The 142,161-nt window shown below is 54.2% G+C and overlaps 1 protein-coding gene across 2 annotated transcripts; it reads right to left on the bottom strand.

The window, feature by feature from the left end:
- Nucleotides 1-33,146: 33,146 nt before the first annotated feature.
- SLC38A3 (solute carrier family 38 member 3) lies at nucleotides 33,147-101,982 on the bottom strand. 2 transcript variants are annotated; one of them, XM_084634278.1, is made up of 16 exons: nucleotides 101,846-101,982; nucleotides 63,371-63,513; nucleotides 62,139-62,223; nucleotides 59,438-59,553; nucleotides 51,001-51,074; nucleotides 50,086-50,178; nucleotides 49,721-49,802; nucleotides 46,119-46,201; nucleotides 45,265-45,323; nucleotides 43,415-43,591; nucleotides 42,730-42,809; nucleotides 41,693-41,793; nucleotides 41,025-41,149; nucleotides 40,289-40,433; nucleotides 38,986-39,089; nucleotides 33,147-36,514 (listed from the first exon to the last, which is right to left on the bottom strand). In XM_084634278.1, the coding sequence occupies exons 2-16, from the start codon at nucleotides 63,463-63,465 to the stop codon at nucleotides 36,410-36,412; spliced, it is 1,524 nt and encodes a 507-aa protein (XP_084490404.1). In that variant the 5' UTR covers nucleotides 63,466-63,513; nucleotides 101,846-101,982; the 3' UTR covers nucleotides 33,147-36,409. The 2 variants fall into 2 exon arrangements, with proteins under 2 accessions (XP_084490404.1, XP_084490405.1); XM_084634279.1 differs by lacking the exons at nucleotides 59,438-59,553; nucleotides 101,846-101,982 and having other exon boundaries at nucleotides 63,371-63,502.
- Between the last annotated feature and the right edge of the window lie 40,179 nt (nucleotides 101,983-142,161).

Raw genomic sequence — 142,161 nt, 5'->3', positions numbered from 1 at the left:
AGCAGAAGAGGGTAAAGACCTGGGAGTGAGGCTCTGTAAAGAGAAACATGCACACAGTGCTCATACAAAGCGCCCACTAAAAAAGAGGCAGATTGGCCCAGTGGTTAGGGCACTAACGTGAGCATTGGAAGACCTGGGCTCAGTTCCCTACTCTACCACAGACTTCTTGGGTGACCTCAGGCAAGTCACTTAGGTGTGTCTACACTTCAATTAAAGACCCCTGGCTAGCACATGCCAACTGACTCACATGGCTCACTGTTTAATTGCAGTGAAGAGGCTTGGGCTTCAGCCTAAGCTCTAGGACCCTGCATGATGGGAGAGACCCAGCAATTAAACAGACCCTCTTAACCCAAGGCAGCTGGCACGGGACCAGTAGCAGATGTTTAACTGCGATATAGACACACTTTCAGGGTATGCGTCTAGTGCAATCCTGGGATGTGACTGTAGCTCCTGTAGATACATCCAAACAAGCTTTAATCTAGCTCGCTCGGGTACCGGAGCAGGCAGGGCAGCATGGGTTAGCCACCTCGGTAATTCCCCAGGGTTCTGGGCCTGACAGCAGTGCTGCCAGACCTTCCCTGCTTCAGGATCTGAGCACGCTAGATTAAAGCCAACTTGGGTATGTCTCCATGAGCTTCAGTCACACATTGAGTTTACAGTGGAGACACCACCTTAGTCTCTCCGTGCCTCAGTTTCCCCATCTGTAAACTGGTAATAATGAACTTGACTTCCTTTTACAGCAACTGAGAGATCTACTGACAAAGAGCGCAATGTAAGAGCTGGGTGTTAGCTATTGTTATCTGTCCAATAGGGCTAACGGCACAGCCCTACATCATGGCTGGCATGAGGGGAAATATTTTAAAGATGGAGAGGCGCTGAGATGCTACAGTAGTTGGATCAGAACACAGAAAACAATGGCTCAGGGCGCGTTGCACCTCTCAGGTTTTGGCTGAGCGTATTTACAGCAATTAAAAATAGCTAGGGTTGGTTCAGGATGGCAATGCACCAAGTCTGATTCCTCACCCCAGAATAAGGGGTTTCTCTCAATAGTTCCAACTATTTTTGCCTTCAGGCAAAGCTGGTTTTGTTCCCTGACTGGACGTTCAACACCAGAGGACCGACAAGTCCACTAGAACCAAGCGGGGTTCTGAATGTTGAATGCTCCCAGCGAAGGCGCTCCAGATGAAGTGCTAGCCACAGAGGACTCCACTCCCCATGGTGCTTGAGTTCCGCCAGGGTGCAGTGGTACGGGGTGTTGACAAGCACTGGTTGCAGCTCCCTGGTTCGCAGCTGGGCACCCCCAGGACCTCGTGCCAGTAGACGTCTGGTGTGATGGAGCCTGTGACAGGGTGCTAAGCAGGAAACTGCTCAGCCAACCCTCTGTCACTCCAGCTCCAATTAAGGGAGGTGAATTGGAGCTGGGTAGATCACTTGGCCCTGATTGGGAAAGCTGGAACAGCTGCTGCCTCATCAGGCTGGGGCTGGATAAAAGTCCCAGGGGAAGGAAGCCAGGGGAGGAGCTGGACAGGCTGTAAGCTGCACTAGGGGGAAGGCAGTGAGAGATACCTTGTCCCCTCTCTCCTGCTGGTGGACTGTAAGAAGGGGACTATGTGTATGGTGTAGAGGTGGTGGGAACACAACCTGTAAATAAAAGCACCAGGTGAGCATTGCACCAAGGTCTCTGTGTGACTTTCTCAGCCCAGTAGGAGCTAGGAGGGCCCTACAGAGGCCCTGTTACAAGCTGTTTTGCCACACACACCCCCCCTCTCTCTCTGCCCCACAGATAAACTGTCTCCCTCAGGTGGGGGTTCTGGCACACAACCTGCCTCAGCCAATGCCCATTCCCCCTCCATAGTGGGAAATTGCCACTGTGTGCCACGTAACTTGGTGGACTAGAGACGTTCAGTGAAGAACAACGAATAGGTCCAAGGGAAGCAAGATCCAATTGTGGACAAGCTGCAAACCCAAAGAGAAGCAAACGTGCCAGTTAATTCAATCCTTATGAATTATTCCCTCTGCTCTAATTTGAAGCCACCGTGCCCTGCCCCTGGCTCTCAGCCAGTGCCTTTGGCTACTAGGTTCCAGTGCTCCAGCTCCTCCTGGCTCATTCCTGGACCTAAAGGCCATTTCTTAGGAGCCGAGTCCTGTTCAGAAATGCTGCCTTCTGAAAGGCCTTGGAGCAATTGCTCCACCGTGCCAGTGAGTAAAACTCCTCTCCCTGAGCACGTACCAAGAGATAACCCATAAATCAGATTGGGACAGGCTAGCTGTGGAGGTATGCACAGTCCATTTGTTATCTGTATGCAGCCCAGCCTTCCTGGCAGCCTTAGCCCTTCTCCTTCCCCCATAGCATCCACTTCCTCTCTCCCCCTCTCCTTTCCCTTTTACACACCAGCTGCATTCAGCTTACTGGGCCTTGAGGCAACTGCAAGGCAGTGGAAACTGCACCCTCCTGCACACTCAGCAGAGCCTGGGGTGACCAGATGTCCTAATATTATCGGGACCATCCCAATATTAGGGGCTTTGTCTTATATATGCAACTATTCCTCCCTCTTCCCCCCCACCCCACAAAAAAAAAGGATCCCTATTTTACACAGTTGCTATCTGGTCACCCTAGCAGAGGAATTCTTTCCCCCACCCTGCAAGAGAGAAGACAGTTGTTAGCTTTCCACCAGCAGGAGCATTATGGGTCAGAATCAGGGAATTCTCTAGCCTCACAAGCAAACTGGCCAGTAGGTGTTGTAATACCTGGCACCTGACTTTCCCCAATCAATCTTTCTCCGGCTAGAGGCCTTAGACTTGTACTCCAGCAGAAACCAACAAATCCGAGGGCCGAATCAAACCCATCTCATAACAGGGGCTTCTCGTAGCAGGAGCTCTTAAATAAGTGTACATTTACGTGCTTTGCTGAATGTGGGGTCTTATTTATCGGTGTGGATTTTCTTTTTAAAAAACTAGGAAATTCACCCACAAAAACTTAGTTAAACAGCAGTTTCGGTTGCCCCTCAATGCGAGCTCTCAAAAAATATATAAAAACCAACAATTCCCAAGGGCCTGCCAGTCTTTCCCCACTTATGCTCACCCCCCACACACTCACAGCACCTTCACTTTCCCCTAACATTTGCCATAATATGTGCAAGTGTAAAAAAATAAAGTCTAATACCCTGTGTGCTATTCGTAGGAGAGGCTAGAACACTGACACGCATGGCCTGAGATCCTGTGTTGTGCCAGGTGCAGCACAGAACTTGCAGCCCCTGTGGAAGGGGACTAAGGGTTTGCTCTCTTGTGCTCCTGGGCTGCTCCAGCATAACCTGGCGGCCTGTCGAAGTTACAACAACCTGGCCCGAGCTGCCTCTAGGTCACAGCGCTGACAGGAATCTCTGCATCCCTGCTCCCAAAATGGCCCTCCTGCCCCCAGCATGGCCCCCTACTCCAGCGCATGCGAGGAGGTCCTCTGAAAGCAACCCAACTTTCTCAATAACTGCCCCAGAGTCGTCCTCCCATAGCTGGAGCCAGGACTTTCAGAGTGCCTTGACACTGCTCCAGTCCTTTCACTGGCATAAAGGGGCCAGAGAAGGGACAAGGATCTTGCTCACTCTGTTAGTCATTTAAAAGAAAAGAAAAAGAAAGTTACTTGCTACAGCACTGAGATTCTATATTTAAAAATACAAGATGTGTGGACTGAATAAACTTCAAAAACCACTGGAGGATCAATGCATTTCAGCACAGAGAGATGGCGTAGACTGTAAGGCGTCTTTTTGGGCTGTGTTTGTGCACCACCTAACACAATGGGCTCCTGGACTGTGACCGGGGCTCGTAGGTACTACTGCGATGCAAATAAAGCAGTCACTAGTTCCAGTCCTCTGTGTGAAATAGTCTCCTCCTGTGCTGATAAATCATACTAGGAAAACTTGCAGAAATCTGACGTATCTTCTAGTATGCTTGGGTCTATGGGGTTTTGTTTTTCAAAAAATCTTCACTACACATGTACTAAACCCCCTCCAGCCCTTCCTCTGGCCTTTGTCTCTTTCCCCGGCCAGGAGGCCACCTGATCTCTTTGTTCTCCAACACCTTCAGCTCACACCCTGCAGGGGAGGGGCCCAGGCCATCAGTTGCCAAGAGACAGGGTGTCTCTGTGCAGACAGATCACACTGGCCCTCTGCTCTGCAACAATCACACACCCTTATCCCAGCCCCTAGATACTTAAGAAAGGCATAGGGGAAACAGAGACACCCACACAGTATTCAGAGAAAACGTTAAGAACATTCCCACTTCGTCACCAGAAGCACCTGGTAGGGCTCAGGGCTTAAGCAGGAGTGGGGCTCAAGCCCCGGGCCCTGGCAGGCACATCCTGGCTCTTGCACTTCTGAAGATTGTCGTATGCAGCTCGGGGTGCTAGAGCAGGGGTGGGCAAACTTTTTGGCCCTAGAGCCACATCGGGTACAGAAATTGTATGGAGGGCCAGGTAGGGAAGGCTAGGGGAGGCTATGTCTCCCAAAACAGCGAGGCATGGCCTGGCCCCCACCTCCATTCCAGCCCGCCGGAACTCCCACCTCCATCCAACCCCCCCTGCTCCCCACCCCAACTGCCCCCTGGGACTCCTGCATCCTATCCAAATACCCCTGCTCTCTGCCCCCTGACCATCCCCCGGGGATGCCCATCCCCTATCCAATCTTCCCTACTCCCCACCCCCTGACCACCCCCCTGGGCACCCCCCACCCCCATCCAACCCTCCCTGCTCTCCCCACCCCATGTTTCTTGTGGGGTGGGGGAAAGAGGGGCTCAGTCCTTTCCCTGTGCATTTCCCCTGCTCATTTGGCTGCTCTCCCTGGCAGTTGAACAGGGCTCGCTCCCTCTCTGGGGTTGGCTGCTGGGGATAGAGGCCAGGCATGCTGGGGGTGGAGGGAAGCCTTGGCTTGCTCTGCCCCTGTCCCGGGCAGCAGGACCCAGGCCCCTTGACCACCCCCCCGCAGCCGCCCCAGCTCCTCGCCTTCCCCCCACCCTGATCTCCCCCTGACCAAGGTGCCCTGGAGCTGAGCCATGCTGCCCAGGTGCTGGGGGAACTGTGACTGCAAGGGAGGGAGGGGAGTAGAAGGTGAGGGGCCAGGGTCTAGCCTCCGCCCCGCTTACCGCACTGCTGGGGAGTTGGGCTGGCTCCTCTTCAAGCCTGTCCTGACCCCACTCCTTGGCAGGAGCTCGGGGGCCAGAGGGAAGGGTCCTGTGGGCCAGATGTGGCCTGCGGGCCGTAGTTTGCCCCCCTAGACTGTGCTAGAGCATCAGAGAGAAGTTCCCTAAAGGCTCTCTCCCCCTGAGTACGCTTGGGAGCTGAGCAGGACGGTCCCTGAGATTGCAGCTCTGGGCCCCCGTGGGGCGAGGCAGCAGAGCAGAGCATCCCTCTTTCCTGTGCTCCCAATGTCCCCCAGCTGTACAGCATGGAGGAGGAATCCTCCTGAGTCCTAACCTGAATGCAGAGGGGACCAAGAGCCAGAGCCAGACCCAGTGGGAGAAGACTAATACAAAGCAACAGGGTGGAGTGGGAGACTGGAGAGGGAGGAAACGGGGGCTGGGAGTTGGGGGAAGCTATAACCCTAACTGCTGTTGGATCAGACACGAGAGCCAGACACATTGACATGACTGAAAGAAGACTGTGGGAGTTCCTGGCTATGACGCTGGCAGTCCAGTGCCAGCTCAGACAATGTGCCCCTTTTTCTCCCTTGACCTCTGTTAAACAGAGAGCCTGGCCTGGCTCACCTGTGTGCTGGCACCGTTAACATAGGCAGTAGGTTTATAAGAACATGTTTAGACTCTATGAAAGGCTTGTAAATTGCTGAGTGCATTAATCTTGCCTATGACATCTGCACCCATGTTATAAAGGTTATACTAAGGCCATGTCTACACTGCCACTCATGTCAGCAAAACTTCTGTCACTCAGGAGTGTGAAAAAAACCACCCCTCTGAGCAACATAGTGGCAGTGTGCACAGCACTATGTTGGCGGAAGAGCTTCTCCCACTATCAGAGCTACGGCCGCTCATTGAGCTGGTTTTATTATGTAGACTGGAGAGCTCTCTCCCAATCAGCATAGGGCGGCTACGAGTGCTCTTAGAGCGGTGTGGCTGCATCAGGACAGCTGTGCTCCTGTAAGCTCACCATTGTAGACACAGCCTAAGTGTTGGCATGGTCCGTGTCTTTCGTTGTGCAGGCCAGCAAGCAGGAAAGAAACACTGGCTCGTGTAAATAGTGGCTTCCAGCAGAAGGTGTCAAGTACAGCCTGTAATGATACTGCCTTTGGCGGGACACAACTGAGAGTACCAATTCAGGACAAATTGCTTAGAGCAAGGCAGTTACAGCCCATGGCTGGGTTTCCTTTACTATTAAGGCACATCAAACCAGCCAAACAGAGAGGACTTTGGTCTCACCCCACTGGCTAACCATAAGTCATACAAGCAATTCCCTCAGACACTCCAGTTTCCCTGATTCACCACCAGTGCCACTCGTTATGGGGACGAATGGTGATGAAAACCAATCCCCAGTAAAAGAAAAAAAGTTCTCCCAATCCCAAAGGACCAAGCCCCAGATCCAGGTCAATATACCAGTCAGATCTTACCCACAAATCACGCTGTTGCCAGTCCTTTAGAATCTAAAATCTAAAGGTTTATTCATAAAACAAAGAAATATAGATGAGAGCTAGAACTGGTTAAATGGAATCAATTACATTCAGTAATGGCAAAGTTCTTGGTTCAGGCTTGTAGCAGTGATGGAATAAACTGCAGGTTCAAACCAAGTCTCTGGAGCACATCCACAGCTTGGATGGGTCATTCAGTCCTTTGTTCAGAGCTTCAGTTTGTAGCAAAGTTCCTCCAGAGGTAAGAAGCAGGGCTGAAGACAAAATGGAGGGTTTCCAGGGCCTTTTATATCCTCTGCCATGTGGAAGGACATCCCTTTGTTCTTACTGTGGAAAATCACAGCAGCAAGATGGCGTTTGGAGTCACATGGGCAAATCACATGTCCATGCATAACTCCGTTCTTTACAAGGAGAACAGCCATTGCTCACATGCTACCTTGAACATTCCCAGGAAGACTTCTCATGTGGATTGGAGTCTCCCAAGGTCCATTGTCAATTAAGTGTTTCTTGATTGGGCACTTGATCTGAAGAGTCTCTTCACAATAAACTGGCCAAATGCTTCTCTTGTGCTACTTAGAATCAAACACATTGAGATACAAGTACATAGTCAATATTCATAACTTCAAATACAAAAATGATACACACATACAGACAACATAATTATAATCAGCAAACTACAACGTTTTCATAGATACCTTATTGGACCTCCTTTGTACAACATTTGGTGCAACTACAGGACCTTGGTTGCAAAAATGATCTATAGGGTCACAGTTCATGTTAATAATGTCACACTGCCCATCAGGGAGAGCTATTGAAACCAAATGAGCCATTGTTCCCTGCCACCATGCCTCCATGGGTCACAGCTGAGAATACCAAATTCAGGATAAACTGCTGAGAAATAGGCCAGACACACCCCAAAACTGGTGGTTATTCTCCCATAGGATATATCAAACTAGCAACAAAAGTAAACTTCTGTTTACCACACTGGCTAACAAGAATTCAGAAAAGCAGCCTCCTTAGGTATTCCAGTCCTGGATTCAAAACCCAGACACTAGACTTAAAGATGAGTGGTTCTTTAAAACCAATTTCATCAAACAAAAGGGTTCTTCTGATGCCAAAGGACCAGCCGCATACCTAGGTCAATATATAACTCAGATCTTACCCAGTAATCAGGCTGTTGCCAATCCTTTAGTATCTAAAATCTAAAGGTTTATTTATAAAAAGAAAGGTGAGAGTTAAAGTTGGTTAAATGAATCAAATACATACAACAATTGTGAAGTTCTTGTATCAGGCTTGTAGCAGTGACAGAATAAACTCCTGGCTTAAGTCTCTGGTTGTTTCCAAATCATTAGAAGGTCCTCAGTCCTTTGGTTAGAATGCTCTCATTAGTATAAATTAGTATAAATTCACAGTCCAGAGGTCTGAGCAGGAAAGAGGCCAAATGGAGGGGTTTCCAAGGCCTTTTATAGCTTCTGCCATTGTTCTCACAGTGGAAAATTACAGGTGACAAGATGGTGTTTGGGGTCACATGGGCAAGTCACATGTCCATGCATAATTTCACTTAGGCATAGCAGAAGCCATTACCCATACTCCAGTAAGAATGTTCACAGGAAAGTCCATTAAGTGTGGATAGGCATCTTCCATGGTCCATTATGAGTTAAGTGTTCTTTGATGGGCCAGTCAACTTGAATTGTCCCTTCAAGGTGTGGGCTAAATACCTTGTTGGTGTTTCACAGGAGCAAACATTTGAAGCACAGGTACATAGTTCATATTCATAATTTCAGATACAAAAATGATTCATGCACACAAATAGCCTAATCATATTCAGCAAATCATAATCTTTCCATAGACACCTTACTTGACATACTTTATACAAGATTTGTTGCTATTATATAATAGTGGTAGCAACACTAATCTACACGGTCTTATTTTAATCAGATAACGTCACATTCCATCAAAGGATAAAGATGGCCATTGGTTTCTTACCCATCCCCAGCAAGAGATATGTGGCATAACTCATGGCTCAACGGTTGGGAACTCTGTGAAGATGATAAAATCACTCAATAAAAGACTAATTTATCTCTATGTTGTTTGAACTCGGAAGAGCAAAGATTTCGAAGCCTAAAGAAGAGATCCCCAAGCCATGAGACTTGGGTTAGCCCTAAAGGACAGATACAGCTTCCTTAGTATATAAGCTTCTATTACCTTTCAGAACCTAAGGCTGTAACTCATGTGTGTGTGCGCTTACCTGCTTTAGCCTTGTGAATAACTCCTTTCTTAGCCAATAAATTATTAGTCAATGTATTATAGGATTGGCTACAGGCGTGGTCTTTGGTGTAGGGTCTAAAATGCAACTGACCTGCTGTAAGTGAGTGGGAGTGACCTGAATATTGCTGTGATTTTTGGTGTAAGAGACTATCTGTCATAAAGGCAGGATCACCCGGGTGGCAGGATAGACCGGAGTGCCCAAGGGGACTGGCTGTGACTCCAGGGGAAACCTGTTGTAGTGCCTGAGGAGTTTACACTGGTTATTTGGTTGGTGAAATCTAAGGTCTGGTCTATACTACAAGGTTAGGTCGAATTTAGTCGTTACGTCGATTTTATAGCAACGCGACTACGCAACCAACCCTGCTCTGCTGACCTAAAGGGTTCTGTAAATCCACTGCTGTAATCCTCCCCGATGAGGGGAGTAGTGCTAGAATCACCCTTCCTGGATCGAATTTGGGGTAAGTGAGACAAAGCGCTGTCCAATTCGATGGTTTTGGCCGCCAGGAGCTACCCCAGAGTACCCCAATGTGACAGCTCTGGACAGCACTTTCAACTCCGATGCACTAGCCAGGTACACAGGAAAAGCCCTGGGAACTTTTGAGTTTCATTTCCTGTTTGTTCAGTGTGGTGAGCTCAGCAGCACAGTCCCAGAATTTGGGGGGGAGGGATAGCTCAGTGGTTTGTTTGAGCATTGGCCTGCTAAGGCCTGCTAAAACCCAGGGTTGTGAGTTCAATCCTTGAGGGGGCCATTTTGGGATCTGGGGCAAAAATTGGGGATTGGTCCTGCTTTGAGCAGGGGGTCGGACTAGATGACCTCCTGAGGTCCCTTCCAACCCTAATAGTCTATGATTCTATGAAAGAAGCTCCAGCATGGAGTGAACGGGAGACACTGTATCTGAATGCTGTATGGGGAGAAGAATCTGTGCAGGCAGAACTCCAAACCAGCAGAAGAAATGCTAATATATATGCCAAAATCGCACAGGGCATGGTGGAGAGAGGCTACACCAGGGACACACAGCAATGCCGCGTGAAAGTCAAGGAGCTCAGGCAAGCCTACCAAAAGACAAAGGAGGAAAACAGTTGTTCCGGGTAAGAGCCCCATACATGCCACTTCTATGATCAGCTGCATGGCATTCTAGTGGGGGACCCTACCAGTACCACACCACTGTCCGTGGACACCTGCAAGGGGGGAGTCTCATGCAACACGGAGGAGGATTTTGTGGATGAGGAAGAGGAGGAAGAGGAGAATGCAAAGCAGGCAAGCGGAGAATCCATTCTCCCCAGTAGCCAGGACCTTTTCATCACCCTGGAGCCAATACCCTCCCAAGGCAGGTTCCCGGACCCTGAAGGCAGAGAAGGCACCTCTGGTGAGTACACATTTGTAACTACTCTACAGGGGTTAAAAGCAATTGTGTTGAATGTTTGATTTGCCGTGAAGAATTGGGATGCATTCGCGGCCAGTACAGCTACTGGAAAAATCTGTTTACGTGTTTGGGGATGGAGCGGGAATCCTCCAGGGACATCTCCATGAAGCTCTCCTGGAGGTACGCTGAAAGCCTTTGCAGAAGGTTTCTGGGGAGGGCTGCCTTATTTCGTCCTCCACGGTAGGACACTTTACCACTCCAAGCCAGTAGCAAGTAGTCTGGAATCGTTGCACCACAAAGCATGGCAGCGAATGGTCCTGGGTTTTGGTCACATTCATGCAACATTTGGTCTCTATCTTTCTGTGTCAGCCTCAGGAGAATGATATCTTTCATGGTCACCTGGTTGAAACAGGGGAATTTTTGTAAGGGAACAGTAAAGGACCCCCTTCATGCTGGGCTGTTTGCGCTTGGCTAAGAGGAATCATCCCAGAAAATAGCCACACGGTGTGGGGAGGGGTGTGCTGTACATCTACCCCAAAACCACAGCACCTCCTTTTAAATGGCAAACCCAACCAGCATTGCTTGCTATGGGAAAGGAGGGCGCTGCAGTTTGAAAGCATTCCCACATGTTATGAAGGCGGAAGAAGCCAACCTTGCATACCCTTTGGCTTACCATGGCTGCCTGAAAACTGAATTCTGTTGCCCAGCCATGTGTGATGTGTCACCATACTGGCAGGCGCTCAATATAAAAGGCAAAATGTGATCTTGTACCTAAACCACATGTGCTGTCTGCTATGAATTGCTTGGTTCACTGTGAAAGAATCTCCCTTTTGGTTTCAGAAACGTATCTTCTTAAATTGTACTCTCCCTTTTTAGCTCCCCTGCAGGTGCAAATGTTTCCATGCTCCCTGTATCAATTCCATCCTTGAGGTTATCGCAGATTAGAAGGCGAAAAAAAAATGCACTCACGATGACATGTTTTCCGAGCTCATGCAGTCCTCCCGCACTGATAGAGCACAGCTGAATGTATGGCGGTATTCGGTGGCAGAGGCCAGGAAAGCATACAGTGAGCATGATCAAAACACGCAGGAGGAGATGCTGAGGCTAATGGGGGAGCAAACGGACATGATCAGGCCTCTGGTGGAGCTGCAGGAAAGACAACTAGAGCACAGACCCCCGCTGCATCCATTGTATAACCGCCTGCCCTCCTTGCCAAGTTCCATATCCTCCTCACCCAGATGCCCAAGAACGCAGCGGGGAGGCTCCGGGCATCCAGCCACTCAACTCCAGAGGATGACCCAAGCAACAGAAGGCTGTCATTCAAACAGCTTTGATTTGTAGTGTGGCTACAATAAGCAATGTGGCCTTGTCCTTTCCTCCTACCCCACCCGGGCTACCTTGTTAGTGACCTCACTTTTTTTTCTTCTTTTTTTTAATAAAGAATGAATGAATGGATTCAAAACAATAGGGATTTTATTTCTTTTGCCAGCTGTGGTCGAAGAGGGGAGGGGGACTGGGTTACAGGGAAGTACATTCAACAAAGGGGGAGGTTTTGCATCAAGAACAAACACACAACTGTCACACCGTAGCCTGGTCAGTCATGAAACTGTTTTTCAAAGCCTCTCTGATGTGCAGCGCACCTAGCTGTGCTCTTCTAATCGCCCTGGTATCTGGCTGTTCAAAACTGGCTGCCAGGCGATTTGCTTCCACCTCCCACCCCGCCATAAACGTCTCCCCCTTACTCTCACAGATATTATGGAGCACACAATAACAATGGAAATATTGGTTGCACTGAGGTCTAACCTACTCAGCAAACAGCGCCAACGCCTTTTTAAACGTCCAAAGGCACATTCTACCACCATTCTGCACTTGCTCAGCCTATAGTTGAACTGCTCCTTACTACTGTCCAGGCTTCCTGTGTACGGCTTCATGATCCATGGGAGCAAGACTAGGTCCCCCAGGATAACTATTGGCATTTCAACATCCCCAATGGTAATTTTCTGGTCTGGGAAGAAAGTCCCTTCTTTCGGAATTCTGAAAGATGTGAGCGTCATGCACCTTTCCTGATCATCCCACGCTGATGTCGGTGAAATGTGCCTTGTGATCCACCAGTGCTTGCAGCACCATTGAGAAGTACCCATTGTGGTTTATGTACTGTTTGGTAAAGTGGTCTGGTGCCAAGATAGGGATATGCGTTCAATCTATTGCCCCACCACAGTCAGAGAACCCCATTGCAGCAAAGCCATCTACTATGACCTGCACATTTCCCAGACTCACTACCCTTGTTAGCAGAAGATTATTGATTGCCTTGGCTACTTGGATCACAGCAGCCCATACTGTAGATTTGCCCTCCGAATTGACTCCCGACTGACAGGTAGCTGTCAGGTATTGCAAGCTTCCACAGGGCTATTGCCACTCACTTCTCAGCTGTCAGGGCAGGTCTCATCTTGGTATTCCTGCGCTTCAGGGAGGGGGAAAGCAACTCACAAAGTTCCATGAAAGTGGCCTTATGCATGCAAAAGTTTCACAGCCACTGGGAATCATCCCATACCTGCAACACTATGTGGTCCCACGAGTCTGTGCTTGTTTCCCAGGCCCAGAATCGGTGTTCCACTGTATCAACCTGCCTCACTGCCGCCATGATGTCCCAATTGCCATATCCCGTGCTTTCAGGAATGTCTGTGTCAATGTCCTTCTCACAATCATCTTCGTGCTGGCGGCTCCTAGCCAGGCTCTGCACATACTGCAGGATAATGCGCGAGGTGTTTACAATGCTCGCAACATCAGTGTGCAGCAGAGTGGGCTCCATGCTTGTCATGCTATGGAGTCTGCATGGATAACCCAGGAAAAAAGGTGTGAAATGATTGTTTGCCATTGCTTTCAAGGAGGGAGGGAGGGGAGACTAACGACATGTACCCAAAACCACCCGCAACAATGTTTTTTCCCCATCAGGCATTGGGAGCTTAACCCAGAACTCCAATGGGCAGCAGAGACTGTGGGATAGCTACCCACAGTGCACCACTCCATAAGTCGATGCTAGCCACGGTATTGAGGATGCACTCCGCTGACCTACTGCACTTAGTGGGGGGACACACAATTGACTGTATAAAATCTCTTTCTAAAGATCGACTTCCATAAAATTGTAGTGTAGACATGCCCTAAGTGTAGAACACACAACCAGTTTGGTGTTTGTGCCCTGGTTCCTAACAGCTTGCCCTGAGGCTGGCATCCACGGTCGGGGTGTCCAGACAGCCTGACACTGGTCTGTAACCAACGCTTTTCTCTTGGGAGAGAGAAGAATGCTCTGCTATGATCATGTGGGTCCATTCCCCCTTGCCCAGCCCTGGTGGGCGGGATCTGTGGGGAATCCCCTTCCCCCAGCAGGGCCTGTTCTTGGCCTCATGGAGAGCTGAAGGAAGCCAGGCTCTCCTTATCCTTGGGTCTCTTTCCCCTGTGGAGCCAGCCCTCGGGGCGGGGACAGCGTGCAGAGCCTCCCTTGCTGCCCATGCATCTAGGGGCCTCAGGGACCTGGAGATTGCTTCCAGGAGCCACGCGGAGCCAGTGCAGGCAGGGAGGTCTGCTTTAGCCCTGGGCCCCCGCTGCGTTGCCAACTGGACTTTGAATGGGCCGACTGGAGCCACCAGGGTCCCTTTTCGACCAGACATTCCAGTCGAAAACTGGACACCTGGCAACCCTAGATCTGAGAGGTCAGGCCTCAGGACTGCTAGTTGCTATAGGCCACCTCTGCATTTTAATAAGAGCTCTTCTCTAGTGCTTTTTCATCCATAGCTCTCAAAGCACTTCACAAGGAGGTCATTCTCATTACCCCCATTTTACAGATGGGGGAACTGTGGCAGGGGCAGTGACTTGGCCAAGATCACCCCGCGGGCCAGAGCCGTGACTATAACGCAGGTCTCCTGAATCCCAGCCCGGTGCTCTATCTGCCACACCACTAATCATTAGCGCAACCCCGGGTCCTTGTCTGCTCAGGTTATTCCAGTTGAGGGACAGTCCTACAGCCTCGGTTCCAATAAAAACCCTGTGATGCCAGGGGCGTTGGAACAATTTGTGTAGTGGTGGGGCTGGGAGCCATAGAACCAAATTGGAAACCCTGTGTCGGATGGAAACCAATTCAAGCCAGCAGGTGCTGCCACATCCCCAGCACCCCTAGTTCCAGCCCCCCTGTGTGATGTCTGCCCACTCAGGCTACTTCCCCCCCTGCTTCCTCTGTTCCCAAGGTGCCGCCGCTTCCCTGCTCCTTCTGCATCAGCTGCCTCCTTGCTGATCATCAGGGCAGTGCAGTGCCATGCCTGGCCGTGGAGTGCCGCAGCAGCAGACGTTCCCTGCCCATGGATCAGCAGGACACAGATTCTCAACCCGGCAGCCAAGTCACTGTGGGAGGGGAGTAAATGGGACCGGGATGGGGCGAAGATAAAGGGGGACAAAAACATTTCAGGCCACGAGACCCAGTTCAGCAGAGTTCTGAAGCACGTGCTTAACTTTAAGCTTGGATTTCATTGGAACTTGCTTAATTTGAAGCATGTGCTTAAGAGCTCAAAGGAATCAGGGCCTGAAGGAAAGGTGTCCTGTGCCTGCTGTTGCATTCAGGATACTACACATCTGTTACTCCCTCACTTTCACCAGCCGGAGGCGCTGCCCCCAATGCTCACTAGTCATTGGCCAGGGGTTAATGACTGATACAGTGTCCTGGGGCAGCATCCAAATGGCTCAATACATCGGACCCAGACTTTCTAACTCCTTGGGATATTGTTCTGCTCAGAGCCTTGTCCGCTCTTGCCTAAGGTCCGGATGTGGATGGAGAATACCTGGAGGAATCATTTTGAAATCACTTGTGCATTTCTCTCCCAGGGGATAGGGAATTACATAGCAGTGACCTGTGACCTCGTCCCTCAGCCACCTAGGCTGTCCGCTAAAGACACTGGGCCTCACCCTGTTCAGGGGGAGCTTGATTGTAGTTTTCCGTGGAAGCAGGGTCAAGCTGACCTGGGTTCCAAGGCAAGGGAAATTTCAGCCCTGGCCCCTAAAGAAAGACACAGCAAGGAGTTCTATGCATTGCTGTCCTCCAGAGAGCTCCATCTTGGCCTGGCTGAAGTCAGTGGCAAAACTCCCACTGAGGTAGATCACACACACCCACTTTCTGAACCCAGATCAGGACATTGCCTGCCAATCGCATCAGGAGATTGATAAAAGGCCCCTCCTTCCCAAGTGTGGAGCAACCCTGCCAGTTTGCACTGTCTGTATGCCAGTTTCACTTGCCTTTGCTGTATAGATCCAGAACCACATTCCAGCCTGTCCTCATCGCACCATCATCCCTGCAACATCGGAGCGTCTTCCAGACATGCCCGGAGCCACGGATACTCACATCTGTCACCTGTCTTTGAGCTGCATGAAGAGCAGCTCCCTGCCCTGGGCAGGGCACAATCCCGGTTTGTGGCACCGCCCCGTTGGAGTAAACTAAAAGCAGTTGAATCCAGTCAGTATCAATAGGGCTGAAAGGGCTGGCAGGGTCCCAGCAGAAGAAATAAGTGACACATTAAAACCAATATCATAAATCTGAGGTCATTGATCATGCTGGAGGACAGGTTCCCACAGGGGAGAGGAGAAGTGATCCAACTCCCAGCCCCTGACATCCAAGGGAAAAAGGGAAAGGGGGTAGGGTGGGAATGCCATTCCTGCACCCAAGGGCCCCCTCCCCTCAGCTACCTGTGGCTGGGCTCCAGCTCCCACTGCCATACCCAGGTGCAGAGCCTCAGACAAGGCATCCCTGAGTGGGATAGCTATGCTACAGCTTGCAGGGACTGTCTGTCCCTTCTGGATCTCCCTGTGCCCCAGCCTGGAGTCAGCAGATACCTAGGGATTGTCTACATAGGCACAGCCAGGAAAATTAACCTGAGGCCTGGTCTACACTAAAAAGTTAGCTCAACCCAGCTACATTGCTCATGGATGCGAAAAATCCACATCCTTAAGAGGCGTAGGTAAGCCAACCTAACCCCTGGTGTAGACAGCGGTAGGTCAACAGAAGAATTCTTCCACCAACCTAGCTACTGCCCCTTGAGGAAGTGGATTAACACCACCAACAGGAGCAGTCCTCCTGTTGGCATAGCTGCGCTGCTTTTGCGTTTTAATGTAGACAAGCCTTGAACTAACTAAATAGGTGAATTTGAAGCAGATTAGTCAAACTGCATTAAACCCTTGTGTGAACACCTTCATTTATTAGAATTAAAGTGGCCTTAATTCGGTTTAGTTTAATTCACTTTGAAAGTGAATTGAAATAAACTGAATTAAGGCTATTATAATTCTGAATTACAGCAGCCACACAGGAATTTAATGCAGTTTAACAAATCTACTTCAAATTCACCCATTTAGCCCTGGTCTACACTAGGAGTTGAGGTCGAATTTAGCAGCATTAAATCGATTTAACCCTGCACCCATCCACACAACGAAGCTCTTTTTTTCCGACTTAAAAGGCTCTTAAAATTGATTTCTTTACTCCACCCCCGACAAGGGGATTAGCACTGAAATCGGCCTTGCCGGGTCGAATTTGGGGTAGTGTGGACACAATTGACTGTATTGGCCTCCGGGAACTATCCCAGAATGCTCCATTGTGACCACTCTGGACAGCACTCTCAACTCAGATGCACTGGCCAGGTAGACAGGAAAAGGTCCACGAACTTTTGAATTTCAATTTTCTGTTTGGCCAGCGTGGCAAGCTGCAGGTGAGTGCAGAGCCCATCAGCAGAGGTGACCATGCAGAGCTCATCAGCAGAGGTGACCATGATGTAGTCCCAGAATCGCAAAAGAGCTCCAGCATGGACCGAACAGGAGGTACGGGATCTGATCGCTGTATGGGGAGAGGAATCTGTGCTAACAGAACTCCGTTCCAGTTTTCGAAATGCCAAAACATTTGTCAAAATCTCCCAGGGCATGAAGGACAGAGCCATAACAGTGACCCAAAGCAGTGCCGCATGAAACTTAAGGAGCTGAGGCAAGCCTACCAGAAAACCAGAGATGCAAACGGCCACTCCGGGTCAGAGCCCCAAACATGCCGCTTCTATGATGAGCTGTATGCCATTTTAGGGGGTTCAGCCACCACTACCCCAACCGTGTGCTTTGACTCCGTCAGTGGAGAGGGAGGCAACACGGAAGCAGGTTTTGGGGACGAGGAAGATGAAGAGGAGGAGGTTGTAGGTAGCTCATAGCAAGCAAGCAGAGAAACCGGTTTTCCCAACAGCCAGGAACTGTTTCTCACTCTGGACCTGGAGCCAGTACCTCCCGAACCCACCCAAGGCTGCCTCCCAGACCCGCCAGGCAGAGAAGGGACCTCTGGTGAGTGTACCTTTTAAAATACTATACATGGTTTAAAAGCAAGCGTGTTTAATGATTAATTTGCCCTGGCATTTGCAGCCAGTACAGCTACTGGAAAAGTCTGTTAACGTGTCTGGGGCTGGAGCGGAAGTCCTCCAGGGACATCTCCATAAAGCTCTCCTGGATGTACTCCCAAAGGCTTTGCAAAAGGTTTCTGGGGAGGGCAGCCTTATTCCGTCCACCATGGTAGGACACTTTACCATGCCAGGCCAGTAGCATGTAGTCAGGAATCATTGCAGAACAAAGCATTGCAGTGTATGTTTGCTAGCGTTCAAACAACATCCATTCTTTATCTCTCTGTGTTATCCTCAGGAGAGTGATATCATTCATAGTCACCTAGTTGAAATAGGGTGCTTTTCTTAAGCGGACGTTCAGAGGTGGCCGTTCCTGCTGGGTTGTTTGCCTGTCGCTGAACAGAAATGTTCCCTGCTGTTAGCCATGGAGAGGGGGGAGGGGTTAGCCACATGGTGGCGGGAGGCAAAATGCGACCTTGTAATGAAAGCACATGTGCTATGTATGTAATGTTAACAGCAAGGTTTACCATGAAAGAGAGTGTACCCATTGTTCTATAAAATGTGTCTTTTTAAATACCACTGTCCCTTTTTTTCCTCCACCAGCTGCATGTGTTTCAAGGATCACAGGATCTTCTCCTTCCCAGAGGCTAGTGAAGATTAGAAGGCGAAAAAAACCACACTCGCGATGAAATGTTCTCTGAGCTTATGCTGTCCTCCCACACTGACAGAGCACAGACGAATGCATGGAGGCAGACAATGTCAGACTGCAGGAAAGCACAAAATGACCGGGAGGAGAGGTGGCGGGCTGAAGAGAGTAAGTGGTGGGCTGAAGAGAGGGCTGAAGCTGAAAGGTGGTGGCAGCGTGATGAGAGGAGGCAGGATTCAATGTTGAGGCTGCTGGAGGATCAAACTAATATGCTCCAGTGTATGGTTGAGCTGCAGGAAAAGCAGCTGGAGCACAGACCGCCACTACAGCCCCTGTGTAACCAACTGCCCTCCTCCCCAAGTTCCATAGCCTCCTCACCCAGATGCCCAAGAACGCGGTGGGCGGGCCTCTGGCCACCCAGCCACTCCACCCCAGAGGATTGCCCAAGCAACAGAAGGCTGGCATTCAATAAGTTTTAAAGTTTTAAAGTGCTGTGTGGCCTTGTCCTTCCCTCCTCCACCACCCCACCAGGTGCTTCCCTCCTCCACCAACCTTCCCAGGTTACCTTGGCAGTTATCCCCCTATTTGTGTGATGAATTAATAAAGAATGCAGGAATGTGAAACAACAATGACTTTATTGCCTCTGCAAGCGGTGACCGAAGGGGAGAGGGGAGGGTGGTTAGCTTACAGGGAAGTAGAGTGAACCAAGCCGGGGGTTGGGGTTTCATCAAGGAGAAACAAACAGAACTTTCACACCATAGCCTGGCCAGTCATGAAACTGGTTTTTAAAGCTTCTCTGATGCACACTGCACCCTCCTGTGCTCTTCTAACTGCCCTGGTGTCTGGCTGTGTGTAACCAGCGGCCAGGCGATTTGCCTCAACCTCCCACTCTGCCATAAACATCTCCCCCTTTCTCTCACAGATATTGTGGAAGCACACAGCAAGCATACTGAATATTGGTTTCGCTGAGGTCTAAGCGAGACAGTAAACTGCGCCAGCGCACTTTTAAACATCAAAATGCACATTCTACCACCATTCTGCACTTGTTCAGCCCGTAGTTGAACAGCTCCTGACTACTGTCCAGGCTGCCTGTGTATGGCTTCATGAGCCATGGCATTAAGGGGTAGGCTGGATCCCCAAGGATAACTATAGGCATTTCAACATCGCCAACAGTTATTTTCTGGTCTGGGAAGAAAGTCCCTTCCTGCAGCTTTTGAAACAGACCAGAGTTCCTGAAGATGCGAGCGTCATGTACCTTTCCCGGCCATCCTACGTTGATGTTGGTGAAACGTCCCTTGTGATCCACCTGTGCTTGCAGCACTATCGAAAAGTACCGCTTGCGGTTTATGTACTCGCCAGCTTGGTGCTCCGGTGCCAAGATAGGGATATGGGTTCCGTCTATGGCCCCACCACAGTTAGGGAATCCCATTGCAGCAAAGCCATCCACTATGACCTGCACATTTCCCAGACTCACTACCCTTGATATCAGCAGATCTTTGATTGAGTTGGCTACTTGCATCACAGCAGCCTCCACAGTAGATTTGCCCACTCCAAATTGATTCCCGACTGACCAGTAGCTGTCTGGCGTTGCAAGCTTCCACAGGGCTATTGCCATTCGCTTCTCAACTGTGAGGGCTGCTTTCATCTTAGTATTCTGGTGCTTCAGGGCAGGGGAAAGCAACTCACAAAGTTCCGTGAAAGTGCCCTTATGCATGCAAAAGTTTCGCAGCCACTGGGAATTGTCCCAGACCTGCAACACTATATGGTCCCACCAGTCTGTGCTTGTTTCCCGGGCCCAGAATCGGCATTCCACCGCATGAATCTGCCCCATTAGCACCACGATGCCCACAATGCCAGGACCCGTGCTTTGAGAGAAGTTTGTGTCCATGTCCTCATCACTCTCATCACCACGCTGACATCGCTTACTCGCCCGGTTTCGCTTTGGCAGGTTCTGGTGCTGCATATACTGCTGGATAATGCGTGTCGTGTTTAATGTGCTCCTAATTGCCAAAGTGATCTGAGCGGGCTCCATGCTTGCTGTGGTATGGCGTCTGCACAGAAAAAAGGCACGGAACGATTGTCTGCCATTGCTCTGATGGAGGGAGGGGCAACTGACGACATGGCTTACAGGGTTGGCTTACACGGAATTAAAATCAACAAAGGGGGTGGCTTTACCTCAAGGAGAAACAAAAACAACTGTCACACAGAATGGCCCCCTCAAGGATTGAACTCAAAACCCTAGGTTTAGCAGGCCAGTGCTCAACCCACTGAGCTATCCCTCCCCCCACTATTCCAGGCAGGACTGAATCTCCATTAAACTTTTCAAGGTGCCCCGGACAGACCTCACCAAAACAATTGTCGGCTGTTGATTTCACAGAGGGAGGGAGGGGGAGCAAATGAATACAAAACAAATCTGGTCTATTTCTTGTTTTGATCCACTCCAGCTATCTTTTACATCTTTGGCTGGCAGCAGACGGTGCAGTAGGACTGCTAGCCATCCTCATCTCCTGCCTGCTTGGCAGAAGACGGTGCAATACGACTGCCGGCAGGACTAAAGAGAATGGCCTGGTCGAGTCACTCCTATTTTAGTCCCTGCGCCCATGTCTGCCCAAGCGCTCCTGACTGACCTTACCGAGGCAGCCAGGAGCACCTCAGACATGATGATGATGGTTATCAGGCCTATTGCACTGACTGCTGCCACAAGGCAATGAGCTACTGTTGTGTAGCAATGCAGTACCGCGTCTGCCAGCACCCAGAAGACGTACGGTGACAGTGAGCTGAGCGGGTTCCATGCTTGCTGTGGTATGGTGTCTGCACAGGTAACTCAGGAAAAAAGGCACGAAATGATTGTCTGCTATTGCTTTCATGGAGAAAGGGAGGGAGGGAGGGCCTGACTACATGTCAGAACTCTCGACAATGTTTTTGCCCCATCAGGCATTGGGATCTCAACCCAGAATTCCAATGGGCAGCGGAGACTGCGGGAACTGTGGGATAGCTACCCACAGTGCAACGCTCCAGAAGTCGACACTAGCCTCGGTACTGTGGAAGCACTCCACCGAGTTAATGCACTTAATGCACTTAGAGAATTTTGTGTGGGACACACACAATCGACTATATAAAAAAGATTTGTAAAAAAACGACTTCTATAAATTCGACCTAATTTCATAGTGTAGACATACCTTTAGTTAATTCGGATTAATTTTCCTGGATGTCCCCGATTAGGGTGACCAGACAGCAAGTGTGAAAAATTGGGACGGGAGGTGGGGGGTAATTGGAGCCTATATAAGAAAACCCCCAAATATCGGGACTGTCCCTATAAAATCGGGACATCTGGTCACCCTAGTCCCCGTGAGACATGCTGCTAGTGGTGACAACAGGCTGAACAAGCTGGGGACAGGAGCGTGGCAGAGAAGCACAGGCGTCCAGCAGGCCCCATAAAGAATCCCCCAAGATCTGTCTTCCCAGCCGCCCATTCCCGTACAGATCCACCTCTCAGTCCAGCCAGCCCCTCACACTCCCCTCAATCCATCCCTACAGCTAACAAAGTGGAAAGCAGCAGCACAGCTGATACAGAATACACACAGAGGCAAACGCTTCCTGAATAAAGAGCCACATCAGGGCTGGTTTAGGGTTACCTGGCCCTGCCTCAGAGCAGGGGGATGGACTTGACAGCCACTCGAGGTCCCTTCCAGTCCAACATTGCTAGGAGTCTATGCCCTTAACCTCGGCCCCTGAGGCAATGAAAGAGCTGCCCACTGGGCCATACTGATGTTTGTCACGATGCAACTCCACTGATTTCATTACACTGGATCTGGCTTCTTGTGAGTGATGGAGAATCAAGGCTTTGGAGGGCATGTGGTACCTCCAGGCTGGGGAGGAAGCAGACGGAGAGCTCCTTCTCTGGGTGCCCAGTCCCTATCACATTCCCTGAGAAGTTATCACTTTATGAGACCATCGGCATCTCCATCAGAGCAGCGGGTGGGGCTGCTCACTCAGGGTCTGATCCACAGGCCACTGCACTCAACGGAAAGTTTCCCAGAGCTAGAGCCACACAGGGACCTAGGCCCGGCCACGCGTAGCGCTGCAATGCTCAACTGCTGCCCAGAGCACTCCTCCATCCCATGCTGGGTGCCAGGGTCACCAGATGTTGTACAAAGAGGTGCCGAAGGAAGGGCTTCCCAGAAGCCAGCTAGGAATGAAGTGCCAAGGTGAGACTCGAAGGGAACGCCCAGCTCATGACTCCACCGGGAGGATAGAAGGAGGATCCTTTTCCTTCTGGTCCATCCCCAAGGCACAGGTAGGACTAGTTAGCAAACCCTCTAGCTGGGCATCAGCTACCCTAATGGGTCTCTTCACTGAGATCTCAGCAGCCCAAGGCTCTCTTCCCATATGGCTAGTTCTGATGGTGGCCCAGGGGAGTCAAGAGTCGTGGGGGTTGGGGTATTGAAGGAAGCTCCCCCATCTCTGATCCCTCTGGCTCCTGCATGTCCCCTCTTCCTCATGGCCAGTCTGAATGTTGGCCCAGCCCCGGTCAGGGGCTCCAGATCCGTAATGGGGTCTGGAGCTGTGTGCAGCTCAAACTAGGACTAAGGGCTTCCTCCTTATTGGTGAGTTCAGGCTCTCTGCTGCCACCCTAACGAGGCAGAGAGACTTGTCCCCACGCCCCGGTGCCAGGGATTTATTGAGGACAGAGAGCAGTGGCGCTGATGCTGATGGACTGCGTGTGCCAGGCTAGGAGGGGGCAGCAGAAGGGAAGTCTCCAGGGAAGCACACACAGTAGGAAGCATGTGGGGGAGGGGTGCAGTGCCTTGGGGTATGTGTCTGGAAGGTGGGTTTAGTCCAGGGGTGGGGTACAGCACTGGGGGTGCTCCAGAATGGCACACAGGGTAGGGCGTGCCCTGGCACAGCCCTCAGGCCATGGAGGTGCTCTGAAGCAATGCCCAGGGTATGGGATGCCCCCAGTCACTCCTAGGGCAGGGCTGCAGGCGGTAGGTAACCCTGGTTCATCTCCCTGCTGGCATCATTCCCCGGGGATCACTCCCTCTTTTCCTGGAATTGCTCCTTCTGCAGCTTGTTCGCTGCTGTCCTTGCAGCAGGCTCAGCCTGGCCGCTCAGTGATGGTTACACAGCCCCCAGTCCCCACCCCTGCGGCACTGGTGAGGAGACAGACAGGAAGGCCCCAGTGCACCGGGCCTTACACCCTGAGCATCCTCACTTCACATGTGGCCCGGAGACACTGCCTGGAGACCTGCCGAATCCCTGCGCCCCATCTCTTCAGGGCCATGGCGGTGCCGCAGAATTGTGGGGACACGGGATCACCACAGCCACTGCGCCTCCTGCTCTGAAACCTCCCCCGACCCCCAAGCTGGCCCAGAGTCAGTGGGAAGTTATTAGTGCAGACACCAGAACAGGCAGAGAAGAGCCACCCCAGGAGGCAGCAGGGTGGGGGAGGGAAGGGGCAAGACAAAAAAATCACAGCCTGAGTCAGCCCAGGTTCAAGGGGCCAGGAGACAAAGAAAGAGCGTGTGGTACAAACAGCCAGCCTGAGCAGAGTCGTGCCCCCATGTGAGCCAAAACCTCACACCAGCTTGTAACCGGGGGAAACCCTGCTGGGAGGACTGGAACGCAGGGAAAGATGGAGACACCTGGTAAGTTTAGCAAGCATGGAGACCAGTTGATTGTTCGCTGTTTGATTATATGTTTTCTCTGTGATGCCTGTATCCTAAATAAACTATCCTGTGCGCAGGGAAAGCTGCGGAGTCACTAGTCAACCCAGTGCTTAATTTGTGCAAAGGTTGAGCCAGCACCTCCGGGCCCGGCAGTTCAGAGCCCTGGCGCCCTTGGGCCAGGCAGTTCAGAGCCCCGGCATCTCCAGGCCTGGCGGTTAGGAACCCCGGCATCCCCGGGCCCGGCGCGTCTGTTATGAAAGGAAAAAAAAAACAGCTTGAGCCCTGGCCCTCTCTCGTTACAAATCAAGCACAGATAAACTCTTCATAACTGCAGGTATGGACTCATGTCAAGAACCCAGGGACTTAATGATTTTTTTTTTTTGGCTCGGGGTCAAACTGAACACTGTGATTCATTTGAAATAAACATTTTTCCCCCCGGGCATTTTTTCCCCCCTCAGCGAAAAATGAAAAAATAAAAAGCCATTTGGGTCAAATCTACACAGCATTTCCACTTGTGGGGCTGGTTCTGAAACAAAGCATAGAGACTTTTTTTTTCTTTTTTTGGACACTTGAATGAAGTTTTGACATTTTTGGAGAAAAAAAATAGTTTCCTGTTTTTTTTATTTGGCCAAAAGGATTAGCTGAATTCGACCTGAATTCACACATAGTTTGTATCACGGACTCACAGGTCTTGCCCACACTTGGCCCTGTATGGTCCCTGGTGGGAACCCCCTTCAGTGTGACAGCCCTTCTCGGGGGTCCACTCTCTCTCAGGGGTTAAGTCCCGCTGCCTCCTGGAACTGCACCTCTCTGAGCCTTAGCATGCCTGTCTCTAGCTGTTCACCCCCCTCAGGGAGTCCACTCCCTCTGGACCCCCAGAGCCTCCACTCCCAGAGGGAATAATGCAACCCTGATCTCTAGACCAGAGCAACTCTCAGTCAGCGTAAAACAGGAGGGTTTATTGAGCGTCTGAACACTGCATAGAAAACTCTCTGGGTCCTCAGGCCTGGCTGCCCTCAGCACAGCACATCTCAGTCTCCCCTGCATCCAGGTGGGCTCTGCCTGCTCTCTCTCTCTCCAGTCCCAAGACCCTGCGCTTTCCAGCTGGGCATCTGAGAGCAAGGGCTCCATCAGCTCCTCCCCTGTCCTTTGCCTTCCGTTCCAGGTAAACAGGTTGCTGGGGCCCTCTCTCTTCTGTCCTTTGTTCCCCTCTGGCTGGAAGTGGTTGGTCAGGTCACCAGGGTCCTCTCTCCTCAGTCGTTTATCCTCCCCCTGGCCAGACTGCCAAGCTGGGGTGAGCCTCTTAGTCACTAGGTCACCAGTTGTTAGGGTTCCCCATCTCCAGGCCGTTGTCCGTCCAGGGGTCCCGGCCACTAGGCGAGGTCACACCTGGGCCTTTGCAACAACAAACCCTCTCCCACCACCTTGTTAAACATGCAGCACACAGGGAAACTGAGGCACACACACAAGCTATTCATATAAAACACTACAAAAATCCCAACTTCGTCACAGTTTGTTCTCTGAAGAGCTGCATTTTGTAGGGAATTGAGTAATAGACTGAAAATGGCTGGCCAGCTCTTCTATGGTCCGACCTGCTGGAATAGTCGGCGAGTCTCAGGGTGACTGCAATCCAGACAGGTGATGGCTGGGGGTCTGCGACCTAAAGCAGCCTTGAGCTCTGACTCTGCTCAACGGGCTCACCAGCTCACTCAGTCTGATCTCTCACAGGCCAGCACCCCACCCAGCACCCACATGTTAAACCAAGCAACCAGAACAAGCCCAAACTCTAGACGATTCTGTGCTACAGGCAGGGAACAGGAGGAATGCCCCACTGCTCACCCCCAATATCCCCAGGGGATTGCCTGGGGGGCTGGGATGACCTGGCCACCCCAGAAAGGGGGGGGCGGTAGGAAGCCAGAGAAAAAGGCAGTTCTTATCAATCAGTATTTCAAGTCCCCCCCCACGTACCCCCTTTTAGTCTCTTTCCCCTTAAGCTCTCCATACTGCACATGCAGTCTTTACGCAGAGGCCCTGGTCTATGTCCAACCCCCTCTACGTTCAGTACCTTCTTCTCCGGCACGGCACGGCACTGCTCCCCCTGCCCTGATCTGGGGCTGTTTCCTGCAGCACCCCATAACACCTCTCCGCCTGGGTCTAGGACTGACTTATATAGATCCCAGGCTCCTCCCACTCACAGCAACCTCTGCAGGGCCTGGGCGTGAAAACGTCAGAGCCCAGTGTCCTCGGGGAGCACATACTGCCCTGCTGCTCCAGCCCAAGGGAGGGCAGGGGCTTTGGAGCTTGGGGTGCTACCTGTAGCCCCCATGTGCTTTGCACCCCAGTGCCCACTAGATCCGAGCTGCAGGGGTTGCCCTTTTCTGGGGCGTCCTAAGCGGAGGGCACGAGAGGCTCAGGAGCACTGAGTGGTGGACCCTGGCACAGTTCCAGTCCTGCTAGGGAAATTAAATGGCATCTAGTGAAACATTTCAGACAGGGAGTCACAGCGGGCCCGATCCTGCCTACCTGCCCCCTCCCCACCCAGCCACCTTCCCCCAAGGCACTGCCTGGCCCTGCACGGCATCTCTGGGCAATAACCCCTGGGCGCAGTCCTCTGGGCGGGCAGGGCGATGGGGCCACCCAGTGGCCAGCTGGGGGAATCCCAAAACCTGTTACAGCACAGTGACTGCTGGGCAGCCCACACAGCCTGGGGACCCGCAGCCATCAGCCCTGCCCAGGGCTCCTCGGGCCGTCCCCCTCCCCACACAGACCAGCCACTGCTACGTGCTGCTTGGGGGCTGCTGGGCCTGCTGGGCCCCCTCCCGCACCTTGGGGGGGCTATGTGGGACCCGAGCTGGTCGCTGTGGCAGTGGACCAATGCCCAGGCAGGCTGCATGCCAGGGAGGTGCAGGCCATGCTGACCTCTCGGCGCCACGAAGGAGTTGCTGATAGACACCGTAGGAATGCCCTCACTCCTCTGCATGCCATGGAAGTCCAATCCCTTGGTAGAGGGGGCAGGAGCCTTGCTCCTGGCCCTGGGGGGGTCGAATCCAGAGTGGGCGCTGAATTCTGCTGCATGCTCCCAGCTCTGCTCAGAATCAGCAAAGAGGGTGGGAAGGGGGGTTCACTTCAAGCCAGTGCATGTTTGGAGGTGCTTTGCTGCAGAGACTGGTGGGGAGGATGTCCCCCCCCCGCCACACTGCGGTACTAGGGGGCACTGTGCTGCAGGGAGTGCTATGATTGACTCAGTGGGGGGTGCTCTCCCCTCTGAGTTGCTACTGATCCCAGTGCAGTACTATGGGGTGCTGCAGGGAATGGGGGGGTGACTCAGCAGAGGGCTTGCACCCCCACAGGGTGTGTGTGTGTGTGTAGACAGCCCAGCCCCTGCAGCAGTCCTCCACCCCTCAAAGACTGCAGCATAGGGACCCACCTGCACCTGGCCAGACTGGCTAACCTGGGGCCATGGCTCCTTTCCCTCTTCTAGAGGGGCACAAGAAGAGGCAGAGGGGGCACTGACATGCTCTCCCACCCCCGGGCCCACCCGGGCAGTCTCAGCCGTGGTGTTGTGCGTTGCCCAGCCCCAGCTGCCCACGTTGCCTGGTTGTGCTGGGATTCTGCAGTGGGGGTGGGGTGTGGTGGGGGGACGGAGGAGGGCATGGCCCCCAGACGGAAGGCAGTCCCCCTCCGCAGCGTCTACCTCTCTCTCTCTGCTGGCAGCCGGGCGTTTGGCTGTGAGGGAGGGAGCTGGGCCCTGGCTGAGGCCAGGTGGTGACCCAGGCCCCGAGCTCAGCAGCAGTGTACTGTGGCTTCCAGCAGTGAGCTGCATGCAGTACAGTCCTGGCCACAAGGTGGCGCCAAACACCCGCTAGACGAGGGGTGGGCAAACTTTTTGGCCTGAGGGCCACATCGGAGTTTGGAAACAGTATGGAGGGCTTCCCCAAACAGCCTGGCTCCTGCCCCCTATATGCCCCCTTCCACTTCCCGCCCCCTGACTACCCCCCTCAGAACCCTCCACCCATCCAACCCCCCCTGCTCCTTGTCCCCTGACTGCCCCCTCCCAGGACCCCCACCCCTAACTGCCACCCGGGACCCCACCCCCTATCTAACCGCCCCTGCTCCCTGTCCCCTGACTGCCCCCCCTGGGACCTCCTGCCCCTTATCCAACCTACCCGCTCCCCGCTCCCTTACCATGCCGCTCAGAGCGCTGGTGGCACAGCAAGCAGAGGCTGCAGTGGAGTGGGGACAGCAGGGAAGGGGCCAGGGACTAGTCTCCCTGGCCGGAAGCTCAAGAGCTGGGCAGGATGGTCCCATGGACTGAATGTGGCCCGCGGGCCGTAGTTTGCCCACCTCTGCCCTAGACCTGAACTTCTTCTGGCTGGGTAACAGACGGGAACCCCCCCGGCTGGCATCTTAGGTGTTTTTTCCTTCCTCTGCAGCATGGGACATGGATACCTGCTGGGGTTCACCTGGGCAAGGCTCACCTAAGCCATTCCCTCAGGCACTGAAGGCCTCTCGGTCCCGCCTGGTCCCAGAGGGCTCCCGAGGCCTGGCATGCTTTGAGCTGGCTAGAGTCACTGGGCTCAGGACGGGGTAGCGGGGTGGAAGCCAATGGCTGGCAGCAGATGGATGCTCAGGCTGGAGGAGGGAATGGTCCCTTAGGCTCTCTGAGCCCTCTGCACTAGCCGGCCCTTTCAGCTGCCTGGCAAGCCCCTGCCCCAGGTCTTGCCCAGCCAGGCCTTTCCATCCCGCCCATGGGGAGACCGGCTCGGCTCTGGGGCTCCTGCCCCTGCCTGTCTCTGCCTCTCGGGGCATTGCTTGGTCTCTAAATCAGCTTATCTGCAGGGCGAGCCCCAGCCTCACATCCATCACCTGCCAGCCTGGTAATGGGCAGGGGTTGAGTCCAGCGCCCTTAAAGGGCCAGTTACCCTGTGACAGGCCCTGGTGTGAGGGGACAATTGATATGGCAGCAGGATCAGGCCCCCATCCAGCCACTGGTTTCACCCTCTTCGCCAGCCCCCATGTCCCCTGCTTCGCTGCCCTCACAACCCACAGCAGTGCCACCCAGCCACCTGCCTGTGAGCAAAGCACCAGACGAAGGCCAGGGGATGACTTGCCATGCAGCTAACCTCATGGCACACCGTGCAGGCCTAGGAGCTGCCCTCTACCTGGGACTCCCTGTTCCCATCCTGCCATTGCCAGGCTGTTGGCGTGCTGCCAGGGGTCGGGGGGGGGCACTTCCCCTCAACCCTGCAGCCCCATATCTCCTGCATGGTCAGAGCCTGGCCCAAGAAATAGCTGGTTGCTGCGACACAGTCCTGACTGCTCTCTGTGCTGCTGGGCTTGCCCAGAGCCCCCTCGGCCAGCGGGGAGATGAGCACGCCATCTGCCAAACTGTCCAGCTGGGGCAGCATGGACCAGTGGGCAAAGTAGAGCATCGGGGCTTGGGAGACCTGGCTTCTACGCCTGCTTCTGCCACTGGGCTGCTGGGTGCGTCTCCCCCACAACATGTCTAGTTAAGTTCTGCAGGGCCAGGGCTGGCTCTTACCTGCTGCCCAACACCCCTAGCATGGGCCCGGGGCAGTGACCCTGAGCAAAGAGGTGACAGCCCCCCCCCCAATTCCCTGCTGCCCAGCGCCCCTAGCACAGGCCTGGGGCAGTGACCCTGAGCAAAGAGGTGACAGCCCCCCCCCCCCCAATTCCCTGCTGCCCAGAGGCCCTAGCATGTGGCTGGGGCAGTGACCCTGACTGCAGAGGTGATCCTCCCCCGTTCCCTGCTGCGCAGTTGCCCCTAGCACTATGCAAGAGCCCCAACTCATCCGCACACTGGCTCCTGGAACGCTGTGGGGTGGTCTCCGATCCGAAGCCTGGCCTAACCCTGGCGTGTTTCATTCATGATGCTGGACAAAACAGCAGCCCCACGTTTTTTTGCCTGGAGCAGAGTTACCTCAAATCGGGGCTGTGTGTGAAGCTCACTGAACGGCAGCATCGCTGGAGCTTGCCTGACTGTGCTCTCCATTGCCTCGGGTCCACCCACACGGTGACAGCAAATGAGCGCTGATGGGGCCGGGCCCAGGCAGCAATTGCCCTGGGCTCCCCAAGCAGAGGAGGCCTGACCCACCTCCCTGTGCATCAGGGACCTTAGAACAGACACTTGCAGGCTGGGCTGACACCGATGTGTCTCCCCTGTGACCTGGGGACCAACGTCTTCATTGCACTTACTGCACTGTGCACAGTCGCTCTGCAGCGATCGCGGACAGGGCTTCTGCTGCTGTGTGCCCGCTGTGCCACAGAGAGCTGTGCCTGCTGCACTGCCAACCCGCTCACGTACCTGCATGGGACACAGGCACTGGCGGAGCATGGCAACCCAGCAGCAGCTGGTTCAGAGGAAAGTGAAAGAAAGCCCCTAGTGGGCAATGACCAAACAACCTGTCCATAGGGGCAGTTCCTTCCTGACCTGCATTAAGTCCGAGTTGGTTTATGCCCTGAAGCATGTGGCTTTAAAACCTTTCCAGATGTTTGAGTCTCTCCATGATAACACTGGGTGTTTTCATTCTCTATATAAATGCCTCATCCTTAAAAAACAACAAGAACGAACAACAGAAAGCTACTTTGCTGGTGGCCAAAGTGATACATTGTAGCAGTGAGTTCCACGTGTTAATTTTGCATGCTGCACCAGTAATGATTTCCTTGTGTCCATTTTCAGTCTGCCCAGATGAAAGGCCTACCTTACGCTCATCTCAACCCCAGAAGGGGATAAACATCTGCTTTTGGCCGCATGGGAAGAGGCTGAGCTCATTGGTTTGTATAGAGGCAGTCACCATGCCATGCAGTAATTCACAAGCGAGTGACTTACAGTGGGGGCGGCTCCCCACTGATCCGTGTGTGCTGTACGTCCCGTTCTGTGCCTGAGCCACGGGTCTTTAGTATGGGTCTGGCATGTGCACTGCAGTCAGCACGCATGTAGTTCTGCAGGACCTCAGCTCTCTGCACGCTGGGTCCGTCTCATTGGCTCCCAGCGTCAAGAACACACGGATCCAAGGAGGTTTTGCTTTCCCTTTATTGTTATTTAAAAAGGGGGGGTTGTTTCCTTTTCAAATAAAAATCTAATTTAACCATATAATTTAAAACCGACCGCTAGCCCTGTCACACACTACAGCTACGCGGCTCCTTGGCCAGCGCCTCGTGCCCCCTTCACAGGCTGGGAATGCGCTAGGGAAGAAACAGGACATCGGAGGCCAGGGCTGGCACTGGAGGCTCAGCCCGACCCCTGCAGGAGGGTCCCGAATGCAGAGTGAGACTGAAATCCCCTTTACCCCTTACACTGGAGCCTGCTGAGCTGCCTCATGGACAGAGCGATGGAGCGGGATGGCCGGACCAACCTGCCACTACCTGGCTAACCTGACCCGGGCCCCGCCACCTCTTAATGGGCAGGCAGGGGCACACGCGCCCTAGCGCAACGACCCACTGAGCACGGCCAAGATGGGAGAAGCAGAGAGCCCTGGTTGTGGTTACAAGCCACCCCGCACCTCCCTTGCCACGCCAGCAGGGCACAGCAACTTGAGCTCTCCAATACCACAGAGCCCCCAGGTAACCAAGACTGTGGCTCAATCGTGGGAGTGGTGCTGGTGCTGAGCCCTTCCTGGGAGGCAAGTAGCACCCACTGATTGCAACGCCTGCCCCTGCCGGGCTGGCGCTCAGCACCTCGCAGGATCGGGCCCTTATAAAGCTGACTTAAAACACCCTTTAGCTTTGCAACTGCCTAGCCCTCCCCACTCTTCACTAGGGCCCTGATCTGATGGAGAGCCTCTACGGGCTACTGGGAGACAGTTTAACACCGGCACAGCGACATCTGGAGACGTCCCCCTAGCCAATGTCGCAGTGGCCACCGGCCTGTGGAATGGCCCAATCTCGTGGTCAGTTCTCTGCAGCGTAGGCAGGTCATCTGGTAGAGTGGTCCCTCTCCACTGACTACGTATATAATCCACTATACAGAGCTACTGAGAGCCACACAGCGCGCCTTAGAAACCCCAACTTTTATATACAGTATTGACACAAAGCTGTCCAGCTTCCTGCACCCCGATACAAAAATACATCTCTGAGTTACTTCATTTGCACTTAGTCAACCCCAAGAAATGGTGCGTTGCTTAATTTCGCTTGCAATCAGAGGGTTGTCAAAAATACCCCTCGCCGTGTGTGTCCCAGCACATCCCCTACCCCCAGCCCACCGAATTCATAGGGTGCCTGTCACGCAGCAGATGGAGCCTGGGAGGCGACCGCTCGTTTTTTGGCGTGCCCTAGAGGTTCCTGGGCATGTGGCGCCCAGAGGAATGATGGGGGCAGGCGGGCGGCTGGGGGGTGCTGCGGGCTGGAGCAGCGGGCTGGCAGGTAGTCAGACAGTGTTAGCACAAGGCTGCAGGGAGGGTTTAGCACAGGGTGGGAATCTGCACCCTGGCCCACTTCCCCAGCGGTGGATGGCAGGGGCAGGGGTGGGGGGAGGGTGGGGAGATGCTCTGCTCACCCCTTGTGGAGGGGACGTGATGGCGCATAATGCACCGGCTTCGGGCCCGATCCTGCGTCCCTGACGTCTGTGGGCATCTTTCCATTGTGCCGGGTGGGTGCTGGGTAGAGGCTGCAGTGCACGGGCAGAGCGCCCTCTACAGGCCTGCCATTGGCCCTGCATTAGTGGGAGAGCAGGGGTTGCACTCGTGGGGTAGAAGGGCCATCCTGCTGGCAGCTGTGGGCCGGGTACCCTACACGTGCCCACCCACCCCCCGATAACTGGGGCATGAGGGGGAGGGCACAGAGGGAGGGGCGCTGTTCCTTCCCCAGCCCTCAACCCCCATGTCCAACCCCCATGTCCTCTGCCATCCGAATACATTAGTGCACCCCCAGCATCGCCTTTTTGCACATCAACATAGGCCTGTTCTCCCCATGTCCCCCAGCTCGTGTGGGGCACTCCCGACCTGCTCTCCAATTGCTCTTTGGCTTACAGGGCAGGTATCTCCCAGGGCACAGGTGCGGGAGGTCGCCCCCAGGACCTCCCTCGGCTCACCGAGGGGCAATTGACACACCCAAACCACCCAGTCATGCTGGGAGCTAGAGCCTGCCTGAAGGCAAGTTTCAGAGTAGCAGCCGTGTTAGTCTGTATTCGCAAAAAGAAAAGGAGTACTTGTGGCACCTTAGAGACTAACCAATTTATTTGAGCATAAGCTTTCGTGAGCTACAGGTCACTTCATCGGATGCATTGAAGGCAATGACGACCCTGGGCTGCAGGGGGCAGCATCATCCCGTAGACCATGACTCATTACACTGCATAGGTATTTGGTGCCCGTCACCTTGGTGTCTGGGCCCTACGTTGCCGTGGGCTGAGCCACCGGTGTTCTCTGTTCGGGAGATCAAGCCCCACGTTCCTCTGCTGCCCAGGGTGTTCCCTGTCCTTCAGAATGGAACCTGCCAGCACATCACCAGCTCCCCCCATGGGCCCTGCCCCCCCTCGTGTACATGTACAAGACCCCAGTCATTGGCAGGCGGGATGGAACCTGGGACCTCTGGAGCTTAGTGTATGAGCCTCTACTGTGTCAGCTAAAAGCCACGTGCCTCTGAGCTACAGCTGTAGCAGACTCACTAATCTCTAAGTGGTCTCTGTACCACGAGAGGGGACAGAGCACAACACCCAGGAGGCATATGGGTTACATACACACCCACCCTGACCCTTCCTCCTCACTGATCACCCTCGTCTGCCCCCAGCCATTAGGGCTGCCCCCCCACAGGACATGAATGGGTCTCGCTCCAGCCCAGGGACCCTCCTCTGCCTGGCCAAACGCGGGAGAGAGCCCTGGCCGGGCCCTGGGGGAGCGGCTGTGCCTTGGTTTGGGACGTCCCTGAGTCACAGCGGCCACAAACAGCCCCCTGTGTCCATGGGTGCCCTGACCACTGAGGGTGTGACACTGCAGCCGGGCCTGGGGAGGCCTCAGGCAGGAACCCCATACGCCCCACGGCATCAGCACCGCAGGCCTGCACATGGCTGTATACCCAAGAAGGCAGCTGGTTCACCCTGCTGGACCCCCAGCTCTGGCTTCAGGGCTGGGGGAGCCAACTGGGCGGGCAGGACAGCAGGAGAGGCCCTTGGGGAAGCACCCCACCCCTGGGGAGGTCTGAAGAGCATTGTCAAAGAAGCCCAGGCACCTGGGGGAGTCCAGAAAAACCTGCCTCAGTTCTCCTAGCTGAACCCCAGCCTCCAGAAACTCCTCTCAGAGGGGTGCCCATTCTGGAGCCCCACCTGGGTTCCCTGCCAGCCAACACAGACACAACGCTGCTGCCTTCACCCCTCCATGAGTGACCCTCACATACCCAGGCAGCCTGCCCCCTTAGGCCAGGATCGAGGGCGAACACAGGCCAGCCCCTCAGTAGCTGGGTGGTGAGCTGTGACTCTGCATGGGTTTTTCCTCTAACTACAATCTAGGCACCTCTACCAGCTCACTTTCCAGTCCAGCCCAGCAACAGCCAGTATAACCAGGACCCTGCTGCCGGGACTACTCAGGTTCACACAGGAAAAGTTCAGAGTGACGCGGCCTCTCCCTTTGGGGAAATCAAAGCCATCACGTGGTTCCCACGGCGTTAGGGCTAGCGCGGTCAAACTCTCACTAGCAGCTAGGCCAGGAGGCCCCCTCACTGCCTGGGGACCCCCACCCACAGCTAGCTAGGGAGCTCTGCAGGTCTCCCCACTCCAAGGCACCAAGAACAGCCCCTGCTGTGGGTCTGGGAGGAGGCCACATCCAGGGTGGCTTCTTCTGCCCATGTCCTGCCCCTCAGCCAGCCAGACCCTGAGGAAGAGGGACCCATGACCATAGCATGTGGAGAGGGCTGGGAGCCATCTTTGGTTTGGGCTGAAGTCTGATGGGACCACAGGTCAGAGAGGTGGAGAAGACCTGTCCAAAGGGGGGGCAGAAGATATTAAACAGGTGCACGCTGCCGGCGCCCCCAGGTTTGGCTTCACCCCAGCGAACTGGCCGGGTGGGAAGACAAAACGAGAGGCCCATGGTGAACTGATTCTCCTCATGCCCACCACAAGCAGTAACGAGGGGGCATCCCAAATTGAAGACAGCAGCCAACCAAACACAATTTCACTGGACCCTCCCAGCACTGACACGGTCTGCATGGGATGGGCACCCTATGGAAATCACTAACCGCAAGGTCAGTAACACAATAACAACAGTATGTGTGTACGCGCGCGTGTGTGTGTATGTGTGTGTGTACACATATACAATATAAATTAATGTAGGTTCTCCTAAACTATTTCCATTAGCAGCAAATCAATTTTTAGGGATTGTTTAGTTTCTATACAGGCTCAATGGCAGGGCCACAATTCCCAGCACACACTGCCAACTCTCAGTGGGGCACCCTCTGCCAGCCAGTGGGGAAGGCCCTCCTGAGAAGGGGGCACGGTTGGGCCATGTCTCTCAATGCTGTGGGGCAGGGAGCTGATCCAGGCAGCGGGCAAGGCCCCCTTTGTGATAGCAGATGGGGGGGGCATACCAGGGCTGGCATTGGACCCTCCACCCACACGGGCCAAGGTTAGATATGCCAAGGCCCTGCTCCCTCCAGTGCAGGGTGTCCCTGCCCCTCAGTTCACCCCAAATGCCACCCTCCTTGGCAGGTGTGAGATCATGGCTGCGGGCTTAGCACAACTCTGCCGCTGCCTCACAGAGCGTGGGACCCCCCCCCACACTCAACAGGAAAAGGGGCTTCGGAAGGGCGTGTTTGGCCCTGTGTCCCGGCAGGGAAAAAGAAACTGAGGCACAGGACGGGACAGCACTACACCCTGCCCCATTTCGTTTCTTTTTCGCTGCCAAGCTGCTCCCTGACAGGACGTGCCCTCTGTCTGCGTCACTTCCCACTTGGCAGCACTCGCTTCCTGTTTCCTGCCCCCCTGGAACAATCCTCTGACTGCCTCGCTGCCACCGCCATCGGGGGGCTTCTGGCTGCTCCACATGTGCATGGAGCGGCTCCGTCTCGCAGCCAGCCCCCAGTGAGGTAGGGAAGTAGCAGCCCCATTTTACAGATGGGAAAACTGAGGCAAGCTCACCTAGCCGGACAAGGGCAGAGCTGGGAATAGAGCCCACTCCCATGCTACAACCATTAGACCTGCTTCTCCTCCTTCTGGCACTTGAAGCTCCCCGGCCGGACTGGCCCAGCCCAGCCAGGCCCACGGATTGCTCGCCCCCCCCCATGCTACATTCATTGGCTGCGAAGGGCTGGCTCGCCTGCGCTGGGAAAATCCCAGTAGTGCCACAGGGCTGCGGGTGCATCCCTGGTTCGGCAGTGGTGAGGTCCGGGTCGCTGGACAGTACTAGCAGCAGGACAGGGGCAGGGGAGCATGGCTCAGTCAGCCCCATCTCCCAGGGTGTGGGGCGGGGGCAGGAGGGTGCCTCCTGTTGCCCTCTTAGTGGCTGCCCCCGCTCTTGCCGCCACCCATCGCCCAGTCGCTGATGATGAAGCTGAGACTCATGACCATGAAGAGCACGCCAAGGCCCGCGAAGCCGGCAGCCTGCAAGGGAGGAGACAGGGGGCAGGAGACATCAGCCCCAGGGCGGGCTCGGCCCACCGGGCACAGGTCCAGACATCTGACCCCGCCCACTCCACCCCTCAGACACAGAACTCCACCCCCAACCTCACCTACCCAGAGCCCCTCAGACACAGCTCAACCCTCAACCTTGCCCACCTCTGCCCCTCAGACACAGAGCTCTGACCTCAACCCAGCCCACCTCTGCCCCTCTGACACACAGCTCCACCCCCAACCTCACCCACCCGCTCTCCCCAGACACACAGCTCCGCCCCAATGTCACCCACCCGCGCTCCCCAGACACACAGCTCTGCCCCTAAACTCACCCACCCGCTCTCCCCAGACACACAGCTCCGCCCCAACCTCACCCACCCGCTCTCCCCAGACACACAGCTCCACCCCCAAGCACACCCACCCGCTCTCCCCAGACCCACAGCTCCGCCCCCAACCTCACCCACCCGCTCTCCCCAGACCCACAGCTCCGCCCCCAAGCTCACCCACCCACTCTTCCCAGACACACAGCTCCGCCCCAACATCACCCACCCGCGCTCCCCAGACACACAGCTCCGCCCCCAACCTCACCCACCCGCGCTCCCCAGACACACAGCTCCGCCCCAACCTCACCCACCCGCTCTCACCAGACACACAGCTCCGCCCCCAAGCTCACCCACCTGTGCTTCCCAGACACACAGCTCCACCCCCAAGCACACCCACCCGCTCTCCCCAGACACACAGCTCCCCCCCAACCTCACCCACCCGCTCTCCCCAGACACACAGCTCCGCCCCCAAGCTCACCCACCCGCTCTCCCCAGACACACAGCTCCACCCCCAAGCACACCCACCCGCTCTCCCCAGACACACAGCTCCGCCCCCAAGCTCACCCACCCGCTCTCCCCAGACACACAGCTCTGCCCCTAAACTCACCCACCCGCTCTCCCCAGACACACAGCTCCGCCCCCAACCTCACCCACCCGCTCTCCCCAGACACACAGCTCTGACCTCAACCCCACCCGACTGTGCCCCTCAGAAACACAACTCCGCCCCAACCATGCCCCTCAGATGCACAGCTCCACCCTCGACACCACCCACCTGCATCCCCAAACACACAGCTCCACCCCTGACATCGCCCCCTGTAACCTTCAGACACACAGCTCTGCACCTGACCACACCCACCCATGCCCCTCAGACACACAGCTCATCCCCTCCCCCCCGGCCCAAACTTAATTGTTATAACTATCTCCCTTTCTTCTGCAGGCCCTTTCCTCCCGAGGTCCAGTGGTTAGAGCCGGGGTTAGGCGCCAGGATTCCTAGGTTCTATCCCCAGCTCTGGGAGGGAGTGTGGCTTAGTGGTGGTGGTGTGGCTGAGATTCAGGACTCCTGTGTTCTATCCAATGGTCCCTCTATGTTTTTTACGTCCATGTGTGGAATGAATGTTGTTATGTGCATATTTGGAGGTGATGTGTGGCGGGTTGGGGCAGAGGGGTTCAGAGTGTGGGAGGGGGCTCAGCGCTGGGGCAGGGGGTTGGATTGCAGGGGGTGAGGGCTCTGGCTGGGGATGCAGGCTCTGGGGTGGGGCTGGGCATGAGGGGTTTGGGATGGGGCTCAGAGTTGGGGCAGAGGGTTGGTATGTGTGGGGGCGTGAGGGCTCCGGCTGGGGATGCGGGCTCTGGGATGGGGCTGGGGATGAGGAGGTTGGGGTGCAGGCTGCCCTGGGGAGAGAGGACTCGACTCCCCCCAGCCCTCTCTTGCCACAGCAGTCCGGGGCCAGATGAGAGGTGCCTCTCCCCGCTGCGTGCCTGCGTGGCCCTTAATAGCCTGATGCACAGCTGTGCAGCTTAGAGGGAACTTAGGTTCTGTCCCTGGCTGTGGGAGGGGAGTGGGATCTAGTGGTTAGTGGTGATGGTCTCAGATTCAGGACTCGTGGGTTGTATCCTCGTGACATCTGAGGAGCCTCCCATGCTATAAATGCGCCTCCTTGCTTCTAAAGTGAGAGCCAACCCTCTGCAAAGTGCAAGGGATTTGTGGTTCCCCCTAAAATTGTGCCCCCCCATACACACAGAGGGGAGGACTCTGGAAATTAAGGCCATTGTTTTCAGAATATTGATAGCTATTAATGTTAGGTGACTGATTTGAAACACACTGGCAGGGAGGCATGACCTCAGCTGTGCCGATTGCCCTGCTGGTCCTATGGCCTCTCAGTGTGGGGGTCAGCACCAAGCACCCCTGAGAGTTGGGCGGGAGACCTCTGGAGGGGGCCCCAAAAGCAGAGTCAATGCTGGCCCAGGGCCACCCTCTGCATAGAATCCTAGAATATCAGGGCTGGAAGGGACCTCAGGAGGTCATCTAGTCCAACCCCCTGCTCAAAGCAGGACCAATCCCCAACTAAATCATCCCCATGCAGTGCCCATTAGCGGCACGATTCCCCCCAACAGTCAGCTTGGCTGAAGAGGATGTACCAGGATCTTGGGGGTGGACTTCGGGGGCTCCTTGTCCTTGGGTACGATGCGAATGTAGAAGATGGCCGGGAAGATGAAGATGAGGCAGGGGGCTGACGTGGCACCTGGAGAACATCAGGAGAGAATGGGTACTGAGGCGCGGGGGAGCAGCCAGCAGCTCCCAGCCCCCCACAACCACCTGACCCCAAGCCAAGCCCCACACCTGGCTAGATCCAAACCTCCCCCCTCTATTGGCATCCTTGGAAACAGTGGGACTAGCCACCCTGGCACAATCCCCAGGTGCCAGCCTTGCCCTGTGGCCAGCCAGGGATCCCAGGAACAGATCTAATGAGGAGTCCAAAGAAGTGGGTTTTTTACCCATGAAAGCTTATGCCCAAATGAATCTGTTAGTTTTTAAGGTGCCACCGGACTCCTCATCGGTTTTGTGGATACAGACTAACACGGCTACCCCCGATACTAGGAACAGATCTGGCATGATGAGTGCAGAGGCAGAACAGGAATTAAAAAAACACCCAAACTGCAAACAAAGAGAAGCCCCCAGGCTTCAGCCTTGAGCCCTGGGCTTTGAGCTAACACAGTGGACAAGCCGGGACTCCAGAGTCCAGGGACAAGAGAGAGCAGCTGGTGCCGCATTTAAATCCTGTGGTTACAATGATCAGAGGGGAGTAGCAAAGGGAGGGGGGCCTTTTGTCTGTCTGGGCCACTCCTGAGAGGAGTTGGGGGAGCTCAGTTGAAGCAGGGACCAATGCTGTACTGATAGTACTGTGGGGCAGAGATCGTGGGCTGAGCAGGGAATGGAGCAGACAGCCCCAGGCTGGGAGGGGACACTGAAGCACAGAGAGGGGATATGACCTAGCTGAGGTTGCCCAGATTGCTAGGCCAGCCCTAACCAGTAGGCAATGCTGCCTCCCCTGTAGCAGGCTGTGGAGACTGAACTCCCTCACCACTGGGGTCCGATCCCAGAACTGCTACTGACTCACTCTGTGGCCTTAGGCAAAGGACGCTCAGTGCCTCAGTTTCCCCACCGGCACTCCTTCCCTTGTGTGGCCGAGCCGTGTTTGTACAGGTCCCTGCAGCCCAGGGCTGAGGCAGGCCAGCAGGGGGCAGTGTGCATGGGAGACTACCCTTCTGCTGGGGAGGAGCAGTGGATTTCACGGGCCGGGGGGCTGGGAATCTGGTACGACAGACCAGACACTATTTCCCAGCCTACAGGGTGCCAGTGTGGGGAGTGCTGGGCTCCCTGCAGTGCCGGGCTCCCTGCAGCGCCGTGGGGGTGGCTCAGGCAGTACGCGCCAGGACTCACCAATCAGGCCGAAGATGCCGAGGATGGAGGGGGCAAAGATGACCAGCAGGTTGATGGTGCTCAGCAGGACCACAGCGATCGCCGTGTGACGGACCCAACTGAAGTCCTTGCCTTGGAAGAGCATCTGCTGGATGGCGCGGCGCACCTAGTGGGGAGAGGGTCAGATTGCATTCCCAGCGTTGGGCCCACAGCCAGTTCCCTTTCCAGAGCCCAGTCTGCTCTGGGCCCACCACACCCGCCATGGACTCCCTGTAGTATGGTGCCCATCACCATGGCCTCTGGGCCCCACTTGCCCCACACCCGCGAGGGCCAACCTGTGGTATGGTGCCCATCACTGTGGTCCCTGGGCCCCTCTCGCCCCAGTCCCTGGCTGGCCCCCATAACTCCCTTCCTGCAGTTTGTATAAACATCCATTTCCTGCTGCTGTCGTGTCCCTCCCGTGCTCACCACGGCCCATGCAGGGCCAGGCCCAGCCAGAGAAACCCCAGGCCCGACAAGGACCACGCGGTGCCAGGGCTCCACACTGGGCTGCCCTCAGTTGCCAAGGCCCATCCAGCCTCTGCTGGCACTACCCACAAGCGGCCAGCCTGTGCCAACTGAAGCCGTGAGGGGCCTGAGACCATGGCGCCAGTGTTCCCCAGTGTGGGGCACTGCACAGGGAGCCAGAACCTCTGATGGTGGGGGAAAGGCCCTGTCCCCTCACCCACCCCTGCGGCTGGCGGGTGGCATCACCTACCGGGAATAGGACGATGGGCACGGTCAGCGTCACGGCGGTCAGCACTGCCACACGCACGCACAGAATCAGCACGTCGAAGGGGTCCACGTAGCTGTAGGTGTGCAGCAGCTCCGACTCCACCCGGCCTGCAGGACACAACCTGTTTCAGTCTCACCCAGGGCGAGCCCCGCTCATCCCGCTGGCCCACGGGGAGACTTGTCCCATGGGGAAACCAGCCAACATGGCTCTGCAATGGCCTGGAGAGGCATTGGGTTGGTGCGTGACAGCGGCACCGGTCAGCCCTAGAGACTTGGAGCCCAGCAACATGACTTCGCTGGGTGGATTGCACTGGAGGGGCCCCGCCACAGCTGGGTCTGGAGGTACCTGGGCAGGAGACGGCTGCCCCATACCATGAGCCCCATGGCTCCTGCCATGGCTGGGTCTGGTGGTACCTGGGTGGGAGAGGGCAGCCCCATAGCCATGAGTCCCATGGCTCCTGCCATGGCTGGGTCTGGGAGAACCTTGGCAGGAGAGGGCTTCCCCATTGCATGAGCCACATGGCTCCCAGGCAGCCAATGGAGCCAGTAACCCAGTTCTGGCAGGTGCCGGCTGGGTCCCTCTGGGGCTAGTGATGGGGGGGGGAGCGGGGATCGTCTTGCCGTGGGGGTGGGGTGGTGGTGGGCACTCACCGTAGAATGTGAGGTAGCCAAAGAGGGCAGCCAGGAAGTACATGACATACATGACGGCGATGGAGATGTTCGAGATGCCCTGCATCTTCTTCTTGGAGGGGCTGCGGGATGCCCACAGCAGGCAGGGTTAGACTCGCCGGCTGCCAGCAGCCGCCACCCGCGTGGGCTGGGCTCACCCTGCTCCGGCCGCGGAGCCAAGCTCTCAGTCCTGAGGCCTTTCCAGGCTGCTAAGCTGGGTCCCTCTTGCTTGGCACTGGCGAGGGAGAGGCACGTTTCTGGGGCAAACCCCGTGGCGCCAGCTGGTGCCTGGCAGCCCAGAACGGATGGGCCCCAGCAGGCTTGGCTGGGGAGCAGCACCCCATCGCCCTCCCTACCCCTGGAGTACCAAGCGTCAGAGGGCTCCTTGCAGGCTGTGTCCTGCGGGCATCTCAGCTGTCCGAGTAGCCACCCTCATTGAAAGCAGGGCTCTCCGGTGCCAGGAGAGGGTGCCGGCCTGACACAGAGACAGGACGGGAGGCAGGAGCTACTCCCACTACTGGCCCTGCTGTAGAAAGGGGCAGGCGAATGGTGGGTGGTCCCTGCCCCACGTGGGCCTGTCAGCCATGAGGCCGGCAAGGTGAGGGCGTGAGCTGCAGAGCTGGCATGGATCAAGGGTCCCCAGAACGTCTGGGAGTGCCCCACGTGGCCCCGTGCCTGGGCTCCAGGTGCCACAAGTCAGAGGGCAAGTCGCTCTGGGCAATGAGGCAGGGGTGGCACCAGAACCCGCTGGAGCAGAACCCAGATCTGGGAGTCCCAGGGCAGCAATGGGGCCCCTGGCTGGGGTAAATGGTCCAGCCATAAGGGGTGGGGGCCCATCTGGGCATGGATCCTTGCCACGTTGACATATACCTGGAGTCGCCCCTGTGCTTACCACGGAGCTACCCCCCCAGGGCTGAGCGACACTAGCTCAGGCTCCTCTAGGGAGCAATGGGGCAGGGTCCCGGGGCCGCCTCCTTCTCCGCCTTTGCCCCACCACATCCCGGCCCCCCAGGACTCACTCCTTCAGCTCCGTGTAGATGGGCAGCACCTCGGGGTGGCACACGAAGGCAAACGCCATGATGGGGATGGTGTAGGCTGTCTGCAGGACACACCAAGGGTCAGCGGGGCAGGGCTGATGGATAACGGTGCAGGGCACCGGCTACAAAGAGCTACCCAGAGCACCCCAGATGCCCAGCGCCCCTGGCCTGGGTCCCTGCAGCTGGGCATGACCCAGTGGTGGGATGAATGGGGAGGATGGGAGTGGAGTGGCCAAGAGGGCCCAGGGGAGGGTGCCGGGCTCACAACCTCCAGTGCAGAACTGCCGGCTCCCACCAGTTGAGTTTGGGTCCCACCAAGCCCCAGCTCCTGGAGGAACATGAGCCGGGGAGAAGCTCGGTGCGCATTTTAAATAAAGAGCATCTCTGGGTCCAGAGGAAAAGTGGCCCAAGCACAACCTGATGGCACAGATGCCCCGAGGCGAAGGGAAAAGCCAGGGGATTTTGTGAAGTCTCACGGCTTGGGAGCCAGTCCTGCCATTTTGGGGGCTTGAGGCATGGTTAGTGGTCCTTGGGCTTGGCCAGATGGCAGCAGGGTCAGTGGCAGGGCTGGGGCATGGCCATAGCATTCCCGGGACACACCCGCACCCAGAGCAGGGCTCCAATGGGATCCTGGCTGGCCTGCAGTGTGACCTGGCGCGGGTGGTACCTGGGAGTTGAGTGTGAAGAGGCTGGCAGAGCAGGCGGCCCCGGCAGCAGCTGGCTGGAGGACCGGGTAGCCATTCTGATAGTCGCTGGTGCTGCCCTGGGCGTTGCTGAGGTTGCGTGTGCCATTGCCATCCTGCTCAGGGAGGGGGCAGGGGATCTGGAACTTCTTGTAGATGACCTGGGCAGGGATGGGGCGGAAAACCTGGTCAGGGCCCGGCCCTGCCAGTGTCGCCCACGGCCCCACAGTGGCTCAGCCCCAACTCTGAACCTGGGAGGAAAGGCTGCGAAGGAGACGGGTGCTGCCCAAGCATGAGGGGGAAATAAAGGGGCAGGGGAGAGCGGCCCATCCCCCTGCATCACTGACTGACCCAGCCAGGCCTTCCTGGCCCAACCCTCAGGGTCCTTCTCTGCCCTGCCGGAAACCCCTGCTCCCGCCTTGAACTGGGGGCACCGGTCTCAGATTGTGGGCACTGGAGCCAAACCCACCTGCCTGCGAGACGAGCAACGGAAACCCCACAAAGTCTTTGTAACCGCTTGGCCCTTCCAGGGCCTGACGTCACAGCAGGGTTTGGTGATGGGCAGAGAATTCTCATATCTGGCGCGTTGTGTGTGCCTCTCCGTGTGCCTTTGTGCGCGGGCATGGGTGTGTGGGCCTTTGTGCGCGGGCATGAACCTCTCCGTGTGTTCTGCTGTCCCTGAAAGCTCAGCGCTCTCCGGCAGCCGCTCGCCCACCCCTCCACCCGGGCCTAGGCTTCTTCAACCAGAAATAAACCAGTCCCTTGCCAGGCCAGGGTCCCTGTCTGGGGCCACGAGCAGCCATGACAAGCCCAGCAGGTTCCATCCCTTCTCCGCAGCCCAGAGCAGAGACCTAGAGTCCCCAGCTGGTGTCTGGAGCCCTGGGCAGCCGCGGGAGCGAGCGCTGAGCCACCAGGCCCTGTCCTACCTCTGCTGGAGTCACTAGCAACCCCCAGCACAGGGCCAACGGGAACAGAGGGTTCTGGGCTCCCAGCCCTGGGCTCCTCCAAGCTCTGCTTGTCCTCCTCACTCCTGACCCGCAGCCCCCTCCTACGCCAGGCCAGGGCCCCTCCAAAGTGGAGTTTGCAGTGTTTCAGCTATTGCAGAATGGAGCCATTTGGCCGCTAGAAAAGGCACATTTCACCAGGGAGCTACGCCAGCTTTAAACCCAGCTCCCCAGAGCTGGCAGGCCGTGCAGCTGCCCCAGGGACCCTGGTGAGGGGAGAGCGGCTGCTCTCTGTCCACGTGTAGCCGCAGCCGGCCCCCCCCCACCAGACAGAGGCGTGGCACTCAGCGCCCGCATGACAGGTGTGCAGCTCCTCATGCCAGGGCTGAGATCACACCAGGCTCCTCATGCACTGAGCCCCCTATCTCCCACCTCAGCCTGCAGAGCCCATCACTCAGAGTCAGGCCCTTCGTGTGGCCCCTGTGCTCCCGATCCCTCCCCAGCAGTAGCAGCATCCCGAGCTCCGGCCAGGCCACCCAGGATGAGGAGCAAGGTGTGAGCCAGCCCGAATGGCTCAGGAAACGGTGCCCCCCCGTCAGTCAGGGCCAGTCCCCACATCCCAGGTCCTTGTACAGAGGGATAACCCCGTGGGGGGGGCAATCGTGGGGCTTCCCCCCGAACCTCCAGGGAGTCCCAGGGAGCTGGAATCCGGAGCAGCTCAGTGGCCGCATGAGACACGCAGGGGAAGCTCCAGCCATGCCCAGGTCAGGGCGTGTGCCCCTCGAGAGAGCAGGCGCCACTGTTCCTGCAGCACGGCAGGGGCTAGGCATGTCCGGCCTGCTGGCCCTTCTCGGGGGAACTGGTGCTCCCCAGGGCCCTGGCAGACTCACCGAGATGAGGAAGAAGACCATGCAGCTGAGGGAGAACCCGCTGGCGTAGCCCAGGTAGCCTGGGGAGAGAGGAGAGCAGGGGGTGGGCGCGAGCAGAGCTGGGTGTGTCCCAGCTCATCATCTTTGGCCCTCATGGGGTTGGCACCAAGAGGTCTGGGGCGCGGAGCCTCAGGGCTCAGTCTGCTTTGGGAGCGATGGGCAGAGATCCAGCTATGGGCACCAGCTACCCCACTTACCAGCCATGGGCATCAGACTCTTCCCGGGCTGCTGCCTCCAGTCCCCTAGCTGGACTCTGCCCTTGGCCCAGACGCATATGGGGATGGGGCTCCAAGGGGTGAGGTGCATGGTGTATGTGTGGGGTGGGGGCATGAGCCCTGGTGGGGCAAGGGGCGGCATGGAGGGCGGTGGCACAGATACCTGGCGCCCACCCAACCCCAGCGAGAGACAGACCCCACTGGCCCCTTGTCGCTTCCCTCCTCCAGTCACAGGCTGGTCCTGCCCTCCAAACACTTCCCCTCCCTGCTATCTCCCTTCCTTCCCCCCTAAGATTCGCTTCCCCGCTTCCTGCCCCGCCCTCAGCCCGAAGCAGCCTGGCTCCCAGCCCTCGCTGCATCCCAGCTCTGATCCCAGCTCCCCTCAACTCCCCACCCGCTCGCCCCACATGGCATTTGCCTGTCCCGCTGTGCCGGGGTGGGTGGGGATGTGCTGCCCATCCGTCCATGCAGCAGAGCTGGGGGTGGGGCGGGCACCTACAATGCACGACGGGCCCCTCTCTCGGGTACCCCGCACCCCACCCCCCCCACGCTTTTCCCCACAGCTGCCAGCCCCGACCTGGCCCTGAGCAGGTGACTCACCGAGCTGCTTCATCAGGGCCAGGGGCAGGATGATGGTGATGGAGATGAGGATCACCAGGTAGTTCCCGTTCAGGTACCAGTCCCTGCGAGACAAGAGGCCGGGTCAGGCCCTGCAGCGCCGGGGGCCCTGGGGCTGACACCGGCGCCTCGGTCAATACCCACCCCCAGCCTGGGCTAGCAACCCCTCTGCCTCAGTGGGAAGGACCAGCCGGGACTGATTCTGGATGCCTGACCCCGCCGTGCTGTGCCAACCCCCACCCCAGCTGGCTCCTTCTCTGTGCCCATCAGCTGCCCCCTCCCCTGCACCAGCTGGGGGGCCTGCTGCAGCCCTGCTGCCTGGAGAGTCTCCCTCTGCCCCTCTCCTCCCACCCACTCACTCTAAGAGTGCAACTCATGGGTCCCAAGTCTCCCCAAGAGGCCCTGGCATCAGCAGAGCCCATGTGGGGGGCAGTTATGGGTTAACCCTGCCTGCTCCTGAGCATCCCCCACAATGGGCACATGGGGTGGGCAGCTAACGCATGTGTTAAGCAATTTAATATCCAGGAACGGGAAAACTGAGCAAGTCAATGTGGTGTAAGGTCCCCCCAGCTCTGCCAGTGCCACTCAATCCCAACCCGCAGCCCCCTGCTATCCCATCTCCCTGCCCTCTGGAAGGAGTGCTGGGCTGCCCGCCGGAACTGCAATGCCCCTGGCTGCCTGCCCCTGCCCAGACACATGGCCAAACCCTGCGTGGCCACATGGGAGTACTCTGCCTCAAGCCACATCTGCCTCCCCCACCCCGCTCGGATGTGGCCAGAGCCCGGCTGGGCCAGAGACAGAGCTCATTCTGTGCAGGGAACATTGGGACCTTTAACGTGCCCTGGCGCTCAGCCTGGCCGCACTGAGCCAGCTCTGCGGAGACTGTGCCAGTGACCACTGTGGCTCCGGGCATCCACCTGGCCTGGACTAGATGACCTGTCCTGCGGCTCCCCCTTGCTCACCCCCATGGGCAGCTAATCCCCACCCCGATGGGGCTCCAGGCTCCTCCATGGGACCTGACTGTCTCTGGCTCGGGGTCCTCCAGCTCAGGACGGTCCCTGGGAATTGGGTCAGGGCCCCACTGGGGAAACCAGAAGAAGATCCCTAGGAATGTGTGGGGAACGAGCAACCTCCTGTTGTCCTCGCCCATGGCTTCTCCCACGGGCTGAAAACTAGGCCTGAGGCCTGTGGTGATGGGCACCCATGCTGGGGGGACTGTTGTGCAGTGCTGGGTCCACTTGCAGGGCTAGCGATGGTTGTGGGGACAGCGTTGCCATGGGAACGGTTTGCAGCGCCAACCGTGGGTAGTTTGACTCATGGGCCTGGATCTCATCTCTCCTCTCCCTTGGTGCACCAGGAGACGTGCCACTCATGCCCCACCCCAGGCTCAGAGCAGAATCCAGCATTTCGTCACTGCAGTGAGCCGAGCTCACAGTGCCAGGCTCTGATACCATTCACATCAAATAGTGGGGAGTTCCCCAGCCAGTGATCCCTGGCTAGAACCCCCAGGTCCATTCCTTCCCTGAGCAAGCAGCACTGTGATGCTGGGATTTGTGCTAATGCGGGACGGTGGGGCATGGTCCTTGGGCGCACGTGGAGCTGTTTGGAACGGAGTCTGAGCATTGACTAGTGCCAGGATCGGGCCTGCAAGTGGCTGCCAGGCCCAACAGTGCGCTCGCTATGCTGTGCCTGTGCAAGAATCTAGATCCAAACACCCAGAGTTCAGGGCCTGGGCGGCTCCGGTTCGGCCGGTCTCCACTTAACTTCCAGGGGAGAGATGGGCTCAGGGTGCCAGGAGTGACCCATCCTTTGGCCTCGTGGGTGCCGGGCATGGAGTGCCTCTGCCGGCCTGTGGGAAGCCGGATGAACCGATAGAGGCACTGGGAGACAGGCTCTGGCACCCGACATGGATGTTGGAGTGGTAGTGACACGCGCAACGACCTCGCCAGCTGCCACGTTAACCCCTTGGTGCCCGGAAGTGCCAGCTGCCCCGGCCCGGTGCCACATGGAGAGTCACACCCCGGGGAAGGCGTGTGCCCAGCAGGGGGCTGGCTCTGCCCACAGGAAGAGGAAGCAGGGATTGGACATTCCCACTGGTTTAATCCGACACCAAAGGCTTATTCAGCTCTGGCATCAAGCTAAAATAGAAGTTACTAAATACGGCTAAATCCCTGTGACAGGCTGGAGGCCAGATCTGCCCGGCCGCCACAGGACGTGAGGCACAGCTGAGCCTGGGGGAAGCCGGAGATCAGACAGGGGGCAGAGGCCTAGAGGAGAGAGGTACAGGCAGGAAGTAGGGAGAGAGGAAATGCACCGAAGAAGGAGTGTGAGAGACAGAGCCAGGCTAGCAGGGCAGAGAGAAGGGAGCTGCGAGCGTGACAGGAGGGCGCAGACACAGCCTGGTACAAACCAATCACCAGGAGGCTCAGGTGTCCTCTGGGTGAAAGTCCCAAGCTGGGATCCCCTGGGCAAGCTGGTTTTGCAGAGGGGTGTCATGCCGTGCCTCAGTTTCTCCAACCGGGAAAGGGGGCTAATAGCGCTGGCCTGCCTCACGGTGGGGAGGAGATCAGCCCGGGGAGGCAGAAGGGCAGGGCCGGGGGCAGGAGACAGACCAACGGATAAGAGGAGGCGGCTGGAGTCACATGGAACATTCTCCCTCAGAGGTCGTGTGTCAGATTTAGCGCAGATCACGGGGCAGATCAGCTTTCGCTCCATCTGACCCCTAAAGTGCACCAGTCCCCAGACAAGCACCACCCGGGAGCAGGGCTAGCAGGGGCTGCGGGTCGGGAGTGAGGGGCACCCAGAGCTGTGGGGAGAGCCCAGGACTGGGATAGCAGGAGTCATGCTGTGTCCTGGGCTGGCTGTTTCCCCATGCAAAAGCCCCTCTCTGGCTCCCGTGAAGTGGGGCTGGGTCCAGCCCAGCTGGGGTTGGCTGCAAGTGGTGACTAGCATCTGCAACTCAACCCCCCCACACTGCGGTCTTCCCCTAAGCAGTGTCCCTTCCCTGCACCCCCAGCTGGCTCAAGCCGCTGGCCTCGGGTCACTCCTGCCCCTGCTGGGCCCCTTCTTACCACCTGAGCTCTCCGAGGGGCCCTCAGGACGTCCCTTCTACCGCTGGCTGGGGCACTGAACCTGGCCCTGGGAACGAGGGGTGGGTACTGGGCCCAGCCCTGCTAGGGATCCCCTTCTATTTGGAGCCAGGGAGCAGGGGCTGGCAGAGGCACTTGATGCCCCCCCGGGCCATGTGGTGCCTGGGCTCTCTGCACTGGGGAGACGCCCTGGTTGGGGATCCCTGGCTGGGGGGCTTGGATGCTGCGGATTTGGCTGCCCCTTCCCCCTCCTCCCACTGGGCCCATCCCCCTTCCACCCACTGGAGCTGGGGGGCTTATGGTCACCCACACTGGGCCCCTGCTCCCCTCTCGAGCTCTCCGAGGGGCCTCTGGACATGACATTGACCCCCAGTGCTGGCTGGAGCATGGCCAACGTGTGGCCACACACAGGGCCCAGCTGTTTTGGGCACCAGCATGGGGCCAGGGGTCTGTGGCCGGCTGGGGGAGAGGGGAGACAGGCACACAGGGACTCACGTGCTCTTCTCCTCCAGGTTGAGGAAGGTCTGGATCACCAGCGGCACCTCGGACTTCACAATGTACAGGTAGCTGGACATGGCTGTAGAGAGCAGAGGGGCCGCAGGGCAGCCCCAGCATGGCCACATTACTGGTGCCCAGCAGACGTCGCCCTCCCAGCTGCAACCCTGCCAGGCACTCCCCACAGCTACCCCAGTGGGGAAGCCTAGGCGACCCCCTAGCTGGGCCTGGGGGTGCCAGATGGTGCCCTGGCTGGGTGAGCACCTGTGGGTGCCCCAGCTAGGTGAGCCCACTGTGGGTGCCCCAGGGTGCCAGCTGTGGCTCCAAGCTGTATGGGACAGGGAATCTGCCCATTTCCCTCCTACCTCCGATGTTCTGCAGCGTGATAGCGGTGGCCGCGGCCAGCTTCCCTGGCGTGCCGAAGGCCCTGTAGCCCAGCTGCTCATACGCACGTATCCCTGCAGGGGGGATGATCAGAGGGTGAGAGCAGCCACAGGGGCCACGCACCAGGGCAACACCAGCAGGGAGCAGCACCCAGGAATGCCAGCCCCAGCATGGTGCCCTCAGCCCTGGGCTAGCAGTGGGGTGGGGGCAGGGAGCTCTGCCAGCCCCGAGACACAACCCCTCCCCCCCAGAGCACCCCAGGTTTCCCGGCCCTGACACATGACCCCTCCCCCAGCTTCACTACACGACCTCTCCCCCCTCGGCATCCAGGTACACTCAGCCTCAAGATATGAACCGCCCCCCTCATAGTACCCCAGGCCACCCAGTCCTGCGACACGACCCCTCCCCTGAATGGAGCCCCCATAGCTGCTGCACTAGGGGACTGGGAGACGACTGCATCCCCCGCACGATGCTCTAGCCCCTTGGCCCCCTAGGCTGAGAGCTTAGCACCCCCATCTGGTGTATTGGCCCCTGGCCCCCAGGGCGTAATCTCGCCCGACGCACAGCCCCATTGACGTGGGCTGCAGTGACAGGGTGCTGGGACTTGCTGCGGGGACAATCCGTCTGCAACCTCCAGGCTTAAAGCAAAACCCCACAAGTGGGGCAAACACCTGCCCGCACTGCCCCCGCCTGGCACCTAGCACACAGGGAGCATACGGCAGTGTGGTTACCTGGCCATGCAAAGGCCATTCCCCTCCGGCTGCAGGCGGTCAGTCAGCCTCAGTCCACCCTGAGCTGGGGGTGCAAAGTGACAAGTGTGGGGATTGGGAACCTGGCACAAATGGGAAAGCTGGGCCTGGAGATGACCCCCCCATCCTCCCTGGCTGGGGTCTTACCCACAATCCCAGAGGACTTCAGCAGCAGGTGGATGGAGTAGCTGGACAGCAAGGCCACTGTGGTCAGGAGGAAGCTGGAATGAGACGGGAGATGAGTGAGTCGAGAGCAGAGCCCTAGGAGGTTGCATCGGGCTGGGAGCTACTGGGACGGAAAGCTCAGGGCTGGCAGGCCAGAGCCCCAGGGGTCACAGGCGCTGACGTACCGCGTGGCCCGGGAGTGTCTCTGAGGGCCAGATTCTCCAAGGAGTGGAGTCCTGGCACTCCCATTACCTTTGGATCCCAAGCCCCTCTGTGCCCCTGTTTACCCTTCTGCAGCAGAGATTGTGAGCGTGTTACTGATACAGGGGAACTGGGAGGATTCACCAGCCAAAGGGCCCTGCTGGCCCCCGGGGAAAACCCACTGGGTTCAGTGCAGGCTCCACCTGGCCCCTCTCTCCGCCCCACGGCAGGGCTCCAGCTGCACCGCAACCTGTGCGATCCGCGTCTCGGGGTCCCCCCTGCTTGTGGTGCTGGGCGGAGAGCGGTGGAGCTGCTGCCTGTCAGCTGCCGTGGCATAATGGGGGGTGGGGGCTTAGAAAACCCATTAACCTTGTGGAACCCAGCCAAGAGTTAAGGGCTGGGTGTTTGTTAGGAGCGGTCTCTCCCCAGTCAATGAAACACACCTCTAGCTCATCCCACGGGCCCCCGCTCCCCGCTCTCCTGATGCCCGTCCTGGGGTGTATCTGGAGGCCAGAGGGCAGTGGGTGCTGTTGCACCCCCGCCTGCCACTGGCTGCCAGTCACTTCTGATGCCAGTCTGTGGCCTTGGGCCACACCTTCCCAGCAAGGAGCAGAGTGAGCCCCAGCCAACCCAAAGGCCAAATCTCCATCTGTGAGCCCTGGGGTCAGCTGGGCTCCTCGAGGCGACAGAGCCCAGGGGAGGGGAGGAGGGTGAAGCGTGGAGAGGATAGGCAAAGTGTCCTGGATCATAGAATCATAGAATATCAGGGTTGGAAGGGACCTCAGGAGGTCATCTAGTCCAATCCCCTGCTCAAAGCAGGACCAATCCCCAATTTTTGCCCCAGATCCCAAATGGCCCCCTCAAGGATTGAACTCACAACCCTGGGTTTAGCAGGCCAATGCTCAAACCACTGAGCTATCCCTCCCCTCCCCTCGCATCCCTATCCCTCCCCCCGGATCGTGGCGGAGGGGGAGTGTCCAGCTGCTGGGCAAACTTCCAGAGCGAGCCCAGAGCCGAACTGGCTTTAGGAAACATCTCCAACCTCTTTGAAAAGGCCCTTCCACCATAGGAGCTACACTCACAACTTTGCTCCACAACAAACCCCAGCCAGCCACCTAGCCAAACACTCACCCAGCCAAACAACCAACTGACTACCCATCCAGCCAACCAATCAATCATTCACCCACTCAAAGAAACAGCCACCCAACCAAACAACCACCCAGCCGCTCACTCACCCAGCCAATCAACCACCCACCTACCCAAACAAACACCCACCCACCTACTCAACCAACAGCTCACCCACTCACACAGTTCCTCAAACAACCAATCAGCCACCCACCTAGGAAAACAACAATTAAAATCAGCCTGAAACAAATCAACTAAGACAACCCCATTGCAGTGAATTCATAACAATCTAACCTCCCCCAATCAAGCCTACAGCCCACCCACGAGCAGAGCTCTGACCCCGTCAGGGGTACAGGGAAGGCACCCAGGCACTCTGATGCTTGGCGGCAGAAGATAAACATGACTGTCTGGGGGCGCTCCGGGGTTTGGGACGGCCTGGGGGCCCTGTTCCTCGGCACTGTTCTTGGAGATGTCATTACCCCCAGAGCTATTTACATGTTCCCAGGCATGTGGCCTGCCCAGCCCCTCTCCTCCTGTTTATGGTCATTTCAAATCGCAGCCTGCCGTGTTTGCTTTGGAAGGGCCTTTGGTTCCCTCTGGCCAGCCAGGGACCTGGAGCTTTTCCAGAGGAGCCGGAGGGGGCCATGGATCCCCCACTGCCACAGAGCCATTGCTGGACACAGCTGTTCTGGAATGAGATTGGAGCCACGGGGAGGTTAGGACACCCCGAGCTGGATGGATCCACGCCCAAAGAATCCTGCTGTCCTATCCACACGAGGACTTGCCCAGCTCTCGGTACAGCTGTGTCACCTGGGTGCACTGGACAAAAGGGACCCAAACCATCCACACCTGCGCCAGGACGAGGGCATCGTGATGCCCAGGAACCCCCGAGATCACCCTGGACAAAGTGTCACTTTGCCATGTCATGCCACATGGCGTCAGCCTCCCCTTGGGGCTCTGCATACTTGGTGGTGGGAGAGCGGCGAGGACCAGGGCTGGCTCTGGCTTCCAAAGTGAGATCGTTCAGGCCGTGGGGACTGAGCAAAGCCCCTACGCTGTAATTGGCTGGAACCCGCTGAGCAGAGGATGTCGCAGAGGCGATGCAGAAGGCTGGCTCTGGCTCTGCCTTGTGTCGTAGGAGTTCGATGGTGTCCCACGTGCCTGGGGGCTGCTGGCAGCTGTGTCTGAGAATGGAGCTAGCAAACCAGCCTCCGGCCAGGGCGCACTGAAAACAAGGCGCCGTCTGATGCGCCGATGCCTGAGAGAGCTGCTCCCCGCGCGGAAGGAAGAGCCAGAGTGGAGCGCTCATCTGCACTCCAGACCCAGGACACCAGGCAGCTCTCACCTGGTCTGGCCCCAAAGCACAGGACAGGTTGAGTTTAAAACAGGAGACAGTGGGCGGAGGGACAGGACACCAGGGTCCTATTCCTGGTTCTGGCCTATTGTGTGATGGCAGGCGAGTCACCCACCCCTGTCTGCCTCTGTTTCCCTGTCTGCAGCATGGACACGCTGACACGTGTAACAGGAACCAGGGCAGCCTGGTAGTGGGATGGGGCATTTCAACTGCAGCCAGACATCATAGGACTGGGGCCCGAAATACAGCTCTGGGTTTTTGGATCTGATTGACCCTCCACAGCCACAGCATCTGAGACCCTCATGCTCTGTTGGGTATTCAGCCTCGCAGCCTCCCTGCCTGGAGTAGGGCAGTGCCATTCCCCCCCCCCCCCCCCGTACAAATGGGGAAACCAAGGCACAGCACCTGAGTGACTTACATACAATGTCATAAGCCGATCCTCCTGACCACCTTTTCACAGCTTCTCACCCAGCCTGGTGTGTGGCTCCAAGAACAGGATCGGGTCCTGGCTAATTAATGCCCTTTTACTTTCCGCTCAGATCCATTGTCATTAGTCCCGCTAGGTAACAAGGCGCCTGCCAGCGTTGCTTGCATTTGAATGGGCTTTTCCCCAGCTGTCTCTTAGGGAAGAAGATTTTCTTTTCTCTCCTGCTACCCCCAGAATCTCAGGGCGGGTTCACAGCTGGGGGGAACCAGGCAGTGCGGATCAGTGCCATCAGCTGGAGGTTCGTCTCTGGATTTGTTTGTCCTGGTTTTACTCAGGTGTAAAAACACTTTCCTATCAGTAAAGGGAACCCCCGCCCCCCCGGCTCTCCAACATCCACCTGAGTTCTGCTGTGATGCGGAGAGCTGAGGGCACGTGTCTTGCCATGTTGCGTAGCTAATCAGCAACCCGGACACGGCCTCAGTCGTTTCACAGCACAGATCACCACCAGGGAGTCCTGAATGCTGGTTTTGTTAAAGTGTGGTGGCTAGAAAACTCATGGGGCTAGAAACAGGTTTGTGTCTTGCATACATACCCCAGGATAAATCAGGCGTGACCCCTCTGAAGCCAGCAGAAATGGGCTGCGGGGTCAGGCAAGTTGCCCCCATGTGTTTTAGGAGATGGATTTTCCCCACTGTAGCAGCCTGGAACTTGTGAATGGGAACCAGGAAGTGAAACCGAGCACGCAAATTCTATTCTTTTGGCTGAGCGGGATGCAAACAGTCATGGATCCACTCCAACCCCCTGCAGCTCCTTTCTATAGTGGCCCAATCAGGGCTAAGACCCCGCTGCGCCAGGCACTGTACAAGCACATGCAGGCATGGTCCTCACCCCGAAGAGAAAGCCATGAGCATTAACTTCATGTAAAGTGAGGCACACGGAGGGAAAGTGACTCACCGAAGGTCATTGGTGCAGCTGGGATCTAGGTGTCTAGGCTCCCAGCTCAAGGCTCAATCCACTAGGCTGCACCATTACTGGATAAAAGCAACTGGGAACAGGTGCGGATCAGTGCGCGTAGCAAAGATTTTGGGTCTATTCCCAGCTCTCGCATCAACTGGCTGGGCCACTGTAGTTGAGTCTCTGGCCTGCTCTGTGCCTCAGTTTCCCCATATCTCAAGGGGAGATTATGGCACTGCACCACTCCCCAGAGCTTGTGGGATGAGCCTGCTGGAAAACTTCCATCAAAACATTTTTCCTTGGGGGAAATACCGTTTTGATAAACTGACATTTCCTGTGAAATCATAGCGGTTTGGATGAAATTTCACTTAGAAAAAAACTGGTTTAAAAAAAAAAACAGTTAAAAAGCTCTGAATGGGACTGTTGATTTTTCATTGTGAAACACCACTTTGTTTGGAACTATACTTCATTTTCTAGCAAAACTAGAACGAACCCCATTTCTCAAAGGTTGCAATGGAGATTGGAACATTTCGATGGTGTGACGAAGTGGGACTGTTCTTAATATTTCCTCTGAATAGTGTGGGGGTGCATCTGTTTCCCTATGCAGTTCTTAAGTATCTAGGGAGTGGGATAAGGGTGTTTGATCATTGCAGAGCCCTAGAGGGCAGGTGTGTGCAGGGGCCTGGACACAGAGAATGGCCAACACCCTGTTTCCTGGCAACTGATGGCCTGGGCCCTTCTCCCCTGCAAGGTGAGAGCTAAAGGGTTGGAGAACAAAGGGATCAGGTGACCTCCGGGCCCAGGAAAGGAACAAAGCCCAGAGGAGGAGGGGCTGGAGGGGGGTTTCAGTTTGCCTCTGGCTGGGACATGGAGTGAAGTGCAGACGTGGTTGTCTGGCTCACTGCCCCCCAAAATGGACCCAGCTGAGGGGTCCTGTTCTCTGCACCTACAAGCTCTGTGTTAGACCATGTTCCTGTCATCTAATAAACCTCTGTTTTACTCACTGGCTGAGAGTCTGACTGCGAAGTTAGGGTGCAGGACCCTCCGGGTTCCCCAAGAGCCTGCCTGGGCGGACTCACTGTGGGAAGCGCACGGAGGGGCAGAGGATGCTGAGTGCTCGGTGGTCAGACCCAGGAAGGTGGAAGCCATGTGAGCTGTGTGTCCTGCAGACAGGCTGCTCACAGAAAGGCGACTTCCCCAGAGTCCTGCCTGGCTTCGTAGGGAGCAGTTCCAGAGCATCGCCCGGGGACTCCGTGACAGATGGCCCCCGAACCAGGGTTTCCAGAATTTCATTTCTTGGAAAATTTCCAGTGGTTTTGGAATCTCCCCTGAAATTTTGCTTGTTTTCACGGGTGGAGGAATCCGGGGGCCGATCAACTCTGCTGTGCTGCAAGCACTGAGGCACATGCGGAAGAGGAGGGCAAAGCAGGACTTGTCTCCCAAGGCGCCTCCGAAGGTTTCGTGAGCAACGGAGCATCTGTGGTTGTTCTAAGCGCAAACCCAGGAGGCTTTGGCGGGGGCTCAGGCTGGGGGCTCTGGGAAGGGCCAACCGCTGTGGAGCTGGGCCTCACCCGAGTCCTACCTGAGTGTGTGAGGAAGCAGCAGAATTGTCCTAGGAGTAGGTGCCTGCTGGGCTCTGGAGCAGGCTGTCCTCAGGGCTGAGTTGGTTCAAGGCTCAGCCACCCAGCCAGGGCGTTCAGGACTGTGGTTTGGTGTGTCCGCACTAACCCACCCCAGCACCGGAGCCCATGAAAGCAGCCGACCTCGGGTGTCATCCCGCCTGCAAAGGAACTCCCTCCACAGCGCCAACCCCACAGACAGGACAGGAGAGCTTGCTGCAGACCAGATACCATCGTGACAGGCACATGATAGCTAGCTAGATGGTACCCTTCCCCCACTGCCCATATCCATCCGGCCCAGCCAGTGGTCCCCACCCAGCCATGCCCAGCCAGTGCCCCCCACCACCCATACGCATCCTGCCCAATCGGTGCCCCCCAGGTCTCCATCCCCACAGAGCCACCCAGGGGGGGCAAGTGGGGCAATTTGCCCCGGGCCCCGGGCCCCGCAGTGGCCCCCTCAAGAGTTTTCAGGGGCCCCCACGAGAGTTTTCGGTGGCGGGTCCTTCAGTGCCGCTGAACACACCCGGAGTGAAGGACCCGCCACCGCTTCTTCTATTCCGGGTCTTTGACAGCAATTCGACCGTGGGGGGGGGTCCTTCCACTCCATGTCTGCCCTGAAGACCCGGAGCAGAAGGACCCCCGCCGCCGAAGATCCCAGACCCCCTGAATCCTCTGGGCGGCCCTGCATCCCCATCACCCCCAGCCATTTGTTCCCATCCTGCCCAGCTGGCACTCACTTCCACTCTTCTCCTCCCCCTGTACTGGAGCCTGGCACTGGCCACAAGGAAGATGATGCTGCGTCCATGCGGAGGGCACGGGATGGACAGGGTGCTGCTTTCAGGGACACGTGACCAAGATGAGCACCAGCTCCTCGTGACCCACAGACACCACCCCTGCCGGAAGCTGGCGGGGTGGTGAGCCCAGGTCACCCCGTTGCCTAGCGCACAGTGGCCCAGTGCCCGGCTGGTTGGGTGGCCTCATTGCTATTTGTTCCCAGTGCCATCCAAGGCGAGCAGCAGCGCTAATCTCTCCGGTCACACAGTCCGGAGTTTTATTACCATGCCAGGAGCTGAGCTAGGCAGGCCTTCCTCCTCTGCCTGGTACGTGACCCTGTGGGTGACAGCTGCCCCGGGGCCGGCATCGGGGGATTCTTCTGAGGGGCCTCACAGAGCGACGCCAGCTGCTGAAAGGCTTCTGGGGCCCACTGGCCACTGCCCACTGGGTTGCGGGGGGCTGGGACACTGGGGGCAGGTGGTGCTTGGAGGCACCGAGCAGTGGAAGGATGTGGATTGGGGTCTCAGTTCCCCATCCGCACAACGGAGCTAAGGCCCTTGTCCATTTAGGTGGCCTGCTCCTTGGGGCCGATGCCGATTCTGGCTATCGGTGTGTACAGCGCCTGGCGCAAGGGGGTTGGGTCTCAGGGAGTGCCCTGCAGCCCCGCGGAATGGCAGGAGGCGCCCTGGAAAGCTGCCCTCCGGGGTCATTTCCCCTCCCTGGATGCAGGGACCTCCCGCCTCTCTCGGTCAATGGAAAATCGGCTTCTTGGAAGCCCGGCCTTGGCTGCCCTCGCTGCTTTGTTTGAATAGTTGTGAGCAGTGCCACAACAAGCAACGACCTGGGGGAAAGTCCACAGCTGCCGGCGGCCCCGCTGCTCCCACCAGTGGGGAATGGGAGGGCGGATCCACCAGCTCCTCATTAAGGCCGCAGCCTAACAAGGAAGTGGGAAGCAGAGGATGTCAGGCAGTAGCCCCCTTCACCCACCACTGCCAGCCGCCAAGCAGCTCCTCAGCCCCACAGAGAACCAGGCGGCTGCTGATTGGGCGACCTGTGCAGCTGGGGCAGCTGGGCAGAGCAGCCAGCAGAGCTACACAGCCCTTAGCGGCTATCTGGGCACCCCAGGGTGCTGGGCCGGCCCTCTGATTGCTCCTCACTCAGCGCTGGGGGGAGACTCCCTTGTGGCCCAGAGTCTCCAGCATGATTCCTCTGCTCACCAGCACCATCGCTCGGCTTCGGCCTCTACCAGCTGCTCTTCACCCATGAGCTGGTCTCGCCCGGGCCACCCTGGGGGCTCTGGCGAGGTCAGATGTGGTGTCGGATGGGTCAAGCTGGGGGTTGCTGCATATCACTGGCCCTTGGCGGATCTATGTGGGAGAGGGGAACTGGGGCCTGCCGGGGGTGGGGGGGCGAGAGTGGGTGGTGGAGCAGACAGCGTGCTGAGTTGTGCCGTGCCAAGGGGTGTCAAATGCAGCTCCTAAGGCAGAGACATGTCTGGCCCCTGCCGAGTCTGTCTCCAGGGGGAATCCCCCGTGTCTGGCTGATTGCTCCGGGGCAGCCAGAGCCATTGTGCCAGCAGGATCACTGGCGGCATTGGGATCCCAGCTGGGCCCAGCCACCCACGGGCCCTCTGCCCATCCCTGCTCCTGTCAGCCAGCGCGGCCGTAAAGCTGCGGGACAGCGCAGGCAGGGTCGGCCCCCCAACAGCACGTGTAACACCCGCAGCGTGCGAATGCTGAGTGTGCGCATGCCCCTCACACGCCTCTATCTATTCATCCATCCCCACACACCAGCCTCCCTCCATCCATCCATCCCCAGACTTCCCCATTCTCATCATTGGGTCTGTACTCACCCACACAGGCCTAACAGCAGATTCAGTCCCCAAGTGTGGGCCAAGGCCCCTCCCGCCCTGGCCCCAGCCGCACCCGACCCCCCAGCGCGAGGCATGTGGAGAGCTTCACTCACAGGAAGAGGAGGATGCCAGTGTTGGCCATGGCGTAGGCTAGCCCCAGAATGCCGCTGCCCATGATGGCGTTGCTGAGGTTGAACACGGACATGCCAAAGGAGGTCTTCCCTTCGAACTGCACAGATGGGACACAGTGGGTCACACGCTGCTGCTGGGCAAAGCCCCCCGTGTCCCCAGCTGGAAATACCCACCTGTCCCCTGTCCCCCAGTACCTGCCACTCACACAGGGCAATGTCTTTCGAGCACCCCAGCTAACCCTCTGGCTGCGGAAATGTGGGGACTGGGCCCATTGGCAGATCCTCTGGGCTACTACCATGTTACTGGTACCAGCGCCTCCGTCACTGCCCAGGGTACATTCCTCCTTCCTAAGGGCTATTATTTCCCTTGTAATCCCTCTTCCGCAATATCCTGCCTCCTTGCCCTAAGCTGCCGCACCCCTCTGGGCAGCAGGCCTTAGGGGTCCCCCTCCGAGAGAGCCCCACTTCCACAGCCTGGCTCTTCAACTCCAGCTGTAGTCGCTCCTGCTCTTAGATCTAGAAGGCCCCGCTGCGATTCTGGCACATCAGGGGCCAGCTCATGCCAAGGCCCCTAGGTGTCGACTGACCCATGACAAGCACACAGCTGGAGCCAGCCTGACTCCCTGGGCGTTAGCCTTATTAACCTTGGTATTAGCGTTATACAAATGAGCTTAGGGGGTTGGACGTGATGGAATGCTGTGTGTCGCTGTGGTCATTAATCTGGTTTATAATACCTTTGTCCCATGCTAGGGGGTAACAGTGAAGTCTTTGCTCTGAAACTGGCAACCACCAGACAGGAGAGAAGCATTAACCAGTGCGAATGGGGTGTGAACGGGAGGTCTCAGCTCCGGCCCAACCAAGGAGGCCCAGTGACACCAGCTGAACCCTTGTGGAGCATCAGAGGAGGAAAGATTTCTGATTGCTGCCCCCTCCCCCAAGAGGAGCCATACTCCTGAATTCCTCCCAGCAGCTGAATTTGCATCTTGAAGCAGAAAGTGGGGAGGGGGAGAGGAATAAAAAACCCTGACAAGGAGGAACTGGATCTTTTATGTTGCTTGGACTCTGAGGGGCAAGGATTACTGGGCATAAGCAAGAGATTCACAGTGCTTAGCCTGGGTTAGCTGCAAAGGACAGATAGAGCCTGCTTATCAGAGAAGCTTCTATTACTTTGTGAAACATGAGACTGGAATTCATTTGGGTGTGTCTGTGTTTAGCCGCTTTAACCTCCCAAAGAGCTCTCCTCTCTCCTTTTCCTAGTCAATACATCTATAGAGCCGTGATACTGCGAGCTCAGCCGTTCAGAAGCCAAATTAGCGAGCAACATGACCCAAAAGAGCTCCAGTCACGTGAATTCCTTGTTTCATTGACTAACACACTATTCTCACAGCACGAACGGCCAACTATTCCACAGTCGGTTAATAACACAGTACAAGCATCCGGATTGGTTACTAACTTGGATTGGTTAATAATGAAATCACACGGGGCTTTAACATCATGTGCTATGAACAGCCACAGAGCCACGTTAAAGAGCCACTTGCGGCTCCCGAACCTCACTCGGAGTATCACTGCGCTGGAGAGTTTATTTCAGGACTGGCTATGAGTGCTGTCTATGGGTGAGATCCAAGGCACAGGCGCCAACTTTCTAATGTCCTAGGGGGTGCACCCCCTTGCTCCACCCCTGCCCCCACCCCCACCCTGCCTCTTCCTGCCCCTCCCCTCCCCATCCCCTGCACTGAGCATGCTCCACCCTCGCTCCTCCCCTCTCCCCCATCCCTCCCGTACACCACGGAACAGCTGATTGCAGCGGGTGGGAGGCACTGCAGGGCAGGGGGAGGTGCTGATGGGCAGGGCCCGCTGGTGGGCGGGAGGCGCTGCTGGGGGGCTGCTCAGCACCCACCATTTTTTTTCCGTGGGTGCTCCAGTCGGTGCCTATGGTCTAAGGTGCAATTGACCTGGGCTTAGTGAGGGGCCCCTTGGGACTGGGAGCAACCTGACTATTGCTGTGATCCTTGGCACGAGGGACCCTCTGTCACAAAGGCAGACTTGCCTGGGTGGCAGGATAGACACAAGGGGATGGTTGGTGACTCCAGAGTTAGCCTGTTCTAGTGCCTGAGGAATTCACACTTGGTGAAATCTAAGTGTAGAACTCACAGCCGGTTAGGGTTGGTGCCCTGCTCTTGTGCCCCTGCAGGGCAGCCTGGCACCTGGCTCAATACCTGGGGAGCAGGCCAAGAGGGCAGCCATCAAGTCCATGTAACAAGTCCACTCGCGCACCCACAGGGGTCACCAGCACTAAATGCAAGAGCTCTGATCACTTGGGCTAGGGGAACAATTCCATAAGCTGTGAGCAGCAGTAGTAGGCTTTTATCCTCTAGAAGGACCAGCCACCAGAGGGCAAATGGGTCACACACGCTAAACTGGATGTTTATGGTGAAACCAAAGAACCCGGGCGATCTCTCCAGCTCTCTCTATGACCCAGGGAATGAGCTCAGGGGACAGCCCATGGTGGCAGGGTGCTGGACCTGGATTTCCCGACTCCCACTCCCCTGCCCTGTCCTGCCCCCACTCTGCAGTGAAGGGCAGTGGGTCTGTGCCCTGCCTGAGGGTCAGGTTCTTGGCAAGCAGCGTGAAGAGGTGCCCAGGCTGCAGTCACCCCACCAGTCACTCTCCTGCCCGGACTTACATCCGTGAAGTGGGTCTGCTTCTTGTCAGGGCCCTGGGGCAGGAACTCCTCCATCTCTGCCATGGTGGGCTGGGGCTCTTCAAATCTAGAGCAAGGCAGGGGGGAGAGAAGAGCCATAAACCACCCACCGCAGTGGGGTGCTCCCTCCCCCTGGCACCACCTGGGCTGCCCTTGCCACCTCCCGGGCTACAAGGCAGAACAGGACCATGCCACTCCATCTCCTCCACCTCCCTTGGCTCCTGCTCCAGGGCGCTCCACTGGCCAGGAGGTTCCAGCCTGCCCCTGGGGAGCCTTATCTCTGATGGCACCCTGGGGGGGACTGGATGGTAAAGCAGAGGGTCCCTGAATGACTGGCACGGATCCCTCACCCTCCTCCAGTACCAATACTCCAAGGGGCTCAAAGTGCTCGAGAAACAGGATCCCCTCCAGGCGGGGTGAGCACCAGGATCCCCTGGGGAAACTGAGGCAGAGAGGGGCTGGGACTTGCTCAGCATCACCCTGCAAGGCAGCAGATCCCAGCTCTCCTGTGTCCAGTCTTAATAGACTACTACTGCTCCTGGCTGCACTGGGGTGTGTGGTCCTGTCATTCTCCTCTTGGAAGCAAATTCTTCCCCAGGTTCAGTCTGGAGCTGGCCCTTTGAGGTCAGACTGCACCATGCTGCTTGGAGCAGGACCTGCCCATGCAGCTTAGCGCTACCCACTCCCCCCTGCCCCCCCCCCCCCCCCCGTGCCTGCTTGCATCCCCCTGCGCTGTCGCTCAGCCAGGCTCCCCATCAATCCGCCTCACCAGCCACTCAATCCTTCTGGGCTTCTGGCTCTTCTCAGCCCGGCAATGGGGCCTTCTCATATGGAGGTGCCAGAACAGCACGTGGGATCCAAGGGGCTGCTCCACTGAGCCCCTAGACAGGGATCAGCCCCCAGCTCACTTTGTTTTCTTGGCTGCCTGTTGCAGAGCCTGGGGGGGGCATGGGGCAGGAGTGGGGGGCATTGGCAGAGCTGGGATGTGTGTGGGGGAGCCCAGGGCTGGGCTAGCAGGGGGCTGCAGGTCGGGAGTGAGAAGCCCTGGCAGAGCTGCGAAGGGGACACTTGCATGGCACCTGCCTTCACTGTGCCTGGACCTGGCGAGGGTTCCTGACCCATCCCCTGCCAAGTTCAGGAAGACAGAATGACCCTGTCTCTCAGCTGGCTCTGGGCAGGCAAGCCCCAGCCCTCTGCCCATGCGCTGGAGTTACCTGTCATTCCCCGCCAAGGGGATGGCCGAGGCGTTCACAGCGTGTTTCCCATTGGGCACCAGCTCTGTCTGGATGGGGATCTCCCCGGGGTCCATCTCTGCCAGCAGCTGGGGATGCCGGGCTCACTGGGGCGACGGCACTGGCTGTGGGAAAGAAGAATAGTCAGTCGCCCTAGAGAATGGCGTCTCCCCGTGGGGCTGGGCCAGGCGGCAGAGCACAGACTGGGGCTCAGTGGGGCTGGGAACACAAACAGAATAACATGTGTCCGGGCCACGGGCTTGGAGCTTGACCTGCCCGAAATCCCATCTTGGGATGGCCTCCAGGTCTAAATCAGTCTCCCCCTGGGCACACCGAAATGCCAGTGGGGTCACCCACCAGCCTGCTGCCATCCAGCTGCCCTCCCTTCCCAGCCAGCAGCCACAGAGCCAGGCTAGCCACAGGGTCCCGCATCTGCCCAGGGCTATGGCACGGGGGCCTCCGCATTGACCCGTCCTGGGCCTGCTGCTAAGGGGCCACCAGCTCGAAGCTGACACACCCAGGGGCTTCCCCATGGGTGCTAGAAGGAAATCTCGCTGGGGACTGGTGAGAGCTGACGAGCTGTCTGCCATGTGAAGGCTGGCATCTCCCCCCCGCCCCCCACAGATGGGTGTCAGCCGGATCCCTGCAATCGCCCCTCCGCCAGCCTCAAAGGGGCAGAGCCAGCAGCCTCTGGAGGCACCAACCAACAAGCCCATCACTTGGAGACACACTCCCCTCCCCAGGCAGTGCACAGCATGGCACTGTCCCCACCTGTCCTGTGATGGGCACAGCTCTACGGGGACAGCAGGGAGAGAGGACAACCTGCTCGGTACCACAGGTTGGGTCCAGTGGCAGCCGGGTGGAGGGAGGATGCTGCCCTGCTGTGAGAGGCACTCAGAGACGGCCCTAGATGGCCAGTCCCTCGTTCATGCTGTCTCCGTTGGGTCACCCTGATGGGCCCCACCTGGGTACAGCTGTGAAAAACACCTGGGAGCGGCAGCTCGCCCAGCCCCCAGCTGAGGCCGTAAGACCCGCGCTCTGTGCTGGCTGCCAGGCAAGCTCTGGATAGCCTATAGGGAGCCTCGAGCACTCCAAGCCCAGGCTGCTGCCGGGATGGCATTATTACCACCCACACCTGTCATGCCAGCACCCACCCGGAAGGCCAGCATGTCTATGGAGTGAGCTCAAGCACCGAGCTGGCCCCTTTCCAGCTGCCAGTAGCACCCCTGCCATCACAACGCTGTCTAACCCCTGGAATTCTGTGCCCAGGTCTGGCAGTCCCAGGGGAGAACAGAGTTGGGAAAGGTTCAGAGAAAAGCACCAAGGATGAGCCAGGGTATGGAACAGCTTCCATGTGAGGAGAGGCCGGACAAAGCAGGGCTGTTCAGGTTAGACAAGAGATGACTGACAGGGGATGTGAGAAAGGTTGATGAAATCATGACCAATTAAGAGAAGGTGAGTAGAAAAGCGTTATTCACCCTGTCCCATGATACAAGAACCAAGGGTCGCCCAGTGAAATGAACAAGCAGTATGTTTTACACAACCAAGAGGAAGGACTTCTTCACACAACACACAATTAACCTGCGGAACTCATTGCCAGGGGATGTTGTGATGGTCAAAAGTATAACAGGGTTCAAAAAAGATCTTGGTAAGTCCATGGAAGATAGGTCCATGAGTGGCCATTGGTTAAGATGGCCAAGGATGCCACCCCACACTTGGGGTGACCCTAAACCTCTGACTGCCAGAAGCCAGGAGGGGACCACTCCCCCGGAAGCTCAGAGACATGATACTGTTAAGACGAACCATTCACAGACAAGGTCAGCTCCCACACTGCTGTTTTGGGCAACACAGTATGGGGAGGAGGTGAGCAGCCCTCAGTGGTGAAAGAACAAGTTAAGGACTATTTAGAAAAGATGGACATGCACAAGTCCATGGGTCTAATGCATCCGAGGGTGCTGAGGGAATTGAGTGATGTGATTGCAGAGCCATTGGCCATTATCTTTGAAAACTCATGGGGGGACTTTTTCCAATTGTCAGGGAAGGTCCCAGATGATTGGAAAAAGGCAAATATAGTGCCCATCTTTAAAAAAGGGAAGAAGGAGAACCCGGGGAACTACAGACCGGTCAGCTTCACCTCAGTCCCTGGAAAAATCATGGAGCAGGTCCTCAAGGAAACCATTTTGAAGCACTTGGAGGAGAGGAAGGTGATCAGGAACAGTCAACATGGATTCACCAAGGGCAAGTCAAGCCTGACCAACCTGATTGCCTTCTACGATGAAATAACTGGCTCTGTGGATATGGGGAAAGTGGTGGATGTGATATACCTTGGCTAGCAAAGCTTTTGATATGGTCTCCCACAATATTCTTGCCAGCAAGTTGAAAAAGTATGGATTGGATGAATGGACTATAAGGTGGATAGAAAGCTGGCTAGATTGTCAGGCTCAACAGGTAGTGATCAACGGCTCGATGTTTAATTGGCAGCCGGTATCAAGCGGAGTGCCCCAGGGGACGGTCCTGGGGCCAGTTTTATTCAACATCTTTATTAATGATCTGGATGATGGGATGAATTGCACCCTCAGCATGTTCCCAGACGACACTAAGCTGTGGGGAGAGGTAGATACACTGGAGGGTAGGGATAGGGTCCAGAGTGACCTAGACAAATTGGACGACTGGGCCAAAAGAAATCTGATGAGGTTCGACAAGTGCAGAGTCCTGCACTTAGAATGGAAGAATCCCATGCACCGCTACAGGCTGGGGACCGACTGTTCTGCAGAAAAGGACCTGGGGATTACAGTGGACAAGAAGCTGGATATGAGTCAGCAGTGTGCCCTTGTTGCCAAGAAGGCTAACAGCGTATTAGGCTGTATTAGTAGGAGCATTGCCAGCAGATATGGGGAAGTGATTATTCCCCTCCATTCAGCACCGATGAGGCCACATCTGGAGTATTGCGTCCAGTTTTGGGCCCCCCACTACAGAAAGGATGTGGACAAATTGGAGAGAGTCCAGTGGAGAGCAACAAAAATGATTAGGGGACTGGAGCACATGACTTATGAGGAGAGGCTGAGGGAACTGGGCTTGCTTAGTCTGCAGAAAAGAAGAGTGAGGGGGGGATTTGATAGCAGCCTTCAACTACCTGAAGGGGGGTTCCAAAGAGGATGGAGCTTGGCTGGTCTCAGTGGTAGCTGATGACAGAACAAGGAGCAATGGTCTCAAGTTGCAGTGGGGGCGGTTTAGGTTGGATATTAGGAAAAACTTTTTCACTAGGAGAGTGGTGAAGCACTGGAATGGGTTACATAGGGACGTGGTGGACTCTTCTTCCTTTGAGATTTTTAAGGTCAGGCTTGACAAAGCCCTGGCTGGGATGATTTAGTCGGGGATCGGTCCTGCTTTGAGCAAGGGGTTGGACTAGATGACCTTCTGAGGTCCCTTCCAACCCTGATATTCTATGATTCTATGATTCTATGATTGATCGGACCCAGCCTAGCCATGCTTATGGCTCTGCCCTGGCCTCCCCGCTGATCCCATCCTGCCAGCTAGCTGGGTGGAAAGCAACGGTTCCAGCACCTTGGCAAAGGGCACGTCGCAGTCCTTTGTCACGACTGGGCTGCTGAAAGATAAAAGCCTACTACAGCTACCACCTAATAGAGCCACCCCTTTATTTCCAGCACGAGCAACCAGTGCTACGATGGTAAAGTTTCTGGGTGCAAACCCTGGGGGTGACCCATGGGCAGGGTCAGTCTATGGAGCGTGGCTGCCCTTGGAGGTCTCCTGCTGTCATGGGGGCAGTGATTATTAATCAACAAGGACTGTGCTTCCACCAAGCCACACAGTCAGTAGCCCCTTTAGCTATAATAGTTGTGCAAAGGGGCTGCCCCCGGTCAGCGTGCCGTGGGGACTGGGCCTTTAAAAGGCGGAGCGTCTCAGCGCCCCACGTGCACTCTGTCTGGGAAGCTCAGCCCTTAAAGGCCCAGCCCCCGATACCACAGGGTGCACTTGCCCATTGAAAAGTGCCGGGCTGGTTCGGGGCAATCAGCAGGGCTGAGGTGCATGACAGCACAACGGGCAGGGCAAGGGGGCATCGGATCCAATGGCAGCATGACCAGCACCCCAGCCGAGATGGCAGTTATGTCCAGGGCAGCCTCTCCTTTGCTGATAAACTGGGGCATCAGCCCTGGGCATCCCCACACCCCAGAGCTTTGGGTCCAGATGCAAATCCACCTCCCAACCCTGCCCTAAAGACCAAGCTCTGGCCAGGGACTTCGGCATCCCTCCTCTCTGGTGCAGCTCCAGGGGATGCCGGTGCCCAGCAGGCAACGCTGTGTCTTGCTCCACTGGCTGCCCTGTATGTGGGGATCTGCAGTGTCTGGGGAGCTGCCAGCTGGATTTCTAGTTTCCCCTGCACTTTCAGCTGGATACAGGTTCCTGCCGCGCTTCCTGGCCCCCAACTACTCATGTGGTGTTGCTGCGCGCTGCTAAACAGCTGCCATGGTCCACCCCAGAGGTGCCCGCATTTCAGCAGTGGGCAAGAGACCCCAACAGCCTGCAAAGCACTGGGCGTGTGTCCCGGAGTCCCCGCGTGATGCTCTGGAACTGCTCCCTATGAAGCCAGGCAGGACTCTGGGGAAGTCTCCTCTCTGTGAGCACCCTGTTTGCAGGACACACAGCTCACACAGCTTCCACCTTCCTGGGTCTGACCTCGGAGCACTCAGCATCCTCTGCCCCTCCGTGTGCTTCCCACAGCGAGTCCGCCCAGGCGGGGTTTTGGGGAAGCCAGAGGGTCCTGTCCCCCAACTCCGCAGTCAGATGTGACTCTCAGCCAGCCAGTAAAACAGAAGGTTTATTAGATGACAGGAACATGGTCTAACACAGAGCTTGTAGGTGCAGAGAACAGGACCCCTCAGCTGGGTCCATTTTGGGGGGCAGCGAGCCAGACAACCACGTCTGCACTTCACTCCTCGTCCCCAGCCAGCCCCAAACTGAAACTCTCTCCAGCCCCTCCTCCTCTGGGCTTTGTCCCTTTCCCGGGCCAGGAGGCCACCTGATTCCTTTGTTCTCCAACCTTTCAGCTCTCACCTTGCAGGGGGGAAGGGCCCAGGCCATCAGCTGCCAGGAAACAGGGTGTTGGCCATTCTCTGTGTCCAGACCCCTGCACACACCTGCCCTCTACGGCTCTGCAATGATCATACACCCTTATCCCACTCCCTAGATACTTAAAAACTGCATAGGGGAAAAGGAGGCACCCCCACACTATTCAGAGGAAACATTAAGAACAGTCCTGCTTCGTCACAGTGTGTAAACAACAACACCGCTTTGCACGGCCCAGCACGCTTCGTGAGAGGGTCTCCCCAGGCAGGACGAGTGGGAAGCAATTTCAGCCCCCAGCAATTAGTTTCCCATCGGCTCTTTGCCGTTGACCGTTCACGGGCAGCGTAGGGCAAGCGTGAGAGCTACCGGCATGAGCTGGAGACAGACGGTTCTGGCTGCCAGGCTGGGCCCTATGTTAGCTGCTGGCCTGGCTCAGGGTTTGACTCTAGAGAGGGGGGGTGGGTCATGGCAGAGGGGCCGAGCTGCCAGTCCCCACTTCAGCAGTGCCCATTGTGCCCCAGCTGGTATGGAAATGGTTCAGCACTAGCGAGAGACAGAGGATTAATAAAGTCTCTCCAATGGGGCTGGCAGCAGCCGGCCTCGGTGCCAGCCAAAGAGTGAGGGGGAGCTCCAGGCTAGCCAGTGGGGGCAGGAAGGGAGACGAACTGGAAACAAGGCCTTGGCAGAGGCAGCTCGCCGGGCTCCAGGGCAGTGAGCACAGGATGCCTTGGCAGGCAGCACAATGCTCCCTCTGTGGGACCGTGTGCCCCTCCCCGCCAATCGCTGGGAAATGGCTGACATGGACAGTGCGTCTTTATGGGCTGCTGGCTGCCGGCAAGGGGGAGCCCCTGCCCTGTCCCCTGCCTCGGGCTGAGGGGGTGTTGTGGGTTCGTTTCTGCCAAACATCTTTGGAAAATATGGTTATTATTAAAATAACTTTGCGGCTGCCCTGGGGCCTTTCAGTCCAGCAAAGAGGGGTCTTGGGGTGACGGCCATAGACGGGGGGAGGGCAGGAGATCTGGGGTCATTCCTGGCTTTGCCATAGATGCCCTGTGGGACCTTCATGCCCCGTGCCTCAGTTTCTCCATCTGGTAAACAAGGATAATAATCCTTCCTTGGCTTGTCCCGGCTAGTCAGCTGGCAAACTCTCTGGGGCAGGGGCTGGCTCATGTTGCAGTGCCTGGATGCTGCTGTCATACAAATAAATAAAGGATCCCAAAGCACTCTAGGAATGTAACGAGGAGATAACACAAGCAACTTGCTGAGACTGCATTAGTCGCCACTGAAATGCACCTGCCTCTGGGGTGGAACAAAGCCGCTGGGCAGCAGGTGGAGGGGCCCATCTTTATCCCCAGGCACACGGCCCCTGCACTTCATCCCTCCCTGAGATACCCCCATGGTCTGTTCAGTCCTCGGCTAACACATCCACCAAGGGGCAATTAGTGCCAGCATGGGTGGCGGGCATGGCCAGGGGGACCCCTGTCTATCAGGAGCTGGGACAGCCCCTTCACTTTGTGAACATCACCAAGCAGCCACCAGCTGCTAAGAGCTTCCAGTCACCCCCATCGGAGCCAGCACCCCGAAGACACAATGCCCCAGCTCCCTGCTTCCAGCCCCTGAGCCATCCAGGGCCCACCCCAGCTGCGTCTGCTCCAGCCAGACCACCTGGCCACCCCCACCTCCTGGCCAGTGACACCCCGCTCAGCTAGTCTGCACTCACGCAGAGCAGCTGCCAAGGACCTGCCCTGGCTGATCGGCTGGTACCTGCAGCTCAGGCTTCTGGAGATTAAAAAGCCACTTGAGGAAGGATTCAAACAAGCTCATTAATCAGTGGGGAAAGGGCTGGAAAAGGCAGACATGGGAGAGAAGGGAACGTACCCTGGGGTCTAGCTAATATTCTCCAACTGTTTCTCAGCTTTCGTCTTGTTCTTTTAGCTCTGGGGTTTATAGTCCCTGCCATCGGCTGTAATTGCAAGGATCCCGAAGAGCGTCCGACAAGGACCCCCCGTCTCCCCAGAGGTACTGCTTACTTCATCCCATTTTCCAGAGGGAGAAATTGACATAGGCAGGGGTGGCTGCAGCCTGCCAAGGCAATGGGTACTCCCAGACTCCTTGCCCTGCTAAGGGGGTACTGACCACCCACAGCAACGCCCTGGCACTCCCTCCCTAATCCCAGCACGGGATGGAGGGAAGGGCGAGCCCATGCCACACTCATCTCCAGTGGCAGCTCCCCTCCCGCAAGGTGGGCCCAGCGCTCCCCTCCGGACTTTGTGATTGTCCCACATGGTCACAGTGCCGCTCCAGTTTGGCCCGGCCACCCCGCCGCCAAATCTGAGTGGCACTCAGTGCCAACTCCCAATGCCACTCACTCCCATTTGGCCCTCCTCGACCTGGGACTGGAGCCCAGGAGCCCTGGCTCCCAAGGCCCCTGCTCTAACACTGGACAAGGCTGCCTCTGTCATACTAAAGGTTGAGGAGGAGCATCAGGGTGTTGGTGGCTGGGTCTGCAGAGCGCAGCAATGATTTCAAACCAACTTGCAATAACCCTGCTGTTAAAACCACCTCAGGTGTCACTGCGCTGGGGCACGCTGGGCAGTCCGTTACACGTGCCAGCCAGGGAAAGTCACCTGAGGAGGACCCAAGTTCACCCCCAAATCCAAGTTCAAACCAAGGGAGAATAAGTAGTTACCATTAGAGGCTCTACTTCTGGCAAGGGGTCCCATGGGAATGAGCCACAGATGGGTGGGGAGATCTGGCTTCTATTCTGGACTGTTCACAAAACACTTCACAGCTTGCTGCCTCAGTAGTCTGTGTAAGGCAGAGGGGGGCAAACTACGACCTGTGGGCCACATCTGTCCCACAGGATCCTTCCCTCTGGCCCCTGAGCTCCTGCCAGAGCAACTCCCCGGCAGCGGCAGCGTGATGAGTGGGGCGGAGGCTAGACCCTGGCCCCTCACCTTCTGCTCCCCTCCCTCCCTTGCAGTCACAGTTCCCCCAGCACCTGGGCAGCCTGGCTCAGCTCTGGCCGGGCGGCACGGCTGTAGCGAGGCCAGAACCGGTGCTCCAGGGTGGCGCGGCCAGGGGGAGTTTGGGGGCCCCCAGCCTTCCCTACCTGGCCTTCCATAGAATTTCTGTACCCGATGTGGCTAGGGCCAAAAAGTTTGCCCACCCCTGCTGTAAGGGGACTGTTGCCCCCTTACTAACATTCAGTGGGGGTGTTTTTATTGGCTAGCTCCCAGTACTAAAAGGGGAAGGGTTGATGTGAAATCAGGTCCCTGAGACTGACAGTCCCCCAGGGGGGAGGCCAATGCTCCAGGTCAGCCTGAATGACAGGGCAGGCAGCCTAATCAGGGAGTCAGGAGGCCAGGGTGGGTCCCGTCCTCTGTGTGAGCTGGAATTGCCTGGGTCAGACAGAGTGGGGCCGAGCTAAGGAGAAAGCAGGGGCCCGAGCTGAGCTGGGGAGCACCCAGAGCCCTGCCAGTCAGAGGGTCCAGAAAAGCAGACCAGGAAGCAGGATCAGAGCTGGGAGCAGAGTCACAGAAGCAGCCCATAGGGCAGATCCTGTGATGGGAGCAGAGCTGCAGCCACAGAGCCAGAGGGGCCAGAGAAGCAGCCCAAGGGGCTGGAGGCAGAGCAGCAGCGTCAGTGCTAAGGCAGAGTGGAGCTGGGGCTGGAGCCAGGTGTGGTGAGCAACTGGGGCCAGCCAAGGGGGGACCCTGGGCAAAGGGCCCAGCGCAGAAAGACACCCCCAGCCAAGGGTCCTTGCAGGCCAGACTGGGAGGGGGATCTTAACCCGATGGGGGGCTGATGCTGGGAAGAAGGGCTCCACCACCCAAAGCCCAGAGGCGTGTGGCCACCACCAGAGCAAGTGTCCAACCCACAGCATCCCTGCAGCACAGCCAGGGCCTGAGACGAAGGCCTGGGACTTACAAGTAACAGACTGTGAACGGCCCTGACATTCCAGAGACACTGCTTGTGATGTTCCCTGTCACAGAGCAGGGTGATGTGTTTCCTTTAACCTTTCCCATTTTTCCTTATTCTTTTTTAAAGTAATTGTTGATTAAATAACTTGCATTTGCTTTAAATTGTATGTAATGGTCAGTGGGTCAGAGAAGTGCCCAGTGCAGAGAGAGTACCCTGGAGTGGGGACACCCTAGCCCCTGTCCTAGGTGACTCAGCAGGGTTGGGGGTCGAGCCCTTCAGGAATCCTGGGCCCAGCCTTGTTGGGGTTACGAGGACTCTGCCAGACAGGAGAGTGGAAGGGGAGTCCTCAAGGGCAGGGAGGCCACTGTGTAAAGGAAGTGGGAGCGAGGACTCAGATCCTTTTGCTAACCCACCTCACCAGGTTTCAGAGTAGCAGCCGTGTTAGTCTGTATTCGCAAAAAGAAAGGTACTCACCAGGGTAGTGCAGAAGGCAGGAAAGTTCCCCACAATAGCGGGACCATTCCCCCACTTTGGAATCTGATCTGTTCCATCTCCCACCTTCCCCGGCCCACGTGAACGCAGGGTCTGAGAGGAGACTGACTCCAGGCTGCCAGGGCAGGAAGCGAGGCCACAAAGATTGCTCTGTCCAGGAAATCTCTCAGTAAGAGCCGGGTAAGGCATGCTTGGGGCATCTGAGCTTACAAACAGAAGCCGTATTCCAGGAAAGCGGCGTCTGTCAGTTGACAGCCCAGTCCCTCTGGGGGGATGCAGCAGCGCCTGCCAGCTAAGCCATCTTCACTGAGGACTCAGCCCTAATCTCATCTGCACAGGAGACCAGGTGCTTTGTCCATTCCCAAGTGAGGGGCACTGACCAGGGAGCTGCCCACGCTTTGCTCACCATGGTGCTTGCCTGGCATCATGCCCGGAGCACAAGCCCTGCACCTATTCGGTATAAACTGGAGTCTGTTGCACCGCTCTCCTGGTGAACATGCTGGCGTGGCTCCTGGGGACTACAAGTCCCAACATGCACTATTCCACCTTGGGCCACTCCTCGTGTGAGACAGATAAGGCAGGTGATGCCGCAGAGGGGGCGTAAGGGGAGGGAGGGTCCCTCAGCCCAACCGGTTGGTCCGGCCCCAAGCTCTCGGCTTGGTGGCAGGCAGCCTGGGAAGGGCTCTTCGGTCCAGGCTGAATCCAGCAGAGGGTCCATGGCAATAGCCACAGTGGTTTGCAGAGGGGGGATGAAAGGTGTAAAGAGACGGGGGGCTGCTGATATGAAGGGGATGACAAAGCTCAGTGTGCATATAGCACTGTCCACCTGAGGCTTCCAGAGCACCGGACCTCAGCCTCAGCAGCAGACAAAGCCTGGCAAACTGCAGCTCTGCTGAGAACATCAGAAATTTTGAAGGCCAGAGGGGACCATAACTATCATCTACCCTGACCTGCCCACCACAGGCCAGCGAATTTCACCCAGAGGTTCCTGCCCCACGTGCGTGATGCCTGGCTCAACAAAAAGACATCAGCTGCTGGATTGAAAAATGCCATCGGATGGAGAACCCACCGCATGTCGAGGGCAGCCTTTCCCATGGGTAATCACCTCCCTGCAGAACATGTGTTAGGCCCGGGGAGGTTATGAATGCACCAAAACTGCTCTCAGACCAGCAGAACCAGGCAGTGAAACCAACCCCATTCCCTTCCCCACCGGGCCACGGTGCCACCTTCCCACTACTCCTCGTCCCCACCTAACCATGTCTTCAGCTGCCCTGCCCAGACCTCTCATCCCCTCCCTGGCAGCTGTCTGCCACGCAACCACACAACCCCTGAGGCCAGGTCCTAGAGGTTCTCTGAAGCCCCTGCTCTCTGCAGTCAAAGGGTTGGGTCTCTCGCTGGTGCGAAAGGGGGGCGCTCTGTGGATTCTGCTCCAGAAGATCAGGCCCAGGGTAGTTAGAAGGGAGCAGAAAAGTGCCAGACCATCCCCCTGCCACTGCAAGGCTGTGCCCTGTTACATCGCTGCCCTCTGCCAAGGCTGAGGCCTTGCAGGTGGGATTTCCTGGCATCACTGTTGCAGTCTGGGATTTTTCTTAGTGCTGCTGTTTATTTCCGCTCCATACGCCAGGCTTGGGACAGTGGTGGGCCCAAATGGCAGGCAGGCAAGGCCCTTGTGAAGGAAGCCCAACCCAAGCACCCCTGCCCATGGCTCTGGAAGCAACTGGCCCTAGAAATTGACTCTGCTTACAGAGATCAAAGCACAGAGCAAAACTCCCCTTCTGCTTGCAACAGCTCCCCTGGGACAAACGCGTGTCACACAACTGGCAATAACCCACCATTCAACCAGTGCCTAAACAATGCACAAGGCTGCATGGAACAGCACCACCTAGGAATGCTCACCTGGCTTTTTGTCCAGTCTAGCTTCATGTGACCTGAGCAATGGGGCTTCCCCCAACCAGGTTTTATTCGTCTCCCATCCCAGTCACAGCCGGGTGCCTTCCCCAGAGCTCATGACACAGAGCCAGTGCTTCAATTTCCCCACTCTTCCGCATCCTAGCTCACCTCACTGGCCGTTCCTCCAATCTTTGCCTCGCATTTCCCCTTCTCGCTCTTCGGCCTGTTTGTCCCAGTCCCCTCCCCCCATATTATTTTCCTTGGGCACCTTATGCCAAATTCTGTCCCCCATTCGTCCCTGGGCATGTGGTAGTAGAGTGTTTTATTAGGTGCGGATTGAACTCTCATTGCCACTCCCTTTCCACAGCACTCACTGCTCAAATGCTCCTTTTTAGTGTCTGAGTAAAAGCTCCTTCTCCCAGGTTACAATGATTTTTTATCCCAGCAGTTCAGGAAATACCAGCCTCTCCCCCACATGCCTCTCTGAGTAGCGAGTGTGGGGCAGCGAAACCTATTTCAAACGCACCAGAGTGAATGTGATGCGCACAGACCGATTCCCCCCACATCCCAGGTCTGTGAAATTCGCCAGCCGGGCCTTATGAGAGGGGAGTTTTGTTCCCTCGCTGGCAGCCTTCCCAGAATGCAATTCATGCAGGCGTTTGGTTGGCGATGTGAACGTGGAAAAGAGAATGTCACCTGAGAGGCTGATGGGTCTTAAATGGTGACTAAAAACAGTTTGTCACGAGGGGAGAGAGGGAAAGGAGGAAAATCAATAAATTGATGGAACAGAACCAGAGGAAACCTGTTTGCTTTGCCTTGAGATAAGAGGCTGTGGGACAGCCAATGAATCTAGCTCAGTGTGTGGAGCTGGAGCCGTATACATGTGCTTTGCACGCGCAAAAGGCTTCAGGTCCGTGTTTGTATTTGGGAAGGGGGTGTAGCTATGTTCGGGAGCGTGTGTGGAATTGAATTTCTGGGTGTGGCACACACCTGGGTGTGGGGAAGTTTGTTTCCCTGGGCAGGGCATCCGGGACAGATGTGGCTGCCTTTGCATTGATGTGGCATATGAAATGGTGCAGCGGGGTGAGCGTGTGGCATGCATGGGAGACAGCTAGTTTGTGTTTGGATGGCTTATGAAGTCCTGGGTGTATCTGTGTCCATCTGAGCCGTCATGTGTCTCTACTCGCTCCTCACAATGTGACGCCAGGTGGGCAGCCAAGCTGTGGCATGTGTAGGTGGGAGACTCCAGGCTGTGTGTCACAGAGCAAGGGAGGTTTCAAACCCCCAGGGCCCTGCCTCAGGTGACCATTCTATGTGCTGCATGCGAGGACATGGTGGGAACTTCTGGCAAAGTTAATTGCCCTCCATGGCCCATGGCTCTGAGAGGAAAACGCTCCCCAGACAATCGCTCTGGTCCACGTGCCACTGCTCGTAATGGTGCCCCGCTATTTTCATCTCCCCAGCCATCCAGGCATTTGCGCTGAGCTCATCCCCAGCCCCTGACCTCCTCCTTCTCCTCTGTTCCTGCTGGGAGTGCGAGCCCCCGTTGCCCAGCACCCAAGGCTGTCAGAGAAAGGCCGGCCCTGGGGTGGCGGCAGGGCTGGGGGCTCAGTTCCCAGCTTCCCTCTGGGACCTTGCCCAGATCCTGAGGCTCCTAACTCCACTGGAAATTTGTGGCAGTTAGGAGCCTAAACTCCACTGCAGGCCTGGGTCTCGGTGCAATGGGATAATCATTGTATGCTGTGTGTCTGTCAGCGCTCGGCACTGGGTCCTTTTCTCCCGGTGCCTGGGCCATGCCCAGTGCCATGGGGCCTGATCTCAGCAGGGAGCTGTGGGGCACCGGTAAATAATTAACTTTTAGCTCTGAAGCCTTCATCCTCAAGGCTGGTGCTGTTGACCTGCAGTGGGAGCCCTGGGCCAGCTCTGTCCAGACACCCCCAGTATGCAGCACTGCTCCCCAAAGTCGACTTTCTGAATGTGGATTAGAATCTTATCCTGCCTCGTTCTCCCTGAAGTGACCAAAGACAGCACAGTTCCACTGCTGATCCTCAGCCCCAGCTGGCAGCACCCCCCCATTGCTTTTCCCACCCTGGGCTCCCCCCAGCTCTGCCGGTGCCCCTCACTCCCGACCCGCAGCCCCTGCTAGCCCAGCCCTGGGCTCCCACCCCAGCTCTGCAATAAACCCTGCTGTCAGCCCCTGCTGGGAAGGGCAGCCCAGTACCTCTCCCATAACAGGGAGGCCCCCCACAAACCCCTTTCCCCCAGCTCCCAGCACAGCGGCCATGTGGGATCCTTGGAACCAGCCTGGAGCACGCTCCTAGGTCTTATGGAAGCGCCAGGAGGGGCTCAGCGGCTCTTTGGATATGGCCCATCAGGACTGAACAAGAGGCTGACATTGGCCCAGATCCTCACAGGCATTCAGGTGCCTAACTCCCATGGGCCACAGCAGGAATTTGGGCCTTGCCCCCTGGTTTCCCCTGGGCTTGCCCCAGGTGTGAGTGGCATCGCCAGCCCCCGTGCAGCGCCCATTCCCCCTCGTCACCAGCGGGCGGGAGAGGGGTGGCGGAAAGCCCATGAGTCCCTGCACATTATTGATCTGTTTGTTCCCTGCACAGCACAGTCCCTGAGGGATTCCCACAGCTGCCGTTCCCTGGAACAAGCCCTAATGCCTCTGGCCTTGCCTCCCAGCACCTGCTCCCCGCCCCAGCATGTTTGGATTGTTTGCTGATTGGGGGAGAGGCTAAGAGAGAAGCCGAGTTCTCCCCTAAGCCAGAGGGCCGAGCCAGCAGGCCCCAGCATGCATTGCCTGGACTTGGCCAGGCCAGGATGAAGACAGCTCCAAGTGACACCTAGTCTCCAGAAGGGTTTAAGCCATTGGTGTCGCTGCCCAGTTTCAGACTAGGGTCAATGGTGCAGGGCAAGGCCTGGCTTCCCCCAGGGCCTGGAACCTAAGGAGGGAGGTTAACACATACTAACTAACACACCTGGAACCTCCCACCTAGCCCTTAGCAAGTGCTGAACCGCTTCCCTCCTGCCTGGCACAGCTGGGCTGTTGTCAGTTTCATAGAGTTTCAGGGTGGAGGGGCCCATCAGACTGGCCCGTCTGACCTTCCGTATAGCCTGGGCCACTGACCCCACCGGCTCCTGAGCCCAGGGATGTCAGTGAGACCAAACATTTCAGTGCTCGGGGGACTATGCTGTGCCAGAGGTGAGACCACTATGAAGAGCTATGGAGGAGAAAGAAAAAGAGAGGAAGCATGCATTGGAGATGGAGAAGGCAAGGGCTCAGCAGAATATACCAACCAACCCTAGCAATCCTTCTCTAGGTACTGCTTCCCATCCCAGAAAGTTTCCCACCTACAAGGCAGGCGATGATACTGAGGCCTTCTTAGAAAATTTCGAAAGGGCCTGCCTTGGGTACAGCATCCCTACAGACCAGTACATGGTAGAGCTGAGGCCGCAGCTCAGTGGACCCTTAGCAAAGGTGGTGGCTGAAATGCCTGTGGACCGGCTGAGAGATGCCCAGAGGAGCACAGCAGGTGATCCACACCCCCCATGTGCTAGCCACATGGCAGCTGGCGTGAGTGAATGTCAACCCTTAAATCCGAGTCTGGACAAAGCCTCAGGGTTTGCTTTGCATCACTGCAGGTAACAACCGTGGCTTCAGGTGCTGGCTGGGAGGCCCTGGTGAGTTGCCAACCCTTGGACACAGCTCACCCCCACCCCTGCTTTTGGCTTCATTTATTTCAAGTTGTCAGGGCTGACAGTGAGTGTTTCTCATGCCAGTGCAGGGAAAAATCATGTCCCCTCAGATGGGGAAACTAAGGCACAGAGCAGGAAGTGTGACTTACTAAAGGCCACGGAGTCAGGAACAGAACAGGGATGGGTTACCACTCCCTGCCAGTCCAAATAAAACGTTCACATGAACATTCTTCACCGTGTTCTAATTCGGAAGTTTTGCCTGGCCTCAGTTGCATGTTTCCACAATGCTGTCTCTTCCCCACCATTCACTGGCCTATGGCTACCTCTGTACCCATAGATTTGGGCCCATTAGGCACATGTATAAGCAGATGCAACAAGTTGTATCCTGCCCTGTGCAGAGGTTCCTTTTACCACCACATTTATACTGAATATCTGTAGGGTCCCTGAGAGCCGGCCCAACTCTAAGAACTCAAACCCCACAGCTGGGGCCAGGTTTTCAGAAGTTTTCTGGCTCCCTACATGTGGGACTTTCCCCAGTGGCAAAAGAGCTTTTATCTTTGTAGCCTACACTATCCACACCCCATCCTCATAGACAGACACCAACAGACACTGCACCCAGGTTGCACGGTGGAACGGTTCTTTTCCCATCCATGAGAGGGTGGTGATGCACACGCCCCCCTCCCCTGACCATTCATTTCAACTGGAAGTTGAAGAAAAATGGTAACTGTTTTGTAGGAAAAAACCCTGGAAAATGCATTGCTGGGGGCGGTGGGATTTTGTTTTCATTTTTCAGTGAACTAACTTTAAATGAAACTATTCTGCACTCGTCAAAGAATTTTTAAAAGTTTTGATGGAGAATAAAACACCCCACATATTTTCTCACTTTTTTTTCACACTGGGAGGAAAAGACAAAAAAGTGAGAGACTGTGTGTTTGGGGGAGGGGGGGAATTTCTGGCCTATGGGATCAAACATATTACAGCTGAATTTTTTTTTTTTTTTACCAAAATGATTCTTTTATTTTTTGAGAAATTTTTCCTTTTGGTCCAAGCCCCCACTTTTCAGCCAAATAAAACGTTCACAGGAGCATTCTTCACCGTGTTCTAATTCGGAAGCTTTGCCTGTTTCCTAGCACTTCTCACCCAAGGATCTCAAAGAGCAAATACCAGAAACTCACGGGCTCTCCACTTGAGTGGAGACAGATAGAACAAGAACCGACGGTGGGAAGTTAACGCTAGATAAGTTCAATTTAGAAATAAGGCACAATTGTTTCACAGTGGGGGTGGCTGAGCAGTGGAACTAATCCCATGAGAAATGATGCATTCTCCATCTCTTTGTGTTGCCAGATCAAGGCTAGATCGTTTTGTAGAAGGCACCCATTAGCAAAACACCAGTTATTGGCTTCAGCGTAAGAGTAATTGGTGAAACTCTCAGGTCAGTGAGATACAGGTCTGACTAGATGATTTAATGATTCCTCATAGCATTAAAATGAATGCATCTTTGGGGAAAAGTGCTTCATTAACTCTCACAACTCCACTGTGAAACAGGGCAATGTTTGGGTCCCATTCAGAGAGGGGGAACTGAGGCATAGAGCAAGCAAAGTCACACGGGGAGTTTGAGCCAGGAATATAACCCAGGCATCCTGGCTTCTGCTCCCGGACCCACACTCACACCACGCACCATAGCCCAAACAGTTTGTTTCGGTGTGTAGCAGGGAGATAATCCCGCACAAAGCTTGTTGTTTGAACTCATTAGCCCTGCCTCACTTGCCCTTCACTCACACTTCACATGCTGTCACTTTGTTCCCAGGTGGTACCGGCTCCCCCATTTCATTGTCCCTGCTGAACTGGGCTTGGGTGTTGTCCCCTAGCACCTCTGGAAAGCTCCTGCTTTCTGCCTCAGCTCCTCTGTGAGGGCCCAGTGGATTTAAGCCAATGAACTAAAGGTGACCAGTCCTTGGGTTCTCTGCACACCGGCCAGGCTCTCAGTGGTTCTCTGATGTTCTAGCTCCTGGTGCCGGATAATTCTTCCCCTCTCTACTCCACTGCTGAGTGCGGGTATGGCCCGGCCAGCTGCTCAGTGCGCTCCTAGGGGAGATGTTTTCCCTGCAGAGTTAGCTGATCAGTGCCTGGTTCTGAGCCTAGCACAGATCTGAGACCCTGGCTCAACCCAGTCTGGGTGTGAGCAGCCCCCCAGAAAAGCCCTGCACCCTCACAGTGCTGCGCTCCCTGTGGGGGGTGGGGGGGTTGCAAGGATTTCTGGGGGCTGTTGTCTGCACCACTGGGCTGCAGGGAGCTGAGCCACTCTGGGGTTCGTTCCCAGTGACGTGCGGGAGAGCTTGTCTTCCTCTCGGCACACGGGGGGAAGGCGCTGGCGGACTAGCAGCATGGGAATGATCTAGCCTGCATCCTCACTGCCCCAGTTCAAGCAGCCCCTGGGCTCTAACCCACCTCCAGCCAGACCAGCTAGCCTGGGTTCAAAACACTACCAGGTTTGGGTCTAGGGTGACCAGATGTCCCGATTTCATAGGGACAGCCCCAATTTTGGGGTCTTTTTCTTACATAGACTCCTATTACCTCCCACCCCCCGTCCCAATTTTTCACATTTGCTGTTTGGTCACCCTACTTGGGTCAGAGAGGCTGTGTAGTTAGGTAAGAGCCCAGGCTAACTGCAGTGAAGGCAGACCCACTGCTTCCAGGGCAGCTGGGATCAAGTCCAGCCGCTGGTGTCACAGGCCACCCCGCCCTATCACCCCATTCAGAAACTTATCATGCTCCACCTTCACCCCAGGTAGTTTCCTTTCCCCCACTACTCCCATGGGAAGGCTGGTAAAGTGGCAAAACTTTAGGTGTAGACAAGGCCTGAGTCTGCAGAGAGCCTGAAACAATAGCTCCCAGGGGGCTGAACTGCCCCTCTCATCTTAACCTAAAGAATGTGGGGATATGACCTGGGACAGGGGCTTCAGGGGGCAACTAGGGCTCTGGAATGCCTTAAATTAGACCCTCCCCACACAACCAGGGGTTGTTCAATGAAATTAACAAGCAGCAGGTTTGAAACAAACAGAAGCAAGGACTTCTTCACACCACACAGTCACTTGTGGAACTCCTTGCCAGGGGATGGTGTGAAGGCCAAAACTATAACTAGGTTCAGAAAAAAGAAAAGGAGTACTTGTGGCACCTTAGAGACTAACAAATTTAATTGAGCATAAAGCTTTCGTGAGCTACAGCTCACTTCATCGGATGCATGCAGTGGAAAATACAGTGGGGAGATTTTATATACACAGAGAACATGAAACAATGGGTGTTACCATACACACTGTAACAAGAGTGATCAGGTAAGGTGAGCTATTACCAGGAGGAGAGCGGGGCGGGGGGGGGGGGAAGTGGGGAGAGAAAGAAACCTTTTGTAGTGATAATCAAGGTGGGCCGTTTCCAGCAGTTGACAAGAACATGTGAGGAATAGTGGGGGGTGGGGGGTGAATAAACATGGGGGAATAGTTTTACTTTGTGTAATGACCCATCCACTCCCAGTCTCTATTCAAGCCTAAGTTAATTGTGTCCAGTTTGCAAATTAATTCCAATTCAGCAGTCTCTTTGGAGTCTGTTTTTGAAGTTTTTTTGTTGAAGAATTGCCACTTTTAGGTCTGTAATCGAGTGACCAAAGAGATTGAAGTGTTCTCCGACTGGTTTTTGAATGTTATAATTCTTGACGTTTGATTTGTGTCCATTTATTCTTTTACGTAGAGACTGTCCAGTTTGGCCAATGTACATGGCAGAGGGGCATTGCTGGCACATGATGGCATATATCACATTGGTAGATGTGCAGGTGAACGAGCCTCTGATAGTGTGGCTGATGTATATAAAATCTCCCCACTGTATTTTCCACTGCATGGATCCAATGAAATGAGCTGTAGCTCACAAAAGCTTATGCTCAAATAAATTGGTTAGTCTCTAAGGTGCCACAAGTACTCCTTTTCTTTTTGCAGAAACAGACTGACACGGCTGCTACTCTGAAACCTGTAGGTTCAGAAAGAATGAGATAAGTTCCTGGAGGATAGGTCCATCAATGGCTATTAGCCAAGGTAGTCAGGAAAGCAATCCCATGCTCTGGGTGTCCCTGAGCCTCTGACTGCCAGAACCTGGGACTGAAAAACAGGGGATGGATCACTGGATAATCACTCTGTTCTGTTCATTCCCTCTGAAGCACCCAGCACCAGCCACTTGCCAGAGATAGAACACCAGGCTAGAAAGACCATGAGTCTGAGCTGGGGTGGCCGTTAGTCCTTACACCTGTGGGTAGATGGATCCCTCGTTGCTCCCCATCTCCCCAGGGTTCCCGGCCCCCTAAGAGTACATCACTTGAGCTGTTACTCACCAGTCACACCCCCGAAGGGAGAGGCCCTGCTCTGGGCAGCCCTGATTCCCAGGCCACTGTTGGCAAAGGCTGCGTGGCTTCTGGCAGGGGAGACTCCACAAACAAAGCCATGAATTGCCCTAAGCCCTGGCAGGGCTCAGTGATCCGCTTGGCAGCGCTGCACCATCTGATGGGCAGAGATAGCCTCAGCCCAGGAGCCAGGACAAGGGGGTTGATTGGGGATCTCATCGGAAAGGGTCATTTGGGATGAGGAGGTGTTGCCTAAATCTCCCCCCAGGTGTGACTGCCTCATGCTTCAATGGGACCTGCCTCAGCTGGGAGGCAGTGGGAGCAAAGGGGGAGCGGAGCCCGAGGCTCAGGGCTCTGGCTCTTGCAGGCAGTGGGTCTTGCCAGGGTGCCCAGGCCAGGCTGGGATGACAGCAGCCTCACTGGGCACAGCAGTGCCAGGCCAGTGCCAGACCACCCTGTCTTTCCCTCAGGCTATCAAAGTAACCTCCACTTCCAGCAGAGGGGAGGCTGTGGCCTAGCGGAGAGAGCACCAAGCTAGGAATCAGAGGACCGTGTGAGAATCGTGGCCCCCTCTGTGTCTCAGTTTCCCCTTCTATGAAATGGGGGTGATGGCACTGGCCCACCTTGGGAAGGTGCTCTATCATCGAAAGGGGGGCAAGAGTGCGGCTGGAATATTTAAATCCCACCCTCGTCGCTGGCTTTAAAAGAACCCTTGATTCTGATATGATGCTCAGCCTGGGCTCCTTGCTGTGGAGGAGCAGGGGCCAGGGGCTAGGGCACCAAGCGGCTAGCCAGGACACCTGGGTTCTTCCTGGCTGTGCTGAGGCCTGTGGCCAAGCCCCCGCCCTGCTCCACAGCTCCGGTGGTGATACCTGCCCCTCCCCCAGTAAAGTGCGCTGGAAGTGGCAAGGAAGAAGGACCCCAAAGCTAATCAGGGCTGTGTTTATTAACCCCCGGCTTTCTATACAAGCCCAGCCTTCTGGGCCACTGGCTCAGCACCTTCCCTGCTCTTTCACCGCCAGCGAGCAGCTGGGCACGGGCAACTCCCAAGAACCACTGCAGTGCTGGGCCGCCTGGGCTGGGCCTTGCTCCCACTAACACAGGCGCTGGCATTGCCTCAGCAGCCGGAGAGCAGCAACAAAACTCGGAGGAGCTTTGCTGGGCTGCTGTGGCTTTGCTCCCATCCCTTGGAACCCGGCAGGGCTGTCAGCTGGAGCAGAAGTCGCTGGATCCCAGAGAGCAGCTTTTGGTTACTCAGCCAGTAAGTAGCACAGGATAGTCGCCTCCAGCCCTGCGCAGACAGACAGAGACGCACCCACCCGGGCTTTGTCTACACACACAGCGCCTTGGCTTCAGGGGTGGTTTTTGGTCCGTGCAAAGAGCTGGGTGCAGCCTCTGATTTCAGTTTAAACCAGGCTGATCGCAGTTTAGCTGCAATTGGCCAGGAACTGGTTTCAGCTCACCTGAAACAAGAGCATGTACATGGGGAGGGAGGGAGGAAGGGAGAGTTGCACTACTTTGAGAACTGATTTAAGCTAAACCCATGCAGCCTGTGGCATGTACACAAGATATAACACACACACAGGCCACCTCCTTGCTGCCCAGTCCAGGGCTGTTTTTACACTGTGGAAGCTAGGAAAGCCTAGAGAAGACAAGGTGGTATAGTTTTTACCTTGCGGGAGCATGGGCGAGGGAGGACGGCACAGGGTACAGGCGGCACGGGGTACAGGCGGCATCTGACTTTTGGTGACAGTGCCCCTCAGCCTCTCTACCTGGACCAGGAGGGTGCAGAGAAGCAGCTGATGGAGTGTTTGGCCCCGGTGGTAGCTGCTGCTGGCCAAGCCATGCTATTGCCCCTGGCTGGTCCCTTGCCTGGAGGCTGGCAGAGCTCAGGGGGAGGGGCAGCTTTGCGGAGGGAGAACCACTCACTCATCTCCCTTCTCATCACAGCTGAATCCCTGATAATCCGCCTGCCCTGGGTCCCGGGAAGCAGAAACATAATGGCAGTAATCCGGCTTTAGCACCAGGCACTTGCCCAGCTGCTGGGGCTGCGTGCGGCTGGCCAGGTACCCACGCGCTGGCTTACATGGTCAGTGGAGTCCAGGAAATGCCCACAACAGGCTTCTCATTACCTGCCCTGGCTTGACCATGGCATGCTGCAGATCTATAACCCAGGCAGGCAGTGTGGGCACGTGGTGAGCCCAGGACATTAGCAGCCAAGACGCCTGGGTTCTATTCTCGTCTCTGCCACTGCTTCGCTTGGGAGTTATTGCTGCCTGCCTCAGTGTCCCGAAACGGGCAGGCTGGGAGGCTGCATTGTGCCTACTTGTCGCTGGCATAAGAAGGTGGCTGGGCGGAAGCTCAGCAAGGCCCAGAGAGCTGAACAGAACTTGCCTGAGGTCATGCAAGCAGCAAGGAATAGAACCCAGGAGTTCTGGCTCCCAGCCCCCCCACTCTAACCACTAGCTGACACTCCCTCCCAGAGCCTGCACTAGGACCCAAGAGCCCTGACTCTCAGTCCTGCACTCTCACCCATGGGCCGCAGTCCCCACCCAGAGCCAGGAAGAACCCAGGAGTTCAGACTCGCCCAGTGCTCTAACCACTAGACCATGCTTCTGACAGGTGGAAAAAATATGGCTGATTGTTGACTTCCGAAAGTTGGGTAACGTCCAAAATCCAGGTTTAGACACCCAGGCAAGAGGCCCAATTTTCAACCATGCTAAACGGACACTGAATTAAACGGGCACAGTTAGTGAGGTGGGGGCCGAAATACCTCTGAGGCTCTTGGCTAGAAATATTTCCAAAAAAGAAAACGGAGATTTCCTCAGAACGAGAATAACAAGAAGCAATGGGCTTGATCTGCAGCAAGGGCAATTTAGGTTTGATATTAGGAAAAACTTTCTAACTTTCAGGGCTTCTGAAAAGCAAGACATTGAGGTGCCTACCTTTGGATCTAGAGCAAAAAGCCTTCACATGCCTAATTATTTTGCCCTTCAGTGGGACTTACAGAGTTTTGAAATATTCACCCCCTCAGGGTTGAAGTTTAGGGACCCCAGTTTGGAAATCTTGGCCCACTCAGTTCTGCAAACTCTCAGGATTTGATCCCAAGTCATGCTACTTGGTATGGTTTTCTTAAAGCCCCAGCTCCCAGAGTCATGCAATTAAAGAATCCTAGAACGGTGTCAAGTCCAGCCGCCCGCGCTGAGGCAGGACCAAGTCACCCCAGCCCAGCCCAGGCAGGGGCTTGTCCGACTGTTCTTAAAAACCTTCAGTGACGGGGATTCCACAACCGCCCTCGGATGCCTGTTCCACAGCTGAACGGCCCTGAAAGTTAGAAAGTTTTTCCTAATATCAAACCTAAATTGCCCTTGCTGCAGATCAAGCCCATTACTTCTTGTTATTCTCGTTCTGAGGAAATCTCCATTTTCTTTGTTGGAAATATTTCTAGCCTTCACAGCTACAGAGCAAAAGTGCAAAGTCGTGACCCCTGCCCCTGAAGGGCCCAGAACCAAAAGGGAAAACTAAGAATGTAAAAACATGATTTTGAAAAGTCTCATGATTTTCCACCAATCTCGTGTTTTGTCAGGTGGCTGCAGGTTGCCGATCCCGCCTACCACAGGTAGACTGGCTTGCGAATGTCATGAGCTCAGACAGCGTGACTCGGGATGATTACTCGGGATGATTACTTGTTCTACAAGCCTCTTAGCCGACTGGGTAAACACCACGAGCCCATAGGCATGGGAACTAGGGGCGTGGGGGGTGCTGCAGCACTCCCAGGTTTTTATGCAGTGTCCTGGCACACAGGGTCCAGGCTGCCGGCCCTATTGCCGCCCCTAGCTGTTGCCCCAGCCTCAGCCCCCTTACTCCTGTCCGGGTACCCCAATCCTGGAGACATAGCCCTGCTCCTGGCCCCAGCTGGGGAGGGGCTGGGGGGCACAGACAGGGGTAAGGGGGTGACTTTCAGCACCCCCACTATTAAAAGTATTCCAGCACCACTGCACGAGCCCCACAATGAAGAACTCACAGAGATGCCAAATCAGTCCCAATCAAATAGGATGAGTTTGTGTGTCAGAAATTGAGCAGAGAGTTGATTTCACATGGCAGAAAAGTGGTCTACAGCAGGGAGGCAGCATGCCCTCGTGGACAGAGCACTAGAATGGGACTCAGGAGACCAGGTTCTCGTCCCTGGCTCTGCCAAGGGCCTGCTGGCTGACCTTGGGCAAAAAAGTGGTCTACAGCAGGGAGGCAGCATGCCCTCATGGACAGAGCACTGGACTGGGACTCAGGAGACCAGGTTCTCGTCCCTGGCTCTGCCAAGGGCCTGCTGGCTGACCTTGGGCAAGTCATGTCCCCACCCCATACCTCAGTTTCCACATCTGTAAAATGGGGATAACAACACCAACCTCCTTTGTAAAGTGTTTTGAGATTTACTGCTGAAGAGTGCTAACTGGAACTATTACAGTCAAAACCAAACCAAAATAATCTCATATCCCCAGCTGAGTTTTTACCTCCAAATAAAAGACCCAGTGTTTCTCAGAGACTCAGAGACTTTCAGGCCAGATGGGACCATCATGATCATCTAGTCTGACCTCCTGCACGTTGCGGGCCACAGAATCTCACCCACCCACTCCTATAACAGACCCCTAACCTCTGGCTGAGTTACTGAAGTCCTCAAGTCATGATTTAAAGACTTCAAGTGACAGAGAATCTACCACTTACTCTAGTTTAAACCTGCAAGTGACCCATGTTGAAGAGGAAGGCGAAAACCCCAAGGATCTCTGCCAATCTGACCCGGGGGAGAATTCCTTCCTGACCCCAAATATTGTGATCATGTTTTCCAACTCCCAAACAAAACACTTAGTTACCATAAATCTGTGGCCGGCTGCCCGCTGATCTCCTGCTCAGCTGCCTTGCAGCCTCACCTCCATCTGAGTTCTTGTGAGTGGGGTGGCAGCGGTGGGTCCTGACAAGGGGGCCGGAGGAGGCGAGGGTTGGAGCTTTATGGATCAGTTCAGTGACCGCACTCCAGGGGACCTTTTCAAAGCTCCAAGTGGGAGAGGGAGCCTGGAGACACTGGTGAGACAGCAGGCAGGGGGTGAGGCTAGCAGCATGGGCAGAGGCAAGGGGCCAGCAGGGCAAGATGAGATGGTGGGAGCCAGTGGTGGCATGGAGTGGGTGATGTGGACAGACCACGGGAAGATGGGCATGAGGGGAGGAGGGGCGGCATCCAGGTGGGAGAGCAGGCATTGGGACCCAAAGAGAAGACAGGGTCTGAGAAACATCATGGAGGAAGCAGCATCAGATTGGTGGAGCACGGGGCAGGCGCCCATGGGATGGGGAGGTAGCGGGCTGGCTAGGGAGAGGGATTGGGGGACAGGCTGGAGATCCCATGGTGGCCAGGTTAGAGCTAAGCTGCTAAGAACCAAGAGGAGATGACAGAAAGAGAGAGAGGCTGAAGGTCTGTCCACATTGGAGCCAGAGGGATAATTGCAGTGTGGGCTCCAGGTGGCACTGACCTCAGGCAGCTCCCGGGAAGCAGCGACATGTCTTTCTGGCTCCTAGCGGAGAGGCAGCCAGGGGGCAGAGCATGGGCAGGCAGAGCGGGGGCAGGCGGGGGCAGAGCATGGAGCCCCCCCGGCCGCCCCTCCGCCTTGGAGCCAGAGGGACATGCTGGCCGCTCCCCACTGAGCTGCCAACTGGACTTTTAACAGCCTAGTCAGCAGTGCTGACCGGAGCCACCAGGGTCTCTTTTTGACTGGGTGTTCCAGTTGAAAACCGGACACTAGCAACCCTAGACTCACTCCATAGCCCAAACTCTAGAGAATTGAAGGCAGAGGTCCCTGGTCAAATCCCTTCTCAGTCGGCAGAGGGGCGAACTGAACTGGAGTGCCCACCTGAGTGCCCTAAAGGGATCGTTCGCCTCACCTGGAGTTAGGCAGGCACTTAAGTCATTTCTACAAGAAACAACTGAGGCCCTTCAGCCGGCTGGCTCCAGGCACTGGAGTTGCACCTGCAGATCACAAGCAGAGCTTCATGCTTCAGGCCAACTTAATGGAGTCAGGAAGAAACTGATTCTTCCATAGCTGTCACAAGGGGGTCTCTTGCACCTTCCTCTGCAGCAGCTGGTGCTGGCCCCCATTGGAGACAGGACAGAGTGTCAGTGTCCTAGACCAATCTGGGCTCTGAGCCGCTCTAGAGAGCCCCATGTTCCTAGTGGTCAGTTTTCTACCTTGGCTTCTTTGCTAATATTCCATTTCTTCTTTTCCCATCAGAGTGGCCTGAGAATGAATCGCCAGCTACATGGATGTGGAAAAGCCAAGAGATAAGCTTTGGGAGCATCTGACCTCATAGCCTAGACAGCCCAGCCGTTTAACCTCGAGGCTCTAACACCTGCCGCATGCACCTTATTGCTCCTGAAGGCCGTTACATTGTGCCGTTAGTGGCAGAGTGCAGGTGCAGTGCTCGCAGTCAGCCCACTAGGAGGCGCTGTACTTCTGAGACACCCATCTACCGTGGGCTCCCCCTTGTGGCCCTGGGGGGCTAATTAGAGGGGGTGGAACCAGGGCACTACTGGCCCAATCCTGGGACAATGGCTGGCAGCAGGGGAGTAGCGGTCACAGCCCTGCTTTCCCCTAGTGCTGCCACCCTAATGTGATTGCACAAGGGGGAGGGGATCCTTAGTCCCCTGAGCAGATGTGTTAGGGTTAGAGACAAGTCAGCCAAAGGGAGCGTGGCAGAGTGGCCAGAGGCTCAGAAAGCTGTGTTCTCTTCCTGGTTCTGCACTGGCCAGGTGGGTGACCCTGGGCAAATAATTTCCCCTATGTGCCTCAGTTTCTCCATCTGTAAAATGGAGATAATGGGCCTGGCCACCTGCAAGAAGCACTCTGAGATCTGTGCTGAAAAACTCCAGTGCTTATTAATGATCCGCGGGCACCTGAAGGCCACAGAAACAGAACGGGAACGAAAAGGAAAATGTGAATAAAAATTGATCGCAGGGCAATCTGTTATCTGGATGGGAGAAGAGGGGGAATCTCTGTTCCCACCGTCACGAGATTGGCTTAAATGCAAATAAATTTAAAGATTTAATCCATTTTGGGTCCTTTCCATTCTCCTTCCAGTTTTGATCCTTTAGGGGTCACGTTCTCTAGCTCTTCTCCACAAGGGCCAGATTCTTATTGACTTATAAAAACACCAGCTGAGAGTCTGACCTAATCTGAGTTTCAATGGTAACCTTGGCGTGGACCAGACAAGTGAGGTGGTGGTCTCGCATCTTTGGTGGAATGTGAGAAGAATTTTCCTAAGTGGTAGCAATAAATGTTGTCTCATCTACAACCAAAGCTCCAAATCAAGTGATTTCCTGTCTGATGTGCCAGGAATTAGATCGGCGTGACAGAACCGAGGGGGAGAGCTGCACTCCCTCCCTCCCCCAGACACACATACCTGCTGCAGGAAGCCAGTGTAAATGCAAAACCCGCACCTTCCAACTGCTGGGCAGCCCCTCTTCCCCAGCTCATTCAGCCCCTGGCAGACACAGGGGATGGAATCTATGTGTTCCCCCTGAACTGGGATTTGTAACCCCAGTTCTGTGTGGCTGCAGCCCCATTGGCTTGCCCTGCCCATTCGGACATTCCTGTCTGCCTCCTACACTCCCTGCAGCTTCAAGTGGGACCATGCTTCTCCTTCTCTTCCTAGACTGCCAAGCTGTGTTGCTGAGTGCTGCAAACCAGCTGACAGGTCACTGCCCAGAGGTGGCTGCATTTCAATGCTGGGTCAGCAATCCTGGTCTCCAGGAGCTATGGGCTCTTTGAGATGTGCTGTGCCAGGCAGGTGCTAGAGAAATGCAAGAGATTATCCTCACTAGCTGGTTCTGTCCATAGCTAGGGCTCAGCTGGCCCCCACAAAGCCCCTAATCCTGGGTTTTGCCTGTAACCCAGCAGGAGCCAAAGTCCTGCTCCCACCTCTGGTGCAGTCAATGGGAGTCTTCCCATCGCTCTGGGGGCAGCTGGGCTGGGCTCTGATTCAGGCAAAGTCCAGCTGGGCAGTAGCATAAACACTGATCAGTGCCTTTGCTCTGAAAGGCTGTTATCTGGATGGGAGAAGAGGGGGAATCTCTGTTCCCACAGTCACGAGATTGGCTTAAATGCAAATAAATTTAAAGATTTTAATCCATTATGGGTCCTTTCCATTCTCCTTCCAGTTTTGATCCTTTAGGGGTCACGTTCTCTAGCTCTTCTCCACGAGGGCCAGATTCTTATTGACTTATAAAAACACCAGCTGAGAGTCTGACCTAATCCCAGGACTCCAGGAGCTGGGGCTTTGAGGAAAAGAAACACCAAATATCACAAGATGTGCCATAAAATCAGGGGAGTTAGGCAGCTGCTTTACCCGCTTAGACCCCAGCCAACAAATAGGCCGATTCCAAGCACTCTGGTGTGAATCAGGAGTCAGCGCCATGACAGCCATGGTGTGAAATTAGCACAAGATGAGGATGGAGGACACTGAATCAGCAAGGCTGTTTTGCTCACTGCTGTGACACCGCACCCCATATTCTTCATAGCAATATTATTATGATATGATTATGGCATAATTATGATGCATTTTATGCAAGATGGGTCATGTAAGATGTCATTGGAAAAGTTATGATTTACTGAATATAATTATCCTATTTGTATGCATGTATTATTTGTATCTGAAGTTATGAATATTGACTATGTATCTGTCTTTCACATGTAGTTACGCCTGGGTAACGCCCACTAGGCAGGAACTTCCAGTCTAGATAGATGGTGGCGAAGGGCCTATTCAGGGTAATGGGCCATTAGGAAAAACAATAGGCCTTAGAAGAAACTTATCCCTGGCCTGGTGAACCTTCCTGAGAATGCTCCAGTCTGTAAGTAATGGCTGCTATGACTCAGCAAGGACATGTGATGAGACCACATGACTCTGGACTCCATCTTGGGATGTCAGTGTTTTTCCACAAATTGACTTTTTGGGACAAAGGGTTCCTGCCATATGCTAAAGCTATATAAGGCAGGGAGTCACATCATCTGTTGTTCTTCACTCCCCACATGAGGACTCCTGGAAACACCTGAGGAACAAAGACTGAACTGGGAGAAGTGCTGGACCCAGGCTAAAGGGATTTCTAGCCTGTGTTTGAAAGACGTGGGGATTCCAAGCTGTAAAGCAAGTGCAGCTTGTCACTTAAGAATCTGAAACCTGCTTGTACCATCTCTCAGGGTGAGAAACATAATTCACATCCTATCTTTCTAGTATGTTAATCTTAGTTTGTGTTTTGTTTATTCACTAGGTAATCTGCTTTGATCTGTTTGCTATCACTTATAATCACCTAAAATCTATCTTTTGTAGTTAATAAACTTATTTTATGCTTTAATCTAAACCAATAAATTTGCAGTGAAGTCCCTGGGAATCTTAGCTCTGGGGGCTGCTGCATATTCCCCTCCACATTGAGGGTGAGGTGAACTCTAAGAGATGATATAATTTTGGGTTTATGCTCCGGGGGGGAGTGGGGGTGTGCCTGGGGAGCTGGGAGTTATCTTGGCTGTAGCCTTTCTATTGTTGCTTCATGCAGGGGCTGGTCAGAGACCCAGCATGTAACTGCAGCTGGGTGTGTCCCTACCTGTGTGAATGCTGGTGGAAGTGTAGGACCGGGAGCGGCTCTGCAGCTTGTCATAACAGCACAGTGTGAGAGGGAGCCCAGGCTGGTGGGTCAGAGGGCTCAGTGGTATCCCAGTTCCAAGTGACACCCTGAGGGAAACCCTTCACACCTCCCACAGGAGCTTCTTAGGTGAGAAGAGAGAGGGAACTCTCAGCATTCAGGCTGTAGTAATTAGAGCCCCGCTATGGCCCGGTTCATGCAGAAAGCCTCCTTGTGGCATGCTGGAGCAGCAGGGTTCCCCGGCACTCAGTGCACACAGACAGCTCGAGCCTTTGCCTGGAAGAGACCACAGCTCCCCATGGAGAAGCCTAGTGCTGCCAGCTCCCTGGTGCTGGGGCCAACCCCACAGGGGAAGCTGCTCAGAGGCTGGGCCCAGGGCACTCCAGGCCTTCGTGAGTGGCTCTGCTCTGCTCTGGTTAGAGTCCAGTGTTAGCAGAGCCCTTGATAAATAGCACTGGGACCACGGCTCAGCTGGCCGACACTGGTACCTTAGGCCTCTTCTGCTCCTGGGGCCACAATCCACCGGGCAGCCTGCCTGGCATCTATACATCCTAATGCCTCCCCCTGCTGGGGATCCAGCTCAGAGATCCGCTTCCGCATTCCAGCAGGTACTGGGACACTCATCCCTTTGCCTGCGTTCCTGGCTCCCCAGTGACTCTGCCGTCCCCCGCTGGTTTTCTCTTGTCTTCCAAGACTTGAATCTGTTTGTCAGCTGCTCGGGTCACTCCCTCTGCCCTCGCCCACATGCTCGGGTGCAATCCAGTCCGGGCAGAGGGACCAGCTGAGGCCTGGCCCCCACCTTTCTCCTCAAACTAGGGCTTCAGTGGGGTCTAGCTGGGGCATGAACTTTGCCCTCGTCCCACTGCTCCAGGGCAAATTGCAGCCCCTGTCCCCAACACGCTTTCTCCAGCAAAGTGTCCCCCTCTTCCCACCGACATCCCGCCCCCTGCTGGCCCATGGGACGGAGCTCCCCCTCACCCCTTGGCACCCACGGGCCCTCAGGCATGGTGGGAGGTGAGATACCCGTGCCCCCTGCAGGAGGGAGAAGGTAAATGCTGCTTTGCCGGTGGAATCTGGTCTCTAGCTTGGCAGCACGTGCAGGCTGCAGAGCCAGGGTGGCGCAGCAGCTGCCGTGCGGGAATCAGAGCCAGCCCTGTCAACGCCAGTCAAGCCCAACTCCTCTATAAATCATGCAGAGCTCCCTTCCCCCCGGGGCCCTTGATCACTATTTCATTACAGTAGCATTACAGGCCCCCATCAGCATCCAGCTGCCCCCGCGCCATGATGCTGCACCATGGATGCTGCACCGTGCTCCGAAGGCTGGGAGACCAGAGGGGCTATAACCACATGCATAGATGGGCACTGATGCCAGTACATGGCCCAACATCACACAGGGAGCCTGTGGCAGAGCTGGGGCCAGAACCTAGGTCTGCAGAGTCCCTGTCCAGAGCTATGAGCACATGGGGTTCCTGGCACCTTTCCTCCAGGGGCTGTCAGCAGTCCCCCATTAACTTCTCCAGCTAATCTAGACTGAACGCCCGGGGCTGGAATCCTGGCTTGAGTAGGTTGCAATACATCCTCAGAGCAGAAACGAAGACCCAGGAACGCCCCCATCTCAGCCCTTCCCCAGCCGCTGTGCCTGAGTTGGTCTCCAGTCAGTGAGGACACAGAGTCGGACATGACTGCCACACGCGCTGGGTCTGACGGTCTCATGCGTTCCCTGCCACTGGATCATCCTGCCCACATGTGGGTTGTTCTCTGTGGTTGAGTGGCCTGGAGCCAGCCCCGAGCCAGTCACTGCCACTCTGGGCCAGGCTCTCTGCCCTCCACTAGGCCGATGGGGCTGGGAAGATTCTGCTGCTCCCGGCCCTTGGTGACGGATCCGGAGGGGACGGAGGGGCGGACCTTTGGTCTCAAAACTAGGCATGTAAGAAGCACGGTGACCCAAAGCTGGGTTGGGGAATGGTTTCTCCAATTGCAAACAGCTGTTCGGTGCAGACAAAATTCGTCCCCCTTATCCACTGTGGGTGGAACTCCCCCCTCCTCTACCTTGGGCGTGTTTCTTTCTCAGCACCGCAGTATCTCTTAGCACCCTGTCTGCCTCGCATCCCTGGGAGCCAGGCAGTGCTCTGCAACCCCTTGCCCAGCCAGGGAGCTGAGCCTGTGTGTTTCTTGCCCAAGGTGTAATGGAGTCGGTGGCAGAACCAGCTCACCTCATTCCCTGATCAGCCGCCACCCTTCCTCTGGGCGACAGCCACCCACCTGGCCAGCACCCTGGGAGCTCCAGAGCGCAAAGGAGGAGCTGCTACAGCGTGAGCTGTGACAGCTCCATCTCCTCTGGGGGCTGGGCACGGAGGGGGACACGGACCACAGGCGCCACTTGAACTAACAGGCCCGTCCCCAGAAGGGTGCACCGCGCTTCCCCCAAGCGCCCACTACCCATGCCTCCCCATCCAGTGGAGCTGTTCCACTGAATCGTGCAGCAGGGAGGGGCTTTTACCGCTACTGTGCACTCAGCACTGTGCAAGACACACACCAAGATATAGTCCCTGCCCCAAGCAGCTTCCACAGCTACGGGCCCCAAGCCCTGATGCAGAGAACGCTGCCGAGCTTTGCCTGACCAAAGGGCTCAGCCCATTCACCTCCACTGGAGTGTGCAACGTCCAGTCTCATAGGGAGCCAGTAGCAGAGCTGGGAGAGAACCCAGGAGTCCTGGCTCCCAGCCCCCCCCCCCCACCACTAACTCCCCTCCCAGAGCTGGGGAGAGAACCCAGGAGTCCTGGCTCCTAGCCCCTATCATCCTGCCATGGCACTGGAAGTCTCTGTCAGCTTCCCCACCAGGGGATTAATAGCCAACCCATTCACAGCCACTGAGTTTCGTTCGGGGCCAGCATCCCAACCTTTCCCCTGATTGGCCAAGGACTGTCCCCCCGCCTGGGGAAGGGCTGGATGCACAGCCTCACTCCCCATGTCCTGAGCTGCCCTTGGAGAGGAAATCTAATCCTAGCGAGGGGGAGCCGCAAAAGAGCTCACAGCTGCTCTGGATAATCAGCGAGGGCACGCTGATGAGCAGGGACGTGCACTCATGGCTGCAGCCACTGAACAAGAGACGAGGCCAGCCCAGCGCACGGGGTTCGTACGTAGTGCAGTGAGCCGCAAAACACCTGCATGGGCAAACCCACCAAGGCTTTGCTCCCAGCATCGCGGAAAGCCTGAAAGCGGAACAGGCGTGTTGGGGGTGGATTCAAACCCTCAGTGCCCAGCCAGGCCATGGTGCTCCCGTGCATCCCCACACCCGTTCCAGCCGACGAGCCGGGTCTCCCAGCCACTGGGTCTCCCAGCCACTGGAGCTCCCTTGGCACCTTGCCACACTGGCCTATTTAGAAGCAGGGCAGAGCCCCCCCATTCCATGGCATGTGTCACACTCCAGCCAGACACTGCCATGGGTGCAGGTCCTAACCCTACCCATCCCAGCAATGGGATTCACTGGAGCTGGCATCCAGAACCAGCCCTGGGCCATGCCCCAATCTCCCAGGGAAGAAGAGCCCTCCGAGATCCTCCCAGCTCTGCAGGGATACAAGAGAGGGGCTGCCACAGGCTAGGAGAGGGGTAACCTGCTGTCCGTGCCTGAGCCCACCCAGGCAGGGATCCGACAGGAACGCTCCCTCCAGCCCATGCCCAGGATCGCAGTACCAGCAAGGTAGGCTGTGGGCGGGGTTCTTCTGTATTTCTCTGCAGGACTTGCCCTGGACCACTGGTAAAGGCAGGAGAAGCCATGACCCCATGTTATAGATAGGGAAACTGAGGCACAGCAGGGGAGAGGAGGGATAGCTCAGTGGTTTGAGCATTGGCCTGCTAAACCCAGGGTTGTGAGTTCAATTCTTGAGGGGGCCATTTAGGGATCTGGGGCAAAAATTGGGGATTGGTCCTGCTTTGAGCAGGCGTTTGGACTAGATGACCTCCTGAGGTCCCTTCCAACCCTGATAATTTATGATTCTATGCAACTGGTCTACGATCACATGGTGAGTCAGTGGCAGAGTGGGAAATTGAACCCTGGCAGCGTGGGCCCCAGATCCCCCTGCTCTAAGCGCCAGCCCCCGCTAACCTAGCGTCACTCCTCCCCGTGGCACTAAACCCACCCAACAGGGCAGGAAGCTGTGTTAGTCGATGACGCAGCCTGGCTCTGAGGGGGACTCGGACGTGCGAGGACGAGGGAAGGAGGGCCTGGGAGAACATGGACTGACGGCAACTGCCTTCTTAGGAGAACAGCAAAGACAGCCATGGCGTTCCAGCACCTGGGACAGCTGGGGCCACCCCAGCACCTCCTCCCCATGCCCAGGGGACTCTGGGGGGCTATGTGGTGCCTACCCCTGAAGCCACCTCCCAGTAACCTCAGCCGGGGTGACACGAACCCATGGGATACTTGCAAAGCAGGAGCCACCAGCTGTCAGATGCTGTCCTGGGAAACCTCCCGCAGGCGGGAGCTGCCCCCAAGACCCAGACACATGCTCCAGCAACATTAGCTCCTTCCCCTGAATGTGACTGAGCAGGAGGAAGGAGCCTGCATCAGCTGCCAATATCACAGGCAGCCTTGACCAGCCAGGGCCAGGCCAGGCGGGTAGGTAACCCGCTGCAGAGTGGGTAGGGATGGAGCCTGCTGCAGGGGATGCAAATGGCCAGCAGGGAGCTCACTTGCTGCCTCGGGGAAAGGGGTGAGATCTGACCTCGCTTGGGCCTGCACTTAGAGGGAGTTTTGCCATTGCTAGCAGTGGGTGCTCAACTCCTGAGCCACAAGCGACTCCCGTAGGTGCCTGTGTGACAGCTGCTGGCCAGCGTAGTGGAGTTCGGACTGGGGCCCTCTGGATCCTGCACTAGAGAAGCCATGCTCCGGAGCTGGGGCTGGTGCAGACCCCGCTTCTGCAGACCGGGGTGTGTAACATGCCCGGGACATATGGATTTAGGCGTCTAACCCTTTAACTCAGATGATTGGTCTCAGGCAAGTGGCCCAGCTTAGCACTGACGCTGCCAGCTCTTTGTGCTGTGTCTGTACAGAGCCTGGCCCAGTGGGGGCCTGGGCCATGTCTGGGGCTACAATAATAAAAGGCTAGGCCAGCAGGGGCTGAGCCTGAGACCCACCACTCGGATCAGGCTCTTTGCTGGGTTCAAGGTTAGATGCAAACTTCCCCGTCGGGGTTTGGAGAAATGAGCCCACTGTGGACGCCAGCAGGACTGGACCAGGGCACCACCCCTCAGGGGTGTCACGGGACTGGATCCGCCCCAGCCATTGGGGTCTCCAGGCCATTTTCCCTCAGACAGGCTGTACATTGGAGGAAGCTAGGAGAGACATCAGCCCCTGGATGTGATCTCAGCCAGTCCTGTCCATTCCTGGGGGAGGCCTGGATTTTAATCAAACCAGTTGAACACACACTAACGGCCCACTGCCACTGTCTAGGCTAGACTTGGTAGCATGTGTTAGCTAACACCCTACCTTAGATCTAACATAGGCCAGGCCCAAGTTTGGAGCCAAGCCCAGAACGGAACCTGTCCTAACCACTAAGTCAGCCTTCTGCCTTGGATGACTGATCCTAGACATGTGGGTTCTCCCCTTGCCCTACTGGGTGAATGCTCCCTGCTGTGCCTCTGTTTCCCCTCCCACCCTTTGCCTAGCTAGCCTACGTTGGGTGGGGCTAGGGGGTGTGTGTGTGTGTATACACACAGCACCTGCACAGTGGGGCGTGGGCCTCATTCCAGTATCCCAGAGGCGACCGGAATGCAGGTGACAGATGCAGACATGCTGCCCTTTCAGGGAAGTGATAACAAACGAGGGGAGATGGGGGTTAGAACACTGTTTGGTTTAGGCATTACCCCTGGAACCGGGGCCCGACTGACATTCCCCTGGTGGAATGTGAAGGGGACCTGAGGGTGAACACGAAGGACCCGACTGTTAGCAAATCTCTGTGTCAGCAGCACTGCGCGGCAGGGGGCGCATGAGTGGCAGCCAAACCTCACATGCCCCCAGCATGCCAGGGCCAGCCTAGGTGAGCGGGCGCCGGGTCCCCAGCTCCCCACCATGCTGGCTATTACTCAGCCTGGAGAATGGTTTACTGAGAAAACAAACTTTGTGGGACCCCAGCGCTTCACTCCCGACAAATCCACCAAAGAAAGGCCCTGGTGTAGCATGTTTATTTGATACAGCCGCAGCCAGTGGGTGTAGATACAGCTGAAACCCCAGCAGCTCTGAACTCCCAGCTCTGGGCCCCAAATCGTTGCCTTCAGCCAGGCTGGCCAGCAGCTGCTGCGGCAGCTCTGGGATGGAGCAGGGAAAGGGAAGGGCAGAGCTGATCAAAGGTGTCCCCACCCGCCCCAGGCTCTGTACCAGAGCAGGCCGGGGGGCAGAGTCACAGGGCAATTGGTTGTGGTCAGGCGGTTAAAGCAGGGGATAGAGCAGCTTGATTCCTGGTCTAGAAAATCCCAGCTGTCACAGGGGAGTGGGGTTTAGTGACCGGCACAAGAGACTGGGAGTCTGGGTGCTAGTCCCAGCTACAGGAGGCAAGCTGGGTCTGGTGGTTAGAAGCAAGCCTTGGGGGCCCGGATTCCTGGGTTCCTTTCTTGGTCTGGGATGGGAGCAGGCTTGGCTCTGGCACCTCGCAGGGACTCCTCTCACCTCTGAGATGGGGCTGCCCACCCCGAGTGTGAAGGTGGATGTGTGGTCACACATGAGCACCAGGAGGCCCCGAGAGACTCAGATGAAGGGTGGCATGGGAAGAGCCGAGTAAAGTAGTTAGACACCCCCTGCCCCGGCCATGGCCCTTTAATTGTCTCCAGCTGGAAACAAGGGGTCCTTGTTTGGGGCTGAGCATGTGAACGCATGGCCTGTGCACTAGCCCTAGCTCCGGCTTGCTCCGGCGCAGGGTCCCCTTACAGGACCTGTGGTTGTGGTAGCCCCTGGCCCAGCAGGACAACAGACACCTGTCTCTGTAGTGTGGCCAGCCCGACCCTCTTCTGAGCGGTGAGAGGGGAGGTGACCCTGGCTGCAGAGCAGATCTGATAGCCCCCTACCCAAAGGGGGCTGCTCCCCTGGCTGTGAAACACACACACACCCTGGAGCCAGAGGCCTGAGTCCCGGCTGATCAGACTCAGCCATCTGGCCCTGAGCCGGAGCTCTCTGAAGTCAGTGGAACTGACTGCTGACCCCCCCCCCACCACCACCACCCCTATGCCCCGGTCCTGGGTTGGCCTCCCCTGATGCAGCCATTCTCAACCGTGGGATGCAAGTGTGAGATGCTGCCATGTTGATCTGCTGGCATGCAGTGTGACGCGAGTGCTGCGCCGCACCTCCAGAGCAGCGTGGGAGTCTCTCACACCCACGTCGGCCCAAGGGGGAAGGCAACGGGGGACCAGCCCCACTGCGCTGTTCCCCACACCTGGGGAAGGATTTTAGACCAAACAAGGCCCTCTCCGATCAGTGTGGGATCCCCCAGCCCTTCCCTGAAGAGCAGGCACTTGCCTTGGTGCCTGGAGTCAAAATCACCCCTTCTTCCTCAGCTGTTGGCTGCTGCTTTACCCCAGAGCTGGCTGCATATCGGGGGGTCAGCTGGCAAATGTGAATGATCATCGAACGGGCCTGGCTTGGTCACTGGGGATGGGAGATCCCAGCTCCAGCAATCCAAGCACACTTAGCACTGCTCCCGCTTGGCTCCACCCGGCCTCTCCTGTACTAGGCACCCCCTTCCCCTGGCTGGCTAAAAGTGGGGATGGGGCAAGCTCTCCCTGGTGCCCCTCTATAATCAAGGCTAATGGGCATGGCTATGCAAATCACTGGCTGGGTGAAGGGTGGAGTTAGAAGTGGACACAGTGATGAAAAGTGCTTGGTTGGCAGTTGGAGCATGTGGGCAGAAGGGGAATGCAATGTGCCACCCCTGCCTCCCCCTAGCCATCTGATGGCTCCTTGAGCAACCAGGCTCTATAAATACCCTGCTCAGGGCAAGGCAAATCCAGGCACATCCCACCTGCTCCCCACAGACAGCCTGGGCCACAGCACCTACACTGAGCCAGCTCCGACAGTCAAATTACATCCAGCCTGCTGCACTCAGTGACCCCCTCTGAGCCTGCCCAGAGTCCTGACAGCCACACCTCAATACCCCGATTGCAGAGAGCCCACCAAGTGACATGCAGCAAGGACACACATGCTGCTGCTGCTGGTGAAATCGAATGCCAAAGACTCTCTCTGTCTCCCGGTGCAATGTGCAAGAACCTGGTGTTCTCAAATAGTGTGCTGACCGGGAACCTCCTGTCTCAGTCCAGAGCAATGACACCTGATCTATGCTGTAACAGTTCCCAGAGCTAGGAGACATGTAACTCCCATGCCCAATTAAAAATTAAAGCGGAAAAAAGGTGTGGTTTTTTTAAATGCGTGCAACCCAGCGATCACTGGCAACAGCTGGCCCACCCAGCTCACACAGCATAAGGCACTTTCCAAGATTTTGCCCAAAGGCAGGGCACTATGTTCCAGTGCAGCAAACCCGGCTTAGCACCGGCTCCTTTCTGATGCTTCACACATTTTTATAGATCACAAAGAGTTAAGAATGAAAAAGACCCACACTAGAACTCCAGCTCTTGTCACCTGCAAACTTTGCTGTAGCTTCAGGTTTGGCCCACATGCATTGGCTTGTATAGTTCACAACATTGAAAGAGAGCTAGGATCTGTATGTTAAGATGAGCACATGGTGAATTATACTATTATATAGTCCTGCAGCTGTCTTTTTGCAAGTGAGGAAAGCAATGTGAGTGTTTATAATATCTTGGGGCTGTTGACCCTGGCAATAAAACCATCAGGGCAGTTTAAAAGAGTTTTAGGAGAAAGCCAGAGAGAGACTACAGAAGAGGTAAAAATAAAGAATGGGGGGCGAGGGGGAGGGGGAAGTGGAAGATAAAGACAGCTTCCCTGGACCTACAATTCGCCCTCCACATAGTGCACAAATATCAGTGTTCGGCACACACACTATTCCTAACCCCCTTGCACATACGTCAAAAGCTCTAACCCCATCCCACGCAGGTATTACTGAGAGTAGAAAGAGTAGCAGTATTTAGACCAGGACAGGTTAGATTAGAACAGCCGGAATAGATCAGGAGAGATGAGCCTGGCTTGGCTGGAAGAGTTCTCACTGTTTCAGGGTGGTTTGGAAATTGAAGAGTTTTGCACATTTAAAAAAACTTGTAAAGCAGGTTTATAGGAAGCAATTTCAAGAGAAAAGAAAAAGAAAAACACAGCCAGTGTGAGAAAACAGAAGACAAGTTTGCTGGCACTTACCTGCTTCTTCCCTCTACGCCCCCCAAACACTGGCTGCTCTGTTCTGCGCTGGGGAAAGCGGGCGCAACTTGCCGATTTCCTCTGCTGGGAGATAGCTCTGCGCGCTCAGAGCTACTGTGCAGATTACAGGACCGTGTTACCCAGTAATCCCAGTGGAGGCAGGATTAAAGCAGCCCAGACCCGCCCCCATCGCAGCTTCCAATCTGTGTGGCTTCTGGGCCAGCGTCACAGCCGACCCTTTTTTCTCCAGGGCTTGAAGGGATGTGTACACACACACACACACACACACACAGCAGGATTAGAGAGGGACAGCAAGAGGGATAGCAAGGGTAGAGCTCTGCTCATCACCACCAGCCCAGCTCTTCTGATTTCACTCCTGAGTCCCGCTGGCTTTTTCCCCAAGCGACGAATGAAGCTGCCTCTTTCTCCCCTGCTTTACAGAATGACTTGCCATGGGCTTTCCTGCCACACACTAAGATCAGACATTTCCCTTCCCTAAGAACCTCTCCCTCGGCCTGGCTATATGGGGGTAGTTCAGCCATTTTTAAAATCCAGATGATTGTAGGATCCCCTCTGCAGATTTTAATCCCAAATAGGCACGTACCCAAAACCCCAGGAATAACCTCTGGATTAAATGCTCCAGATCTATTTTGGTTCTTTTAATCTAAGCCCTGAAGCTCTAACTATAGCGGGCACCAAATTCACTTGCTTGGCTCCTTGATGGCAGCAAACAAGCCTATCTCGAGAAATGCATAGTGCTATTGGACAAAAGGGCTAATTCTATAAATCCTGGTTAAATCAATGGGGCTATTTGTGTGAGCAAGGATGTGCAGAAATAGGTTTTTAGACTGTAAAATCATCTGGGCATTGACTTTCCCTTAATTCCTCTCCAGTGCTGCCCTGGGTGTCAGTAGTTAAATTAATCTAGCCAGGGATCGCTATTAACAAGTCAACATTTCCAGCAGCTGCCGTACATTCCCACAGACCCTCCACCTGCCCAGGGCTCGTGTCCACACCCCCTGGACCTCCCACCCAGGGAGATGGAGGGTCGGCAGTTCCCCACAGCTGACCGTGCAGCTCTTACCATGGCCCAGCTGTGCCTCTTTGGCCCCCAAGGCCTCACCCCCAGGCCAGGACGGAAGCCGGAGCTGGGCCATGGTAAGATCTGCGCAGGCAGCTGTGTGGAGCTGCAGACCCTCTACCTGCCCTTGGCAGGGAACCCTGGGGCAGGGAAATGGGCCAGGCACTACTCTCACCTCCCCCACATGCTGGGCAGGTGGAGGATCCCAGGATCCCCAGCCCAGCTCCAGCTTCTGGCTTGGCTAGGCAGCGGGGTCTTGGGGGGAAAAGGAGGGGCAGGGGCGGAGCCATGGAGGGGTGGGGGCAGGCCCCCACTTTTAGGAAGAATCTGTTGCACCTGACCTGTAGTACATGTTGACTTTTAGATGGCAACCACTGCATGTGCACATTATATGCAACAGGGATAGTCAATTATTTTTTGTCAATGTCCAAATTTCTTGGTCAAGGTCTAGTCAAGGTACAGACTCCAGGGAAACATTTTTCACACTGCACGTGCCCCTGTTCAAAAACATACAATGCTGTGTAATACACCCAGGGCCTACTGCTTATAGTTTTGGTACATTAAATGAAAACTAAAATCAAAACACCGTATAACCTAAAATAATCTCCAAGAAAGGTATAATACATTACATCTGAGACTTAGAGAAAGTACATGGATAAAATGTCAAATAGATGCAAATATTGGCATTAAAACACTTTTAGACAACTGGTTTACGTTTTGAATTTGTTTTGGGTTTACAAAGAGCATTATCTTTGGTTTTGTCAAATAAAATTATCATAGGCATGTAATACCCCGATTGCCCATCACCTTCCTCCCCTCCCCAAACCTATCGATTGCCCCCCTCCACATCTTAGGGTTACCGTATTTCAAGAGAACACTGCCAGGAGGGCAGAGAGAACTGGAGAGGGTATTTGCGGGGTGCTGGAGGGGAGTGTGTGTACTGGCTGGGATATTTGTGGGTGCTGGCGGTGGTACCTGTGGTCTCATTCTCAAGGTGGGGTCAGTGTTGGACTCCCTGTGATGGTGTCAGGGCAGCTGGCATAGGCCTGGAATGCAGTGCCAGCCCATCAGTCAGCGCCTCCCTGCAGGCCTCTCCCCCACCCCAGGGCAGGGAGCCGGGGTCTGGCCCTGTCACCCCTCCCTGTTGAGCTCTGAGGCCCCATAGCAGGGCAGGCAGCCTAGCCAAGAGGTGCATGGCAGCTTTGCTTACTGGTAGGCCAGGCAGCTCAGCTCCCCCAAGCTTCCAATTGCCTCCCACCCAGCTCGCTGCCCGCAGAGGCTCCCGCCACCCCACTCACTGAGCCTGGATGCCAGAGCCTGCTCGTTCGCCCACATGGCCCACTTGTCCCATCCTTGTACTCATAGAATCACAGAATATCAAGGTTGGAAGGGACCTCAGGAGGTCATCTAGTCCAACCCCCTGCTCGAAGCAGGACCGATCCCCGACTAAATCATCCCAGCCAAGGCTTTGTCAAGCCTGACCTTAAAAATCTCAAAGGAAGAAGAGTCCACCACCTCCTTAGGTAACCCATTCCAGTGCTTCACCACTCTCCTAGTGAAAAAGTTTTTCCTAATATCCAACCTAAACCTCCCCCACTGTAACTTGAGACCATTAGTCCTTGTTCTGTCATCTGCTACCACTGAGAACAGTCTAGAGCCATCCTCTTTGGAACCCCCTTTCAGGTAGTTGAAAGCAGCTATCAAATCCCCCCTCATTCTTCTCTTCTGCAGACTAAAGAATCCCAGTTCCCTCAGCCTCTCCTCATAAGTCATGTGCTCCAGCCACATAATAATTTTTGTTGCCCTTCGCTGGATTCTTTCCAATTTTTCCACATCCTTCTTGTAGTGTGGGGCCCAAAACTGGACACAGTACTTCAGATGAGGCCTCACCAATGCCGAATAGAAGGGAACGATCACGTCCCTCGATCTGCTGCCAATGCCCCTACGTATACAGCCCAAAATGCCGTTAGCCTTCTTGGCAGAAGGGCACACTGTTGACTCATATCCAGCTTCTTGTCCACTGTAACCCCTAGGTCCTTTTCTGCAGAACTGCTGCCGAGCCACTCGGTCCCTAGTCTGTAGCGGTGCATGGGATTCTTCCATCCTAAGTGCAGGACTCTGCACTTGTCCTTGTCGAACCTCATCAGATTTCTTTTGGCCCAATCCTCTAATCTGTCTAGGGCCCTCTGTATCCTATCCCTACCCTCCAGTTTATCTATCTCTCCTCCCAGTTTAGTGTCATCTGCAAACCTGCTGAGGGTGTAATCCACAATATCCTCCAGATCATTAATGAAGATATTGAACAAAACCATACCCATGACTGACCCTTGGGGCACTCCACTTGATACCGGCTGCCAACTAGACAACGAGCCATTGATCACTACCCTTTGAGCCCGACGATCTGGCCAGCTTTCTATCCACCTTATAGTCCATTCATCTAGCCCACACTTCTTTAACTTGCCGGCAAGAATACTGTGGAAGACCATATCAAAAGCTTTGCTAAAGTCAAGGGATAACACATCCACTGTTTTCCCCACATCCACAGAGCCATAGAAGGCAATTAGGTTAGTCAGGAATGCCTTGCCCTTGGTGAATCCATGCTGACTGTTCCTGATCACGTTCCTCTCCTCTAAGTGCTTCAAAATTGATTCCTTGAGCACCTGCTCCATGATTGTCCAGGGACTCAGGTGAGGCTGACTAGCCTGTAGTTCCCTGGATCCTCCTCCTTCTCTTTTTTAAAAGATGGGCACTACATTAGCCTTTTTCCATTCATCCAGGACCTCCCCCGATTGCCATGAGTTTTCAAAGATAATGGCCAATGGCTCTGCAATCACATCCACCAACTCCTTTAGCACCCTCGGATGCAGCGCAACCGGCCCCATGGACTTGTGCCCATCCAGCTTTTCTAAATAGTCCCAAACCACTTCTTTCTCCACAGAGGTCTGGTCACCTCCTCCCCATGCTGTGCTGCCCAGTGCAGTAGTCTGGGAGCTGACCTTGTTCGTGAAGACAGAGGCAATAAAAGCATTGAGTACATTAGCTTTTTCCACATCCTCTTTCACCAGGTTGCCTCCCCCATTCAGTAAGGGGCCCACACTTCCCTTGACTTTCTTCTTGTTGCTAACATACCTTGAGAAACCCTTCTTGTTACTTTTAACATCCCTTGCTAGCTGTAACTCCAAGTGTGATTTGGCCTTCCTGATTTCACTCCTGCATGCCCAAGCAATATTTTTATACTCCTCCCTGGTCATTTGTCCAATCTTCCACTTCTTGTAAGCTGCTTTTTTGTGTTTAAGACCAGCAAGGATTTCACTGCTGCTGGCCAGTGGAGGACAGAGCTGAAGGAGCTGCAGGGTGCACAAGCAGCCACCTGGGGACACACTGTGCCCCACAGCTCAGCCCAGCCGCCCACCCCCTGCGGCAGGGGGCCCTGCGTTGGGGAGCTGGCACAGCTTCACCCATTTGACCTTTGCGGTGCATTCAAAAGGTCTGGGGGGTCTGGATTAGGCCTGTGGTCTGCCTATTGACTACCCCACTATACAACACAGCTGCAGTAGCAGGACGTTAAGGTTGCAGAGTCAAGCACCCCAAAGTTAGGAAATGCCAGAATGAAGATGGCCCATCCAGCTTTAATTCACCCCCTCCCCCTGTGTGTGCATTATGACACAGTGTTTATTTACATGATCACATGGCATTATTTTCCAGAGAACCTCTATCTCACTCAGTGCATAGGAAGAACCTAGGAGTATAGTGAAGGCATCTGTTTTCTGTAGGACCCCTGCCTCATTGGTTGCAGAAGCTGGAAGGGGTGCACAGAATGATTAATTATAGGCAGAGCCTGTAGCGAAGCGAACGCTCACTGGCGCGGCACCTCCTACTGGTCATCTCAGGAATTAGCTCTCCAGCATATGGAGCGCCTCCTCCTGGCTGGTGTCTCGCCTACCTCAGGCCCCGTGTCCCTCCCAGACCCCGGTGCCCCTTTACCTCGGGGTTCTGCCCCCAGCGGTAACCCACAGTCTGGGTCTTCTCACCCAGGGGAACCCCCAACCCTCTATCACCACCTTGCTGCAGTGGCTACTGCCAGTCATCATCTAGCCCCTGCTCACTCGGGCAGCTTGCAGTCTGTAAACCACTCACCACCGGCAAGGAGGTAGGACCTGCTGCCTTTGCCTATCCCTGGGCTGCCCCTCTGCAGCCCCACTACCTTTTGCCCTTAAACAAAGCCTGCAGCCTGGGGGTTTACCAGGCTGGAGCTCCCCAGTTCCCTTTGCCCTTCCTCAGCACTGCTCCACTTCGGGTACCCTGCTGCCAGGCAGTGAGCCCTTCCCACTCCAGGGCTAGAGTGAGACTCCTCCAGCTCCTAGTCCCCAGCCCTCTTCTCAGGGCCAGCTGGGCCCTGATTGAGCTGGCCACAGCTGTGGCTGCTTCCCCAGTCAGCCTAGTTTTTCCCAGCCGCAGCCCTCTCCAGGGCTGCTTTTAACCCCTGTTCTGCGGGAGTGGGGCAGCCGCCCCCCGACACAGCCGCTAACAGCAAAGTGCCCTGTAGTTAAGGTTGCTTGACATTTTTCATTACAAGATCCTGTTTTCAGTTGCTTATAGATTTGCCAGAATGATGTATTTGAGCTGAAATGTTCCATGCCGGGTCTCTTTTTCTGGCTGAAAAAATATAGAGGTTCTTTATGTTTCAGCAAAAATGGCCCAGCCATTTCTGAGAATGCCATGGGGGAAAATGAAGTTGTTTTGCCAACAGATTTTCCCCCCAACTCGAAGAGATGTAGCATCCCCAAGCTTTGGGGCAGGAATTCCACATTTGGCAGCAGGATGGTCTTGGTGTCAAAGAGGTCTTGGTGAAATTCACCCAGATTTGCCCATAAGTGTCTGAAAATCACTATTTGCCCACTCACAGAATCACAGAATATCAGGGTTGGAAGGGACCCCAGAAGGTCCAGAAGCTCGAAGCAGGACCAATTCCCAGTTAAATCATCCCAGCCAGGGCTTTGTCAAGCCTGACCTTAAAAACCTCCAAGGAAGGAGATTCTACCACCTCCCTAGGTAACGCATTCCAGTGTTTCACCACCCTCTTAGTGAAAAAGTTTTTCCTTGCAACCTTAATGTCATTATTTGGCATGTGCTACCCACACCATGCAAGATGTTGCATAGATCATACACTCCTCAGCCTTGTCTGTACTCTGCCCACCTCCCCTGCATTTATTCTAACATTCCAAGACCTTGATCAGCCCCAAGGAGCTGGGGGGTGGGGAGGGTTGTTGGTTTGTTTTTTTAATCACCCTGTTAGAGAGACGTTTCCTTCCTTCCCAGATATGATAGTTTTACCCAGAATTGCACCAGCCCTGGGCTGGCAACTGATTTCACGTCTGAAATCTTTGGCTTCTAACATTTGATTCTAGTCCTGGGATTTTGGGCTTTAAATTTGGGATGTTCTTATGTTCTTCTGCCTGTCAGAGTTGGCAGCAACAAGGGCCGGGTTCAATATCTAGGGGTTCCATTCCAATTACACAATGCTAAACCAGCTCGAGCCCCCACCCAGTGACCTGGGACAAATATATACCACCCCCGCTGGGCGCCTCCAAGAGGTAATACTTCCCCTCTCGCAAGCACATAGTCTGAGTGAAGCAAAAAAGCCTTTTAATAACAGAGAGAAACAATGTGGCATTATGTTGGGGAAACACCACCAACAGGATTCATAACACAGCCCATGAGCAAAACCCACCCCAAGCAAATTGGGGCATGCCCTTTCCCTTTGGTTCTTGAGTCCAGCAACCCAAAAATCACCCAAAGTCCCAAAAGTCCAATGCCCCAAAAGTCTCTGTCCTTGGTCAGGGCAGCCCCAGAGTTCGAAAATTTATCTGCAGAGTTTTACCTCCCAACCTGGGTGAAGATGGGGGGGGCTTTACATGGTCCAAAGCTGATGGCCCCACCTCTCCATGGGGCTCCGCTCTGCCAGCCGCCCCATGAGCTGCTCTAGGCATCCGAGAAACTGCTCAGCTCCACCAGCCGCTCCGCTCCGCTCGCTGTCCCGGAATCTGCAATGCACTGCTCCACCAGCCGCTCTGCTCACCATCCCGCAAACTACAATGCTCTGCAGCCGCTCCGCTCGCCGTCCCGCAAACTGCCCCACCATACAGCTTCAGGCTCCCCCACTACTTAACACAACACCCAGTGATTTCAGCTCTTTTGTGATTTCAGCTTGTAGTAGGGGAGCCTTAGTGCTGGTGCACCATTGGCCCAAAGTGAATCCAGCTCAGCAGCCTGTAACTAGACTCCTAATAGAATCAAAATTAGCTCTGATATTCCACAGTGGAGAGAGGAGGAAGTACAATTAGCATGTAAGGCCCTCACCAGGAAGCCCATGCCACCAAGTATTAATACCTATCCCCAACCTCTCTCAATTCACAGAGTTTTGGAACCCATGTCCCTTTCCTAGCGACTGCTACTTAGTTGATGGCGAGTCCCTCCATCATAACAAAAGGCCAAGTACAGTTCCACTGTCCTTGATTCCCATAATCAGGGTAATAACAATTTATTCTTCCTGCCCCAATAACAGAGACACTGGGGATCCCACAGCAGCCAAAGTGACCATTTGGGCAGCTATGGCCTCATTCTAGGTGGGGTTGGTGTGCCTATGCAAATGAGATCGGCCCCTGAAGTTCTTTTCCACAACTTGTCACACCTCACCACCAGATGTCAAGGGTGGATCTCATCCTGACTCTGCTTACACTTATGTATTAGAGATGCTATTTCTAGACCTTTTAAAGATGTATTTGTTTTTATTTTCCTCCTCCCTCTGCTGGGCCCACTTGCCTCTCACGAGTGCCCTCTATTGAATGCATCCGATGAAGTGACCTGTAGCTCACAAAAGCTTATGCTCAAATAAATTTGTAAGTCTCTAAAGTGCCACAAGTACTCCTTTTCTTTTTGCGAATACAGACTAACACGGCTGCTACGCTGAAACCTCTATTGGATATGTGCATGTGTAAGCGGGGGAATAGTCCCGCTATTGTGGGGAACCTTCCTGGCTTCTGTACTACCGCAGTGAAGTGGGCTAGCGAAAGGATCTGAGTCCTCGCTCCCACTTCCTTTACCCAGTGTCCTCCCTGCCCTTGAGGACTCCCCTTCCACTCTCCTGTCTGGCAGAGTCCTCGTAACCCCAACAAGGCTGGGCCCAGGATTCCTGGGGGGCTCGACCCCCAACCCTGCTGTGGTCACCTAGGACAGGGGCTAGAGTGTCCCCACTCCAGGGTACTCTCTCTGCACTGGGCACTTCTCTGACCCATTGACCATTACATACAAGTTAAAGCAAATGCAAGTTGTTTAATCAACAATTAATTTTAAAAAGAATAAGGGGCAAATGGGAAAGGTAAAAGGAAACACATCACCCCGTTCTGTGGCAGGGAACATCACAAACAGTGTCTCTGGAATGTCAGGGCCGTTCACAGTCTGTTCCTTGTAAGTCCCAGGCCTTCGTCTCAGGCCCTGGCTGTGCTGCAGGGATGCTGTGGGTTGGACACTTGCTCTGGTGGTGGCCACACGCTCTCAGGCTCTAATGGTGGGACCCTTCTTCCCAGTGTCGCCCCCGCCCTGTCAGGATTATGATCCAAGCCTGGCCTGCAGAGCCTCTTGGCTGAGGCGTCTCCCGGTGCTGGGCCCGCTGCCCAGGGTCCCCCTCGGTCTCCCCAGCTGCTCACCGCACCCAGCTCCAGACTGCTCCAGCTCCACCCCTCGGTCTCTGCACTGCTGCTGCTGCTCTGCCTCCAGCTCCCTGGGCTGCTTCTCTGGCCCCTCTGCCTCTGGTTGCTGCAGCTCTGCTCCCAGGACAGGTCTGCTCTGCAGGCTGCTTCTGTGACTCTGCTCCCAGCACTGACCTGCTTCCTGGGCTGCTTTTCTGGCCCCTCTGGCTCTGGCTGCTGCAGCTCTCCTCCCAGGGCAAGTCTGCTCTCTCTGGGCTGTGCCTCTGGCTTTGGGGCTGCAGCTCTGCTCCCAGGACAGGGTCTGCTCTCTCTGGGCCGCTTTTCTGGCCCCTCTGGATCTGGCACGGCTCTGCTCCCCAGCTTAGCTCGGGCCCCTGCTTTCTCCTTAGCTTGGCCCCACTCTGTCTGACTCAGGCAATTCCAGCTCACACGGAGGACAGGACCTCCTTGGCCTCCTGACTCCCTGATTAGCCTGCCCGCCCTGTCATTCAGGCTGACCTGGAGCATTGGCCTCTCCCTATTGTTCCTGGGGGCTGTAAGACTCAGGGTCCTGATTCCCCATCGACCCTTCCTCTTTGAGTACTGGGAGCTAGCAACTAAAACACCCCCGCTGAATGTTAATAAGGGGGCAACAGTCCCCTTACACACGCACCTGATCTTTTTCAGTTTAGCGTTGCTCTCAGTGCCACCCGTCAGCTACCAGCCTCGTCAAGTGGATCTTTGCAACTCAGCCCGCTGGCCAAGTCACATACAGTCTGTATGTGAATAAACAAGTACCTTCGCTTGGTCTCTTCCTGTAGCCCTTCCTAGGCTTAGTCCTCAGCCCCTTCTCTGCTAGCTCTCAAAGGGTCCCTGCTCTGGAAGGAGCAGTGCCCCTAGGGCTTCCTGACTGGAGACTCTTCGCCTCCTGGCAAGCCTTAGCTGACCCCAGCTCTCCAGCTGAGTCACTCTTTATAGTTCAGTTCACTCCCTTTCCGGTGGGGTATCCAACAAATGCTGACCCTCTTCTGGGTCTTCAGCCCCTTCCCAGAGCTACTTCCTTGCTCAGGGCTTAAGCCACTTCCCTAGTGTCTAGTGGGGGGGACCCAGGCCCACCCACTGCTCTGGGTCCCAACCCAGGGATCCTACAAATAGCAGCCACCTGCTGCATCCCTTTTTACTCTGTTGCTGAGCTCAACTGAGCCGGCCTGTTCCTAATACACCCAAATAGTAAGATGTTAAATATTCAGTAAGTTGCTGTCACATGAGCTGCCCTTGTGCCCCACAATAGCACTTCTCCTGTTCCTGCTGGCCTTGTTTTGCTGCTTTTTGGCAGAAGAGCCACACTGACTGTTAATTCCTAACAGCAGCACGTGGAGGTAACTCCTGAACTGCTGATACCCTGAAGGACTAAAGGCCAGGCCTGCCTGAGCTTTTGGAAGTTCAAGGCAGGTTACAAAGGCAGATCTGAGCCACCCCACAGGCGCCATTTGTGGGAAGTTCCAGTTTGAAAGAGATAAGACTCCAGTCCAGGGTTTTGAACCCCTCTGATGCCACAATTCCAAGCACAGCCCGGACCCGGGTTGCACAAATCAACAGTGCATGAGTCAGGAGAATACAGCAATCCATGTATTCTGACATAGGGAAGGGGTTAAAAAAAGAGAGAGGCCTGAAAACAGCCACCCAATCAGCAAATCCTCCCAGCAAACACACTGAAGCATGGGACATTTAATAAGACAGCAGTCGCATCCAGTGCTGTGCTACAAGCCATGGCCATGCAGTCAGCACAGCCATGCATGTCTATGTGTCACTGCGAGCCCGAGTCACACAAGTAAATCCTTTTGAGTGGCAGCTGCCAAAACACGAAGAGACAGAGGAGCGATCAGCTAGCTAGCTTGGCTAGGAGGGAGTCTCTGGGGGGCAGTCCAGGCGCTAAGGAGCAGCAGTCTTGACAACATCCTGCAACACTGCCCCCTTCATGGAAGTTGCATAAATACTCCCTGATCACTGTTCCCTCTAAGCTGTGCGTGGGTGCATGTGCACACAGATCCTAAACCCCGCGCACACAGCAAAACACCGCACGCACAACAATTTGCACAGAAGAAATTTTTTGCGCACATGGCCTGTCAAAAATTAGAGGGAACATTGTCCCTGATTGTTAATTAATTAGCATTAGCTTCTCCCTAAAGTAACTCTGCACCTCAGCTGGCTCTGAGAGTAACCCCAGGGCAGTGAGTTACAGATATATCAACCCCCTACAATATATTTGAGGGGCTGTGTATTAATGTATCACATCCGCCTAGAGCTGGTTAACATTTTTAGTTGGAAACTTTTTTAAAAAACCCTTCATCTTTTGCAAAATACTCTGTTTGCAAAACTGTCCTTTTGGGGTCAAAATGAAAAATTCAAAATTTAATTTTGAAATTGATTTTTTCCCTTTTCTTCTTTCCCTTTTTGCTCTTTTGACACAGAACACAATAGAAGATGTCAAGGGTTTTGTTTTATGCTTTCCCCCTTTGCCACTCTCCCTTTCCAAAACTTCCTCAACGTTGGAAGAGTTATAGGACAGCCAACGTGAAACAGACTCAAAGGTGAGGCAGTTTTGGGAAGTGAGATTGGAAAAAGGAAAAGACACCTTTTTGTCATGCATTCTGGTGCACTCTGGTAAAAAAGAGGGAAAGTAGGAAAGAAGTGAAAAGTTGCAATCTCAAAAATACAAATCTGACATTTCCCAAAATTGGAATTTTTGAAAAATATATTTCACAAAAAGTTGTCCCATTTGACAATGGAAACCTCAAAAAATTTTCACTAGATTGTTTTCCCACGATTTACCTAGCCCCATTCCCTGCCCTTTGCTGCAGAGCAAAATGGGAAGAGGAGCCTGCTCCATGTGCTGAGAGAAGCTACTGCCCCTTAGTGCATGCATCAGCACTCACTGACTGCCCTTCCTCAGGAGGTGGGAAATTGGAGAGGGGCAGTTAGTCAGCAGAGGATTTCCCCAGTTTGACAGGTTCTTCCCTGCAGAGAGGTGCACAGTGCGTGCATAGGCACCTGCAGTTCTACATCTTCCCATCAAGACAGAAACATCTGGAAGCAGATCAATGACACTGACACATGGAGGTTGATCAGTACCCACAGCGGGAGTTTCCCATTGATATCTGACTTCAGGGACAGGGTAAGATCTGGTTCCAGTTCCCATCTCCCTGCAGGGTCTGTGTATTTCACAGCACCGAGAAGTTAAAAGGGGGGGCAGATTCAGGGTCTGCATATTAAGTAGAGCATGTGGCAGATATAAATACATATAAATATAGCTGCAGTGGTCTTTTTCATAATGAGGAAAGAAAGTAGAGTGTTTCTGGTATCACAGGACCGTCGCCCCTTCCAGTAAATCTCGGAGGGGAGTTGGAAGAAATATTAATCTTTTAGAGAAGTTAAAAAATGTGGGGGGGGGGGGAATTAAGTGGAAGGTAAGAAAAAATCTGCCCTTGGAAATGCAATTTGTCCTGCACATGGTCCAGAACAATTTCCTGCATGTATTCTATTTCCTTTCACACACACACACACACACACACACATTCATGCTCACGCTTGCACGGGGCAGGCACACAATCTTTAAGCCCAGCCAAGAGCGGGCAGGTGCCATGGTTTATTCTGAACTGCCATCAGGACACGACCTTTGCAGAGAGCGAGAGCTGGTTTTATGACTCATGTGATTCTAGTTGGTTCGTTTCTGACGTTTCAAAATGGCTAGTTTCATTGTGGGGCGCGTGTAATGTTTTGTTTCCATTTCCACCACTTTTTAAACATTCTTGGATTTAAAGCAAAAAATGCAAGGACATTTTGAAAGGAAAACTCGTTTCTAACTGAAATCCAAACATTTCAATTTATTCAGATTTCCCCCACTAAATAAACAATTTGACCCAGAGCTGCAAGTGGTTTTGGCGTCACCAAATAGGTTTCAGGCAAAACATTTTGCCCAGCTCTAGTTGCACCTACCATGAATAGTCAGGGGCCCAAACGTGGCTGAACTGAACAGCTGTTTGCAACTGGAACAGGTCCCCCATCCCAGTCCTGGCAGCATCAGGCCAGCTGTGCTTCTTACACACCTGCTATTAGGACAGAGCCCCTTCACCCCCCAGCAATCAATCACTGAGGGCTGGGAGCAGTGTGGTATTTCTAGCCGTCCAGCATGAGTAGAGGGCAGAGTCTGGAGCAGCAGTGAGTGGCTGGCGGTCAGCTCCACGCCATGCAACAGAGCTCAATGCAAACACCGCAGGACCATCCCAGCTGCAGGAAGCACGTTGGAGCATCAGCCCCAGCATGTGACAGCACATTTGACTCTGTGGACACTCACTCTGGAATCTAAACCAACCGAGGCCCCTGGGGATGGTGGCATTCCTGGGTCTTTGCTTCTGCTGTGAAAACCATTAAGGCCAGGATCCCTGCCCCGGAGCATTCAATCTAGAGTAGATGGAGAAGCTAATGAGGAACTGCTGACAGCCCATGGAGGAAAGGCAGGGAGTCACTCCAGGAATGCCAGGAACACCCTGTTCCTCAGGTCTCTGGACAGGGACTCAGGAGATCTGAGTTCTGTCCCCAGTTCTTCCACAGGTTGCCTGGGTGACCTTGGGCCAGTCCCCAAATCTACGGGGGCTCAGTCCCTATCTGTGGTGAGGTAATTTCTATGGGCTCAAAAGCTAATGATTTTCTGACTCTCCTCAGAGAAACTCCTGAGGTAGGAGCTTGCTGATTCTGTCCTGATCTTGCACTGGTTTACACCACAAGACTTTCATTGCAGTGACTCCTGACACAGACCGGAGCAAACTCAGAATCAATGTGTTTGTTGGGTCCAAGCAGGCAAATTCACAGCATATATGACCATGATTTTTATGGTGTGTCTTGCAATATTTGGTATTCTTCTCAAAGCTCCAGCTCCTGGAGTCCTGGGATTAGGTCACAATCTCAGTTGGTGTTTTTATAAACTTCTGGCCCTCATGGCTGTGGAAATGAGCTAGAGAACATGACGCCTAAAGGGCGGGGGGGATTGGAAAGGACCCAAAATGGATTAAATGAGGGGGGAGGATTGATAGCTGCTTTTAACTACCTGAAAGGGGGTTCCAAAGAGGATGAATCTAGACTGTTCTCAGTGGTAGCAAACAAGGACAAGGACTAATGGTCTCAAGTTGCAGTGGGGGAGGTTTAGGTTGGATATTAGGAAAAACTTTTTCACTAGGAGGGTGGTGAAGCATTGGAATGGGTTACCTAGGGAGGTGGTGGACTCTCCTTCCTTTAAGATTTTTAAGGTCAGGCTTGACAAAGCCCTGGCTGGGGTGATTTAGTTGGGGATTGGTCCTGCTGAGGTCCCTTTCAACCCTGATATTCTATGATTCTATGATATCTTTAAATCTCCTGGTGTTTAAGCCAATCTCAGAGATTGTGGTAGCAGTGACTCCCCCCAGTCCAGAGAACAACCTTACAGAGCAAAGGCAATGATCAGTCTTTATAATACTGCCCAGTTGGACTTTGCCTGAACCAGAGCTTGGGCCAGCTGTCCCCAGAGCAACAGGAAGACTTCCATTGACTACACCAGAGGTAGGAGCAAGGCTTGGGCTCACCGCTGGGTTACAGGCAAGATCCAGGATTAGGGGCTTTGTGGGGGACATCTGAGCCCTAGCTATGGACAGAACCAGCCAGTGAGGATAATCTCTTGCATTTCTCTAGTACCTGCCTGGCATGGCACATGCCAAAGAGCCCATAGCTCCTGGAGACCAGGATTGCCGACCCAGCATTGAAATGCAGCCACCTCTGGGCAGTGAACAGTCAGCTAGTTTGCAGTGATCAGCAAAGGGAAGGAGAAGCCTGGACCCAGTTGAAGCTGCAGGGGAGTGTAGGAGGCAGTCAGGAATGGGCTGGAGCAAGACTTGGTGAACACAGCTTTGGGGAAGGGACCCTTGAACGGGCAAGTTTTAGCATCCTAGTGCTAAAACTTGACAAGCTAGCCTTGGTTCAAGGTGGAATCCCTTACCCCATGTTCCCAGGAACATTCTCAGGCCAGGATCTGCTCCCAAAGTCCAAAACCTGTTTCTTTTGTCATCTTAGGTAAAAGAGGGAGAGGGAGAGACACCTTGGGGTGTTTTGCCCCTCACTTTTGTAGTCCAGTCACCCTTTGCAATGAAGTTTCCTGAGGGTTAGCCCTAGACAAAGTTCATTGCAGCATGGAGGACAGAGACAAGGCATCTCTAGGTGAAAGAGATTCCATGCTGTTTCCTAAACTGCAGCTCTGTTTGTTCCTGCCCCACTTCCCTCCCAAAGAATGGCCACTTGATGACACCCAAGAAACAGATTTACTCTCCCCTCCCCCCACACTTGTCTGGTAAACATACTTCAGTCAGGATTTCAGCTTGTGCTCATAACTTTACATAGAATGTTGCTACACACCTTTTATCCTTTGATAGGATTGACCAGCGAGTTCTTAGTTTTTACAAGACATGTTTTGTACAAAGATTATTACAGTCGTGTGCAGGGGTGCATTCACACCCACACGGAGCAAAAGGTGACATGCCCCAGTACAGGGACAAACCAAGATCTCCTATTTCAGCTGAGAGCAGAATGGGCAGGCTGTCCATCAGTTGGTGGGGCAGGTTCTGTTTCCCCTGCACAAACTGCATGCGCAGGGGCTTTCCACAGGAGTGGGGTATGTGTGTGTGTGTCCTTGTTCTCACAACAATCTAATCGCTCTCACATCAGGGACAGGAAATCACTTAATCAGGAGCCCTGTGTGTGAAAGAAACAAAGTTTTTATTGCTACAATGCAGGAATAAATTCATATTGTGACAAAGAAACAACTGTCCGTCCGTCCCCCCCCCCCCCCACACTAGATTGTTTGATCTGCCCAGAGATCCCTTCTATAGCAGTGAGGGACCTGGCTCTGCTGGAACTCAAATGCCCTCTGATTAATTTTTATTAATGCCCCCCTTTAATTCTCTGTTTGTAACCAAAAATGACATTTTTGACCAAGTGAAAATTTGCAGAGAGCGTGTTCATTGTGATCAAAGAGCCATTGGACCACCGATAGCTATGTTTGGATGAAAAACTTTCCACCAGCTCTGCTGCCCACCAAAACATGTTCAAAAGGAGGAAAAGTACAGTGACACTGGCAGACCAGTGCCAGCTTGCGTCAAGGTTCCCGTGTCTCACGGACAGATTTAGTTATTTTATCAACATCAACCTGCAAGTGTAAGAATTCTAAGAAAGTGTTTTATGGTTAGACTCTGTTGGATGCTTTTCAGTTACTGCTTGTGTTAATCTTGCTGGTAATATCTGTGCTTCACACTGTAATCAAATACCAGAGCGGTTGTATTGTGAACTTCTGTATCATCATACCGGAAAGCGACATTAATTAGTGTGAAGAGCTGTTCTTCTACAAACATTGATTTACCCCTTCCAAAAAGAGGAGACCCACTGATACCAGATGGGCCATCGTCTGTTCTTACAACGGGAAACGCCCCACTGTGGGATTAGGAATTGTCAATAAAAGGACTAAAGCCTGTTATTGTTGTTGTGTTCTGCTCCCCATGAAGATGTGTCATGAAAGTGGACTCCCATCAGCTGAGTTTGCAGCTCAGAGCACAAGGCAGGAGTGGGATAAAAACCCCAAACAAAAGTACTAGGTATCTCTATGCTGCTTGGACTTGGGTGTAGTGAAGGGCCAGGTGTTTCTAGGCTTGAGCAAGAAATCCCAGGATGTCTAGTCTGGGTTAGCACTAAAGGACAAGTAGAGCTTTCTGATTATAGAAGCTCATATTCCCTTTTCCTATTTAATAAATCTTCATGTACTTTACTATAGGATTGGCTACAAGTGTTATCTTCGGTGTGAGACCTAAAGGGCAATTGATCTGGGGTAAGTGACTGGTCCTTTGGGATCAGAAGTACCATGAATATTGCTGTGATTCTTGGTGTAGGGAGCCATTGAGCAGAGAGGTACATTCACCTGGGCAGCAAGACAGACCAGAGAACCCTAGGGGCTGGCGGTGACTCCATGTTAAGGCTGTTCAAGTGCCTGAGGAGTTTGCACATTGTTTGTGAAATCTACGTTTAGAGCTCACAGCTGATTTGGGGGTTGTGCCCTGGTTTTTGACAGTCTGTCCTAGGCTGTCACGCACACTCTTGTGTCACTTTTGGGAGTGTTACGAGTATCATCTATTGCTGTCTGGAAGATCTACACGCATGTGGAGTGAGTGCTTATTTGGAATTAAGCATGACCACCACGAGGCCAGGCTGCGAAGGACATGATCAGTTTCATTTTCCTGACATGAGACCCACAGTTGTAGAGTCTTGGAAATGCCGTTTAATGCTGATTCACGTTATCCAACTGTCCAGCCGAGAATCGGCAGCCTTCCCTGCCCACCACCCAAACACCAGCTCCATTTGCTTGCTGCAACTCTAATTTCATGGTCCTTGCAGAAAGGATCATGGGACAAGGGTTGTGGAAAGTTCTGGTTGAATTAGGGGTGGAAAAAAGTCAAAGGCTTGCACAATCGGTGAGATTGTTTCTCTTGATGGGATTCATTGTTAACAATAACACCTAATTTTTACCATCAGTCAATCTCAAAACACTTCATAAGGAGGTCAGTATTGTTACCCCCATGTTACAGATGGGGAAACTGAGGCACAATGCAAGGGAAATGACTTGCCCAAGGTTATGCAGGAGTCCAGTGGCAAAGGTAAGATGTGAACCTGGATCTCCCGAGGTCTAGTCCACTGCCCTTTCCATTAGGATACATTGCAATGGCTCAGATCTGCCACATCCCAACTCTGGCAGCCTTTACTGCCTAGTGGATGATGTATTTGATCACTTTAGCTCTTCACTCATAGTCAAATCCTAGGACATGCGTTTTTCAAGCCAACAGGATATTTACTTTCAGAAATGGCTGCCATGAGGGGGTGAGAAACCAGTTTATTTTATAGCCATGTTGTTTGCCCTAGAGTATTGTTTATATCATTGTGTGTGCTCCCAGCTATCCTATGATGGGGCAAGCTCAACAACAACAATGAATAATTGGTTAATGCAATTTCAAAACGTTATTTCCAATTATAATTAATCAGAAAGCAGCCATGAGCTTTGCACGCTGGGAATGGGTTTCTCTCATTTGTTCCTGGAAAATCTAAACCAATTAACTTTACACAAGGCAGAAACAAACACTGATCGCTGGCCCTGGAGGCTCTGGGTTTATCTCTTCACTAAATCACTAACCTCCCACATATGTCATGGGCAGTGGTAATGAGGCCGGTTTGGGGTCAGGGAAGGTAGGATCTGAGGAACAAGGGGAAAAAATGGCCTAATGTTGGCATTTCCCCCCTATTTTGAAACACTTCCTAGTTTGAGGAAGGAAAGGGAAGGAGACCGGTCTCTTTGCAATGAGGATTCCTGTATTTCTGTAACACAAGGAGTCTAATTGTGACCTCACTGCTAATTTGACCCCTGGGTGGGGGCAGGATTAGACCCCGAGCACCTGTTTTTCTGTATTGCGTGTAAAGAAATGTCCATGCAATTGCACAACTAGGTTCTGATCCACTCCCACATTGCTCTAGTATTACCCAAGTGCAACAACAGAGCAATGCCGTTGTGAATGTGTATGTGGAATTACTGTGACTGCATTCAGATATCAGATACATCACATGCAAGTAGTTGGACGCATAGCTGGTCATTTGGCACATGCAATTCCCCCTCATCTGTAGGCAATCAGAGTAACAGGGCATGAAGGTTAGCAAAAGGAAATTGATTAAAAATAAATAAATAAATCAGGCCTCAAACAGATCTGGAAGCCTTCCCCAGGGAACACACTAGAACTGCTCCAAATTTGTTGTCTGAAAAGTGTTCCCTTAAAAAAAAAAAGATTTAATCAGAAACGGAAATTTTCACAGGGACAGTGTCAAGTGCGATTGAATTGATCAATGGGGAATTTCAAAACAAAATGAACATTTTCAGTTCTAATTGAAATGTTCATGTCGGTTATTGAAAAAAGATTTTTTTTAATAGTGGATTTTTGGTTCCTCTCTTCACTGCAATACAATGCAGTATTCACTGCAGGTTCACTGCATACAATGAATGAGGTGCAATCCCCAGCATCAGAGGTGTTAAAGAGCAGGTTAAACAAAGGAAGACAGAATGCAGCAGATTTCGGAAGCGAACCGCTGGCTAGGTGGAGGTTTACCATATTTCAGATTTCCAAAAAGAGGACATTGTGGGGGAGGGGAGAGCTAGAGGGGGCAGGGAAGGAGGGTACAGTTGGGGGAACTAGAGGGTGTACTAATTGGAGGTGGGAGGCCGTGTCGCTCTCATGGTGGCAGGGTGGCTGGTGAAAGCCCAGGACACAGCGACCATCGTCAGTCAGTGCCTCCCTGAGAGACTCCCATCCCAGGGCTCAGAGCTGGGGCATGGGGTGGGTGCGATCAGGCAGCTGTGGTTTGCAGGGGATTGTACCAATCAGCTGCGGGTGCAGGAGAGGGACCAATTGGGGCTCTTTCTGAGCTGCAGCTTGTCTGCTCTGTAAAAACCCCAGACGTTGCCTGTTATTTGAGAAATCCACCCAGACAGGGAAAGGAAGCTCAGAGGCTCTGTCCAGGAGACCCGGGCGGTAACCCTATGTTTTGCACAACATTGGTCCAACTTCTGTGGGGAGGGAGGGCCATATAGTTTGAATGGCCTGTCAAGTTTCCTTCCCCACTCTGAACTCTAGAGTACAGATGTGGGGACCTGCATGAAAGACCCCCTAAGCTTATTCTTACCAGCTTAGGTTAAAAACTTCCACAAGGTACAAACTTTGCCTTGTCCTTGAACAGTATACTGCCACCACCAAGCGTTTTAAACAAAGAACAGGGAAAGAGCCCACTTGGAGACGTCTTCCCCCAAAATATCCCCCCAAGCCGTACACCCCCTTTCCTGGGGAAGGCTTGATAATAATCCTCAACAGTTTGTACAGGTGAACACAGACCCAAACCCTTGGATCGTAAGAACAATGAAAAATCAATCAGGTTCTTAAAAGAAGAAATTTTAATTAAAGAAAAGGTAAAAGAATCACCTCTGTAAAATCAGGATGGTAAATACCTTACAGGGTAATCAGATTCAAAACATAGAGAATCCCTCTAGGCAAAACTTTAAGTTACCAAAAGACACAAAAACAGGAATATATATTCCCTCCAGAACAGCTTATTTTACCAGCCATTAAACAAAATAAGATTAATGCATTTTCTACCTAGATTACTTACTAACTTAACAGGAGTTGGAAGGCTTGCATTTCTGATCTGTTCCCGGCAAAAGCATCACACAGACAGACAGACGCTTTGTTCCCCACCCCTCTCCAGATTTGAAAGTATCTTGTCCCCTCATTGGTCATTTTGGGTCAGGTGCCAGCAAGGTTACCGTAGCTTCTTAACCCTTTACAGGTGAAAGGGTTTTGCCTCCAGCCAGGAGGGATTTTATAGTACTATTTTATAGGGATTTTTATAGAAAGGTGGTTACCCTTCCCTTTATATTTATGACAGCCTCCACCTCAGTAGAAGGGGGACCCATTTTCTTAGGGACAGGAGGGCATTAAACTAATAACAAAAGGGGGACGGGTAAAAAAAAAAGAGGGAAGATAAGAACACTTAGCACAAAATCGTGATGTTGAGAATAAATAGAGACACCAAAGGACATGCAAAGAAGAAATTCTTTAGTTGCTTAGACACGAATGGTAGGAGCCTGGGTGACAAACAAGAGGAACTGGAATTTATGAGCATAAATTCGCTTTTGTTGGTATTATTGGAACCTGGTGGGATGATTCCCATGACTGGAATTTTACAATTCATGGTTACAGCCTATTTAGGAAGGATCAAGTGGGCAAAAGGGGTGAGAGAGCAGAATTATGTCAAAAATGGCATGACCTGTTTCTGAGTCGCTGATCACTTAGCAGAAAATGATCTTGAATGCTTATGGATCAATGTCTTTACAGATAAAGCAGAAGATGGGCTATTAGTTGATGTCTGCTACTGTAACGATGCTGGCTTTGGTGGGAGCCAATTGAGAGTGCCAATTCAGGACAAATTGCTTAAACCTGAGCAGTTACACCTAAGGCTGGGGTTCTTTTGCACACCAAGGCAAACCAAACCAACCAAACAGAAAAGACTTTGGTTTTACCCCACTGGCTAACCACAAGTCACACAAGCAATTCCCTTAGATACTCCAGTTTCCTAGTATCACCACCAGTGCCACTGGTTATGGGGACGAATGGTAATGAAAACCAATACCCCAGTAAAAGAAAAAAATACCCCAAAGGACCAAGCCCCAGACCCAGGTCAATATACAAGTTAGATCTTACCCACAAATTATGCTGTTGCCAATCCTCTAGAATCTAAAATCTAAAGGTTTATTCATAAAAGGAAAAGATATAGATGAGAACTAGAATTGGTTAAATGAATTCAATTACATATAGTAATGGCAAAGTTCTTGGTTCAGGCTTGTAGCAATGATAGAATAAACTGCAGGCTCCTTGCTGGCTTATGATGAAAAGGGCTCAGTAGACTGTAACCCTGGCCCTAGAGAGAGAAGGGCTACGTGGAGGGTTGCAGTGAGCCACTGAGGCTAGCATAAACTGCCTAGAAGCACGGGACCCAGGGGACAAGGTCAGAGCTCTGCCACTATATATTAGGAGCAAAAAGAATCCTAACCTTGAGCAATGGTAGAATTATCAAATTATAATGCAGAAGAGACAGAAGTCTTCAATAAATATTTCTGTTCTGTATTTGGGGGAAAACAGATGATGCAATCATATAATAGGATAACACTCTTTCCATTTCACTAGGATATCAGGAGGATGTAAAACAGCTGCTACTAAAGTTAGACATTTTTAATCAGCATTTAAATCAGCAGCTCCAAATACTTTGCAACCAAGAGTTTTAAAATAGCTGCCAGAGGAGCTCACTGGACCTTTAATGTTGATTTTCAGTAAGTCTTGGAACACTGGGGAAGGTCCAGAAGGTGGGAAGAACAAAATTGTGCCAATAGTTAAAGAGTAAACAGGATGACCCAGGTAATTATAGGCCTGTCAGTCTGACATTGTTCCCAGGAAAGATAATGGAACAGCTGATATGAGACTTGATTGACAAAGAATTAAAAGAGGGCAATATAATTAATGCCAATCAACATGGGTTTATGGAAAATAGATCCTGTCAAACTAACTATCTTTTTTCAATCCGAGTACAAGTTTGGTTGATAAAGATAATAGTGTTGGCATAAAATACTTAGGCTTCTATAAGGTGTTCAACTTAGAATCACTGTTAAAGTTTGCAGATGACTCAAAAATAATGATGAGAACAGGTCATCAGATACAGAGTAATCTGGATTGTGTGGTAAACTGGGTGCAAGCAAACAGTGTGCGCTTTAATACGGCAAAATGTAAAATGTATATATTTAAGAACAAAGAACGTGGGCCATACTTACATGATAGGGGACTCTGAAAAAGACTTGGAGGTTGTGGAGGATAATCAGCTGCACATGAGCTCCCAGTGCGACACTATGGCCAAGAGAGCTAATGTGATCCTGGGCCGCATTAACAAGGGAATCTCAGGTAGGAGCAGAGAGATTATGTTACCTCTGTGTTTGGCATGGGTGTGTCCTCTGCTGAAATCCTGTGTCTAGTTCTGGTGCCCACAATTCAAGAAGGATGTTGATAAATTGGATGGGGGTTCAGAGAAGAGCCATGAGAATGATTAAAGGATTCAGCAAACCTGTTTTATAGTGATAGACTGAGCTCCCTGAGTCTATTTAGCTTAACAAAGAGAAGGCTAAGGGGTGACTTGATCACAGTTTATAGCACCCCCATGGAAAACAAATATTGGATAATGAACTTGTCAGTCGAGTGGAGGAAAGTCTAACGCAATCCAATGGCTGGAAGTTGAAGCTAGACAAATTCAGACTGGAAATAAGGTGTAAATTTTTAGCAGGAAGCGTAATTAACCCTTGGAACCTTTTACCAAGGTTTGTGGTGGATTCTCCATCACTGGCAACTTTTAAAATCAAGATTTTTTTTTAAAGTACTGGGGGAGGAGGCTCTTCTCTGGCCTGTGTTCACCAGGAGATCAAACTAGATGATCACAATGGTCCCTCCTGGCCTTGGAACCTAGGAATCTGTTAATCCCTGTCTTCCTTTCCTTCTTCTGAGCTCTGTAGATTTTTAAAACACCTCAACTTCAGAAAAGTGCCAGAGTGGCAAAAGGCAAAAACAAAGTAACTCTGCCACTGTAGAGCTTGTCCAGAGTTGGAGGACATGTCTGGGCCATGACCGGCCAGTTTGTCCCATACTGCTCAGGGAAAGGGAGGTTCTGTCTTGATGGGAATGGCAGGGGCCCATTATGGGAAAGGATGAGAACCAGGGACTTAAAGCAAATAGATTTTATTGACAATTTTACAGAACACAGAGAAAAGCATAAAATAAGAGACATCTAGAACATGATGTCTAGATCGACACTACAGAAAGGATTAGGAGGCTGGTCCTAAAGGCCAAGGTACGGAAAATACCACCACATTCCCTGTATGTACAGCACAGTAGAAGCTTGTCAGAGAAAACATGAAACTGACAAATTTATCAGAGGGAGATTCTCCTGGGAGAGGGTATCTGACTTACCAGAAATAGCATCTCCAACTGCCATGTGACAATAGGGTTGCCAATTTCAGTTGGACGTATTCCTGCAAGTTTTTTCATGATACAGTCTTTAATTCCTGGAGACTCCAGGACAATCCCGGAGGGTTGGTGACCCTCTGTGGCCATGGCAGCCTTTACACAGGGTAGTTTTGCCCTGGAAATTCAAGAACTGACTCATTTGCCAACATCTCCTTCTGCCAACAGCCAGCCGGAGTTACACCCCTCGAGTTAGCCTGGCTCGAGCGAGAGTGACACGACTGTGAAGCTACACAGTGATGGGATCCGTAGGTGCTGACTCCATGGGTGCTGTGGGGCTCAACCATCCACTGAAAAAAAATAAGGGGTGCTCAGCACCCACAAGCCACAGTGGGTTTTTTTATGTGGTAAGTGTTGTTAAAGATGTCGGTTTAAGGCAAAGTAACTTCCAATGGACATTTTACAATGGCACCAGTAGGGGGCAAGAGCACATACATGGCGCACAGTGAAACCGGAAGGTGGAATTATTAGACTACTATAACAAATAAATTTGTCAGTCTCTAAGGTGCCACAAGTCCTCCTTTTCTTTATACCACCATCAGAACAGATGCGACTGAGTTATGTAGCTGTCCTTAATGTGTATCAAGACCAGACCAGGGAACTAGATGTAAGTAATATGGCTGACAGTTTCATCCAGTAAGCCACAGTGAGATATAATATCTTTCAACGGGGACATTAGTGAAGACAGCTTTTGGGTGAGTGCAATGATTGTAATAAACTGTAATTCATGATCATGTAATTATGTCATTTGTTATTATCTGAATAATGATTAAATTAAGATACCAATGTCAGATACATATTCAAAAACTAGAATATGAAAAATTATAAACAGGCTGAAAATAGCCTCCCCCCAAACTGGCAGAGTGTGCCCCCCCACCTCTTCAAAAGCACCCACAGGCAAAACCAGAAGTCAGCATCTGTGGGATCAGGGACTGACGAGCTGTGTGAGTCCAGCCGTAGCCTGTAGCTGCAGCTTCGCTGCATTACGAGCTTTAGTATAGCAGCACATGAGTTCAACCCACTCCCCTGAAAGCCTAGCAAGCCTGAGTTTAAAACACCATTTAACTCAGACTGGAGGTTTCATGTGTGGACAGAAGCTGGGTTACGGGCAAAACTCAAGTTATACCTTGATTTCACACTGCAGCCAAGAGAAGGCCGTCCTGTTAAGGACTCACCTGGCTACTTTGGAAAGCTGCTACTTCCAGTTGATCTAGCAGCTACTCTAGTCTCCATCTTGTCTTCAATCCTGCTTCTGTCCTCTGGAGGAACCTTGCTACAAACTGAAGTTCTGAACAAAGGACTGAATGACCCATCCCAGCTGTGAATATGCTCCAGAGACGTGATTTGAACCTGCAGTTTATTTCAATCCTGCTACAAGCCTGAACCAAGAACTTTGCCATTACTGTATGTAATTGATTCCATTTAACCAATTCTAGCTCTCATCTATATTTCTTTCTTTTTACAAATAAACCTTGGGCTGTAACTGCCCTGCTCTAAGCAATTTGTCCTGAATTGATACTCTCAGAAGTGTCCAACCAAAGGCAGCATCGTTACAGTGGGGCCTCTGTTTCTCCTCTGAGCCAGGGTTCACAGGCTTGTAGGCAGCTCTAGGTCTCATAGGAGGGGTCATCACCCTCTGGCTAAGCCACAAAATTCCTCCCTTCCAGGTTTAAATCAAAGTCCCCAGCATTAAATCAAAGTCCACTCATCCACTGCAGGTTTTGGCTGGGCACAGCCCTTCCTACCAGTCTGTTCTGTTGCCTCACAGTCTGTAGCCCCTCAGCATGAAGCCCTCCCTCAGCTCCGACCAGTCAATCCAGCCCTTCTTTCCCTGCTTAATAGGGGTGGTTTCACCCTTTCACTGTCTCAGCTAGTGTTATAGGGAAGAGCCACTCCTCCCCTCTACTAGTGGTTACCAGCCCATGCCTCTTAAACAAGGGTGCATCGTTAACTGATGGGGAGCTAGGGAAGGCTGAGTTAATTGGCTTTTTGCAGCTTTCTCTCCAGAGACATGTCACAGTCGCCTAGGGAGGGGAAAACAAAAAATAACCCATACTGCTAATAAAAAAACGGAGCAATCAGCTTGGATCAGCTATCCACCTGTATCTACAGCATCCAGCATCGAAGGGCCAAATCTTCACCTCAGGAGATTGGCCGCATGGGACCAGATCCCAAGCTGGGATAGATGGATTTAGAAGCATAGAATATCAGGGTTGGAAGGGACCTCAGGAGGTCATCTAGTCCAACTCCCTGCTCAAAGCAGGACCAATCCCCAACTAAATCATCCCAGCCAGGGCTTTGTCAAGCCTGACCTTAAAAATCTCAAAGGAAGGAGATTCCACCACCTCCCTAGGTAACGCATTCCAGTTTTTCACCACCCTCCTTGTGGAAAAGTTTTTCCTAATATCCAACCTAAACCTCCCCCACTGCCACTTGAGATCATTACTCCTCATTCTGTCATCTGCTACCACTGAGAACAGTCTAGATCCATCCCCTTTGGAACCCCCTTTCAGGTAGTTGAAAGCAGCTATCAAATCCCCCCTCATTCTTCTCTTCCGCAGACTAAACAATCCCAATTCCCTCAGCCTCTCCTCATAAGTCATGTGTTCCAGTCCCCTAATCATTTTTGTTGCCCTCCGCTGGACTCTCTCCAATTTATCCACATCCTTCTTGTAGTGTGGGGCCCAAAACTGGACACGGTACTCCAGATGAGGCCTCACCAATCTCGAATGGAGGGGAACAATCACTTCCCTCGATCTACTGGCAATGCCCCTACTTATACATCCCAAAATATCATTGCCCTTCTTGACAACAACGGCACACTGTTGACTCATATCCAGCTTCTTGGCCACTGTAACCCCTAGGTCCTTTTCTACAGAACTGCTGCCTAGCCTTTCGGTCCCTAGTCTGTAGCGGTGCATGGGATTCTTCCGTCCTAAGTGCAGGACTCTGCACTGGTCCTTGTTGAACCTCACCAGATTTCTTTTGGCCCAATCCTATAATCTGTCTAGGGCCCTCTATTTCCTATCCCTACCCTTCAGCGTATCTACCTCTCCTCCCAGTTTAGTGTCATCTGCAAACTTGCTGAGGGTGCAATCCACACCATCCTCCAGATCATTAATGAAGATACTGAACAAAACTGGCCTGAGAACTGACCCTTGGGGCACTCCACTTGATACTGGCTGCCAACTAGACATGGAGCCGTTGATCACTACTTATTGAGCCCGACAATCTAGCCAACTTTCTATCCACCTTATAGTCCATTCATCCAGCCCATACTTCTTTAACTTGCTGGCAAGAATACTGTGGGAGACCGTGTCAAAAGCTTTGCTAAAGTCAAGGAACAACATGTCCACAGCTTTCCCCTCATCCACAGAGCCAGTTATCTCGTCATAGAAGGCAATTAGATTAGTCAGGCATGACTTGCCCTTGGTGAATCTATGCTGACTGTTCCTGATCACTTTCCTCTCCTCTAAGTGCTTCAGAATTGATTCCTTGAGGACCTGCTCCATGATTTTTCCAGGTTTCAGAGTAGCAGCCGTGTTAGTCTGTATTCGCAAAAAGAAAAGGCATACTTGTGGCACCTTAGAGACTAACCAATTTATTTGAGCATGAGCTTTCATGAGCTACAGCTCACTTCATCGGATGCATACCGTGGAAACTGTAGCAGACTTTATATACACACAGAGAATATGAAACAATACCTCCTCCCACCCCACTGTCCTGCTGGTAATAGCTTATCTAAAGTGATCATCAGGTTGGGCCATTTCCAGCACAAATCCAGGTTTTCTCACCCTCCACCCCCCCACACAAATTCACTCTCCTGCTGGTGATAGCCCATCCAAAGTGACAACTCTTTACACAATGTGCATGATAATCAAGTTGGGCCATTTCCTGCACAAATCCAGGTTCTCTCACCCCCTCACCCCCCTCCCAAAAACCACACACACAAACTCACTATCCTGCTGGTAATAGCTCATCCAAAGTGACCACTCTCCCTACAATGTCCATATTTACTATCCTTTCTACACATCGGGATGATTTGTCCCTGTAACCTCAATAAGGATTCTTTAAAATACAGCCAGCTCCCCTGGACTCCTTTCCCCCTCATGTTATTCTCGTTGGGGATCCTGCCCATCAGCTCCCTGAGGGAGTCAAAGTCTGCTTTTCCGAAGTCCAGTGTCCGTATTCTGCTACTCTCCTTTCTTCCCTGTGTCAGGATCCTGAACTCGACCATCTCATGGTCACTGCCTCCCAGGTTCCCATCCACTTTTGCTTCCCCTACTAATTCTTCCCTGTTTGTGAGCAGCAGGTCAAGAAGAGCTCTGCCCCTAGTTGGTTTCTCCAGCACTTGCACCAGGAAATTGTCCCCTACACTTTTCAAAAACTTCCTGGATTGTCTGTTCACCACTGTATTGCTCTCCCAGCAGATATCAGGGTGATTGAAGTCCCCCACGAGAACCAGGGCCTGCGATCTAGTAACTTCCATTAGTTGCCGGAAGAAAGCCTCGTCCACCTCATCCCCCTGGTCCGGTGGTCTATAGCAGACTCCCACCACGACATCACCCTTGTTGCTCACGCTTCTAAACTTAATCCAGAGACTCTCAGGTTTTTCTGCAGTTTCATACCGGAGCTCCGAGCAGTCATACTGTTGGTTTATTTGAGCATAAGCTTTCTTGAGCTACAGCTTCGGATCACATCACTTCGGATGCATCCGATGAAGTGAGCTGTAGCTCACGAAAGCTTATGCTCAAATAAATTGGTTAGTCTCTAAGGTGCCACAGGTACTCCTTTTCTTTTTGCGAATACAGACTAACACGGCTGTTACTCTGAAACTAGTGGCTACAGTGCTGGCCTGGTGTATGCAAGGATAAACGCCTGATTGTCAAGCCAATGGACAGTTCTGCTTGTAGACTCTGTGCTCTCTCATGGTGCAGGCCAGGCAGGGTGAAACAGGGAGGGGCATAGTGTATTAAAGAGGGGGCGGAGCAGCAGCTTGGGGGAGGCAGCTGGTGCTAGTTACCCCTGGGGGATGGGGAGGGGAGACAGGTTTTGTCCTGCGGGGCGTGGGATCAGTCTGCTTGTTACTGGGGTAGAGCTTCTAAGGGACTAGGGCTGTGTGAGAAATGTGGGATGACAGACACCCCACAGCTGGGCCCCCTCCCCAAAGAGCTTGTGTCTTCTCCCATTTTGTCCAGTTTGGTGCATGGCCTGTCCTGGCGAGGATCCCATCTTCATGGGGGTGTCTGGCAAGCCCCCGGGGGCCCCTCCAGGGAGGGCTAGTGCCTCTCCTATCCCCCTCCCCCCCCCCCCCGGGTGTGTGTCAGAGGCATCCATGCAGTGTCTCTGCAGGGGGAGCCCATCTGATTGCATCACGCTGGTGGCGGTGTGGGGGGGTGGCATCACCAGGCTCCATGGGTCACATGCAAATAACACAGGCAGGATTCCAGGAACTGAAAACTGACTCCTCTGACCCTTGCCCCGCAAAGCCACAGGCAAAGCCACTGAAACAGGAGAGCTGCTCAGGGGGCAGATCTGCAACATGCTGGACTGGAAGGGAGCATCAGCATTTCATCCCAGCTTGATCTCCCCTAATATTCTGCTTCTCTTGGCTTTGGACAACTTAGCCAGCCGGCACTGACAGGGGTGGCAGGTTTGTAGAAATTTTGGTGGTGCACAGAACCCGCCCCTGTCCAAATTCCGCCTCCCCAAGCTCCACCCCCTACCTGCCCAAGGCTCTGGGAGGGAGTTTGGGTGGGGGAGGAAGTCTGGGGTGCAGGTCCTAGGCTGGGGCAGGGGATTGGGGTGCAGGCTCTGGGAGGGAGTTTGGGGATGGGAAGGGGTGCGGTGGGAGGGGGTGCAGGTTATGGGAGGGAGTTTGGGGATTGGAGGGGGTGCAGAGGGAGGGGGTGCAGGGGTGAGGGCTGCGGGGTGTGGCTGCAGATGAGGTGTTTGGGATATGGGAGGGGCTCAGGACAAGAGTAGGGGTGTAGGGGGTGAGGGCTCTGTCTTGGGCTGGGAATGTGGGGTTTGGGGGTGTGGGAGGGGCTCAGGGTGAGATTAGGAGTGTGAGGGGTGAGGGCTCTGGCTGGGGGGCTTGCAGGGTTAGAGAGGCTCAGGGCTGGGGCAGAGAGTTGGGGTGTGGGGGGATGAGAGCTCTGGCTGGGCCTGGAGATGAGAGGTTTGTGATGTTGGAGGGGCTCAGGGCTAGGGCAGAGGGTTGGGGTGTGAGGGGTGAGGGCTCTGGCTGGAACTGGAGATAAGGTGTTTGGGGTGTTGGAGGGGCTCAGGGCTAGGGTAGAGGGTTGAGGGTGTGGTGGGGGGGTGAAAGATCTGGCTGGGGGTGTGGGCTCTGGGGTGGGGCAGAGCTGGGGCTGAATTTGGGGTGCAGGTAGGCTGCTCCGAAACAGGGGCCAGAGAAGAAGACTCCCCCCAGCCCTTTCTCTGCCGGCAGCAGCAAGCTCTGGGGGAGGAGCCCCCCTTTCCCGCACCCCCAGCAGCACACTCACCCCCACCACTGTCACTGCATGTGCTCCTTGGGGCCCTCTCAGGTCCAGGAATCTCCCTCGCCTCCCCTGTGGTGGGTGCCGGGGGGTGCTGCGTGTGCCTCTTCCCCTGCTGTTGCCCCTGACTGTAGCCTCACTGAGGGTGAGGAATGGGGCTGCCTCCTTGGCCAGCATGGGGCAGGAGCAGTGACTGTGGGTGGGGGGGTTCCCTGTGATGGTAGAGGGTCCCGCCGGAAAAGGGAAGGGTCTGAGGTGGAAGAGCAGGCTCAGTCAGTGTGCCCTGACAGTGGAGATGGGGGAGTGCTTGGACCCTGCGGCAGCAGTTGCTGCACGGAAGAGGCAGAGACGCTCTGCTCCAGGGCCCGGGGAAACGCATGGGAGGCCAGGTGCAGCAAGAGGGGACCGGGGGAGGTGCGGGGGGGGGGCAGCAGGTGGGGACACCCGGCCCCAAATATTGGTGGAGCTGGGCTCCTGGGCTCTGAATATTGCTGGTGCTAAGGCACCATGTGGAGATATAACTCGCCGCCCCTGGGCACTGAGAATAGGGTTTGAACCCCAGACCCACACCCCTAAAAGCATGAGCGACAGGAGCAGCTCCGTTAGCTGGCAGCTGTAGTAGACTCTTATCATCTTCCATGGACCAGCCTCTAGAGCAGGAGAAAAGACCCGCACTGGAGGAGCTACCCTTGCAACCGCTGTGTCTGCTTCCTTTTAGGACACTGATGGGTGTTGTCTGGAGATAGGGGAGGGGCTCTGCAGAGTCATAAGCCAGGAGCTGGCTCTAGGAAGGGTGAAAGAGGACACATGTTCCCGCCTGTGCTATTTGCATGTGACCCATAGGGCCTGGTGATGCCATCCTGTCCTCCCAGTGTGATGCAATCAGATGGCCTCCCCATGCAGAGACACTGCATGACTGCCTCTGAAACACATAGGGAGAGGGAGCAATGCGAGCCCTTGGAGGGCCCCCAATGAAGATAGGATCCTCGCCAGGACAGGTCATGCACCAAACTGGACCTGCAGCCAAATGCCTGGCCGGGATGCCAGGTCCCAGATATGACCCACAGACACAGATAGTTAATGTTTAGACAATGGAGCTGGAGTATGGGCAGACAGGGAGTGCAGGAAAGGAGGAGACCTTGTGACTGAACAAGCTGCCCCTGCGCAAGAGCCTTGGCTGTGTAATTTTTCCAGATTCTCCCAGGCCAGGTGCTAGGGGGTGGGGAGGACAAACGCCAGCTGGAGGGGAGTCTGCCAGGGGGTTGCAGATGGCTGGGGGAGCTGGGGCTGTGTGTGCACCAGAGGGGAAAAACGTCAGAGCCCATGCCATGTGCTCGCTGCCCCCGTGCAATCTGCAGGCTGGCGCTGCATGCCCAAGCCAATAGACTGGGCATCATACATGTGCCCGGTGGGGGTTGTCTTCACAGAGAGATGGCAGAACGGGGCCAGAGAGAGGGGGGCTTGATCCCAAGCAAAACCTCCTGAAGGGTCTGCTCATAGACAGTTCTGCTGGGTTGATGCCTGGGGGCGGGGAGGTGATTTACGGGAATATGCAGACATTAACCTTTCCACTAAATGCAATGGCAGAGGAGAAGGATGGTCTAGTGGCTAAGGCATTGAACTGGGAATGTGGGTTCACTCCCTTTCACAGCCTCCCTTCAGGCCAGTCCCTGCACCTCAATTCCCATCTGTAAAATGGGGCTAATAATCTTGTCCTTCATCTGTCCTGTAGTTCAATGTTAAGCCCTTTGACTCTTTCCACACACATTTTCAGCCCCTGGTACAATGGGACCCTGATCTCAGCTGATGAGTAATGCTCAGCATTCCCACGGTGGCAATGTTTTCCTCCTGGTGAGAGTGGGGAATCGCTCTGGTCAGTTGAGAGGCTTTAAAAGTTTCCTTTGAGATTCAAGAGGCTTCTCTGAGCACCAGCAGGGAAGGGAAGAGAAGGCCGGGGCAGCTAAGAACCCTGCTGCACTTTGTAGTGACTCCATGCGCAGATGCAGTTATTATAGCAATTGCATGCACATGGGGTCAGGACCAGAACCATGGTGCTTGGCTCCTACAACACAGGCCTCTCTGAGCTAAAGGAAACCTCTAACTGTTTGGGGTAACAGCAGTTCTTGGAACCCTGAATGGACCTTGATCCAAATCCCAAAGAAGGCTCACGAGTGGTGAGGAAACTGAGGCAGGGATGGCATACATAGATGCTTACTGTTTTGCCTAGATCTGTAGATCTCTTGTGCAGTTTAAAGTAAAGAGCAATTGTTTTAGAAATCCCTTTGCAAAGTCTGTACATTATTTTCTTCAACTGTCACGTGTCCCTGAAAATTTAAACTATAAGCTGACTGGTCACCTGGATAAAGCTCAGTGAACAGACATGCTTAAACTACTGGGGGCTCAGCACTGGTCCTGTGCAGCTGGACTGAGGGTCCCACTTTTGAAAGGGGTACCAGAGAATCCATCCCCAGGGAGTAAGCCTAAAGGCCAAAGAAAGAGTGTGCCTAGAGCTTACCTAGAAGAGGAGCTAAAATCACATAGATTCAATGTCGGCATCATAGAATCATAGAAGATGACTGTTGGAAGAGACCTCAGGAGGTCATCTAGTCCAAACCAAAGCAGGACCAATCCCCAACTAAATCATCCCAGCCAGGGCTTTGTCAAGCCTGACCTTAAAAACCTCTAAGGAAGGAGATTCCACCACCTCCCTAGGTAACCCGTTCCAGTGCTTCGCCACCCTCCTGGTGAAATAGTGTTTCCTTATATCCAACCTAGACCTCCCCCACTGCAACTTGAGACCATTGCTCCTTGTTCTGTCATCTGCCACCACTGAAAACAGCCATGCTCCATCCTCTTTGGAACCCTCCTTCAGGTAGCTGAAGGCTGCTATCAAATCCCCCCTCACTCTGCTCTTCTCTTCTGCAGACTAAATAAGCCCAGTTCCCTCAGCCTCTCCTCATAAGTCATGTACCCCAACCCCCTAATCATCTTCGTTGCCCTTCACTGGACTGTCTCCAATTTGTCCACATTCTTTCTGTAGAGGGGGCCCTAAACTGGATGCAATACTCCAGATGTGGCCTCACCAGTGCCGAATAGAGGGGAATAATCACATTCCTCGATCTGCTGGCAATGCTCCTACTAATGCAGCCCAATATGCTGTTAGCCTTCTTGGCAATGAGGACACACTGTTGACTCATATCAAGCTTCTCGTCCACTGTAATCCCCAGGTCCTTTTCTGCAGAACTGCCGCTTAGCCAGTCGGTCCCCAGCCTGTAGCGGTGCATGGGATTCTTCCGTCCTAAGTGCAGGAGTCTGCACTTGTCCTTGTTGACCCTCATCAGATTTCTTTTAGCCCAATCGTCCAATTTGTCTAGGTCACTCTGGACCCTCTCCCTATCCTCCAGTATATCTACCTCTCCCCACAGCTTAGTGTCATATGCAAAGTTGCTGAGGGTGCAAGACTATCCCATCATCCAGATCATTAATGAAGATGTTGAACAAGACTGGCCTCAGGACCGACCCTTGGGGCACTCCGCATGATACCAGCTAGACATCAAGCCAAGATCACTACCCACTGAGCCCGACAATCTGGCAGCTTTCTATCCACCTTATAGTCCATACATCTAATCCATACTTTTTTAACTTGCTGGCAAGAATACCGCGGGACACAGTACCAAAAGCTTCCCTAAAGTCAAGATATATCCTGTCCACTGCTTTCCCCATATCCACAAAGCCACTTATCTCCTCATAGAAGGCAATCAGGTTGGTCAGGCATGACTTGCCCTTGGTGAATCCATGTTGACTGTTCCTGATCACCTTCCGCTCCTCCAAGTGCTTCAAAAGCACTTCAAAAGCAGGTTTCCTTGAGGACCTGCTCCATGATTTTTCCAGGGACTGAGGTGAGGCTGACCGGTCTGTAGTTCCCCAGATTTTCCTTCTTCCCTTTTTTAAATGTGGGCACTATATTTGCCTTTTTCCAATCGTTCGGGACCTCCCCCAATTGTCACGAGTTTTCAAAGATAATGGCCAATGGCTCTGCAGTCACATCAGCTAACTTCCTCAGCACCCTCAGATGCATTAGATCCAGCCCCAGTCACTTGTGCATGTCCAGCTTTTCTAAATAGTCCTTAACCTGTTCTTTCACCGCTGAGGGCTGCTCACCTCCTCCCCACACTGTGCTGCCCTGTGCAGCAGTCTGGGAGCTGACCTTGTCTGTAAAGACCGAGGCAAAAAAAGACTTGAATACTTTGGCTTTTTCCACAACCTCTGTCAATAGGTTACCACCCCCATTCAGTAAGGGGCCCACACTTTCCCTGACCTTTTTCTTGTTGCTAACATACCTGTAGAAACCCTTCTTGTTACTCTTCACACCCATCCAAACAGCAGCCTGATGAGTCTCCAGCAGGGGACCTCAATCAGGGCTGTGAAGGAAATGAGCTTTGCATTTAGTTCTGAGCACTGTGAGGCCCATGAGCTCTTCTCTCTTGTTGCAGTGAGTTTCACAGTCTGGGTCCAGCTCCTGTGAAAGTTCTGTCGTTGTCAACCTGCCCTAGTGGCTGGCAATCTCCTCACCCAGGTTGAATGTAGCCATCCGGAGACCTATGGCTGCAGAGGGGGCAGCGTCTCTCTGTTAGATAATGCCAATCCCATGGAGGGGCCTGACTATAGGGACAGCTGTCCTTTCATCTGCCTAGCTCAATGTCATCAGCCATGCCTGCCAGTAGCACCGTCTGCTGACCAGGAAAGGCCCTGCAGGCACACTTCCCTCCACACCTTCTACTGGGGTTCAGAGACTCTAACCACTATTTCCCTTCTCCAGAGGCCTAATTCACTAATTCACTGAGTTCATACAGCTTCCCCAAAAGGCTCCTCTTTAGGCCCAGGGGTCCTAACACCCTCCTTGGGGTTTGGGTCTCCCGCCTTGGGGCCTGAGGCCCACAGCTCCCCTTGCTGGGCTGTGCTCGCTACCCCAGACCAGCTGCAGCTTCCAGCCAGATCCTTCTTCACCTGCTCCTTGTCTCCAACCATCCTCCAACCTCAGCAGGCAGCCTTCTCCAGCTGATGTCTCTCTGATCTGAGGGAAGCTGCAGAATATATACAGGCCTCTTCTCCTAGCTCATTCCCAATTAGTTGGGTGAGGGGGGAGCCTTGCCTCGCCCACTCTACAAATCTCCCAGTCCCAAACCTTTGAAAAAACAGTAACAGACTTTCTCCCAAGCACAACTTATTCCCTGGACTGCTTCCTCTCCACCAATATTGCCTAACTTTTTTGCCTATATCAAAACCTCCCAAAATCTTAAAGGGCCATGCCATGTGACTAGGGTGAGCTGTCCGGTAGGCTCCACTATCTTTAGCGAGGTAGACTTCCCCATCATACTACATTACACATAGGCTTGGAAGAATTCAGTTTTTTAAAAAAATTTCACTTGATAATATCAGTGTTTATTTGTAAACATTTTTTTCAGATTTGTATCTACTTCCGTTTTCACAGTTGCTCAAAATTACAGGTTTTAAGCATTTTTTAATTTTATTTTCATCAATTTAAATTTTCAGCGGCAGGAAATTATGGGGGTCAGACGACAGCGGAGTCAGACAATAATTAGTTACTGACAATAGATTCTGAGATTCAGAAAGATAAAGCTATTTAACCATTAAAACACAAATCATTCTTAAGCAGTGTTTTTCTTACTTTGCCTATTGGTAAATTTCTATTATTATCAATGGAAATATTTTTTGATTGTTTGTGTGTGTGTACCATGAAATTGAAGTTTACTGATGTTTATTAATAAAAATCGGATCCTTTCAAACCTATAGAATTTATGGATCTGAACTAGATCAGTAGCTACCACATCCATCCACCCACCCACCCCTCCAACGCATCTATACTGTGCTCATCTCTGCAGTACACTGTTCATCTGGGCATCCTGCATGCCATAGAGCTTCTGCAATGTGTGTGCAGAGCTTGCTACTGTCTAGCTCCGTTCTGTAGCCACATGACTGACTTTCTTATAGTCTAGCTATACTAGAGAAGGTCCCCGATCAAACTCCCAGCTCTGATCCAGATTTTGGGGAGATTCAGGTCTAGATCAGAGTGTCAGGGCTCTCTCGCTCACGCTTTGTGAGTAAGAGCCATTGTACCCACGCTGTTCAATCTGCCTCTCCAGGGTTGGGCTCTGGTTTGCTTTATGGCCAGAATTACACGGTGGCATCACCTCCCTGTGGTAACAGCTCAGCTCCAGCCCATGGTGGTACTACGAGTCCTGTGATCTGCCTTCACATGCCGCATCCTCCAGCTGGGGTGACTGGCAGTCCTGGGAGCAGAACGGGGCATAGAAACCGAGCTGTCGGGATCCAATCACAGGGTGGAGGACGGACAAAGCATCTATTATGCCTCCCAAGTCAAATGAATTAAACAGGAAGGACACAAAAGGAAGTGAGTGACTGGCATGAGGCGGAGAAGGGCCAGAATGCCATCCCGGGAGAAGGGAGGCATCTGCACTCTGAGGACGCATACACCTCGGGCAGTTGCAGGGCAACCATCCCTGTCACCAATTTGCCTCTGAGCAGGAGCGGACACTCAGGATCCGCAGCCCAGCCAGGCCTGGGGCTACTTACCAACGAGCCACACCAGCAGCTTTTGTGATATGGAGACCGACATGGCAAGGTCACCATCTCAGCCCACGCTTGCCACCAAACAACCAGTCGGGGCGGGGATGCTTGAGGTAGCTAGTGTTGCTGGGTCGGAGTCAAACCAGTGACCTCCAATGGAAGTGGGAGGCTGGGCTTGCCAGTCCACTGAAGCCACCCAGTCCCCCAAGGGAGGTGATCTGTTTTCCTTAGCCAGGCAATGTTAGTGTCTCCTGCCCAACGCTAGCAGAGGTTTCTGTAAACCTTGCTTCCGAGTACTTAGTCTCACTCAAGTTGGGTGCATACAAGTGTCTGGGTGAAACTTAGTGACAGGAGGTCAGATGAGATGATCTGATGGTCCCTTTTGGGCTGTGAAACTATAAAAGCTCAGCATGTTTCCTGCTGCAGCCAATGGTGGGGTGGGGGTCCCTTTGGGGCCATCTGCTAGACCCTACAGTGCACCCTGGGGCCAGGACTGAACTGATGGGGGGCGGGGGGTGATCTTTCCTGCCCGACTCAGTCCTCGCAGTGTGTATCAACATGGGCCAGACTTGTCTTCCTTTCTAGGACCCTTTCCAAGCAGTTGTGCAAGCAAAGCCGTGGGGGGCCCAGTCAGAATGTCCTTTGTCATCTGATTTGGCAACACACTTTGCACTAGAGAGAAACAACTGTGATCCAGCAAACTATTATACCTGGGAACACAGCGCGTCACGAGGGTCTGCTCTGACATCCGGCCCTCGAGCTGGGACACACACGCATACACATTCCGAGCAGGCAAGTGGGCGAAAGAATAGAGCAGTGGCCAGCCACATCCCAGTTTCCCCTTATCAGAATGAGTGTCCCCTACTCTGCCACCATACATTGTGAAAACCCCCCGTCATTGGTAACTGACCAATGGGAAGCTGCAGGACTCTGCCCCCTTCCCTCCCCTAAGAACTTGGTAGCAATTGGCTACCAATCCGCTAGCAGGGGACACTGTCCTTGATCCAGACGGGCTGTTCATCTCATCGTGTTAAGTAAATAGATATTTTAAAATATAATCAACAGCTAAAAGGAGGAAAATAGTCTGGACTGAAACATGACAGGTCCATGCCTGCGACAAGATTCGGGTCCCAGCTACACCCATGTCAAACTGAAAGCTTTCCACTGACTGTGTTGGAGTTACTCTAGATTACCAAAGTGCAAATGAGGTCAGAGCCCATGAGGTATAGAATAATAATCCCTAGCTGTTATCATCAGGAGATCTCAAAGCACTTTACAAAGGAAGTGAGTATTTTGATCGCCATTTTACAGATGGGGAAACTGAGGCCCAGGGAGACTTGTTTGAGGTCACATGGGAAATCTGTGGCAGAGTAGGGAATTGAATGCAGGTCTCCCACAACTCCGGCTACAACCCTAACCACTGGGCTATTCTTCCTGACTCACCCTCTACTACTCACTTAATCAGGTTGCTGCTCTTTTCAGGATCTATTTACACTGGAAAAAAGCCACATGACAGCGAGTCTCAGATCCCTGGTCATCTGACTTGGGCTCGTGGGGCTCATGCTATGGGGCTAAAAATAGCAGTGTAGACATTCCTGCTGTGGTCAGTTGACCCAGGCTCTAAGCCCAACTGCCATGGAGTTTTTTCTATAATGTAGCTGTACCTTCAGATTCCCTGCCAATGTTTCCAGATCTCTCTGGTTCTGAGGTGCCTAGAAGTGGTGGAATCTCCTTCCTTAGAAGTTTTTTTAAGGTCAGGCTTGACAAAGCCCTGGCTGGGATGATTTAGTTGGGGATTGGTCCTGCTTTTGAGCAGGGGGTTGGACTAGATGACCTCCTGAGGTCCCTTCCAACCCTGATATTCTATGATTCTATGATTAAGTGAATGCTGAACTCAGATGAAGTGAGCTGTAGCTCACGAAAGCTCATGCTCAAATAAATTGGTTAGTCTCTAAGGTGCCACAAGTACTCCTTTTCTTTTTGCGAATACAGACTAACACGGCTGTTACTCTGAAACCTATCACCAGGACTGTGCTGAACTGTACTGACTGGGGCTAGCATTTCCCAGGCATGCACCCTGGCGACGTAACTCTCTCACTTAGCCAAAAGCTACAGATGAACCCTAGAGCCCTCCAGAAAGGAGCACGGAGCCTACAAACATGTGGCAGATATTAGTCACGTTGCTTTAAAGCATGACTGGAAGGCACTCAGCTACTACGAGGATGGGCGCAGTATAAGAATCAACAGAGAACAGAATAGGATACACTATTGACAGAGAAGGGCTCAAGCTGTTCCAGCTCCCAGAGTCTCTCCCTCCAGAACTTTGAGGAGTTTGGATCTTGGGGTTGGTTGTGCCCAATTCAGAGGTCAAATTGCACCCTTCACAGCTCTGTTTTGATCTAAAAAAGTCTGAGGGTTCTTGCATTTAGGGTCAGACCCATCCCAGCAATGGTGGGGGGAGGAGAGGTGGGAGAAAGGTGATGGTATTGGGAGGACAGGCCAATGTCAATCAATGTGAGGGAGAGCAGTTAACTGAATCAAGGACTGTGATACAATGGGGGACATGTTCAAAAGCACCAGAGTGATTTAGGAGCTTCAGTCCAAGTCTCAGAAGTGACCTAACGCCTGGGAGCTAAGTCCCATGCCCCCAAGGACCTGCAGCACAGATCCTCAGAGGTATTTAGGCACCTAATTCCCTTTGGTTTTAATAGGTGTTAGGTGCCTAATACCTTTGAGGATGTGGGTGCAGGTGACTTTTGAAAATGGCACTTGGGGTCCTAAATCACTGAGACGCTTTTTAAAATGTTCCCAATCTTGACAGGACAAAATGATCCCCTCGAGAAAAGCTGGAGCAGGCAGACCTAGCTTCATGAACCGAAGGTGGAGTGAGAGGGGCTTATGGAATGACCATCTTCCAGAGTCAATCCCGACGCCCTGAGGATACCAGGCCCCAAGGCCCAGATGTATAAATGAGGAGCTGTTGGCTCAAGCAGTCAGGACTGGGGCCCTGTCGTTTCAGGTGCAGTACAGACACATTGGTCCAGGCTGATCTGAAGAGCAGAGCCTGGCAGCCAGGCCCAAACCTGACGGGACCCAGCTACACGTGTCTAGGGTTACCAACTGTGACTGAAGATGTTCCGGGAGACTTCCCCAACCCCACCCCCAACATGACGTAATGTCATTTTCTTAAAATATCCTCCCAGATTGCTTTCAATAGTTATCAGGAGATCAATGCTGATTCCGGGAGACTCCAGGCCAATCCTGGAGAGTTAGCAACCCTACAAGTGTCAGGTTTGGATCAGGTCTGAAAAAAACCTGTCCCTCTTGTGCTCAGACTGGGTCTGAGCAGACCTCTCCCAAAGAGACGAGGTTAGCCAACCCCAGCGCACTGCTCAGAACCAGCCTCTTGACCTTCACCCCTAGAAGGCCACCGTTGGGGGAGACCCCTCTCCAGGATCTTTGGAGGACTAGGCAGAAGAAGGGGAACAGAGACACACACCCCAGGAGCAGGACCGGCTCTAGGCACCAGCAAAGCGAGCACGTGCGTGGGGCTGCACAATTCCAGGGGCGGCGTTCCGGCCTTTCTTTTTTTGCTTGGGCAGTTGCGCTATTGGAGCTTGGGGCAGCAAAAAACCTAGAGCCGGCCCTGCCCAGGAGCTTGCCCTTACAGCACCCACACAGCACCATCTCCATCCATAAACCCCCTTTAGGGCCTGGG

Source organism: Lepidochelys olivacea, assembly GCF_965140295.1.
Source record: "Lepidochelys olivacea isolate rLepOli2 genome assembly, chromosome: 7".
NCBI classification, from domain to species: Eukaryota; Metazoa; Chordata; order Testudines; family Cheloniidae; genus Lepidochelys; species Lepidochelys olivacea.
The sequence above is the reverse complement of the archived record's forward strand: the minus strand, read 5'-3'. Positions and strand labels throughout refer to the sequence as shown.

Coding starts and splice junctions, on each gene's coding strand:
- SLC38A3 (XM_084634278.1), bottom strand. CDS start 63,465: ATGGACCCCGGGGAGATCCCCATCCAGACAGAGCTGGTGCCCAATGGG. Junction 49,803..50,085: donor CACGCTGCAGAACATCGGAG/GTAGGAGGGAAA, acceptor TGCTCTCTACAG/CCATGTCCAGCTACCTGTAC. Junction 39,090..40,288: donor CGGCATCTTCGGCCTGATTG/GTGAGTCCTGGC, acceptor GATGTTCTCCAG/GTGCCACGTCAGCCCCCTGC.